General features: G+C 46.7%; 1 protein-coding gene across 1 annotated transcript; it reads left to right on the plus strand.

The window, feature by feature from the left end:
• Positions 1-4,812: 4,812 nt before the first annotated feature.
• On the plus strand, positions 4,813-120,242 carry SEL1L3 (SEL1L family member 3). Its single transcript, XM_084799704.1, has 24 exons — positions 4,813-5,136; positions 18,006-18,576; positions 30,459-30,585; positions 32,503-32,624; positions 33,648-33,763; positions 36,976-37,034; positions 44,376-44,508; positions 46,543-46,675; positions 48,807-48,947; positions 63,514-63,725; positions 64,926-65,105; positions 74,529-74,648; positions 77,267-77,407; positions 84,934-84,996; positions 87,689-87,865; positions 90,314-90,441; positions 93,941-94,024; positions 101,944-102,034; positions 102,169-102,253; positions 104,301-104,410; positions 109,698-109,825; positions 110,398-110,500; positions 110,580-110,652; positions 119,126-120,242. Exons 1-24 carry the CDS (start codon positions 4,966-4,968, stop codon positions 119,263-119,265), a joined length of 3,408 nt encoding a protein of 1,135 aa, XP_084655830.1. The 5' UTR covers positions 4,813-4,965; the 3' UTR covers positions 119,266-120,242.
• The last annotated feature ends 23,937 nt before the right edge of the window (positions 120,243-144,179 follow it).

Below are 144,179 nucleotides of genomic sequence, written 5' to 3' on the forward strand. Positions count from 1 at the left end.
ATGAATAGTCTGCCCCTGAGACATGCCGTAGGCATGCAACAGTGCTCGGACACTCATGCCCTGCTTTCCCAGACCCTCAGTTTTATTAAAGGAGAATAAACTACCGACCACACACAACCTGAGGTAGAAGTGGCCAGTGGCACTAGAGAACCGACTAACTATGCTTTGAATGGAGGAAGGGGAAAGCAGGTGTGCTGCTAGTTTTGTGTCAACTCCACATAAGCTCAAGCCATTGGAGAGAAGAGAGCCTCAAATGAGAAAATGCTTCCATAAGATTGGGCTGTAGGCAAGGCTGTAGAGCACTTTCTTAGGGATTGATGTGGGTGAGCACAGCCCATTTGGGGGTGAGGCCACCCCAGGGCAATTGGTCCTGGGGTCTATCAGAAGGCAGGCTGAACAAGCCATGAGGAGCAAGCCAGTAGGCAGCACTCCTCCCTGGCCTCTGCATCAGCTCCTGCCTCCAGGTTCCTGCCTATTTGAATTCCTGCCTTGACTTCCTTTGATGAAGAGCAGTGCTGTAGAAGTTAAGCCAAATAAACCCTTTCCTCTCCAAGTTACTTTGGTCATGGTGTTTTATGACAACCACAGTAACCCTAATTAGGACAAAAGGCTTCCTAGTGGCCTTTTCATGGGCCTTGGAGGTTTATATAGGAAGGAAATCAGGGAGAAAGGACATGCCACAGTCCAGAGTACCTTCCTACCTCTTAAAGGCGAGGGGCCATGTGCTCTGTGCAAATTGATCTCTTTATACTGGGTATGCCCTTTGCCTGGGGCATGATCTCAAGTGCCCATGTGGATCACACCAGGTCAGAGGTGGGTTTCTACTGACCCTCAGCAAATGGAGACAAAGACAAGTTGTGAGTTGTTCTTCACAAACAAATTACATTCTGTCTAAAGGACTATCTGTCAGTCATTCTGTTTGTCTGCCTGTCAGTCATCATCTACCTATGGTGTGTGTGTGTATGTGTGTGCGCACGCATGCGCACATCTGTATGATATGTATGTGTGCTCACCCGCGTATGCAGATGTGGAGGGCAGAGGTCAACACAGTTCATCTGTTATTGCTTCTCCATCTGATTTCTTCTGAGACATGGTCAGTCTATCATTGAGGGTGGAGCTCCTTGTTTTGACTAGACTGGCTGGCCAGCAAACTCTAAGGATCCCCCCCATCACAGGCAGGAGCCGCCATGTCTGGCTTTGCTGTGGGTGCTGGGGTTCCAGACCCAAATCCTCAAGCTTCCACAGTAAGTGTTCACCCACTGAGTCATCTCCCCACCCGAGACTGTCTTCCCTGGACTTAGATGATCTGTTTTCACAATGTTTGGGTTCTTCCTAATTAAAACACAATTTTTGTTACATTTATCTATTTATCAGGGGAGCGCATGTACCATAGCTTGTGTGTGGAGATCAGAAGACATTTGGGAGTTAGTTCTCTTCCTCCACCGTGTCTGTCCTGTGGGTGGCATTCAGGTCATTGAGTTTGGTGGCAAGCACCTTTACCCGCTGAGCCAGTATCTTGTATGTTTTCTAGATTGGCCTTGTGTGCTTGATCCTCTTGCCTCAGTTTCCCAAGTGCTAGTTTGACAGGCATGCACCGCCGTTCCTCTCCACCTCTTTAATTCTCTGATTTAAAAAAAAAAAGCGCCTTGTCCTTTTGATAACATTATGTTGACAGAGTGCAACAAGTTTTAGATTTTTTTTAAAAAAATATTTTTAACTCATCAACTTTCTAGCTGGCCAATCGCATGCCCTAAGGTATTGCTGACCTTAAGCCACCTCAGAGTTTGAGAACAGCTGGCTGATGGGATGGTCCTTGGAGGCCCCAGAGGTGAGCAGGGCTATTCGAACAGTCTGTTTCCCCATTCTCCACTGCTCTAGATCCCTGGCTTCCCCCGATGGGTCACCTAAACCCCCTTCATTGCCCTGGTCTCTGCCGAGGTTGAGGTGGGGTATGGATTTGCTCTCCTCTCCCTGTCTCCTTAACGGCGAGATGATCAACTACCTTACACGAAGGTAGGCCCAAGGGAGGGCAGATTCCAACAGCCTCCTCCTGGGGGCCTCTGGATTTTACTGGAGTATAAAAACTTAATTCAGACCGATGAGTTGTGATGAGAGAGTTTTCAAGTCCTTCCACAAGGCAGTTGGGGGGTGGGGGTGGGGGTGGGGGTGGGGGTGGGGGGGAAACAAACTTGTTTCCATATAAGGGCTTCCTTCTGCAATGAGGCCACACCTTTTGAATAATGTACTAAAGCAGTGATAGAGCCAGGGTAAAAAGTGAGGGTGTCTTCCGCACCTCAGGGTCACCATGAGTAGAATTCCCGGCCTTTCTCTTCCCCTTCTCTGTACAGGAGCCAGTAGGCCCACCCAGTGTCATTCCCTGAGCAATGAAGTTATTCAGTGATCACGTGTGAGGACCAAACTGTGTCTAGGTCAGTTTTCTCAAGTGTGCTTACTGCTCCAGATGAAAACGGATAGTGAGATAGGACCCCAGTGCTCCAGAAGACAAAGGCGCCCACAGATGGATCCAGAGGGCGGCATTAAGAACGACCCAGCTTCAGTGGGACACACCTCTGCATGAACTGCAGTCGGAAAAACACAGCTGCTTAAAGCTGACAAAGGTTTGGAAACTCCATCTCTGACTGCAAGCCACGGGGGACGCTGTTCACTTGCCTGAAGATAAAAGGAATCTGGGCCCACAAGACAAGACAGAAACTCTGGAGGAAGGCCCAGAAAGACAGGTGGACACCCACAAATTCTATCTTGCCTCTAACACCCCCCTCTCTTAAAACAAGCCAACATCCCCCCCCCCCAACACACACACATATCATATTAACAGCCTAACGTAGCGATCTTCTCAGCAATCCCAGCACTAAGGAGGCTGAGGCTGGAAGATCTCATGCTTCAGGCCAGTTTGGGTACATAGAATCATGACCCTGTCTGAAAAAAGAAAAAGAAAAAAAGAAAGAAAATCAGGGGAGAAAAAAATCTGTGGAGTATTTTTCTTTTGATGGAAAAAAAAATACAGATGGGATCTGGGACAAAGCCACCCCATCTTTTGTTCCCTTGGACACTACATGGAATAAATAGTTTGCTGCATCACAGAGGAGAATTTTAAGTGCTTTGTCTCTGTGGAAGTGGGACAGGAATCTGGCAACATCTGTCCAACTTCCCAAGCGCCTCATTGTGTTTGCAGCTGGCTAGGCAGGCAGCGTCCTTCCTCCTTCCCGGAAGCCCCTGGTTTGGAAAGTGAGACCTCCTGACTCTGTACATCGCCCACCCGGAAACTCACTCACCAGGAGGCTTCTCCACACCATCCAGGACCCACTGAGACAGAACCCAGGGCCACTCCGCCATCTACTGCTTTGCTCTCCAGGGTGCCTTTGACCAAGCTAAGGTCTGAGAGCTGTCTAGCTGTGACTGAGGTGTCAGGGGCCTTACACAGGCAACCCAAGAAACAAACAAAAAATGAGCATGAGAGACCCAGATCTCTGCTGATATCCCCACTGTGTGCCTTAGCCTCACTGCTCACGCCCGACCCTCCAAGACTGGCATGACTTGGCCACAAGTAGTAACAGACAACTCCTCAGGGAAAGGACTGTGCTCTGTGATTTCCAATCTATTAATAGTTCCTATCCACACACACCACACCAGTGCCAAAGGGGTGAACTTTCCAAGGTGGGTAACTGTCTCACAGCACTAGCCTTTGGCCCCCAATTAGTTTTCTCAGCCAAACCCTTCTTACAACTACAGGGCACGCCCTGAGCTGATTGCCCTGTCTTGGAGGCCCAACTCACCTGCAACTGGCTACAGAACCCAAGTGTACTAGAAGCCTGTTTCACTCTTCCTCCCCGAAAGCCTAGGATGTGCCCTGATTTTCGAGGGGGGAAAAGCTGTTTGCGCACTTCAAGGGGCTCACCCCCTTTCATTTGGGGCTTGGGTATGATTGTACTGGCCTAATTAATTCGTTTTCTTTTAGGTCCAAGTGGAAGCCGGAGCTGGGAATGCAAATCAAATACAAACCCGCTCTGGGCGCCAATACTCCGGACAATTAAAACAAAGAGCGAGGCAGCCACGGTGGCGGCGGCACCGCACAAAACCCTGGGGAAACATCCAGAACGTGTCGCCAATCAGGCAGCAGGGTGGGGCACAGCCTGGGCTCTAAACATGCAAGCTGGAAAGCCGCCCCAAGCCCTGCAGGTGGACAGGTGGAGGTTGACAGGGGTCAAAATCCATCCCTAAGGATTAGAAACCAAGCGGCTGCGTGGCTCAACTCCAAGAAAGCACCCTCGGCCCCCGCCCTGCGGGAATGGCGCCCGGACTACAACCCCCTACTCCACCCGCCCCCAAACCACCAAACAAACCCCATTGCCTAGTGCCCGGGCGCGAAGTGGGAATGAGCGACAAGCAGCAGGGTGGGCACAGGCTGGAGATGCCGGAGGGAGAGATGGAAAAGGGAGGGAGTTAGGGAGAAAGGACGTGGAATGAAGGAAGAAAAGTGGGGAGTAGAAGGGGTGAGGTGTGGGGGGCGGTATCTCGGACTGCAAGGGCGCGGAAGGGGCGGAGGAGGAAGCAAGAGAAAGGGATGGGGGGCTGCCTAGAGCCCCGCAGACCCCGTAGCGAACAGTGGCCGGGGGGCGGGACCATGAGGTCCCCACCTGCGTGGGCGTTCACGGCCCGGAGGGGTGGACGCCGGGGGCTAGGAGTGAACCACCAGGGAGGCGGGCTGGGCAGGGAGGCCGAGGGAGGGAGGGGACGGAACTGCGAGTGGGGAGGAGTCGGCGCTCGGCTGGGGCTGCGGGGGCGACGGCGGGAGCGGCGGTGGTGGCTGCGGGTCCGGTGGCAGCGGCAGGTGGCCCCGCGCGCGGCGGGCCGCCGGCCGGGGGCGGGCGGGAAGGTGGCGCCTCGGGCGGGGGCCGGTCCCTGCACCAGGTGACCTGTTCCGGCCGGGATCCGGGCGGCCTCGCCATGCAGTGGCGCGGCGCGGGGCATTGGTGGCCACGGCGGCGACAGCAGCAGCAGCAGCCCCCGCTGCCCGCTTTCGGTCCTCGGGCCGCAGCCATGGTCCCCCCGAGTGGCGGTGTTCCCCCGGGCCTCGGCGGCCGCCCTACCAGCGCTCTGCTCCTTCTCTTCTACCTGGTGAGCGCTGGACCCTACTCGGGTCCTTCCTTCTGCGCGGGCCCTGGGGACGGGGTGGGGTGGCCTGGGACCCCAGCCTCAAGACATGGGAACCTCGCCGCGAGTTTTCTCTCTTCCTTGCTATTGCGCCCCGGGCTCTCCCAGCCCCTGGGATGAGTACCCGGGTGCATGAACCGGAGTTGCCGGCTACTCTCGCTGGAGTCCATTCTTCCTCATTGCCTCCCTGGAAACCAGGGCCAGGTTCCCCTTCTTGTCCCCAGTGACACTGGACCCTCCCTACTCTGCATTCGCCTCCCGCCCCTTGGAGCGTGGTTCCCCAGCCCTGTCCCTATCCGTCCTGGGCTTTCCCCTCACCTTCTTGAAGCTCCTTTCCTTCTTGTGTCCAACTTCTCCTTTTCCCCTGCCACCCACCCCGACCCTCCTTTGAGTTTGCACTCGGTCCTCCCGGCCAGGGCGGTTCTGTGCCACCGCGCCTCGCCTTTCCAGAGGCTCTTCAACTCCTTGGTCACTCCAGCCAAGTTGCGGATGCCAGAACGAAATCTACTTCTTTGTACCGCGCTTACCGCCAGAGTGGTGACTTTAGCTGCGTCTTGAATGTTGTCATTTCAGAGCTGCCTTTGGCTTATGCATGTCAGTTTACGATTTGCACACTTCTTGCCTTCTGTTAGACTTAGGAGCTGGGTGGCAGTAACCTATTTTAAATACCAGGGTAATTGAGACCCTCCGAGAAAGGTGAGGAGATATTGCCCAGTTCTTTGGATAATTCCTTCTCCCATTTGTTCCTGCGTTCTGAGCAATAGTATATTTACAGAAGACTACACCCTTGCTGCCCAGCCTACCTTATGCTCTGGGATCCTGCGGAAAGCTTGGGTTATCTCGCCATATATTACTGTAAATAAGTGAAAAGTAAAATGCTGAATCATGAAACTGATGTAATAGGAAATTCACAGAATGCTTTAAAACAAAACAAAACAAGCAATGTCATTGTCCAGAACCCCATTCATGTGGCACTGCCAGTGTTTTCAGTCATCTTCTTAAAAGCTTGCCCGCTAAGGAGACACTGACCAGAATTGGAATTTGGGTTTGAAGAAAGTTGTCACCCAAGCCAAGTTTGCTGGTGTCTTAAACACTCTTTACTTCTGCCGTTTTCATTTCTTGAAGCAAGGCAGTGTGAAAATGCAAATTGTAACTGTGCCCCCCTCTCTCTCTCTACCTGTTGAACAATCCTTGCTTATACTTGTATTTTAGAAATTAGCCAGCACCCATTTTGTGGTTGTGTTTTACTATATATTTTCATAAGAAGTTGTCAGGAATGGGAATTATTTCTTTTTTCGCCCAAGGGATGTTATTATTTAATATTTATGCCACAGGGTTACAGTACACAGACTCATAAATAAAGCTGCCATGACAAATGACAGGGTTTTCATTTAAACAGATGATCCTGCATACAGGGGCACTGCTGGTTAGTGCAGAAAGAGAATTGATGTAGCTGAGCATTCTATGAAATATTTCCACTCAGGTGATCTGGAAAGTTCCATGTGAGACTGTCAAGGTCCAGGGGTGGAGGTGGGGGGGGGGTGCATTTCTTGACAGCTGATGAAATCAGAGTAACAAGTGTAAAACCCAAAGGCTAACGTAGCAGAGACAGAAGATGGGCCAAGTACAAAAGTTCTATGCTCACCAAGGGGTGTGGGGTTGAAGGAACAGATAGATCCAAGAGAGGAAATGATAGTATGTCAGTAGGAGTGACTGAGAGGCCTGTAATGTGGGGTGTAACACACGGAAAACATCTTGGTAGTTGGGGAAAGGGTCGATACGAGGCCATGATGGAGTGTGCCTGTCACCGTCCCTGATTAAGTGCTGCCTTCTGGTGGCTTCCGACGTCCTGAAGAGCCACACATGGCTGACTGAGAGGGGTTTGCCCACCCAAGTAAGATGCACCTGGAGTCCAGAGGCGCTCTCCGCGTTTTGTTCCCAGTGTCCAGCCATGTGCTGGGGATTGTGCTTTCATGGGGTGCTCTTTCTACCTGAATTGTTTACAAAAGATGGAACTTTTAGATCTTGGAGAAGCGTGGGGGTGTGAACTGGGGAAAATGTAAATCACACAGAGAGAAAGAGAGGTGGCGGTAGGGGGACCAGGAAACAATAAAGATGCATCACTGTGTGGGTTCTCCTCGATCAAGGGTGCTTCCTGGAGGAGCTGACTGGTTGAGAGGGAGACAGAGGCAGGTGGATGTAGTGGTGAAAGCCAGTCCTGCATTTGGAAGCTATAAAAGCAGATTCCATTGTGCTAAGTCACATTGTGTGGTCCCTGTCTAGCACTAACTAATCTCAGTAATACCCTTTGTGAGATAGTAGCTGTTATCTCCACACAGAGGGCAGAGCTGTCTCAGAGAGGGTAAGCGAGCTGCAGGCCACACAGACAGCCTGAGACGATGATGCCCACGTCAGCATCTTCTCCCGAACCCTCACTTTGACCTATGCTAGCTCATTGTCTTCTGGATTTTGCATCTTATGGACCATTTCTCCTCTTGCGTAGAACGTAAAGTCCATTAGCAGAGCTCCAGCAATTAGCAGGTGCTGTGCAACTGTCCAGGATGTGAGGTCATGTCTAAAGTAACCTAAAATATACAAAGCAGGAAGGACAAGCCACAGAATAGAAGCAGGATGTTAAAGAAAAAAAAAAAGTAAACCCAGAAACTATTTGCCATTGGTGAGGGTGAGGTAAACACCCAGGTGCAGCGTTTGAGCTTGTGTCATTGTGTCCCCATCAGACAGGGGACGGGGTGTACTACAACACCAACTCACTGATAACTTGGGGTTCGTTCTTATTTCACGTCAGCTTGTGTCACAAACACTGGGATACAAGCAGCTTTCCGAACATGCCCTTCTGGGAAGCCTGTCCCCTGGAGTCAGGGTTGGGAGGAAGGGCCACTCCCTTCTTCATTGGCTGGGACAAAGTAACCTCCTGTGTCAGCCCAGAAGAGTGCTGTGACTGGAACTAGGATACCGCAGGAGCATGAAACATTGCGAGGAGGCCTGAGAGACAGGTCCCAAAGCCATGTCGGACAGATGGCTGAAAAGGTGATTCCTGGTTCCAGGGACTGCCAGAAAAAAAATCCTGAGGTCACCAAAGGTCAAGATGCCAAGGGCCTCTAGGGAGAGTGAGGGCCTCCAAAGCAAAAGGGCTTCTGTTTAAGTCATCGCTGCTGCGTTTCCTCAACAGGACTCACCCTGCCCCGTAGATCCTCTTGCTTCGTTCTTAAACCATCAATGCCTTCCTTCCTCTCCTTGCCTTGTGAGAACAGGCCCTAGTCCTGCCCTTGACATCGAGGCTTCTAGAAGGCAATTCTCTCCCTCTGAACTCCAGGCTCGAATGAATACCTTTTTTCCTTAAGTGAGAAAATAAATCTCACTATAAGCAATATTGATGTCAGCTGTATAGCTGAAGTGTTCAGAGTGGACATTTGAGCATGTTAGACAACTGAGGACAAAGAAATAAGAGGACGTTAGCAGCTTAGATATATGTAGAGATCGTTAGCAGACGGCGGCTGTGATAGAGTCCTGTGCCGGAACCTCTGTAAGTGAGTACATCCCATCCATTATCCACCTAGGAGTATTCATCATCCTTTCACATTGAGCAACACAGGATGTTAAAAAAAATTTTTTTTAATGTTAAGGACCCTCTGTTACTCAGCTTGCAGAACTGTGAGTATAGATATTTGGAATTCAGAGGTGATCTCCAAATTTCCAGTTTGCCAGTGACATCCCTGTCACCGAGCACGCTTTTGACTCTGCCATGCTGTGGGCCCTGTCTTTTGCCTCCTGCTTTCCCTGCCTGGCAAGAGTGCAGGAGCCGGGGCTGGAGAGATGGCTCATTGGTTAAGAGCACTGACCTCTCTTCCAGAGGTCATGAGTTCAATTCCCCAGCAACCACATGGTGGCTCACAACCATCTATAATGTGATCTGATACCCTCCTCTGGCCTGCAGGTGTACATGCAAGCAGAGCTCTGTATACATAATAATAAATAAATAAATCTTTAAAAAAAAAAAGAGTGCAGGAGCCATAGGAAATGTGGTAGAAAAGAAACAAAGGACCCGTGCAGTTCTCTGACATGGTCAATAGGCTGGCACAGGTCATAAACAGCCCAAAGTGAATTCAGTTACTCTGTCTATTGGGTTGTCCTGTCCCTCAGAGGGAATGCACTGGGGGAAAAGGTGGGGGCATTGCTGATGGAGGTCCTCCCTTGGCAGCTCCTGCCTCCTGTCGTACTGTCGTACCTGGAGAATGGCTTGCTCAGGCTGGCGTGTACAGACGGACCCATGTGTCTCTGTGTGACAGACTTATCTCTTCCCCGCAAGATGTGAGGCAGATTGACCAGAGGAAGTCTTGGTTCTTCCCACATCTAAGATGGGATGCTTCAAGTCTCCAGCATCTCCCTCACCATAAACCAAAGAGTGGAGACAGGAAAGTGAGCTGAAGGCCATGTTTGAGGGAAGACAAGAGACAAGGCTAGAAAGTTGGGTGGGAAAATGAAGAAAGGAAGAAAAAGAAAAAAGATTGACTGCACCTGTCACAGTGGCTAGCACATAGCAGGCTCCCAATGAAATGAAGCCAAACCAACCGTATTTGTCCATTTGTCCACAGAGGTTTGAGTTAGGATGAAAGAGCATGCTAACTAGTATTGAGGTTCTCTCACACAAGTAGAAATATTGATTGTTGTTGATGGTGCGTTGCTGTCTGGCTCTGCCTGGGAAGGGGCAGTGCTTGATGGGAAATGTCTCCCCCAACATATCTTGATGGTCAAGGCCTCATTGACGTCATCACCCGTTCTGCATAATTGCATGCTTTGTGGACATCAAGGGAAGTTTTGCTTGTTTAGTCAGCAGAAATTGGACAGAATAAGGCTTTTAAGCCAACACAATTACTTTTTTGACCTATGGAAAGTTTGATCCAGCCAGTTTGGAGAGAGAGAGTGTGTTCTGGAGCCAAGGTCTTTGTAGGTGATGGGTGAAGTGAAGGGGCAGGAAGGAGAAAACCAGACACGATTATTGTTTGCATAACCGAATGGCTCCCACACACTGGTAAAGTGTAAATGAACTTCCTGTGGTGAGAGTGAGTGATGTTACATTTTCCAATCCCTGTTCATTCCTTCAATACCTAGCGGACCATGTAGAGAAAGCCAGTTTCCCAGCTCTGTGGAACAGGGCTATTTGAACAGAGTCGTTCTTTATTGATTTGTTTAAAGGAATCAAATGCACTCATCCTAAAAGGAGGTTAGGCCATATGGATAGTTTGGTGGTTGTTGTTGTTGTTGGGTTTTTTTTGGGGGGGGGCCTGGAAATATATGGATCATCCACCCTCAATGAGCAGGATGAATCAATGGGTTTAGGCTCCTAACTTGGGATTTTCATTAATTGATCCATTTCATTTTCTAGAAATATTACAATACACAATTACAAAGGCAAAAGAGGTTATATTTTGTTGGCTGTACATGCCGTTCTCAAATTGACTTTGTTGGGGCCCCCTTCTGTTGGAACCAGTTATCTGAGGGGTCTGGAGTCTTTTCCCAGCCCCGAGTGTACAGAGAAATCCTGTGGCTTCTGGAGTGCAACGTCAATATAAGTCGTTTAAACAGCAAGGCATGAAGGGGCCAGACGTGCCTTCTTCACCCTCAATGCCTTGCCTAAAGCCGCAGTGCATTTGAGCTGTGCTTTTTTATTTTTTCCTCACAGCATTATTTCACAAGGCTAGAATATAAGTTCAGAACCCAGTGCGGGTAGGGAGGACGGCAAAAAAAATTTTTTAATTTAAAAAATAGGTTTAAACTTTTTCTGGAGGCATTAAAAAAAAAAGATTCTAGGACATAGGTTGTGTGTCTGAAAGTTAGGAGGTAAGAAAGGCTGGGAGAAGTTCACCCCCAACTGATTGAGTGGGTGTCACCTTCTGGGACCTCTCAGGTCTCAGCTCAGGTTTTGGTCCTTGGGCTGGCGGTGCTGATGGTAAGAGCTCTGCAGAGGGAGCCAAAGAGGGCGAATGGGGAGCAAGCTGGTGGTCATCCTCTGTGGGAGAAGTTGGAACAGTAAGAAAGGACAGGGGAGAGGCAGGTGGATCTCTGTGAGTTCGAGGCGAGCCTGGTCTACAAAGCAAGTCCAGGACAGCCAAGGCTACACAGAGAAACCTTGTCTCGAAATCCTCGCCCCCCCCCCCCCGCTAAAATAAACTTTGGGGCAGATGTTTTGGTTTCTATGTACCTGACCGGGTTGTGAAGCAACCCCAGGAGACTGACTGTCCAAACATCTGGCAGGCGTTTTACCCACTGCTTAGTTGCTGTTGTTTTCAAGGAACATACTAATTCCCATCATAGTATGCCAAGGTCTCCTTTAGAATCTGGAGCTGTGACAGCCCCGGCCTAGGAGTTTCTAGGCGAGGGAAAGTGTGAGCAGGTCTTTTAGTTTATGTTAACGCAACCTGGCACAAGAAAATACCTATGAAGCTTGGACACGTGTCACGCCCGAAGCTGGAACTCTTCAAGTTAATTGCCTTATTTTCCTGGCAGGAAACAGCTGACAACCACACACATGGCTTGAGCCAGGAAATCAGCTCTGGCTTAATCAATATTTAGAGTGTGATGTGTTACTAATCGGTGTTGGTTTTGTACATAGCAGAGGTAGCCACGGCTCATGGTGTAGCAGCTGCCCTCTGGGTCTGCTCCAGCCTGGGAGAGGCCAGCCTCCTTCATTCCCTCTGCGTGATATGAAGGGGCCAGACGTGCCCCTTCCCGCTCTAGCTGTCCCTAAGACTGGAGATGCTAAGTGCTGCTCAAAGAACTTAGGTCAAGGCTCTGTTTTTGACACGTGGGGTGATTTTAGGACATTCTCTGGGGCCGGCGTATCCCCTCTTATGTCATAGAAACGCTACCTCTTCCTGAAGTCCCTGTTGCACTCCAACTACCGTAGAACTTCTCCAATAAGTGGTCTCACTGCCCAGCCTAGCATCGGGTTCTCATCCATTTTGAATCTTTACTGAAAGAAGCAAGAGCAAGATGTCAACACCCACCACGTGGGAGGCTCATCAGGTCATTGGGCCTAATCGAGTCTGACATCCCATATCACCCATAGCAACTCCACACGGGCCTTGCCTTCTCTCAGTCTGTGCTTCAGAACCCTACCTCGCAGAGACGTGTGGTGCTGTAGAACAGTAGTTGACAAACTACAGGCCCGGCCAGCTGATGTGCCTGTTTGTGAGTAAACGTTGTGTGGGGCAACAACTTCCTTTGGTTATATGGCATCCTGTTGGTGTTTGCCCCACCATAGTGGAGTATACATGGCCAGATACCCAAGATGAGTCAGCCTTCATATCCCATGGATTCCAAATCCCTGGAGGTCAACCTATCAAGGGTCAAAATGTTGGACAAACAATTGCATCTGTGCTGGACAGGCACAGGTGTTTCCTCGTTATTATTTCTGAAACGGCATAATGTAACAACTACACGCAAGGCCTTTACATGGCTTAGACATAAATTGTCTAGAGATCATTTACAATATATAGGAAGGGAAAGTGGCTTGGCCAGTAAAATCTGTGCCTCATAAACACAAGGAGCTGAGTTCGACGTCCAGAACGCATGTTAAAAAAAAAAAAAAGAGTTGAGCATTGATCAGGCATGGGAGTGCACATCTTTAACCCCATCACTCAGGAGGGAGACAGGCAGACAGATCTCTGTGAGTTCAAGACTAGCTTGGTCTACCTAATAGGTTCGAGGCTAGCCAGGATGACATAGTTAGACCTTATCTAAAACAAAACAAAACAAAAACAACAACAACAACAAAAACAAATGACCAAAAAACCCCAAATAAGTGTGGTGGTGTTTATTTTTATCCCTAGTCCTGGGGAGGTTGGAGACAGGAGGATTCCTGAGGCTGACTGGCCAGTTGGCTGAGCTTATTTGAAAAGTTCTAAGCCAGTGAGAGATCCTGTCTCAAAACATCAAAACAATTACAACACCCCAAAACAAAACAAAACCCCCCCAAAGCAAAAATGCAATCAACCAAACAAAACTGAGGTGGCTGACACTTGTGGAACAACAGCGAAGCTTGTCCTCTGGCTGTCACATCCACATGCATAGACGCACGCCTGTACATACGTGTGCTCCTGTACACACACAGGAGGAGCTGTTCAACACGGTCGCCTTTTCTGTATAAGGCACCTGAGCATCCACCGATGTTGGTATTATTTGGCATCTAGTAACCAGTGCCTCTCAGAGACTGAAGGATGACTGTTATTTTTTTTTAACCATTTGTTCCCCGCCCCCCCCCCTTTTTTTTAAGTAGAAAAAGTTTAATGACCTTAAATCTAGCACAGCACCATCCATAGACAGTTCATGCTACCCCATTGAAAAAGTAAACAAGAACAGGCATGATTAGTTTTAATATATTTGATTTGATTTGATGTATCCACATATTATCATTTCTGCATGTAATCAATGTAAAAATCATGACTAAGACACTTTGTAGCGTTTTGTTAAATAGCAAAACTTTGAAATTCCGGGTTTAGTTTATACCCCCAGCACGTCCCTGTGGCTCCTCTGCCTCCTGACCATCATTCTGGGGGAACATCTGTCCATTCCGCAGCCAGAACCAGAAGAAAATACAATAATCTTCATAGTGTACCCCGACATTTTCTTTGAAACGGAATTGGGAAGAAAGGCCCCCCCGGAGAGGTGCAGGGTAAGGTGTGAATGCACCTCTCTGAGCCACAGTGCGAGGAGTGTTACGCGCAGGGCACACCGTGGCATGCTGCCCTGATTAACGCGCATAAGTGTGACGGGCACATTTTCAAGCAATCAGATGGAAAATAATGAACAGGGTTATTAGGAACCACACTTCGCAGGGGAATCAAACGGCTTTCCTCTTGCGTTTCTGTTTAAGAGAGAGTTCTCCCCTTTTAGCATCGAAAATGTGTTAGAAAATAAATAAATAAATAGATAAATAAATAAATGCAATAAAATTGGGCCTGGGTGAGTTTTTCAAAGAGGCATGGAAAAAAAAATGTGATCTAGAGTCGTTCTTTGAAAGAGAACGTGTTTGGTGTGCGCTGTAAGGAGGCAGGCCCTGGACTCTGTGCCTTGTCTGGCCTCATGAAATGAAAGGCTCCTTGCATGGATTTCCTTAGGAGAGCGTCTGGGGCATCGCCCAAGCATAAGACGCACTAGTCGCTTGTCTGCTATTCTGGTCCAGATCCAGGTCCTCAGGCACCAGAGACTCGTGATTGTTGAATGAATGCGTTCTTCCTATGAACCAACACGGGGGTTCATCTATTCGTGCAAAAGGAGGATGCAGCCCAGAGTTCCCAGGCGGCTGTGAGCCCCTCTTGCCGTGATGTGCTTTGAGATGGGCAGCATTGGGTTGGTGCGTGTGTGAAGGCTAAGCAAAGGAGCCTGGCTCCTGGTTTAGCTCTGCTAGCCCGCCAGCCAGCGGGGAGACGTGAGAGATGCAAGAATTTGCTTGCTGCTTCCTCATCTGCCAAGTGAAGGAGCAGGACACCCATCACCCACAGCTCCTGCTCCATTTGCAGCTCTAAGATTAGTTTTGTGTGTGTTTTCTCCCTGTAATTTAGCCATATAAATGAGGGCAGTAAACAATTAATCCTCCCCCAGAGGGGTGGACAGTTGAAACTGTTCTCACTCCTTAGAGATTTCTTCCCCCAGATGCACGTAAAGGAATGGCCAGACCTTTCCTTCCCTGGCTCATTTGTGGAAGCTGACACTTTAACCTTCTAAGATGGTCGCCTTCCTCCCCCAATATTCATGTGCTCTAGAATGCGAAGTGTAATCATATAGCCGCCCATCTCTCTCCCTCCAGGTCTGTCTCATGGCTGCTTCATCCTTCCGTGTTCCATCGGAACAACTGGTGCTGTGTGTATTCAAGTGATTTTTTTTTTTTACATCATGTATATGTGTGTGTGTTATCTAACCCAGGAGGTATTTATGAACCCACATAAAAGTGACAGCAAGAGGAACAAAAGTTCCAAACAATGGCTGTAGAGTAGTCCAGGGCAGGAAGTACATCTTTTACTTAAGCCGTGGACATCTACACATGCTATCTTACACTGTGACAAGGCTGACGTGAAAAGCCTGTTCTTAACACCCATTCCCACAGATTAAATATGTTTGTAGGATAAAATTCTGCAAGTGGGCTCCTTGGGCCAGAAAGTACCTGCATTTACACTTGGTGTTGCCTGATTGCCCTGCAGGAATGGCTGCCACCAGGGGCCTCTGCCATCAACCCCCCCCCACACACAATCCCCTCCCCCCCCCCACAATCCCCCCCCCACCCCCCCACACACACTGCAGCCAGGGGAACATGAAATCTGACCTTGGTCTTGACACTCTAATAGGTCAAGAATGCCATCTCTGTGTGGCTATAATTTGCTTTTCTGTCCCCTCGAGTGGGGCCTTACTCATCATTGAGTTATGACTGGCTCAAGTTTCTGCTGGACTGTTACCCTAGCCCTTATGCGTTGAGTCTGAAAAGAAAACAGCATCCCTTCCACAGAAAGTCTGTGTGCAGAGGAAAGTGCTCCTGCCCTGGGCGGGCGCTCGCTGGTCCCCAGAGCCAAATGCTCTCTTTCTTTCTCATCTCAGATTCCCATGCCTGCCTGCCTCTCTACCATTGTTCTGGTCTCTGGCCAAGCCACGCTAGTTTCTCCTCCTGAACGCTCTCTCTGCCTCTTGCCTTGGTTGTGCTGTGTGTGCCACTTTCAGCCTCTCCTTTGCCTTCTCTCCTGGAGAACTTCCTTTCACCCTTCAAAGCCCAAGTGGAACCCCACTTCTCCAATAGGCCTGGTCTAGAGACCCCCCAGTCAGTTGTGCTTCTGCTGCTGATCTGGATTGGGCTTGTTTATTGTTTGATTGGCACCCCGGACATCTTCACTTTGCTTTTTTTTTTTTTTTAAACTACTATTGACAGGCATGTTTCCCTGATACAAGAGTTCAATTCTCACCCACCATCGCTTCTCCATGGCTATAAACCAGAATGGGAAAAGGAGCCCCTTCTCTTTTCTTTGTAAGACCAAAGTAGCTTTACATTTTTAAGAATTGTATTTATTTGCTTTGCTTTGCTTGTGTGTGTGTGTGTGTGTGTGTGTGTGTGTGTGTGTGTGTGTGTGCATGCACATGTGGGTTCTGGGCTTGAACTCCATTCATCAGGCTTGCCAACAAATGCCTCTACCCAGTGAGCAGTCTTGCCATCCCCGTTCCCCACTTTTAAGACAAGATCTCACTCTGTGCCCGTGTCTGGTTTGAAGTTCATTATGTATGCCAAGGTGGCCTTGAACTCGAAGAATCTTCCTGCCTCTGCCTCCTGAGTGGTGGGATTAGAGACATTCGTAATCACAGATGGCAAACGAAATGGCTTTTTCTTTACCACTGTGATACGGTGTTCATTTACAAAGCTTACTGTTTTGAAGCAAGGAGGTCAGCAGTGTCATGTAAGCTCACATTGGGCACAGGGGCCCCCGTTCTCATCTCCAGCACATTTTCATCACTCTGCAACTAAACTCAAACCTTAACCACTCATCCCTTCTGCTAGACCATGGCAATCCCTCCTCTATTTTGTCCCCGTGAGTCTGACGCCTTTACCTGCTCCAGTAAGTGCCTCATACAGTACTTCCTGTTTTGTGCTTGGCTTTTTTCACTTAGCGTGCTTTAAGGTCCATCCACTTTATAGGATAGCAGAGTCGTGTTCTGTTGTAGGACAGGTAGACTGCTGTCTTCATCACTGATGAACACTTGACCTGCTCTAGCTATCGAGGAGAGTGTGGTTATAATAGCATCTAACTGTCTCTTCAGGTTCTTGCTTTCAACCTTTTTTGTTTATATTTGGAAGCGGAATCATGGGATCAGGAGTGGCTCTGGTCTTTACCATAGAAGCTATGCCGTTTTACATTGGCACCTGCTGTGCACAGGGATTCCAATTTCCCAGGACCATCACCCACGCTTGTCCTCCGGTCTTTTCTTTCTCTCTTTTCTTTCCATCATAGCCATCAAAACGAGTGTGAAGTGGTCACAGTGACCTTGTTTGCTCTGGACACCTCAATCACAGAGTCACGTCGAGAAGGGCTCAGCCAGTCATAATTCATCACCTCACGCTGACAACACTGCCTGGATTTTGTAACCAAGCTCCTTATATTTCTTGGAGACATGCGCACAGTAAGAGGTCTTGAGTGCTTAAAGACACAACCAATTGGGCACCCTGCTAAAATCATTCTTGGCACTTGACCACATCATGCATGGTGCAAGAACAGGACCAGGCAGCTCTGCTCCAAGCTTGCCTGTGTGGAGCCGCAGAGACCTCCTGCTGGGCCATCAGGCTGGCAGGCTTGTCCTGGCACCACACTCACAGGAGATAAATACTCTTCTTTTCATGTTCCCTGGTGATGCCCTTTCAGCTTTTCTCCAGCCCTTTGATTGGCAGTGTCTGGCCACCATTCGAAGTAGTTTGTTCGTGCCTGAAGCTGCCTTGCCTCTTTGATTCTACCACAGGGTCCTTTCCCTATTGCTTTTGCCAGGGACCAGCCTCATCCTTTGGAAACCAGCTCAGGAATCGTTGCCGCATAGCTTTGAAAGCCACATTTTGGTCAACAGATGTTCCTAAGCTTAGGGAGAGAGTTCAACGTGACCTCATCTTCATTTGTGCGTGTTGGCTTTTCTGTAGTCTAACGGCTGGGATTTTGCCATCTCTTACTGTCCACACTCACTGCCTTTACATATCTGTAGTTTTTAATGCCAAGAGAATAATATCAATTTATATGTATATTAATAGGATGGCTTAAAAAAAACATTCAGTGTTACCATTTTTTCCCTTCCAGAATTTTGTGCCATCTTTGGGCAGGCAGACTTCCCTGACGACGTCGGTGCTGCCCAGAGCAGAACAGAGCAGGACGTACACAGACTTTATTTATTTTACTACCTTTGAAGGGAGCGTGCGCAACGTCTCTGAGGTCTCCGTGAAGTATTTATGCTCTCAGCCTTGTGTTGTCAACTTGGAAGCGGTTGTCTCGTCTGAGTTCAGAAGTAGCATTCCCGTGTACAAGAAGCGGTGGAGGAACGAGAAGCATCTTCACACCAGCAGGACACAGATAGTGCACGTCAAGTTCCCAAGCATCATGGTGTACCGGGATGACTACTTCCTCAGGCACCCCATCTCCGTGTCCACGGTGATTCTCCGAGCCTGGATCACCCACAGGCACAGTGGCGGGGGCTTGAATGTCCGAGGGGAGGAGAATTTGCTGCATGCCGTAGCAAAGAACTACACCCTGCTGCAGACCGTCCCGCCTTTCGAACGGCCTTTCAAAGATCATCAGGTGTGCCTGGAGTGGAACATGGACTACCTCTGGAGCCTCTGGGCCAATAGGATCCCACAGTGTCCTCTGGAGAGTGGTAGGTCACTTGCCTCACGGCAGAGCACACTCTTGTGTTTTCAGATTGCTGGTGTCGTCGCATGACAGCAGGTGCAAACTCCTTTTTATTAATTGTGTGTGTGTGTGTGTGTGTGTGTGTGTGTGTGTGTGTGTGTCCCATTAGACATAAGAGTAGTAGAATTCTGCGTGCGTCATTTCTCTCTGTCGTGTTGGTCTAAGGGATTTGAAGGCAAGTCATTAGGCTTGGCAGCAAGCACCTTTACCCACTGAGCCTGGCCTGGCCCCAGAAGCAAATTCTTGAGTTAGCCTCACAAAGGCAAGGAATGTGGTGTCTGTCATTTTGGATTTGGGGAGAAAAGGGAGCAAAATTTTAAAAAAAAAATCAAAGAGAGGAAAAAGATTAAGGGGGAATAAAGTGAAGATGAAAGACAGACAGAAATCAGGGAGGGAGATTCTCAGAGCTTTTGAGCTTCCTAGGAACAGTAATGCTGCCAAAACAAGGAAGGGCTCCCCGGCAAGCACCATGGCTTCTGTCATTTATAAGAATAACAGTTTATCCTGGAGGAGATGAGAGAGACTCAAAACCCCCTCCCCCCACAAAGCAGATAGGGAGGCTGTGCCTCAAGGGTAGTGACTTGTGGCTGGGGCCGCCCTGTTCTCTCAGAACTTGTCAAGCCTGTCTCTGGAACCTAAAGACAGGCTAACAGAACCCTTCTCTGACAGTTGCTTAGCATGTCACCAGCCCTCGGCACCAAGCTGCCACACTGACGGGAGAGTCTAGATTCCGTATTTTATCCTAAATGCCCGGTGGTGACAACCCACACAGGATCCCTCCAGAGGCACCTGGGTCGTTCCCCCAGCCTCCTACACATCAGGGCTGGAGACCTGGGGCTCGTACTTAGAAGTGGGCCCAAAGTTCTTCCATGGGAAGAGAAGCAACGGCTCTGGGGTACTGAGCACCTGCTAGTTCCCCTCACGTGGCACCAGGAGTCAGCCCCTGAGACCCCGACCCAGGTCTGACATTATTTCTACCCATGAGCACTTGCAACAGAATTGTCTAAGTGCTCTTGCTTTAAACACACTGTTCCTCATATACCTAGGATTGGGGATGGAGCGGACTCAGCATTTGAAATGGATTCTGATGTACCCCAAAATTCCAGTCTCTGGGCTAGGGGGTGGGACTATGGATAGGACTTTGATCTTGTTTTGACGATAGCCCAACTCCCAGCTGGCTTGGCAGGTGCAGGAATTCCACAGCCCGTGACAACAGACTTTCCCACAGCCAGTTCCTCATACCTAGTCTTCTCAGATCTGCTGTGGGAGAAGGTGACTTGAGGACACGAGTCTATATTCTGCCTCTAGTGACATGCTCTTTCTCACCTTTGGGATGTGATTTCTGGGAAAACATGCTGTGGCAGTCTCTTGGTAAGTCTCAAAGTTGCTTCGTATATAATAAAAGCTTGTGTGTGTGTGTGTGTGTGTGTCCATATAGGTTTGCAGTTCCTGCTGCATACATTAACCAGTTGGCATCCTGAGAACTCTTTATTTGACTCTAGTTGTAGAATCACACACACACACACACACACACACACACACACACACACACACACACACAAAACCTGGGGGAAAAAAGGCAAAGAAAGACCTTTGTGCCGTGGCCTCGCTTCTCCCATTGGCACCGCATTCTGTAGTCACAGCACAGTATTAACACTAGAGAACCAATGCCACTGTACACTGGATTCAGGTTTTACACACACACACACACACACACACACACACACACACACACGCATGCACATGTGCGTATGCACATACTGTGGGAAGATCTGGGTAATTAGACGTCTGGAATATGGGAGCTGTGTGCATATAGATGGGCCATCTTCCTCTAAGCAGAGCCCTGTGCTAGCACCTATCTGGAGTGCCTTCCACAGGGATCCCTAATCTGTCAAGCAAAAGGGAGCGCAGGGCACACACAGCCACAGTTTTGCCTTGCCTCTGACTTCACCAGGCTTAATGATTCCATTTCATGTTTTGCAAATGTACATATTTCTCATTGAAAAATGACCAAATTGCAAGTGGGACGTCTGGAAATGAGAACCATTTATAAACTGGCTTGTTCTCGGGATGCCCTGAAAATCGGAGTCGCCTTTCCTTTTTCCTGTTGTTCCGCGCCCTGTTTGCAAGGCCCAGGAACGGCACGGTGGGAATTTTCTGCCTGCTTCCTTGAGAACATTACTTTTGGTGTGAGAACCGATCTAATCAAATCGTAGCACAGAGGAAAAACCTTCCTTAGGAGTTAAAAATTCTCTGAAAATGGAGGCGGGGGCTTCTCCTCACACCAGCTCTGCATCTGTAGCTATGATTTACAGAAATGAGACCGTTTTCCCTCTGTCCTTAAATGAAAAGTCACCTGAGTGAGCGCAGCAGGCTGTGGGACGTGCTGCGACCTTTGTTCTGGTTGGGGCTGTTGAGTGGCTGGGGCTGGATTGGACAGTGGCACTTGCTTTGCTGCCAGACAGCAGTCAGTTGAAACATAAGACAGTTGGGGAGACCCCGTCTGAGCTTCAGGGGCACCTGTTAGGTCTGGGCCCCTTCATAAAATGCAGCTCTGTTTATAAATGTGAACTGTTTTCTGAGTCAAGCATCTCATGCCCAAAAGGTCCTGCCTCCGTGCCTCTATCTGGCTTCATCTTTTTTGTTGTTGTTGTTTTAGGAAAAGACTCAAACTCTCCTGTGCCTGGGTTTTCCAGGAGGATGGTTGAAGTGCCCTCTGTCACCAGCTTAGCTTATGTTGCAGGGTAGGACTGAGGACCCCAAGAGTGGCCCAGGCTGGGCCAGTGGTGTGACTTTTGGTAGATACCTGGCAGGTTTTTAATCCGGCCCTGCTGAGCAAGCCCAGCCCAAATCAAAAGTCAACAGCTTTCAGACACATTGTGCCAAGGCTTTGCCACATGCCCTACTGTATATCTGTCCCCTGTTATGTTCCAGCAATGCGGCCATAGGCGATTGGGCAAACAATTGACTGTGGCTCCAGTTTCTGTTTCCTTGGGGGAGGGGATGAGCATTGTTCTTTAAGTCCTGTGTGTGTGTCTGACTCATCCCTGAACTCACTAAAAACACGAGGGCGGATGGCTTGGAGGGTTGACGTTCATTCCAACTTGGGTCACCCTCAGAACTTCTCCCTGCTACACCCTAAGGAGAGAGTCTGCCAGTCCTGTTGGCTACAGCTGAAGCTGTATAGCTCATGTGTTCAGTCTCTCCTTGCTACGTGTACTACTGGCATCCTGTCTAAGTCCCCGCCCTCCTGGACTCTGGCCACAGCCCAGCAGTGACTTCCGAGCTTCACCCTTGGCCCCCACCTCTCTCCCAGAAGCCTGTGCAGTGCAGGCTGGTCACCTCTGCTGCTCAGGATCAAGTCATGCTGTCGTGTAACAGTTTCTGGTTTGATCTCCCAGCATGTTTTTGCCCAGCCTGCTTGCTTCTTAAACAGACCATGTTCTGTTCCACTCTGAGACATTTGAGTGACTGCTGCCACCTAAAATGCTCAACTCCCAGGTCTCTGTTCAGCTTGCTTCTTTACCTCTTGCATACCTCTGCTTAAATGACTCCTTCCATGACTGCCTAGTCTGAGGTAGTGTGACCTTGCCTGGCATTATTGCTTCAGTCTCCTCTGTAGCCTAAATCCACTGGACACTGTAATTAAATACCTACATTTCTCTGGTTTCCTGTAGACTGTGATAACACAAGCTCCTTACGCTATGCTCCTGTGAGGATCACACTATGACGACACTGTGGCAACACACTGGTGCTCTAACCCCTGTTGACAAATGGGGTGGAGGACGAGAAGGTGTGGGGCTGATCCTGAGTCTTCACTTGGGCCCTCTGTACATAGATCCACAGGCCAGAGCGTCCCAGGTGGCCTGTCAGAGCCACACTGGCTAAGGCTGCAGACTCCCAGGCTCTCCTCTTGCAAAGACACGTGGCTCAGCTCTGCCTTAGTAAGGTGAGCCCAACACGGACACTTTTAGGCCTTGCTAAGTCAGTTCCTTTGACCTAGTAGCTGTTGTCCTGTGCTGCCCCAACCAGTCTCACCAGCCCCATCAACATGTGGCCTTCCCTCCTGCCACATTCCGTGTCTCCATGCCGACATCCTCCTGCCCAGATTGCCACCTCCCCTTCCCTCAACCCCACATATATGCATCTTCATGAGCGTGTTTCACTTCCACAATCAGGAATCGCCTCTCTGACCTGCGGCTTCCAGAGACCCCCAACATATGCCTCTCCCGTGATGTGTATTGTGTCCAGTTAAATGAAGCAAAGATTGGCTGAGCCTCCATGGACCACTTTTTTCCACAAGTCTGGAAACTCACGGATGGGGGACCTAGTCCCTCTGTCTCTTTAAGGTGGTTGTGTGGGAGGCAAACACAGCTATGACACAGTCACAGCCACTCTCGGTTTCCAAGTCCTTGTCATGTGCCAGACACCGTGGGAAGAACCTAGCTGCTCTTCCCAAATACCCTGCCTTCTATACTTGCTGATGGGGAGGTAGATTTAGGGAAGTAGAATGGCTTGACTCAGGTCACACAGCTAGTAACTACAGAGCTGGTACCCAAGGCTGGCTTGTTTGACTTGTATTTAACCACAGGGTTAGACAGCTGGCGGTGGTTAGGAAGCTGTTTGTTTGTTGGTTTGTTTGTTTGTTTATTTATTTATTTATTTATTTCATGCCATTCACCTTGGACTCCAGCTACTATGCACTTTTTAGGCGCTTCACTGGGGTTTGCCACAGAAGAGGTGACATTTGGTGACTTTCACCATCGGCCATGCCACCAGGCAGAAAGGACAGTGGGAGCTGTAGTGCTGGGTGGGGGAGGGGGTTGTGTGACATGGCTGCATCCCTCTGTGGGCAGGGTGGCAGACAGGCTTTGCACCGTCTTCCTGGAGCAGGGGGCTGAGCGGGCTTTGAGGCAGTGTCATCTCCAGTGGCGAGAAGGATCATGTCAGCTGACTGTTGGCGCCTGCCATGCGATGAAGACGCCGGCGAGCAGCATGCTTGATATGTGCTTGAAGTCCTTGAACTTGAAGGTAGAGTCTCAGGTGTGAGCGAGGTTATTCCTGACCATGCTGTGAGGATTTTCAAATGCCACACTTAACAGTGCTCTGCCCTAGCGTCTCTCTTCACCACAGGCTTTCTGGTCTCTAATAAGAAACTCTGGGGACCATGGAGGTCTCGTTTTCCTTTCAATGAAAGGGCATTCTCACTTTTAGTTCCAGTGGGCCGGAAGTGTGATATTTAACATTACAATTATTTATTTATTTGGGTTGGAGAGACAGGCACATGCCGTGTGTGTGTGTGTGTGTGTGTGTGTGTGTGTGTGTGTGTGTGTGTGTAGGTCAGAGGATAACCTGAAGAGGAATTGATTCTCTCCTTCACCATGTTGTTCCAGAGTTCAAACTCGGGTCAAACCAGGCTTGGCAGTGAGACCCTGTACCTGCGAGCCCTCTTGTCACTTGAAAGTATGGTTTCTTATCATGAAAATCCATTACAACAAAATAATTGAAATGTAAAGTCTGGAGTTGGACCCAGGCTTGACTTGTCTTTGTGGAAAAAATAAAAACAGACTCCAAAACAAACAGTTTATGCATCAGGATTATTCAAGCCAATGACGTGGTGATCCATTTCTAATCATAAGCTGTATATTTGGAGTTTAAAAACCACCACAGACTCGGTCTCAAACCCCCCCCCCCAATCCCAAGTTAATCACAGCAGCCTGATTTTTCCAGTAATAACACTGATTAGTGCCTCGTGTCTGCATTGCCCTTTATAATGGTACAAAACACTTTTTCCAGGCACATTGTCTCATTTAATCCTCAAGGGAAAGACAGTATTAGCCCTATCCTCCTCTTGGTGGAAGGGAAAATGGAGGCGCAGGGAGGCTATTTAACTGGGGCCCAAACCTCTGTTCTTCCGACTTTGCTGTGCTGCCTCTCCGAGATATGCTAATGCGGCCCTAACCCAGGTCCTAAATTAGAAGGGAGACTTTTTTTTTTTAGTTGAATTTTTATCGATGTGAATCATGTTTTCTTTACCCACTGGACTTTGTCTCTTTGAAGCGATGGAGCTGAGCTGAACAGCCTCAGAGGCCCAGGGTGGGGAGGCCAGCGGAAGGCAGCTGCCTCTTCCTCTCCGCCTGCATGGAAATGTTCAGAGCCTTTGTTCTCGTCTTCCTTGGCTGCAAAGGTAATACATGTACCTGGTAAAAAATTCAAATCGTGTAAAAAGGTTTAGCGGGAAGGAGCAGTTCCGCCAGCGCCCAGTCTTCTGCTCCTTTTCCCAGAAGCAAACTCAATACAAGCATTTCTTGCTTCTCCTTCCAGAATGATCCTCTGCTCACAGAGGCATTAACTTCAGCTCCTTGTCTCCACAAGCAAATGATAGCCTAGGAGAAACTCTGCCTTACACTCATTAGCGATACGGCAGAGATTTTTCTCTATCAGGGCATGTTGCTCGGCTTCATTCTTTCTGACAGATCCTTAGCACTTCCGTTGCTTGATGGTCTATCACTTATTTAACCTGTCTTCTTGGACGCGCATGCGGGTCAGGTGTGTTGGGGGTTGGGGGAGGAGGATGGTTTGTGTGTGTTTGTGCTTGTGTATGTTGGGGGTGCAGGCGCCAGCATCAGTGTGTGCACATGTGGAGGTCAGAGGTCGGTGGTAGGTGTCTTATTACTGTCACGAGCCTGTGGATTTGGCTATAGATGTGCTGGCTTAGCAAGCCCCTGAGCTCCTTCTGTCTTTATTTCCCAGGACTGAGACTGCAGTGGGTGAAACCATACTTAGCTGGTTTTGAGTAGGTGCTGGGGATCTGAACCCAGGTCCTCATGCATGCGTAGCAAGCATTTTGCACACTGAGCACCCGCAGGCTCCAGCAGGGGCTTTTCTTTCTTCCGCTTTCAACAGTGTTGCTTCTCTGAGCACTCTTAAGGGAATCTGTGCGTACATGGGAGTGTGTTTGCACGGTGACTTCCAAGGACTGGAACCTAGGTTCTCAAGCCTGCTGAGAGCGGGTTTCCCACAGACTTCATCACCCAGGCACCTATGGAGGCATTTATGATTTAAATCATGGTTAGAACATACCGATTGTATCTTCGGCCTTGGTTTTAAAGGCAACAGTGCACCCAACGTCTGCTGCCTTTTTAGGAAACTCCGTTTGGAAAACACTTCTCTGGGATTAAAAAACTGTACTTTCTTTCTCCTGTAGGCTCTGCTAGCCACAGAGATTCCTTGCTGGGAGACTCCTAATTCTTCCATGTGCAGGCTGGGTATCTTCCTCAGTGGCGTCGTCCTGCTGTGTCTGAAGCTCATCCTGAGAAAGACCTTGCTGCATGGGGACAAGACTTTTCCCTGAGTTAGGCTTGCATGCTAGGGTATCAGTCCTCTGGCTAGACTAGACATGGGCTGCTACAGATTCCTCCAGCTCCCCCTTTCCCCCCCTTTCTGCCCCCCTCCCCCCGCCACCCAAAGATGAGACTAAAATCTGCAGCAGGGGCTGGGGAGAAGGGTGTCAATAAGGCATGAGGACCTAAGTTTAATCCCAGAACCTGTAAAATTCTGGCCACTGTGGCACTGCACCTGTAACATAGCACCAGGCAAGTGGAGACCGGAGGACCCCTTAACCTTACTGGCTGGTCGGTCTAGTTGAGTTGGGGAACTCCAGGTTCAATGAGAGACTCTGTCTCTAAATAACTAAGCAAATGATAAGGAAGTTAATAAATACATACATAAAGTATAGCCAGGTATGATGGCGCACACCTTTAATCCCAGGTCTTGGAAGGCAGAGGCAGGTGAATCTCTGTGAGTTCAAGGCCAGCCTGGTCAACAAAGCAAGTTCCAGGACAGCCAAAGCTACACAGAGAAACCCTGTCTCGAAAAACAAAACAAAACAAAAAGATAGAGAGCAGTAAGGGAAGACTCCTAATACTGGTCTTTAGCTCCATATCCACAGGTGTGTGCCCACACGCACATACAGGCTCATACACACACACACACACACACACACACACACACACACACACACACACACACACACACCAAGGAAGAGGTAGGGGCCCCAGTCTGCCTCCTGGGTGGAATACTGGCCCTTGTCCTAAAGCAGGTGTTGGAGGACCCTTCCTCTCATCCCAGCTTTGTGGAGTCAGGCTCTAACCCGAGGGTGAGATAGGCCCTTGGGAATTCAAGGCCGTGTTAACTGACTAACCAATACTGAAATGTTTTAGTGTTTCAGCAGCCAGTAGGTCTGTTCACCAGCCACTGTTCTCTCAGAGTGCCTGGAAGATGTAGTTTGGTTAGTGAACACCCCACTGGTGTGCTGTGCGGAGCTTCAGCTTGGGTCAGAACTGGACCTCTTATTAGCTAACCATCTTCATCAGGACATTGACATTTTCCTTGCCTCCAAATGAAGGGGTTTATATCATTTAATAGCCAGTGCCTCTTGTTGCTTTAAAATATAAAGAAACAAAAAACAAATATAGTTCATGAGGGATTTCAAAGATGCACTGCCCTTATGGCATTGTGAGTGTGAGTGTGTGTGTGTGTGTGTGTGTGTGTGTGTGTGTGTTAATGTTGCTTCCTTCTCCAACCTCATCTCACACAAGAAGAGTCAAAGAAATAGACTTGAAGGAAGGATTTGAAATGATTATTTGTTTCAGGTGGCGTGGTACACATATAGAATTTTTAAAAAGTGTTGGGTAAAAGAGGGACAGACTTGAATTCTAGCTTGGATATAGTTCCATATGCTCAGTTATTTGCTTGCTTATGGGACTCCTGTCATACACGGAGCACTATTCTAGGCTCTAAGAATGGACGCAAATAAAGGAAAGTCCCTACGTTCATGGACCACACAGAGACACTTGGATGGGTCGGTAGATCTGTTTTGGACCTAACTTATCTGTAAATGTTTTGATGACAGATGATCCTGTCACTTCCAAGTCTAGTCCTTTGATAGACATCACTAGCCAACTACAAATTATCCTTGACTTACAATGACTTGATTTAAGATTATTAAACTTGTGTGTGCTGCATGTGTACGTGTGTGTACAAGAATACACACTTGTGTGTGTACATAGAAGCCAAAGGAGGGTTTGAGGTGTCCTCCTTCATTACTTTCTGCCTTATTCCTTAGAGATTGTGTCTCTCCCTGAACCCAGAGTTTGGATTAGGCTGGTGGCCAGGAAGCTCCAATGATTATCAGTGCTGGGGTTATAGGGATGCGCTAGACCACGGCTAACTTGTTACGTGGTTACCTCAGTGTGACTCCGAGTCTTTCTGGTGGCCTGGTGAGGACTCTTAACTCCTGAGCCATCCCTCCAACCCTGGGGTTTTCAACCTTTGACAGTGCAGAGTCACACCTACATAGCCACTGTGATTTCCATTTTTGGTACAGTATTAGTCAATCATATGAGCCAACACTTCATTGTACAAATAGGTTTTGTGTAAGATGATTTTATTCAGCTGTAGGCTAATGTGTGCTCTAGGTGCATTTGAGGTCACTGAGCTATGCAATAATGATCAGAAGATTAGGGTATCAAGTGCATTTTTTTTATATTTATTTTTTTGCCATTGAAAATTTTGGGACATAGTCCAATCTTAAGCCAGGGAACATTTGTCTGATATTCCCAACAGGCACTGTCAGCTCACGGACAACAGCCTATATTCTTTCCTGTCCTAGATGGGTTCTAAAATGTCATCCTTCCTAATTAGTTTTGATTGTAAAGGATGCATATACAGAGGGAAAAACCACAATAGAACTATTAAAGCTACAGAGTTGCTAAAAAAAATATCCTTGCCTTTGGTCTTTCTGTGCACCAAAAATTCATACACATTTTTGCAAAGTTCTCTTAGATGTTTGGGTTGAGAATTCTCCCTCCACAGTCCTTGGTTGCAGGCACTTTGATCCCAAGGTGAGCAAACCTCTTTCTCGAAGCTTCTTTTTCCTGGTGTGAGGTTTCGCTTTGTTATGTGCCTCAGGCTTCCTGGCACCGATGTGGCTGTCTGGCCTCTTCCGGTTCCCTCGACACGTAGAAGCCAAGCCAAGGTTGAGCTCAAATCAATCTTTTTGGTGAACTATCTCCAGATTCTAAAGACCTCTTTGCACTATCTCCATTTACAGCCCCCGTCACTATACTCGAGACAGACCGACAAATCCTTTGTGCCCAAATGGAACTCAAATTCATTTCATGATTTAGATGCTTTGAAAGAACTGGCTTGCTTAATCCTATTAAATATATATATATATATATATATATATATATATATATATATATATATATATATATATACAAGGGCTGGAGATTCTAAAAACTGCTTTTGGGATTTTCAGATCGTATTAAACTCAGGGTGCTTCTACGCTTACTGCAGTTTCTTGTTTCTCTTTGGGAAGCGACCTGACCTGTTAGTGTCCCAGGCTGAGGACACCTGTAATGATGACTCTCACTGACCCCAACTCTCCTCTCCAGGAGTCCCAGGAAGAGTGGGCTGTTTCTGACATTGAATTATGGATGTATAAACCCAGGAACATTTTAAGAAAGAGACAGGCATAGTTATTCCTTGGTCAAGTGATGATGGAAGATAATGGAAAATGGTGGTCTTCATTAAAGCAGCAGGCGTTAGATAAAGAACGGGAGGGTCTGGCTTTCCCTGTTAGATCTGTTATGATGAGCCTGTGCTGTAGGGCCCCATGTTTGTGAAGGACAGTGGGCCCCTTCCATGTTTTTAGGGAGGGAGTCATTTTGTGCAGAGGTAAAGATGTAGGGTGCAATTGGAATCTTCACATCCAAATCACAGTGGAGCTGATAGACATCAGTGGCGGGGTTGTGTGTTTAAAACCAAACTGCTTGAGCTTGAATCACAGCGCCACCTCTTATCATTTGTCCCTCTATAAGGCTCAGGTTTGCATCTGTAAAGGGCTGGGCTAAACAGCCCATTCGGTCATTTGTTGTAAAGGTTAGTGATCGTCTTACACCCTTAGGTTGTGCTTCCCATGCTCCCTGGCGTACAGCAAATGTTAGGTACCATGTTGGCAGTCTGTGCTCTGACCATAATAAGGAGGATTCAATAAGGTAATATATGTGTGATGTTCATAGCAGTTACTGTACCATCAGGAGTTCTGTCAAAGTGTTAGCGTCATTATAACACAAATTGAAAATGCTTATCCTTCAGTCGGTGGGGGAGGAGGTCCCCCCTCCCATCCAAGGTCTAGGGGAAGGGAACAGGGCAGAAGAGGGAGGGAGGGTGGGAATGAGATGATATAAGTGAGGGGATAACAATCTGGATGTAATATGAATAAATTATAAGAAAGAGAGGAAGGAAGGAAGGAAGGAAGGAAGGAAGGAAGGAAGGAAGAAAATGCTTATCCTAGGATTAAGTGGCTGTACACAATGTGGTTAAGAACACAAAAGCCAGCTAGAGATGTAATTAATGACAGAGTGCTTGCCTACCCAGTGCAAGGCCCTGGGCCCATCTTGAGCACCACAAAGAAGATAGAGAGAGAGAGAGAGAGAGAGGGATGGATGGACGCCTGAGTTTAAACTTGAAATATGTCCTTAATAGCTTCTGTATTTTTTGAGCTTAACTTTGGATTTCCCCTTCACAGAATGGGACTAATTACAAAAAAAAGTCTTTTCCGAGGTTGTCCTGAACACTAATGAAGACAGTCTTAGCTGACATGCTTAGCTTGGTGGTTCCTGGCTTAGATTCCACATTCTGCGGATGCTTGTTCATAATTTTAGGCTATTGCTCTTACCATTTGGCTGGAACTGGGAGTCAAGGGGGCCTGGAATGACTTGACTTGGGAAGGGGTGCTTTTATGGAGAGAACCGAAGATGACTTGTGTAATGTTTCCAGATGCCGTTGCCTTCCTCAGTTTCCCGTACGCCTCCAGTGGAGAAAACACAGGCATCGTGAAGAAACTCCCAAGGTTCCGGAACCGAGAGCTCGAGGCCACTCGGAGCCAGCGTGTGGATTATCCCATGTAAGGGTGGGCAGGTCAGGGGCTGCTGGGAGGGGCTTGTCTGTATTTGACTCCCATGGTATGCTAGCAGAAGGACCCCTTCCAAGGACACATCTCTGTACATAGGAGCCTTCCATTTTCCTTCATCTTTTTGGGCTGGTCCCAGAGATGACATAAGCAGGCAGCACAATGTTGAGGCTCAGGTCTTCTGAGGCTACAGGTGCAGCCATCCAAAGCCAGCACAGATTGTAGTCATGGCCTTGGCCCGCTCCGTCCTGGAAGATTGGACGAGCTGCTAGAACACTCAGGGCCTCTGATCTCCTCCATTGATTTCACCAGAATCCACATCTATTTTTCCCTTCTTCGGAGCCCGAGGATGCTGGAAATGGTTTCTAGCTCACCTCAGATCAGATGGATTTAGCCGGGTGATTTAATTCTTCCTGTGCTGCTGGCGGTAGAAAGATCTTGAGTCACTCACCGAGCGTATGTTCTCCCTAAGCCTCCTTGTAATAACTTATCTTCATGAGCTTGCTCAGCTGGGTGGGTCAGGAGGGAAGTCTGCGACACCATCTGTTTGCGTATTGTGACACTGACTTCAAGGCCAGCTTACAAAGCCCAGAATATTCTGAAAGAGTTCTTTGGCTGTATCCCCCCAAAGAGCTGAGGGCTGCTGCCATCTTAACCCCAGCCTTCAAATTAGCTGCAGGGCTAAACGAGAAGAGCAGGGTGCATTTGTTTAACACGGAGTCATGTGTCAGACACCAGAAGCTCTGATTCCCTCCTCCTTGTGTGCACTATTGGTCTCTAGTGCAGCGTGGAGCCTACTACAAGTGTTCAGCAAGTATTTCCTGGGTGCCTGATGTATCATGTATATCTTGGCTAAAACCGTCTTAGTTGAGTTGGCTACTGTTATTTTATCCTTCTCACTCCTTAAGTCAGAGATGTACAATTTTTCCCTTTTGTATGTGTGTGGGAGTGTATACATTTTGTAGGCGTACGGGCAGATACGGATGTGCGTGCCCTTGAAGGCCAGACCCGTCAACCTTCAGCTGGCAACATTGAGGTGTCCAACTTGTTTTTGAGGCAGGGTTTCTCACTGGCCTGGAACTTGCCAACTAGCCTAGGCTGGCCAGTGAGCCCCAGCGATTCTCCTGTCTCTGCTCCCACAGTGCTGTGATTAGAAGCAAGCCCCACTACTCCTGACCTTTTGCCAGGGTTGTTGGGTAGCTTACTCAGTTCTTCCTGTTTGTAAGGCAAGCCCCTTACCCACCAGACCCTCTACTCTGCCACAGAGTCTCCCCCCCCCCCACCTCCCCCCTACCAACCAAAATAGCCCCATGCAGGAATAGAATAATTAAATGAGTTGTGTCATATTGGTTGACCAGAATTGGGCTACTGAAACACCCTCACATGAGCATTAAGATGGTGCCTTTGTGTCCACGAGTCACGTGGGGATGCCATTTGCGGAGCATTACATTTAGGGCTTTTATCTTTGAAAGAAACAAAATTGCTCAAAAAGCCCTAATTATGGTGCCTTTTTTTTTAAACCTTCTAATCACAGATATTAGAATAGCTCCTTATCCCATCACCTCTTATTAAAATCCATATTTTTATTCACTGCCTCACTTTATCAGCTCAATCAAGAATTCAAATTGCTGCCACGTGAGCATCTCAGAGAGCGCCAGAACAGTTTTGGGGCAAGGTAGAACGTCAGCGAGTTTCCTACAAAGGAGCTTAACTCCTATCTTTGCAGTTACTATAACTACCTCTTTTGTCTCAAAATCTCAGGCTTTGCAAGCTGATCTCCCATGATGAACACTAAGGCAAATCTACCCCTTCGTTAGAAAGAAAGCAATTTACTTGGTCATTGTTAACTGTAATTACCTGCTCGTGGATGATATCAATCTGCGGAATTTTCTTCCCCGCTCCCTCCTTTAGGGTTACTGTTTCACTGTGGCTTTATTTACTCCGTTATTGCGAGGCCAGCCTCTGTGGAATTCTGTACTTTGTTGATTCTAATGAGATGTATGGCACACCTTCTGTGTTTCTCACGGAACAGGGTGAGTATAAGCAGAGCCTTGAAATAATCTTGTAGTTTCCATTATACTCTTTCTCCTGGCAGAAACATCTGTCTGGAATAAGGAAGATATTGTCAGCGCCACAGCTCTATGAGGTTAAGATGCGCATTGTTTTACAAGCAGCCAGTGGTGATTGTATGGGCACTGTAATTATGCCACTTAAATGTGTAATCCAATAAAACAGGAGTGAGGAAAGAAAGGCTTGTTCCTTCCATTAAAAAAAAAAAAGACAAGTTGATTATTTTTGGTAGATTCAGTCAAGTCATCTTACTGAAAATGATTCTGAGACTACAACAACTGTAAAAAAGTTGGGAAAATAAATTGAGGAGATCGAGATGAATCTTCGCTTCAGGTTGTTAGACAAAGGTGTCTTTGTTTCCTTTCCATTTGGAAATAGAAATTGAAAATAGAAAGTGGGTGTTGTTTATGTAGACAAGACCACAGGGAATCAACCATGAGCTTCAAATTAAGTCTTTTTTGTTTTTTTTTTTACCACCTTAGGGGCTCAAAATAAATACAGTATTTACAAAGAAATGTATGTACAAATGCATTCTTGGGTGTTGCTTGTTTTGTTTTGCTTTTTTTTCTCTTCTCCTCTCCTCTCCTCTTCTCTTCTCTTCTCTTCTCTTCTCTTCTCTTCTCTTCTCTTCTCTCTCTCTCTCTCTCTCTCTCTCTCTCTCTCTCTCTCTCTCTCTCTCTCTCCTGTCTCCCCTGCCCCCTATCTCTCTCTAACAGTCTCCCTGTGTAGGAGAGCAGGAACTCACTGTGTAAGGCAGACTGGCTTGGGGCTGGGCTAGAACCTCTCCACGCTCCTGCCTTGGCCTCTGGTGCTGGGATGACAAGTGTAATCCGCTGTACTCTGCTTGGCTTTTGTTTAAAAGGGAAAAGGGGGGGAACGTGGTTTATTCTTGTAACTTCTTAGGAGGATTATTGAAAATAGCATTGCCTCCTTATATGCCGTGAAGCGTTCCTTGCCAATTTCATGACTTGCCTTTTTCATTGTAGGCAGTTTGCATATCCAAATGCATCTTGTCAAAGGAGAAGACCTGGCTGTAAAAACAAAATTCACCCTCCCTCTGAAGGAGTGGTTCCGACTGGATATCTCTTTCCATGGAGGCCAGGTAACTGCCTGGAGCCCTGGGGGCATCTCTTTTGAGTTAAACATTGTTGTGAAGCCAGAGCCACAATGCCTGGGCGGGAATCTGGCAAACGATGTACCCTTTACAATTCCGCACTTGCTAAATCGAACTTTATAGATGAAAGTTTAAATCATAAGCGTCTCATCCCATTTAATTAACTTTCAAAGTGCTTCCTTCTAGTCTGTGGTGAATGAGTAAATAATATAGCCAGCTCTGTAGCCACAATTATCTGAGTTATTCAGCCCTCCTCCCCTAGGGAGATAGGCCTAGTACATAGAAGTGTCAAAACCACATTGGCCATGTTTACACAGCCTTATTAAGATCTACAACTTTTTAAAAGGGGATTTTATTGGCTAGTTCAGCGGAGAGATGGTTTGACTGCTTTTGGCAGTTGAAACAATTGCTTATGTTTGGCACTAAACACATTCGTAATAAGCAACGCATATAAGTGATGATTGTGGTGGATGGAGGGCCTTTATCTGTTTTGTACATAAAACATTGCTTATAACTGTTCCAATCCCCCCATTACAGAGATTTTTATGGATTGTGGGAAATCTGTTGTTGTAATTGAAGACAATTCCATTTCTCCATCGATGCGATGCCGGCATGCTACCTTTTTCTGGTTACTTTATTTTCTCATCAGCTTTTCTTATTGATTTGTGATTTTCCTGGAACAAAACTGGGGGAGGCGTTTTGCTTGTCTCATGGGTTGGACAACACTTGTGGTCCTCCCTTTGCGTGTAAGGTCCCCCCGTTCTCTTTTCTAAAGAGAATAAAACAAAGTAATGAGGTCAGTTCTTGTGCCTTCCTGAGAGGACCATGGAAGATGCTAGCTGGGGATTTTCTTATGTTTTTTTTTTCCTTACAAAGTCTTCGGTAACGTAGCTGAGGTCCACGTCACCCATGCCCATGTATGTGAGGCCCAGGATGTGTCACCAAGACAGGCATCAGATCATCAGAGCAGATTCATAGCTCTTATTCTGCAAATGTATGTAAGGCACGGGCTCCAGTTACTTATAGACTATTTATGGAACTAGCATTAAGCACGTGAAGAGAAGTCATAAGGCAAGCTTAATTGCCAAATGATTCATATTGATTTCTAGAAGGAAGACAGCGTTCCATGCTGAGATGCTCAGGGAAGCATTTGTGTGCAAGTTTTTTGGTCCCCCGCCCCCCCCCCCCAATGTTTGGGTAGAATTTAAATGGAGAAGAAAGGAGGGGGTGGGGATTTCTGCACGTGGTTAGGAAGTTCACAGATGAGCCAAGTTGGCTGGTGTTGGTCTATCACTACAGACTATCTGGGGACAAAGAAGTTAATTCTCCATCGTTTTTAAAGCTATTGCTGGCGTCTCGTGATGTCCTGTTGCTGCCTGGGCATCATTATATGATGGCCAGAGAGGATGTTCTGGCTCAGTTGCTTTGTTCTCTTATTCTTGATTTTTTATTATTACACCTACATACATATATTTATTTTAGTGTGTCTGTAGGATATGTGTATGTGAGTGCAGACGTTCACGTGCCGCAGTAAGTGTATGGAGGTCAGAGGGCAGCTTGTGGGAGTCCACTCTCTCCTCCCACCGAATGGGATGAAGCATGGATCGTCAGGGTCCTCCCTTAACCACCCTCAGCCATCTTTTTATGGTCCTCTCTTCTTAGCTATCTGCGAATTCCATCAAAGGGTGCCATCCTCGTGGCTTTGTAGAGCATGAATCCCAGAGTTTTCTCCTCCAAATACCATCAGTATATACATTTAGGAAATAAATGTCCAAACTTGAGAAATATAGAAAACTAATGGAAGAAAAGTTGTGTCTTTAGGGCTAGAGTGTGCAGGAAATCTGGAGTTGAGCTTGCAAGGCAGTGGAGAATCACAGTGTTGAGCCACCAAAGGTTATATATAGTCCCAGGTAGAGAGATGAGCTGCATGGTGTAATGTGCGGTGCAATGACGTCACAGTAAAGTAGGAAGGACAGAAGGGTAGAAAGAACATCAGGGCTCTGTGTGTGTCTGTGTGTCTGTCTGTCTGTTTGTCTATGTCATGTATGTGTGTCATGTGTGTGTGTGTCATGTATGTGTCATGTGTGTGTCTGTGTGCCTGTGTCATGTGTATGTGTCTGCCTGTGTCATGTGTGTTTGTGTGTGTGTCTGTGGATATGTTTGTGTGTGTGTCTGTGTCATGTGTGTGTCTGTGTCATGTGTGTGTGTCTGTGTCATGTGTGTGTATGTCTATGTGTGTGTCATGTGTGTGTGTCTGTCTCTCTGTGTGTATCATGTGTGTGTGTCTGTGTCATGTGTATGTGTTTGTCTGTGTCATGTGTGTACTCTTTTGCCAGTGGGTTTCATATGCTCCCCATCTTGTCTTCCTTGCTGCCTCATCTGGACCCTTTCATGCACATAGGTCTAAATGTCTGGTGGGATTGCCACACTTACTGCTTTAGCCAAGTGAATCGGCCACTTAAAGTAAAAGATTGCTAAGAGAGACAACTGGCTGAGTCTTTTCTCACATACCCTGTGTCTGGCAGGGTTGGTCTCCAGTGCTTTGGTTTGTCTTATGTAGACGTAGGATGATCTCTTAGTCTTTGAGACTCTAGAAAGGTCAGGACTTGTTTGCTAAACATTTCCTGTGGAAGTTTCTGAGCATAAGTGTCGCATTAACCCAGGGGCTCACACAGTGGCTCTAGATCTAAGAAGAACCTATTTGAGACAACACAAAACATCATGAGAGAAATGTGGTCCTTGCTGAAATGAGGATGAGGACTCTGTTGCTTAGGAGAAGGGAGGTGGGGCCAGTAAGCCGTGAAGAACATACATCTCCAGTCTTTCCCCCCCTTCACTCTGGTAAAATCAGTAAAACCTCTTGTACTATCAGATGCGCTGCTGCCCTGTCTTCTTCACAACACGTTTAGAAGCACAGACACATCCAATCAACCTCTGGCTTAAGTCTGGGAGCATCCGAAACCCACTGGCAGGAATTGCATTGTAGATATTTTTAGGCACACCATCCAGTCATTTGGGAAAGCTAAATTTATTAAGTCTTAAAATATACACGGGGCTAGTAAACTGTTTATTTTATTTTTGTAGAAATTAATCAGGAGAAGGACAGGCACACTTCATGAGTAATTTATACCAAGGACCGTCTGTATTTATAGAGTGGGGTATACAGCCTTACCTGACCCTGTGTCTCTCTCCCAATGTAGATAGTGGTCACTGCCAGCACTGGATGGGACTTGAAAAGCTACCATAATCAGACCATTAGGTAAGTGTGATTTCCATTTGCAAGTAGACTGCTCTAGGGCTAAAGTGTCTTCACGCTGCAACCCTCAACCCAAAGATTATGCTGCATACCTCATTCGGGTTTTCCAAGCCAGCCCCTTGTGAGTATGTGTGAGTGTGTGTGTGTGTGTGCGCGCGCTTGTTTTTGTTTTACTCTGCCAGTCCTTCCCCATCTCATGAGAGAGAGGGAGGAAGAAGAGAGGGAAGGAGGGGAGGGAGAGAGAGGGGGGAGGGAGGAGGGAGAAGGAGAGAGAGAGAGAGAGAGAGAGAGAGAGAGAGAGAGAGAGAGAGAGAGAGAACTATAGGAGCGTGTGCTATGGCATGCATGTGGAGGCCAGCCATGTTGTACATGTTGAGCTTGGCCACCGTGTACATGTGGAAGTCAGAAGACAACCTGCAGGGGTTGGTTCCCCCCTTCCACCATTTAGGTCCCAAGAATCAAGCTCAAGGTGTCAGGCCTGGTGGCAGGTAGGTCCCCGAACCCACCAAACCATCTCTGGGCCCTAGCTAGGTGTTGTACCTTCTCATTTGCCAGGCATCCATTTTTCCTGCAAATACATGTGTTTGGTACTAAGCAAAGGGAAGCAGTCAATCCTTTCTCCGAATCTCACCATAAATTCTTCCTTCGTGGCACTTTGTAATTTATTTTCTTTGAGAATTATCTTCTATGAAGGATTCTAAAGAAAATAAATCTAAGTATTAATGCTGCTCATTGAGAATGGCTGGAAACTTTGGCGTAGTGTGGAGCATAAAGGCAGACAGTCTTCATATTTATGTTCATAATCTAGATTTGAAATGTGTGCCGCTATTGATATCGGCTCGGCTTTTCTTTCCCCCTGAAACAGTCTCCACACAATTTGCAGAAGCTGAGAACTGGGCCCCTTGCCTCCTGCTTTGTTGTTTTTTAATTTTCTCCTATATCCACATGTGATAGTGGGTTTTATAGCTTCAGGCCTTCATTAGGTGCTTGGGAAACCCTGTCATAGCTGGATACTCAGATTCCCTCGGAAACTGGCTACTGAAGAAACCAGAGCAGAGAGGGGATGAGGCGGGACTGGATGCCCCACACTTCAACCGTTCCTGTTTACATGTAAACCCAGCTGCTTCCTAGTAAGATCCAGGTGTTTGGAGCAATTCTTGTTTTTTGTTTTGTTTTGTTTGGTTTGCCACTGGATTAAAGGATTAGGGTTTTCTAGAAAGGCTAAAAATGTGTTGTCACTTAGCTGCAAAGAGGTCAAGAGAGAGTCGATAGCTCTGCCGAAGCGTGGAGAATAAGCCTACGGATGAGGCAGAAGTCTTAAAGTGTGGCTACCAAGAAGAGACTTGATACCCTATGAGCATATACAAGGGGAGGAGGTCCCCCTCAGTCACAGTCATAGGGGAGGGGAGTAAGGGGAAAATGGGAGGGAGGGAGGGAGGAATGGGAGGATACAAGGGATGGGATAACAATTTAGATGTAATATGAATAAATTAATAAAATATATTTTTTAAAAAAGAACTAAAAATGACAGTTAACTCAAAAAAAAAGTGTGCCAAACTGACGGGAAACATCCAATACAGGTAGCTTTCCCTTTTGGAAGTGCCTCTGGGTGACCGAAGCTATGCAATATCTCTTTTGGATAAAGCTAGTCCTGTGGATTTGGGAGCCCTCACGGGTGATGGTGGTGTAGGGAGGCAAATCAACTCAAGAGTGAAAAGAGAAAAAAAAAAGACATTTTAATTTTAATCCACTATTTAAAAAAAATGAATGCAAAGGATCTATGAACAGGATGTTAGACTTCTATAAACACAGGGCTGATATGAGCATGGACCAGGACTGAGCTGGAGGTTTGTACCAGCTCAGTCTCCCAGGCAGAGCACCCAATGAGTCACATGTAGCTATACTAGTCTCAGCCCTGGGTGTTCTTCGCTGCCGCTCGCGTCTCAACCAGAGCCCCAGTTTTACAGTGATGCGAGCCAGTGAAGTGAGCAGCATCACACGCAAGCTTCTGGCTGTGAGTCTTGTAGGACATCCTGCTCATTTCTTGTTTGCTCTTGAAATGTAAACACAGTGTTGGTTTTATCCTACGAAGATGGGGTCAGTGTCACAGGAGTAGAAACTAAGTGTTCCACAAAGTGATGCTGGGCGCAAGTGTCTGTGAGTGACACTGAGCGATGGGGATGCCTTCAGGTTACATCCATCTGTCCATGCATCCATCTCTCTGTCCATCCCATGCTTACTAAGCATATTGCACATGTCAGACACAGGGCTTGATTCTTGGAGTAGGAGAAGAGAAATGGAAGGGATATAGTCTCAACTTTCAGGAAACTGAAAAAAAAATCCAATAAAGGAGAATGACACTGAGCAATAAATTCACAAATAATTTTAACGTTACAGACTATCAAAGCTGCTACAAAGAAACGGATAAAGTAGCATGAGATACTCAGAATTTACATTAGGTGCTGAGGGAAGTGACACCAGACAAAAACTATGATCAGAGGCGAGGGGTCCTCAATCTCCTCTCAAAAAAACTAAACATCTGACTGTTTTCTAATCCTGACCGGGGCCATCTAACGACATCGGTGAATCTTCTGGGCCCCGGTGCTCTTTTGGTAATAAACCAGAGCCCTTTATGTCCAGATAAGAGGAAACATAGTTTGCCAACATGTCTGAGGTTTTCCGAGCCCTGAAAGAGTCTAGCTCAGCTTTCATGTCAGCAAAATTGATGACCATCAAACCGTGCACAGTACAAGGCTTCTTTTGCAATCTTGTGTAAACGCTGAGAGTTTCGGAGGAGAAAAAATGTGGAAACACGATGTGGAGGTGCAGATGGAGATCAAGGCTAGGCATATCTACTGATGGTGATAATGATGACAATTTAAAAATTCCTGGGCAGTGACATTAAGACCAAGTAATCTGTTATTACCTGGGGCTGGGGGTGCGGCCACAAGTAAAAGCAAGGACCCTTACCTCAAGCATCTTATGCTACCTTATCCAGTTTACTTTCTATGGCTTTACTTATACACAGTCAGCAGGGGGCCAAGGCTATGAAATGGAAAATTCCAGAAGTAAATATTGTGTACGTTTTAAAGTGCATACTGTTCTGAGTAGCAGGATGAGATCTTCGCTTCTGTGCCTTGTCCTTTATCGTGTACCATGCAGTGGCACTGCCTGCCCGTTATTTCACTTGGTCTTCAGTCATCGTGCCCACTGTCAAGATATCAGTGTTCATACCCTCCTCACGCCACTTACACCTTTCCCAAAGCACAAGGGTAGTGATGTTGGAAGTTGAGATGCCCCTGGGGAGCTGCTAGGTGCTTCTCCTAAGTATCATCCCATTCACACAGGAAGGATGAGCACGCATCGAAAGCTACTTTGAGAGGAGACCACATTTGCATATGCTCATTACAGTGTGCGGCCCCGGATGGCTCCACTTTATTGCTTTGCCGCATCGCACCGAGTGACAGGAGACCAGCACAGGGAGAGTTTGGAGCAATACAAGGTTTCTTTTTCAGTCACCCACTGGAGTTTTTGGACTGCACCATCTGAGCCATTAGGGACTGGGACTGGGACTGGGGACTGCTCTATAAATTTGCATCAAACTTTCTAGACAGAGTCTTCCTTTTGCTCTGAAATTTGGAGGTTGCTGTTGTCTTTTTTTTTTTTCAGAAACCACACACAATTTGTTCTCTCTCTTCCCAAATAGAAGGAAAGAAAGAGAACACCTGTAAAACAGCTTGAGCCCTAAACCCTTTTAGATTTCTTCAGCTTATCTTGCCAGTCTTTCATGCCTAGTTATTATAATTCCACAACTAAAATAATTTCCCTTTATTAAGTCCACTCAAAGTGATGAATTTGCATATGTGTGGGGTTGGTTTTTTGTTGTTGTTGTTGTTGTTGTTGTTGTTGTTGGGTTTTTTTGGTTTGCTTTGGTTGGTTGGTTTTGTTTTGTTTGGGTTTTTTGTTTGTTTTAGTTTTTATTTGTTTGTATGGTACTAGAGGATGAACATATAGGGTCTTGCATGCTAGGCCCACACTCTACCACTGAGCCTTTTTTGTTTGTTTGTTTGTTTGATTTTGAGACATAGTCTAAGTTGTCCAAGAGAGTCTTGAACTTTTGATTCTTCTGATTCGTCATCTTCCTGATTAGCTGACCTTACAGACCCAGCTTAACTTGGTCTATAATAGAAGGAACTGTCTTCTTCCCTGGTCATATTTTAATAGGTTACATATTGAGGCAAATGCCAGGATTACAATGAGCATATCGTTGGCAGTGTTTTGTTTGAGAAACACGCACATCCTGGTGTAAGTGTGTGCCTCAGATGGTGGGAGAAGTCCAGCAGGGAGAGGACTAATCACACCAGCAGCTAACAGCCACGGTGTCTACCATGTGCCCAACGCTGTACTAAGGACTTTTTGTATTAACTGTTGAGGGTCTAAAATTTAAAACCTAAATGCTCAAAATCTGGCAATTTCTTGGTGTCACATCAGAGTTTAGAGCATTTTAGATGTTCAAGGCATTTCGGATTTCAAAGCATTTGGAATTTTTATGTGTTCTCCTCTTTCCTGGGGGGCTGTTGGCCACCAGCCCACCGAGGTAGGAGGAACAGAAGGCAAGGCGCAGAGTTTGGAAGGCCATGAGCACAGTGGAGATCAAACAGTCCAGGACCACTTCAGGAGCTAGTTTAACTTTACTTAGGGAGAACAAAGGCTGTATAGTTCTTGGGGAGTGAGTAGGGGGCTTCCAGGAGAGGTGTACATAATTGGTTGCAATCAGGCACTTTAAGGATGCTTGTTTTGCATTTGGCACACGCTCCCATCATATGAGTAGGAACACAGTGCCTATTTATCCTATAGGTGCAGGGAGGGGAGAGCTAGCACAGAGCTGTGTCAAGGGCCATATATCAAATGGGGTTAGGGGCATCTATGTCTAAAGACACTCTCCAGATGGAGTCAGGCAGGGAGTGGGAGGCCCTGCTGGGGAGAGGAAGTCCTGCACCTAACACCAAACTCAGAATAGCTATCCAGATCAGGAGAACTGCAACCTCAAACAGCAGGGTCTTTCTAACACTTTTAAATTTTCCTGATCCAAGCTGTTGAACTGGTTGTATCTATGCATGCACTGGGATATCCCAAGCCCTCTAAAATCCACAGCATTTTTGCTCTGAAGCATTTTGGCTATTCATTCAACCTATAGTCCACTCCGTCCTCACAAAAGCCCTATAAATAGGCACTGTTATTTCCATGTTTAAAAGGAAGGGGAAGGGATGAGGGCTCCAGAGAGCCTCTACTAGGGAACACTCCCACATGTTGTGAGCATCAGCCAATAGAGTTGCAGAGAATTGAGCACCTCAAGGAAGCTGGCTCATAATAAAGTGTCTCATCCATTTGGTACCAAGTGCTCTCATGAGAGTTGTTAGAACATTCCAGTCTTTCCAAGGTCTGCAAAAACAGGGTCTGTTCAGCTCCCAGAATTACTAACTTTGGGTCTCTTCTGAAAGAGAGAGAGAGAGAGAGTGAGAGAGAGAGAGAGAGAGAGAGAGAGAGAGAGAGAGAGAGAGAGAGAGAGAGAGAAAAGAAGAAGAGGACGAGGAGGAGGAGAGAAGGAGGAGGAGAGAGGGAGGGGGAGGGCACTTCATCTTCCCTAGTCCATCACGGCTAAGATATACACAGAGGAAGGGAGCCTTTTTTTTTCCCATTGGTGTTATATGTGCCTAAGCGGATTTGTTTCTAAGTGCTAGTTCTGGGGACCATGGTTGCCACTGAAACAAGCCCATTTCCCATCCTCTCCTGCCTCCTCCCTGGCCAGGCACACCTGCTAAAGAATAGGGCCATGCTGAGAGGCAGTGAGTCCATCTCTGTCCTGGAATAACCCTGGGCTGCCTGGCTTCCCTCATCCACCTGTCAGGAGCTTGCTGTCCCCTGGCTTCTGCCTTCCTCGGCTCCCTGGCTCCTGGCAGCCTGCCTGGCATTTTGTTCTCTCTCCTTGCCTTTCCATCTGCCCTCTCCGGCCGTGGCTCTCTCCTCTTTGCCCGGTTTCTCACTGGATACTCATCTTGAGTCTTACCTACCCCACTGTTCACATATGCTCTGGTCACACCATCACCTAGTCCTAGTTTGGTTTTTAAATAGGTAATGAGTACACATGGTTTAAAAAGTCAAAGGTAAGGAAGAGAAAAGAATGAAAATGAAAATACAGTCAAGCCTTGCTTCTGGCTCTCCTGCTATTTCACACCCTATGGGGAAACAGTTTCATTAGTTTCTTGAATATATTCCAGAGTTTGTGCAGATACAAAAATATCCACTTTCTCTACACAGAAATGATTCTCTCTCCCTCTCTCTCTCTCTCTCTCTCTCTCTCTCTCTCTCTCTCTCTCTCTCTCACACACACACACACACACACACACACACACACACAGTTTCATGTGGCTCAGACTGGCCTTGAACTCAGTGTAGCTGAGAATGACCTTGAGTTCCTTACTCTCTTGCCTCTCCCTTCTGAGCACTGGGATTATAGACTAGACCTAGTTTATATGGTGCTCACACCCAGGACACTTTGTCTGTCTTAACTGAGCTACATCCCTAGCCCCCACAGCTTTGTTTTTTAAATTTAGCAACATATTTAGGTCGTCAGGTTTTTTCCAATTTTTACATTTACACAGTAAATAAAGTCATGCCGGAGGCTTATCAGCTGGCCATCCTCATCAGGCGACTCCTAAGGTCCTCCAATCCCAAGTATAAAGAACACTTCGTTCATCTTACATATGACACTCGTTTTGTCCCTGCCTCCTTCCTGATGCTTCAAGCCCTTCCTGGCAATGTGGACATGTGTGGCACATCACCTATTGCTGTTCTCTTGGTCATGACCTTTGACCTTGCTGTGGATGCTTCCTCCTCAATGAACTTAACTTCTCATCCTTATCAAATAGCCTGTATTTTAAGTTTCTCCTCAGTCTGCCTTCCGATACTCAGTAAAAAAAAAAATCTGCCTTTTTAGAACAAATAAACAAATATATTAAAGAAAATAATTCCCAATATTTCCACAAATTCCCAACAGTGTCACCAACATCAGCAGTAGACACTGGGTGTTCAGCTGGGACTGCACTACGTCAAACCCTAACCGTTCACTAAGTGGGGAACCATCATTTTACACATTTTACACAGGTCTCTAGAGCTTAGATGGTTGGACCAAGTTCACACGGCTGCTGACTAGCAGAACTGGGATCTAAGCCGAGTTCACCTGACCCCGCAGTGGGCAACTTGAGTTAGGTCAAGGGGTTTGGGGTGTCATTGCAAGAGTCTCTTTTCCCAGGGGCTACCTCAATCCTTTGTTCTCCTCTCTAGTTTCCACGAAGATTTCTATTACAATGACACGGCTGGATACTTCATTATCGGAGGGAGCAGGTATGTGGCAGGCATCGAAGGGTTTTTTGGACCAGTGAAATTCTATCGGCTCCGCAGCCTACACCCTGCACAGGTGAGCCTGAGGGATCAAGAACTTTGCCAGGAGTGTGTGTGATGGCGGGCCACGAGGGGCAGGAAACACAGTGTAAACAAAAGATTTACCCGAGCGGACTGAACCAGGCGTGGGCTCAGCCACCAAACATAATTAATATTGAGGCTTCCCCTGAGCCAGCCCAATAATAGATTTCTGTTACCGTGCGGTTCATTTAGTACTCATAAAATGGAAACCATTTACTTCCTCTGTTTTAATAAGTACTAGCTTAATTATAGAGTAGATTTTTATCAGGCTGTTGCCTATCCAGTGATTAAGCTAATGAAAGGAGAGAATCTTAGTTATTTGGTAAAGCTTCTTATCTACCCTATTATTTAAAGTATCAGAAGAGGTGATACTCCTGCAAGTTAAAGCGCTGGTCCTTCACTAGTCTCCGCAGAAGCCGAGTGCTGGGATGGGCAGACCACTGCGGGCCAGATCCAGGAGGGCTTTGGATCCAGAGTTGATTTCCTGTATCCAGAACACACATCCTAACACGCCCACAGAGCATTACTCTAGCCATTTCCATTCCAGCTAGAGGACACTAGGCTCCCGAGCAGGCAGCCTTGTAACAGTGTCCTCTCAGCCGCTAAGGAGATTGGGGAATCCCACTAAATGCCTGAGAGGGGATCCTTCCCTCATTCCCTTGACCCCAGGGGGTCAGGCAAAGACAAAAGGACAAATAGGAGGCCTGAGCCCCTACCTTTGAGATATCTAGGAAAAAGAAAATCATGTATTCATTTGTGCAATAAGTACTTCAGGGTACCTACTGCACGCCAGACCCTGGGCTGAGAGCAGACGCAAGCGAGATGGATTAGAATGAGCTCAAACATTGTGCTGTCCTGGCACGTCCTGGTGGTGCACACCTGTAACGCCAGCAGTCAGCAGATCGAGGCAAAAAGATCAAGGTTGATGCCACCCTGGGATACAGGAGACCCTGTATTTTTTTGTCAAGAGGGATCGAACACTGGACTATAAACATTTGACTGCTGACCTTTCTCTCCAGATTTAGACTCTTTCCTTTCTTGAAATCACTAAGAGAAAAGAAAAGTGTTTTGAGACAGGTTTTCACGAAGTTGTCCAGGCTAGCCTTGAACTCACTCTGGAGTTCAGGGAGGCTTTGAACTTTTGATCCTCTTGCCTCAGGCTACTGACTAGATGTGATTACAGATGCATGTCAACAGACCCAGCTTTAAAAGATGTTTTGAAGATAACCTAATTAATATAATGAACAACATAACACACACACATACAAGCATATATATATCCATACATAAAACTAAAATAAAAATTTTACTAGGAATACCTCCTCCGCCTCATTCTCTCTAATGTGCTTTTATCAATAATAATAATAATAATAATAATAATAATAATAATAATAATAATAATAATAATCAGACCAGTGAGGCCCCTTTTATGAGCCTTTCTTGGGTCCAAACATGCCTTCAAAAGCACAGGGTTAAGATTAAGTCCCCTGTCCCGAGAAAGCTTGCTCTTTGGGACTTTGACCTGTTTCTCATAACAAGTCACATGGCATGAGTTAACTCCAATGTGTTTGGGCTCACTGAGGTGAGCATGTGTGTCTGGCCACACGTTAGGTCTGTAGGGAACTGTGCTTTGGAGCAGTCAGTGGCCCTTCGTTGGCTCTTGCAGACTGAGGATGCTGCCAAGTAGAAGGGAACAGAAGGAGGCCATCAGGTGGCAGGCACAGCTGAGGCAGAATTAGCATCATGACTAAGAATTAGAAATGGAGATAAATGCAGTTTTCTAAGGACTGCGTGTGGAGGGGACTGATCTCGGGGTCACACTGATGTGTTGGAAGCTTTGCAGACTGAGAAGGTAGCACACAAGAAGCCACACCCGGCGTGGCCTTGAGTTGATTCTAATGGCATTGGTTTGCAAATCTAGGCAAGATGGTGGCTGGTGATGTCATCCAAGAGACCTCAGTGAGCTGAACATACCTGATTAGGTACTAGCCCATGGACTTTTCAGGCATTTCTTTTAACCTTCCTGTAGGTTCTTAATCCCTTCCTTGAGAAGGAACTGGCTGAACAAATCAAGTTATATTATGAGCGGTGTGCTGAGGTCCAAGAAATAATATCCATGTATGCTGCAACAGTCCAGGTCGGGCTCGAGAGACGAGAAACATGTAAGTACGGCACCCTGCATTTGCATTGACATGTTTGGCTTTGCTCGGGGGTGGGGGGGGGTAACTAAAATAGAAACATACACCACGTACCACTCAGCCCAAATACAGCAGGTACCTCAAACCTTTCCGCAGATGGATCGGAACCAGAGTGGGCATTCCGCCTTGATCCCCACCCCATCTTCCCCCAACTGCACGAGCAACAGCCAAGAACTAAATCTGGTTGAAGCTCCCGCCATACCTGATCTTGTTTAAGAATACAAACGAATGAGCATGTTTCTACCTTTTCCTGGTGCTCTTCCTACCTAGAAGGCAGGTCTAAAAAAAAAAAAAATCAAAATGCATTGGAAAGTATAAATTAATCACTAGAAATTATCGTGCACATCAGTGTACTTTTGTCTTGGACCATTAATATCCGAACGGTGTCTTTGCTTTCTGATGCCCTGTTTTATTCTTAAATCCTCCCATCAGTTCAGGAAGGCACGGGTAATTTCGACAGAAGGAATGAATCTCAAACAGACTGCTTTCAAAATGCTCATGTTGCCCAGGATCTCCTTTTTTCACACAGGGTGAGGACAGAGCTTGGTCCTGTCTTGTCTCCTCGGGTCCCAGCTCAGATTTAGCACATGTAAATTTTCCTGTGCTTTAGCTTTCCACTAGAGCTAGTCGCATATGTTCCTCCTGGAAGAGAAATTCCTGTGGGGTGTTTGTCGTCAGCAAAGCAAGTTCAGTATCTTATGCCTGCATGTGTCATGCCCCACCCCCACCCTGTAGAGTGGAACTTCCAGTTCCAGGAGGGGGGTGGTCCATAGATGTGTATCAATCATGCCCCAGTCTGATAGGGTCAGAGTGGATGGCAGGCGGTCAGCACCCCTGCAGCCTAAATTCAATCCCTGGGATCCACATAGTGGAAGAAAAGAACTGGCTTGGTGGCACACGCCTGTAATCCCAGCACTCCGGGAGGCAGAGGCAGGTGGATCCCTGTGAGTTCGAGGCCAGCCTGGACTACAAAGCAAGTCCTGGACAACCAAGGCTACACAGAGAAACCATGTCTCGAAAAACAAAAACAAACAAACAAACAACAATAACAAAACAAAACCCAAAAGTTGTCTTTTGATCTCCACTTGAGCCATGCGGTACACAGGATCTCCAACCCGCCACATACATATAAACATACAATTAATAATAATAATAATAATAATAATAATAATAATAATAATGGATTATCTTGGGCTAAGGAGGTGGCTCAGTTGCAAAGTACTTGCACACATGAGGACCTGAGTGCCATGCCAAGAACCCACATAAAAACACTGGATATGATGTCACTCATCTTAATCCCAGTGCTTGGGAGGTAGAGACTGGGACTACTGGCCAGCCAGGCTAGCCTAAGTGACATGCTCCAGGGCAATGAGAAACCATATCTCAAAGGATAAAGGATGTTTCTGAGAATGACACCAAAGATTATCCCCCTGGCCTCTACATGCATGTGCCACGTGTACACATAGCACATGCACACCCACACACGGGTGCTCCCCTCGCATGCACACTTGAGTATAAAAAATTTTTAAAAGAATACACTGTCCTAATCCCTAGCTTCTGCACTTAACCGCTGAATCATACAGAGACAAAGGCACTGCCAGGAGAGGGGGCAGACAAACCGGAATAGTAACATCCCAAAGAGGAAACGCGTTTGGATAATTTGCACAGCACCAGGAGTGAGACCTTGAGCCAAAAAAGCTATATGCCGACCTGTTTGGTGGCATCAGGGAGCTTTTCCTAAAGTCTTTAACTGCCTCACCTCCCCGGGGGCTCTTGGGCCTTGCTCTTCAACACACATGCCAACAAAACGGCCTAGATTATTGGCCTCCTGGGGACAAGTCAGAGGCCAGCTGCCCGCTCTGTAGAATTAGTCAACAGCCATCACATCTTTGGCATGTTGCTCTTGGATTTGCTTCCAAAAGCTGACCCTCCAAGGCAGAGGTGTCACAGCCAGTTTCAAGTCCCGAAGGACATAAGCCAAATCTAGGACCATGAGGCTGCCCTTCTATTCCAAGTTCCCCTTAGGAAGGACAGTTTCTAGAGGGATAAGAGTGTTGCTGATCCTGAGGGGGCGATGTCTTCTGCTTCTGTGTAGGTGGCTTCCATAACTCCTACCTGGACCTCAGGCGCAGGTACGGGAGTCCTGAGGTGTGCAGAGCCTTGCCCTGGGAGAAGGAGCTGAGAGACAGGCATCCCTTCTTGTTCCAGACACTTCTGCAGATGGACCTGCTGACCGGTAACTGAGCCCCAGCCTGGGCTTTGGTGCTAGCTAGAGAGGCGCCCTGCTTTCCTAGCTTGCTCACTCACTCTCTTGGTGATTTATGCCTCGGTGTTATTTTTAACCCCAGTGTTCTAGTTTAATTTCAGATTTAAATTCTGCCCTTGTGTGTCCACAGCGCTGAATATATCAGTGCACATTTCCAAAAAACTTAAATTTAGGGATCACTCAAGCGATTCTTTCTCTAAAGCGGCTGCAGACGGACAGGCCGCTGCTTGAACTGGCTTCCAAATGGAGTTAGTTTGCAAAATACCTTTTTGTGTATTTGAAAAGGATTTCATTATCGGTATCTAAAAACTTTCAGAAAGATGCAAATTTCTGGCTTTACTTGAAAAAAAAAAATCAAAGATGTAGGTGCCCTGGGTCTCTGTTCCTATGGTCAGTGATGCTGGAGGGAAGGCCCAGGCCCAGGACCTGGCGTGCTCTGCATACCCACAGGCCCTCATCTCTGATTTTCACCTCCTACCATCTACCACCGTGGATCTAACCCTTAGGCATTTGAAACTTGAACCTCCTGATTCGAAGTACATCTCAACATCGTCTCAGATTTGAAGGTCTTTCCTGGATGATGACAGTTTCTTCTTAGGCCTACTGCAGTTTGAATTTGCTTAGTTAAGTACACACCGCAGGGCCTCAGGGGGAATCTCAAAACCATGCCTGTTAGAAAGAGGAGATGGTCACATGAGCAGGTACATATGTCCAGGTGATAAAAAGATGTTCCCGGTCCCAGAACCAACTCTTTGAGTGGAGGAAATGGGAGAAGGGCCTCCTACAAATGGCAGGGTCCCAAGGCATGGGCTTTCTTTATACTGTGGCCCTGCCCATCCTAGAAGAATTCAAGCTGTACAGGATATTTGATCTTCTATTCTTTAATATGGACTGAGCAAATGCTCAGTCACTTGGCTTGACTGGAGAGATGAGTGAGATGGCAGAACGCTCCCTAGTCCTGAGTGATGGGCTTATAGACAAAGGCAAATTGTACCTCATTTTAATGACAGCCATGGAAGTGAAGGCACAAAGAGAGGAGTGGCTGCTTCTGAACTCAGGGGTTGTGGAAGGGCTTCCTGGAGGAGGTGACATTGAGACTGTTTCTCGAGGTATGTGTCAGATAAGAGAGGCAGGAATGGGTATTGGAGGCAGAGCGGAGGTGGGGAGGGGGCTTGACACAGCATGCTAAGTGACTCCTATGGGATGGGAAGGCAGAGATGACCACAGAGCTCAGCCACAGCTGAGTCACCAGCTGGAATCTCTGCTACTAGTTGGAGGGTTTCAGGCTGGAGGCGGAGTGTAGCCAGAGGGGTTTTTCTGACTTTCCTCTGCCAGTAGTTGGGGACAGGGAGGTGAGCTGGATGAATGTGGAGCAAGGAGGGGATTGCAAAGGCCTGGGAGAAAGGGTGGGGGGCTGAGTAGGACAGAGTGATGGAGACAGAGCCAAAGGACACAACAAAGGTGGCCTCGCACCACCCATGACGGCTGGGGGATGTGCAGACTATCATGCCCCGTGACACTGTGGATGGAGCTGGATAACCTGGCTCTATTTCATTTAACACTCACTCACTCACTGTGTGCTCTTAAGCAAGTGTTTGTTTTTGCTGATCCCTGGTTTCCTCATCTATGCAACAGAGTGGAGTGGTAGAGGAGGTGGTGATGGTTGTGATGGTGGTAGTAAAGGCAGGATGGTGATGGTGGTGGTGATGGTGGTGATGGTGGTGGTGATGATGATGGTGATGTTGTTGTTGCCACTGGTGATGGTGGTGGTGGTGGTGATGGTGGTGGTGGTGATGGTGATGTTGTTGTTGCCACTGGTGGTAATGGTGGTGGTGGTGGTGGTAATGGTGGTGGTGGTGATGGTGATGTTGTTGATGATGATGGTGGTGGTGATGATGGTGGTGGTCATGGTGACGGTGGTGATAGTAATGGTGGTGATGGTGGTGGTGGAGGAGGAGGTAGTAGGAGACTCCTGTAGCAATCCTTCCCCCCTGGTTCAGTGAGCTGACATATATATGAAACATTAGGGTTGGGAGTGGGGATGTAAGCTAAGTGGTAGATCGCTTGTCTAGAATGTGCAAGGCTTTGATCCTGGTAGTGACAAGAATCACTCAGGACTCAGTCCTTTGGAGAAGCATCTCTCCTCTTCAATATTGTATTCATTTAGGCTGGATGGATCTTTGTTTTGGGGTCCTCCTGTACATATCTGTTATATGTTCCGCTCCACCCACAAGACCAATCATGCCCACCCCCCGACTCGAAAACACCACCAGACATTGACCAGTCCCTGTGTCCTCCAGAAGCTCAGTCACCCTAACTCCTACGATGGCTGAGAAGAGATACCCCAGGTTTCCCCAGAGCCTCTGTGGGCTAGTAGAGTCACCCCACACCTAAGACCTAAGGAGACAGAGTGCATGCAGAATGTTGAGGAGCTTAAGCTACACTTCTGACCAAACCTACCACAACCTGGTCTGTGATTTCTGATCGTAGCTAAATATAATTTCACTGGTGGGGAGAAGCATACAGTCATTTTCACAATACATTCTTTTTAAAGAAAATACTCTCGATACAAATGTTTTCATGTTATTTTTACAGCTCAAGGTTTTTGTTTATTTGAATGTAGGACTATTTTGTTCTCCACAGAGGCCTGGAAATAGAATCAAATGAAAAACTCAAATCATGAGCTTGCAGGACAGCTAGGTCTAGCAAGTCCCATTGGTCAAGGCCAGGCTGTGTGGCCCTCAGGAGAGGAAGGAGCTGCCCCAGCCACCCTCCCCTCCCCGCCAGCCCCAAGCTAGGTGGTCCACAGTAGGACCTACTCTGCTGGACTTGCCAGTCAAATACAGGTTTCAGGCTAAATGAGATCACCAGGAAGAGATGCCCCAGGCTCTGTGCCTCTCCTAAACCATAGCCTTGGCCTCCTCAGGGCACACAGCTGCTGCTTGTCTCCTCCGTCTTTCTCTGGGAACCTCAGAGCAGGAGGACTCCGGAGTGGAAGGGAAGTTTTTGGATGTAGCACCCCATGCTGTCAGAGGCATCTGCTTCTCTAGGTTGGGTTGGAAGGGCCCAGAAAGCCTCCTGCTGAGGGAGGGTACACACACTGTCAAATTCTACTCTGCCTGGCATGGTGCCCTTGCTTGAGGCTATAACAGCATTATCTGGATAACCCAAGGGGGAGCAGCTGGTGTCATATCTCATACCCAGCTTCCTAACAAGGTTGAGAAAAAAAATGCAGAAAACTTGATTTTGAAAAGTGGAGTTAGAAAATCAGTTTACACGTTCAGTGGACCTTGGTTATGGTCCCTTATCAAAAGACTAGCAGTAAGGCAGCTGTGCCTGTGTCCCATGTCTCTAGAACACCATTTATGACAAGGGCATCCTTCTGCTAATGTCCCAGCATGCTCTTCACCACTCAATTGTAGGAAGTGTGTCAGAACTCTCTCTTGTACTGTCGCTCTGACATGTCTTGTCTTGTTGATCAATAGACTAGATTAGACTGTCCTTCATCTTGGTTTGGAGGTGGCTCGCCCCTCAAGAGTTCATGTTTTAGAGGCTTGGTCACCAGTGTGGCATTGTGGGAAGGGAGGGAAATATCGCGAGAGGTGGGAGTCAGGGGCTGGAGAAGTGCTGTACCAGCATGAGGGCCTGAGTTTGGGTGCCTAGTGCCCAGATGAGGTGATACATGCCTATAATCCAAGTGCTGGAGAGACAGGGATAGGGGGATCCATGGGGCAGGATGGCCACGGAGTCTTGGTGAGGTCCAGGTTTGGTAAATGTCACAAGTCTCAAACCTAAGGCAGAGAGAGAGAGTGAAGAACCTTTGGCATACAAGTGCGTGTGTACACTTGAACACACATGCAACACACACAAGAAGTACTAGTGGGCGGTCTCTTGGACCCTGTGGGCAGTGCTCTCGGAAGGGATTACGGTTGTTCTCATAGGACCTCTGAACTTTAAAGACAAGGGATTATTATAAGAGTAGGTCCTCCGCCTAGACTCTGTCCCTAGACTCCTGTTTGGTCACATGGAGTCTCTCACTTGCACAAGCTGCCACCGTGAGAGAGTCCTCAGGGCCAACCTAATGCCAGCAACATCCTCTTGACCTTCCAGAGCTGTGCCTTAACCAAACCTCTCTTCCTTTAAAAAAGAAAAAAAAGGGAGGGGGCTGGGAATGTGCCCTGAGCATTTTACTTACAGTAACTCAAAGCTGACGAATGTGTGCATCATATTGCATTTTCCACATCAGAGATAAGCTATGAAAATGAACTTGAGTGGCAGGTGTGTGGTACTTGGAACTCCTGCTGTAGGGCTGGAACAGGTACAAAAGATAAGGCTTTCCCTGAGCATACTCTTAACTCTTCATCCCTTTATTCACTAAACAGGCGTCGGCTGGATGCCCCTCCACCAAGAGGCAGCATAGAACAAAGAATAAGAAAAGACTGTAACTTTTTCTCTCTGTGCGTGAATGGTGTGTATTTGTGGATGATCATTGCATGGCACACATGTGCAGGTCAGAAAACATCTTTATGAATTGAGTATTTTCCTTCCACCTCTATATGGGTTCCAGGGATTGAATTCAGGCCACCAGGCTTGCAAGATAAGCATTTTACCCAGAGAGCCATCTTGCCTGCTCAAGTTATGTTTAGACAAGATGTTTATATTTTTTTATACTGGGGGTTGATCCCAGGCCAGGTGTGTGTGTGTGTGTGTGTGTGTGTGTGTGTGTGTGTGTGTGTGTGTTTGTGTGTGTGTACGCGCGCGCGCTAGGCAAACATGCCAGCACTGAGTCACATCCTCAGCAAGGCCATGTTTTAAACAAGAGTTAGTTGGACCAAAAGAAAAGATACACAACAGGTTCCTTTGTTTCCTCAGAGAAATTAATCTGTGGAATTAGTATTCATTTCTGTTTTATTTTATTATCTTATGTGTTTGTGTTTTGCCTACATACATGTATGTCACGTGCATGCCTGGTACCCAGGGAGGTCAGAAGAGGGCATTGGATTTTCCCCTGGCACTGAAGCTATGGGCATCTGTGAGCCACCATGTGGCTGCTGGGAATCAAACTCAGGTCCTCTGGGAGAGTAGTCAGTGCTCTTACCCGCTGAACCATCTCTCCAGCCCTCCGTTTTCTTTTTTTAAACAGAGAAGGTGAGACAAGACGATGGAACAGCTGGTTCCTTACGAGGAATCCTTTTTCCTTAGAAGCATCTCCTCATGTATATGGGCAAACGTTCTGCTTCCAGGCCTCTGCATGTACACATCTCAGATCCGCCCCACACACAACACACTGTGATTTCACATGGAGCATCTGCTCCCCCATTGAAGCCAGCACTTCAAAGGAGAGACAGAGCTTTGCAAGCGCGGGGAAGCATCCATTCCATTGGCAAATGAGATGAGCATAGAGAAGTCTGTACATCCCCTGCCTAGAGAGGTCAGCTGGTATTTACACATTAACTCTTAGACGGCTGTGCTTATACATTTAATATAAAACTGACATTTTGACTATTTTTGTCATTGTACCGTTCAGCGTTGTTAGGAATATTCACATGCTATGCATTAGATCGCCAACACTCAGGTTATATCTTGAAAAGCTGAATTTCAACACTTTGGTTTTTTTTTTTAAATTTCCATTAGTCTGCCCCAGACCGTTAAAACTGCCATTCCTCTTCCTGTCACTGTGAGTGTTATTGCTTCAAACGGTCCCTAGAAGTGGAGCCATCTAGCTTTGGTCATTTTGTGGTTGGCTTATCACACTTAACATAATGTCTTCATCCATGGTGAATGTGTCAAAATCCCCTTCCTTTCTTAAAGATGAACAGTCTTCCATTATGCGCCCTGGCCACATGTGACCTATCCATTCACCCAGTGGTGAACACTTGGGTCCACCTCTTGTCTGTTGTGATGAACGCTGCTCTGAACACGGGAATACCAATGCCTCTCTTCGGCCTTGTTTCTTCTCAGTGGTTTGGTGTGTATGATCATCAGTAGGATTACTGGATCGGGTGGCAGTTCTGCTTAGTTTTTCGAAGAACCTCTATAGTTTTCCCAATGGCCACACTATTTTCTGTTCCTACTAGTGGGGCACAAGGGATTCCGTTTCTCCAACCCTAACTACTTGTTTTGATGGTAGCCACCATTATAAGTGTGCAGGGTGGTGAATTTTATGCAGCATTTTATATACTGTGAGAAGTCTGGTTTTAACGAAATCTAGATTGTGATGATATTATAGCATGACACTTCATGGGCAAAAAAAAAAAAAAAAATGGCCACGTGGGTGTGAGGGAGAGGCCTGTCTGAATGGACTCAGCCTTGGCCTAGGGCTGTTGGATCTTGCGTGTGCCCTTTCGATCTCCTCGGGTGCTGGGCTTGTGCAGGGTGGCACAGAACATCCAAGTGATCTATTTATGCTTTGCGCCCTCCACAGTTGCCAGCAAAGCTTCTGGGGACACACTAGCTGCTTGGTGACAAAAGATCTCTCCATATGATCTTGCCCAGCGCATTTGTGCTCAAGCTATTCAAAGAATGTGACTCACTTGTCTCCTTCCTTCCTGATAAGCAGCCTTTCGTGTCCCAACTCAGTCCACCTCCTTGTGCCTTTTGCCCCTCCCTGTAGGCTCACAGGCCCTCCTCTTCTGCCCCCCCCCATGCACAGCTGCACCTTCCTGTAGTGTGATGATGCGCTTGCTTGGTTGCTTCCACTGTACAGCCTTAGAGTCTTCAAATACAGGGGCAGTCCCTCGACTGTGTGTGTCTGTGTGTGTGTGTGTGTGTGTGTCTGTGTGTGTGTGTGTGTGTGTGTGTGTGTGTGGTGTGCTCATGAAGAGTTTGTGCATATGTATGTGTGGGGTATGTATGCACATGTGTACATATGTGTGTGAGGCCAGAGGTCACTCTCAGGCATCATGCACCTTTTTTTTTTTTAATCGCACAGACACTCCCTGTGGGCTGGAGGCTCACCACACAGGCTAGTTTGATTGGCCAGTTAGTTCCAAGTATCTGCTTCCCCAGCCCTGTTAGAAGCCTGTACTCCCATGCCTAGCTTTTTATAATATGGGTTCTGGGAATCCAACACAGGACTTCATGGTTGAGCCACAAGCACTTTGACAACAGTTTTATGCTCCCAGTTGCTGTCCGTCTGTTTCGAAACAGGGCTTTGGCATATAGCCCAGGTTATCCCCCAAACTCATAGGAAGCCTCCTGCCTCAGCTTCTAAGGTGCTGGGGATTGATTGCAGGTGTTCAATACAACAAGCAGCTTCCCCTGCTGTTTTGAAGACCCTCACCTTGAGAAGTCTTAGCAGGCCAAGAGCATCTCAGTGCCTGGGGATCTGTGTCCTTGCTATCCTCAAGCCTTTGACAGAGGTGTCGCATCAGTGAAGCAATGATGAATCCAGCCCCCTGGAGACCCAAAGCCGAGGTCTGCGCTGGCAAAGGCACAGCTCAGAGTCCAGGCTGGGAGAGTCCGCTGGCTGTCCTCATCTCCCTTCTGCCTTTTTCTCCTTTCTCTTTCGTCATGAACCTAGTCCCTCTTGGGAGCTGCCATCTTGCCTCTGTGCGACACGCTTCCGGTCCCTGGAACTAGGGATCCCTCTCTACAGCTTGCGAGAATAGATTGGAATCATCTCAGGTCTGTACACGACCAAAGAATTTTGGAAGCGTGGCTCTCACCCTCCCTGCTTCCTCTTATGGCTGTAATGTAGTGGTGAGATGCACAGGCAGGCGGCCAGATGTAAAATAGTTCTTGAGGTGCACTGCAAAGCCAGCTTGGAAGCCAAAGATTGCGTACCTCCTGGCACTGTGCTCGGCCCTGGGGCAACCACACTGAGAGTGGGACCAGCCCACACACAGCTCTAGGCCAAGTGCTTGGGGGAAGGGGGGGCGCTGTGGGGGAGGCTTGCTAAATGTTGACAGCTGATGTGCTAACACGCTGTAAAACTCAGCTGTTCCCACTGGTGTCTTCACTCTCATGTATAACACGGCTTGTTCTTCACCTCACAGACTCTGCGAGCCTTTGAATTAAAGATGGCAGCACTCCTGGGGTACCCAGCTGCAGTGCATATAGATGTTCCCAGGACCGTCCCCCCCCCCCCACCATTCCAGAGATGAGCTCTGCATCCTGATTGCCTTGCTTGGTCTGTGAAATGTATCCCTGCTCTGTCCCTAAGTCCCCACTGTGCAGGGTGTTGAAGTGGCATCGATACAAGAGCCTCCCATCATGACTTCGGCAGGGCGTTTGAATCGGTCAACCTTAAAGCTGTCTCCCGAGCCTTGAATTCTCTAGGAAGATAGCAGTTGCTGGGCATGGAAAATGGCCCTGTTAGCATTTGGGCTTTTTTTTTCCCCTGATGCTTGGAACAGTAGAATTTTGCCTACGTGGTTTTCATTATTTAAGAGTTGTCCTGGCCTTTTATTTTTATTCTCCCGTCACACCATCCTTGTCAAAACTGAGGAGTTTGAAATCAAAAGGCCCTTTGAAGAGTGCTTTGGTACCAGGACCAGCGAGATGCCAGGTGGAATGGCACTGGGGTTGGACGCCAGGCCAGGGGGCTGGGGACAATAAAGAAGACCTCAAAGGCTCATATCCAGTCAGGCAGGGGGTCCATGGTTAGGACAAGGTGCCATAAAGGCAGGAGGGGTGCATGAGTAAAGCTGGTATGATAGCGGTGTACCCTTGGGGACATCTGCCCTGGGCCAGAACTGTTGGCTCTCTTCTCTCCCTCCGTTCTGCAGGGTTACCACTAAGTCCATGTCGCCAGTTCCAGTGCCTAGAGGAAGTCTAGGAGCTGCCAATAAATGGTGCTGTGGGATGAGGCCAGGCTGGGCTCCTCTCCCAGGGCTGACACCATCTGCCTGGTTTCTACAGGGCCTCTTGCCCCGGGCTTTGGAGCACAGTGTAGAGAAGAGTGGTGTCTCCATACAATCTGCCGAGGGGAAGGCGGCTGCACTAGACTGCTACTTTGATTATAATTTTGCCAACACTTCCAGTGTTGGCTTCAAGACCCGGAAATTGAGAGTCTGGAAATGATGGAGATGCAGTTATGTGACCCACTAACGGCAGGGCACCTCTAGTCTTAAGAGCTATGCTATGCTTGGCTGATGGAGATGCACCACCCTTATTATTAGGAGTTGAAAGTATGTATTGTTAGATTTTAAAATACATTTATACAGATGCAATGAGGAAGACAACCAAGGACATGGGATATAGTTTTCCCACCCGAAAAATAACAAACCTAAAAGGAGAGAGAGAGACAGGGGAAAGAGAGGAAGAGAAGGAGGAGAAGAAAGAGAAGGATGAAAAGAAGGCTGTGCAAGTTTCTGAATTATAGGTAAATATTTAGAAAATCAGGATGGATGGACCTCTGAGGTAGATGTGAAGCCCTTGGACCGATCTTCAGCACTACAAAAAAAAAAAATAAATAAAACTAACAAGGAAAAAAACTGGCATTTGTAGTGAACACATCCGGACATTTTTTTTTCCTTGTTACCTATTTCCAGAACATTTCCATTGTAGCTGAAGGAAGGAGAAAGAGAGACAGTGTGGGTATTATTGGCGATCCCAGTGCCAAGGGCACACGCGCTGTACTTAGGCACTAAAGCAGCCGGTTCCTGAAGCTTCTTGGAGACCATGCGGACCTCAGATCAGAATGCAAATGAGAAGCTCGCTGAGTGTTCTTTATGTGGCAGACTTGATGAAGAGAGCTCCTTAGAGCAGTGGCGTGACGCGTCTTCCCTACACCTCTCTCTGCTTCCAAACTTTTACTCTGGGTGCCTTTTGCCGCTCAGAAGGCTGACACTCAGAGTGACTTATCTATGGATGTCTCTGTCCCTCTCACAAGGAGTGAAGGCGCGTCTCTCCTTCTGAATTCTCCGTCAGAATGGGTGGCTGTCTTCACAAGAGTCTGCCATTTTCTTCTTCAGGTAATTAGCACACACCTACCTTCTGATAGGAAAGAAGTGTAAAAATAAGCCGTGCCGTGCCGCCTGTGAAGGAGGGCTTGAGCAATGGTGGCTGTGGCTTTTATTCCTTAGCGTACAGAAAGAAAATGAAAATGGAGAAATGGTAATATCCCATTCTGTTTGTTTATTTCTCCATTATACCATTAATCTCCACAAACAAGACATGTTTTTAGTTACAGATCGGCTAGGAAAAAAAATGCATATGCTAAACCAGATGGGTGAAATTAACAGTTTCATTAAACTGGCTTTAATATCGCCAAAGACACCATGGCTTTGATTTTAGACAATAGTTACAACCCGAACTTTAACAAATGTGTGAAATGAGTAATTTCACCTTAGCATTATTATTTTTATTAAATTCACTAGTGCAGAAAATTGTTTAGAATCTTGGGCAGAGAAAACACCAGTTGGTGATATTTTTCTGGGAGGGAGTTAAGAATTTTAATATAGAAAAAGAAATGAGTAAGCTCTTTCAATCTGCAGAGCTTTTTGGGCCCAAATCTAGACTGGAAGATTCCAGGCTTGTTCCATCTTTTTCCAGCAGTTTCAACTACCTGGGTGCTCCTAAAAATGATTTCTGGGGTTCGGTGCCAGGGGTCAGTGGGGCAGGTGTTTCATTTAGAGTTCCATTTCTTTTGGAGCCCTTCCCTCCTCCGAGCTGGCATCCCTGTGTACTCAGGCAAAACCCATCATCTTAGTTAGTTTGGCAGGGAGGTGAGGCCAGGACGAACTGTCAACGATAACGCAGATGCCGCTTTGCTGGGAATGTGCACACAGGGGCGGCTGAAGTGAGCTCGTGTTTAAAACTAAATATATGAGCGAGTAGCAGCAGGGTCTACGTTTTCAGTGTCTCTGTACTATCGTGCTCACTGAATCCATGGAGGGCGTTCTTATCAGGGGAATGGGCCAGTAGGGTGAAATGCTTCCGTCAGCTGACAAAGGGAAACCCCAACAAAGTGAGATTCCCAGGGTCCTGGTAGAAAAGGATGTTATTATGGAGGCATAACCCATCAGGAAAACAGAGGGAAGTGTCCAGGGCTGCCCGTTGCTGCATTGTTGGTTGTAGCAAAATCACAGGAAGCAACCTAAGGGTCTAAAAATAGAGAGCTTGGTTCCTCCAGAAAATGCAGTATTTTTTTTATGTTCCTTTGGGCTCTGCATCAGCACACTACCAACCATGGATCCGAGGTATTTAGAATAGCAGGCTGAGGGTGGAGCTGTAGTCTTCAATGCTTGGTGTGTGTGAGGGTCCTCAAGTCAATCCCCAGCACTGGAAAATAAAAAACAATAATCAGTAATGAACATGTTACGGACATACTTTTCTTGGTATTTACTCCTTACAGTTCAGAGTAACACCCATTTCCATAGCATTTGTGACGTACTAGACACAAGGAATCTAGAGATGATTTAGACTCAAGGGTGTGACTAGCCGATTCACAAAGTAATAGGATATTGTCATCTAAAACATCAATGCTCCAGAACCACACAATTGAGTTGCAATTTATATATATACACACACACACACACACACACACACACACACACATGTCCCATACTCATGCTCATATATCACAAAATAAACGTCTCATACTCATAATGTTTCATACACATAAGTTTAGCTTTTGTGGTAGGTTGAGTTCATAGCTGTTCTCGGCCACATGTGGCCACAAGCTGCAGGTGGGACACACCTGATTATAGTATGTAGGAGGACATGCAAATACTTTGCCATGTTATATGTGGGACTTGGATGACTGAGAATTGAAGGACCTGGAGGTGGTGGTCCCAATCACTATCATTTATTTATGTATTTACTTATCTGTCTATCTATTGTTAGGAGGATGTATACATGCTCATGCAAGTGTGTCTGCGGTCAACATTGGTGTCTACATTTATTTATTTATTTATTTATTTATTTATTTATTTATTTATTTATTTATTTGGACAGGTCTCTCATTGAACCTAAAGCGTATGGGTTAGATTGTGTTAGCTGACCAAAGAGATTCAGGGGTCAACCTGTCTCACTCCTTACGGCTGGGTTACAGGCAGATGTCACGATGTTTAGCTTTTTGTGTGTGTGTTGGGGGATCTGAATTCAGGACCCCGTGCTCGCACAGCTGTAGTCCTATTCTTCTGCATTGCTGGAGCACTGAACAGAATGAAGTTCTTACAGCCGGTGAGACCTAGTACTAATAAGTAGTCAATTTAAAAGAGAAACTTGGGCTGATGAGATGGCTAAAGGGGCTTCTCACAGATCCCTGGGATCCAGATAGAGGAAGGAAGGGCGTGATTACTGCAGGTTGTCCTCCAAGGTACACATTTATGCTGAGGCATGTACACACCTACACACACACACACACACACACACACACATAAATAATTAAAATTTAATAAAAATGTAAAACATATAGTCAGAATCTATAGTGGAGTAATATGCCACCGGGGAGAAGAAAATGTATATATATGTAAATAAATGCGTACATGAATTATTGCACATGCAAAGGAAAAAGTCTCCAAGCAAAGGTAGCAAGCTTTTTAACAGCTTTTATCTTCACTAAAGACAGAGTGGAGGAGTGGAGACTTCTGTTTTATTTAATACCATTTTGCATTGTTTGATTTCTCTTGCAAAAACAAGTAGTTATGTTTCTTACATAACAAATAGTTATGCCTTTCGAGAGGAAAGCAAGCAAGCAAATAAACAAACACGGAGAATATGGAAAAGGCACACTGCTGTTCAAGCACTAAGAGGGCTTTTTCTGCTGCTGTGGGGCTGGGTGTTAGGGATCTGTAGAGCCTAAGCACGAGCATCTGGATCTGGGAGTCTGTCCACCTTTCAGAGAGGTTCGTGGGTGCAGATCGTACTTGCCTTTCAGGGGCTCACAGGGACTAGCAGCATCTGCAACCAGATGCATTAGCATTCATGATTCCAGGTCTGCATCTTTCTGAGTGTGTGTGTGTGTGTGTGTGTGTGTGTGTCTGCATGCACACTTACCCACTTCTATGTGCAGATGTGCTGTGTGTGGAGACTAGTGGGCACCACAGCTGACACTATGCTCCTCCTTTGTTGAGACAGGGACTCTCATTGGCCTGAGGCTCACCAGTTCCACTACGCTAGCCAGCCAGCAAGCCCCGGGCATCTCCTGGCCCTGCCTACCCTGTACAAGAGTTACAGCCAAGCAAATGGCTCTATGCCTGGCTTTTTATGTGGTTGCTGGGGAATCAAACTCAGGTATCCATGCCTTTGTGGCAAGTACTTTACAAACTAAACCCCTTGACCCTTATTTTTTAAGTGGACCACTGCAAGGGAATTGTTCTTCAGTAAACTTAATGAAAACCTCTCATTCTTGGCTCGTTCCTTACTGGTGTGCTAAGAAAAGTGATTTATCATTGCCTCCTAAACACTTTTTTTTAATAACAACAAAAAAAAAAAATAGGATGAAGAGACTAAACATGTTGGAGGTACAGTTTTTAGGCAGGTGGAACTTTAGTCGAGGTTGGCATTTAATTTAGCATTCAAGTTGAGGTTGGTTGCGTGTAACTTAGGTCCTCTGTTTCCTGTAAATAACACCTCTCCAGCCTGTGTGGTCTTCTGTAGCGTGGCACCTGCAGTAGCACCTTGCCTGTCCTAGAAGCATTTCTTGGCTGCGCTGATAAATAAAAGAGATGGATAGCAAGACAGACTTTAGAAGATTCTAACGGCTGCCTCATGGAGTCTTCACACTTACTCTCTTGGCTCCGTCATTGTCTGGCATATAGATTTACCAGAGGTTTCCTTAAAGAAAGCACCACACATATTAAGGCACATCAGAAGAGTCCCTACCCATGCTGGGAGGAGCCTGGGGAACACAGCTGCTAGCCCGTCCAGTGTGAACTCTGGCTTGTGTGACCTGCCCAGCCCTTTGCCAGCCGTTGTAACTGTAGACAAGTTATTTTGCTTCTTCAGGCCTTAGTCCCCTGCTGTGAAGAAGCAGGAGGAAGCTAATAATAGTACCAAGCGTCTAAGCTTGTGAGGATCCAATGGCCTCATTTGCGTAGGATACTTGACCCTGCGCTTCGGTGCCTTGTGAGGCTCCCTTAAGAATTGACTCATTCTCTTCATTATATCAAGAGACCCACCAGCAAAACTGGAATCGAAAGATGATGAGGAAGCATCTCAAAATAAAATGCTCTTGCTCGAATTTCGGGAGCAGTAGCAAGGAACTATTTCTGGGATAAAACACATTCTTCTTCCGCGCCTCAGAAGAAGAGTCTCTCTGGAAGTTTCAGGAGCCCTGATTGGGCGGTGAATTACACTGAGTGAATTACTCTCTTGAGGCACCCTCTCAGCTCTGTGAGGCACACATCCTTTTCCCCAGGATACCAGGCTGTCATTTAGTGCCAGAGGGAGAGCTCTTTACAGAGTGGCACCAGAGCTTCCCCCAAAGGGTTTAATTTACTTCCCCAGAGGGTGGTATATTTCAAGGTACTGCAGGACCCACCTTGTCAATAACAAAGGCATTTAATTGGCTCTCCTTCCTTCCTTCGCCAGGCACACCAGCCCCGTGGTAATTAATTCTGTGTGCTGTGAATTGTGTTATTTACAGTGCCATGGAACCAGAATGACTCCGTATTAGAAATCGGTGCGAGGATGTTTGAGAAGGCTGTAAAGAGACTCTCCGGTGTTGACGGCCTCCACCAAATTAGCTCGGCCATCCCCTTGCTGATGGATTCCAGCTGCTGTGGGTACCATAAAGCATCCTACTACCTCACTGTCTTCTATGAAACTGGATTGAATGGACCTCGGGATCCGCTGCAGGTGGCGTATTTCATGGGTTTCGGGCACACCTGTCACCTGGATTGTGTGTGCAGAGCTATGCCCCTGCTAGCACTGGATGTGACGACTCAGGTCCTTGGAGTCCCCTAAAAATCTTTACACTCAGGAGCAAATGTCCTTGGGCATGATAACCCCGTTTTCAGGGAGGGGAAACACTACTTCTCCATCTCTGCCCATGGCTTTCATGGTTTGGTTAACCATCTCAGGGAGAGTCTGAGCAGGGCCGGCTGGAATTCCATCCTCAAAATCAGCGGCCTCTTCCCTGATGAATGCAATGGTCCGCACGTTGAAGCCATCACCCATGTTACTTTTTAGCTACTAAAAAGCCTTTGAATCTCTTGTCACCACATCTACCGTCCTACCATCAAAGTAAATGCCGCCGAGGACAGTTTTACTTTGGGTCTTGAATCCAAATTGATTATGCAACATCCCTAACATTTAGAGTCACATTTTTCTAAGTGTATTAGTCAGGGTTCTCCAGAAAAAAAAAAAAAACAGAACCAATGAGATTATATATAGGAAGAGATTTATTCTGAAGAATCGGCTCATGCAGTTACGGAGTCTGAGAAGCTCCCTGCTCTGCCATCTGCAAGTGGGAGGCCAGGAAAGCTGCTGTTGCTGGGTTTCTAGTCAACGCCAGAAGGGCCCAATGACCAAGGGAGCTGATAGTGGAAACTCTACCCCTTAGGCAGAAAAAGATCAGGGTCTCAGCTCCAGCAGGCAGGCAGGAAGCCAAAAGGGATGAATTCCTCCTTCCTCTGCCTTTGGTTCCCTTTAGGCTCTCGATGGGATGCTGCTCCCCCACCCTGGAGAGGACCATCTGCTTTACTCAGCCTCTCAATTCCAGGCCTCATTGGAAACAGCCTACCAGACTCCCTGAGAAATGATGCTGGGCCCTTGCCAGCACAGTCACATTGACAGAAGCCACTATCACAGGAAAACACTACATGTTCACTGATCACTTTTCATTTCTGATCTGTGTGGGATTGCTTGTCTTTGTGTGTGTGGTTTTCAGTTTAGTCGTGGTTGTTGTTGTTGTTGTTGTTGTTGTTGTTTTAAGGTACATTTACATTTCCAGGATGGCTGGGATTATAGAGACAGAGCAGGACATATGGACTTTCAGTTTTAGGGGATTTTATAACCTTATCTACAGTCTATCATGTATCTGTTTCTTCCTAACAGGGCATGGTGTACAGTCTTGTCGGAGGCCAGGGCAGTGAGAGGCTGTCGTCAATGAATCTCGGGTACAAACACTACCAGGGTGTTGACAGTTACCCACTAGACTGGGAACTGTCATATGCCTACTACAGCAACATTGCTACGAAGACCCCCCTTGACCAGCACACACTGCAGGGAGACCAGGTACTGCAGGGCTGTTCGGGAATGCTTACAGCCTGGTTATCAGGGCCTCCTGAGCAGTGCGGTAGTGTCTGCACCTGCATCTGGTTTGTGTGTTGGCTCTCCAAGGCTGTACACGGTCTGATGGGAAAGGAAAGCTTTATTGCCCTATCTTCCATTCCCATTTCCTGCAATGTGTACGGTTTCCCAGGCTGACCGCAGGCATGAGCCTACATCTGTGAGCTGCTGTCCGGGAGAGGGCAAACCAGTATGTGAAGACTGGCACCCCGGGGCAGATTTTGGTCTTGGAAAAAAAAAAAGAAAAAAAGAAAACATACCAGAAACATAAGCATTTTTGCCCATATGAGAGGGTGAGGCCTAGAGATGTCAGGAGAGGAGGAATCAAATTGAGAGGAGCCATTTAATCTCCCAGCGGCCCTATCTATACATGGTGAGGGTCCTACCACACACAAGAGCCATCTTGACTTCCAGCCAGGTTCCCAGTGATGCAAGCCTGAGAAAGGTCTGCCTCCACACGGACCTTACTACTCACTGCTCCCAGGTGGTTGATGCTTTAAGACAATGTCATGGCACTCTAAGGGCTACCCAAGCGGGGGCTAGCGCCAGCCCCCCTACTTCTTGCGGGCTCCCCACTCTTGCTGACTCACTGGATAAAGAAATCAGAGGCTCACATCTGCCAAAAGAGCGCAGTGTGTTAGATTGGGCTCGCTCATGGCTCGCTTCCGGACTTCTTTTGAGGGTGAGAATAAAAAGCTGCCAGTGAAGGTGTCCGTGTGAAAATAGCAGGAAAGCATCCTCGATGGCACAGGCCTAGGCATGTGGTGGGGTGGGTGGTGGGTGGGGTGGGGGTAAGGGAGGAGGTGGGGGGGTGGGGGCTGCTTGGCTTCAGGGTCACAGAGGAGTGTAAGATGTTCACGTTGATAATGCAACTAGTTTGCTTTGAGGGCTCAGATCCCCGCCCCCCGCCCCCCGCCCCCACCTCCATAAAGGGCCAGCTGGTGAGTATCTCAAGTTTTGACTGTGTGGTGGTTTTTTTTTTTTTCACCTGCTGATCTCTGCCAGGAAAATGTGGAAACAAATGGGGTATCTGGGTCTGTGTAGCCACAGATAGTATGACGCTCCATGGCAGGATTTGTCTGTGATCTATGCCATGAACTTTCCTCTTCCCTGCCTGCCCTGCTGGGCAGGTATGCCTGCCAGCCAGGTTTGAATTGTTGAATCTCAGGCTTAGTAACTAACTGGGAACTACAGTGCCCTAGGCTTGAGGCAGAAACCCACAGTGCAGAAAATGGTGTTTGATACTTAGAAATAGATGGTTTCTGAGAATAAAATTAAAATTAAAAAAAAAAAAATCCCTACGGTAGCCACTCTACTGTTGTGAAATAAGCCTCTCAGAGAGATAAACCTTCAGTGAATGTTAAACTTGACAGAGTGGGCCTAAGGAGGTAGCTCAGCTGGCACGTCACTTGTTTAGCATGTATGAGGTCCCATCTGCAGCACTGCGTGAAACCACGTATCGTGGTATGTGCCTGTAATCTCAGCACCCCAGAAGAGGAGGCAGGAGGACCAGGAATCCAAGACCATCTTTGGCTATGTAGCAAGTTCAAAACCAGCTCTGGATTTGTGAGATCCTGTCCCAAGAAGGGAGGGGAAGGAGGAGGAGGAGGAAGAGGAGGAGAAGGAGGAAAAGGAGGAAAAGGAGGAGGAAAAGGACAGAAGTCAATTTAAAAAAAAAAGTCTGTCTCAGGTCTCAGGCAGACATGGTGGTGCACGCCTTTAATTCCAGCGCTTGGGAGGCAGAGGCAAACGGATCAGATCGCTGTGAGTCAGAGGCCAGCCTGGTCTACAAAGTGAGTCCAGGACAGCTAAGATAACACAGAAAAAACCTGTCTCAAAAAACTAAGGGGGAAAAAAAAGTCTGTCTCTATAGAGACCTTCTAATTCCTTTAGATGACATCAGTTTTTTTCAAATAAACTTGCAACACGCCTGTCACTTATAGCTGACTTTTCTCTCTGTGTATATAAATGATTTGCAAATTTTGACTTCAGCTTGACAGCAATTAATTAATCTTTTTGTTAAAAAAAAAAAACCACTGCCCTGCAAAAAAACATTTTTACAAAATCAAGTTGTAAAATAAGGTTGCCTTTACCTTTCCAGCAAGCCCAAACATGCTCACAGCCTCCTGCATGTATGGATCACACATTTAAGACTTCAAATTCAACATCAATTAGCAGCGGGAAGCTTTATGTTGCTGACAAGCTCCTTTTCTTTTGAAGATTTGGCATGTGAAATGTTATGATTACGAAAGAAAATGTTTAATTGGTCTGAACCGGAGGAGATGAACAGAAAAGATGTGTCTTGGCTGAAAGGCCGTATGATTAGGCATCATGGATAGGAATTATACACTTAGAGGAGCTGTGTCGTCACTCATTTTCTTAAGAATTCATAATTAATGGCTTCTTGAGGATGGAAGCAGGTGTCATGCGTTCATTTAAAAGTCCTTTTGTTGAGGTATCTATTAATTCACCAGCGTAATGTAGCAAACACGGCGCTCTGAAGCCAGACCTCTAATTAGCGAACGAGGGGTCTGTCAGTGGCGCCTTTCTTTCTTCATTCTCGCTGCATCCTCGCTTCTGTGATGCACGCCATCTCATCTTCTTTATCAGGATTCTCACTCTGCTTCCCACTTGTGACTGAGCGGGACTTTGCTGCCGGTAAAGCTGGAAGGGACAGCCAGCTTTCCCTCTGTTCTGTGGCTTAAGTTGTAAATGAAATCTTTAGATCTCTCCCTCTCGCTCCCTCCCTCCCTCCCTCCCTCCCACCCTTCCTCTCTCTCCCCTCTCTCTCTCTCTCTCTCTCTCTCTCTCTCTCTCTCTCTCTCTCCCTCCCTCCCTCTTTTCTTCTCTCCCTCCCTCCCTCCCTTTTCTCTTCTCTCTTCTCTCCTCTCTCTCTCCCTCCCTCCCTCCCTCCCCCCTCCCCCTGCTTGGTCACAGCTTTCCTTTCCCCCCTGAGGCATGAAGGACTTCGGTCACATCCTGGCCCACACTGCCTTTGCATATTGATGGGCCTCAATTGTTTTCCTCCACCTACCAACTTTCTTGCTTCTCATTCATGTCGGTATCTCTCTTCCTCTGCTGCTCATGCCTCCCCAGAGGACATCAATGGTTATGCTAAGAAATGGGGGTGGCCTTGACCCCTCAATCCTACCTAATAACCACCCCAGGTTCTCTTCCCCACCCCATCTCCATCACTGCCATCACTACCTAACGTCACCCTTCCTCATCTGTGGTCCCCCCACCCCGAGCTGCTGCCACAACACCTCTTAGGTGCAGGATTGTGTTCCCCTAAATCAAAGGTTGATGTCCTGACCCCTCAGTGGGCTCCGGAATATGGCCACACAGGACAGAAGGTAATATGTGTGTGGGTACTGCTGCTTACTTTCTGCCTGAGCGGTCACGCTTTCAGATGCAACCAAGCAGAGACTGAAAACATTCCAAAAGAGACAAGGTGCCTGCCCTCAGTATGCACTGACCTTGCCTCTTTTCTCCATTCCCCAAGAAATGCAGCATAATAGCCACCTGTGTGGTAGCTACCTTATATTAAGTATTCTAAGTAATCTAGCTGTGACTTAGAGCGTGGAGGAGGGGCTGGGGCTGGGGGACAGTGGGCAAGCGCATTTGACGCATGCTTGAGGCTCTGGCTTCACAATTATCATATCACATTAGATAAGAGACTAGAGTCAAGTTGCTTATAGCAGTCCTGAAACCAATCTCTGGGATAACGAGGTGTGTGTGTGTGTGTGTGTGTGTGTGTGTGTTTGTTTATTTGTATATGCATGAGTATGTCCATTTGTGAACAATGCACATGTGTGTATGTGATATGGTATGTGTGCGTTTATGTGTACATGAATGTATATGAACATGTACACACATGTGTGCATGTATGTATGTGTGTGTCGTGGGATGTGTGTGAATGTTTGAGTGCATGTGCATGTGTTTGTATATTAGGAGCCCTGCTCTTGCTTATAATGTGTAGTCAGAGTTAAGAACCTCAGGACCCAGATCTACTACAGGGCATATAAGGCTTTTTTTTTTTTGAGTCAGTTCTTTATTTAGATAGACACATAATTGGATGCACTTATCAGACATGGTGCAATATTCAATACATACAATGTAATGGTGACAGTTGGGAAATTGGCATGACTTCACTTCAAAGTAATATCACTGCTGTGTGTTGATATTATTCAAAATCCTCTCTACTATTTTTTTCTTCATTCCTTCCTCCCTCCCTCCTTCCTTTCCTTCCTTCCTCTCTTTCTTTTTTCCAAGACAGGGTTTCTCTGTGTTGCCTTGGCTGTCCTGGACTCGCTTTGTAGACCAAGCTGACCTTGAACCACAGAGATCCATCTGCCTCTGCCTCCCTGGGTGCTGGGATTATAGGCGTGTGCCACCGTGCCTGGCTTCTACTACTTCTTTTTAAATATTGGAGCCATTGTTCCTCTACTGTAGGACATAGAACATTAGTTGTGATTCCTTCTATGGCAAGTTAACAATGGAAGAAGGGGGCTGCCCCTGACTCTTCTGCCCATTTGTGGGACTCTTTTCCTCCTACTGGCTTGCCTTGTCTAGCCTTGACGTGCCTGCTCTTATTGTAGCTTGTTATGCAGTGTTTGTTTGGTGTCTCTGGGAAGCCTGCTCTTTTCTGAAGGGGAGCAGGGTGGGTGGATCTGGGGGAGTGGGGAGGTTGGGGGCAGAAGCTGGGGGAGGGGAGGGAGGGGAAAATACGGTCAGGATGTAGTGCATTTGAGAAGCATATAAGACATTTCTCATTGGCACTCCCTCCCTCTGCTCACCCCAGCTCTTGGCAGCCCTACCTTGGCCACACCACACTGTTTCATCCTGGCCGTGTCCAGTCTCCTTGTCTGGCTTGCTCTTTCCTCCCCCAACAATTTCCTTTGGAGCCTTCCTACTGTCCCATATGCTCAGTCACAGCATCCTCTCGGGCCTTGCTGGAGCTCCCACATAGCACCAGGTCACACATTGGCCCCACCCCCACCCCCTGACTGTAGAACTGGCTCCTTCAACAGACTGAGCTTCCAGGGTGAGGACCCTGGCAGCATCTAGCTATGAGCATCTATGGAATCTTGCTTTCTTCTCTCTACCGCTGTAGTCAATGCTTTCCCATCGTCACTATTAAAACAAAAATGTTCCATTTTACCTGAGAACTGCACCCTTGAAAACTGGGAGCCAGCAGTACAAACGGCTGGAACTAAGCAAAGGTTAGCAGGTGTGTGTTGCCTAGGACCCTAGCCCAGGCTCTCTTTCTCCCTGGCTCTCTGGGGCTGCCTGTGTGGCCGCCCATAGGTCCTCAGAAGGCTGCATTTCTAGAGAAATGCGGGGCTGTTGAGGCTGTCCAGCGGCAGCGCAGCCAGCCAGCCGCCAGCCTGTCCCGAGGGCTGCCTTTCTCCGTTTCTTCCTCTCGCGCTTTCTTTCCCCTTTCTCATTCTGTTTTCCCTTCCTTTCTCCTTTTTCTATCTCTGCTTTTCATTTTCTCCCCTCTCCCCCCTCTCTCTACCCCCCTCCACCCCGCCTTCTTGGCCCTCCCCTCTCTGGCCTTTCCTGAAACCAGTGACAGCAGCCTTTTAACAGGAACAGCACCCTTGGCAGCCTGCAGACCGGGCAGAGGGAAAGGAGGTGAAGCTCTTCCCGGGGACAATGTGGCGCCTTTCTCTGGCGCTTGCTCTAGGGGTCTGAGGATGGCAGTTTCCAGACACTGGTCCTCCTGGGACTTGGCAGCAGGCTTTAACCCTGTGATATAAGATATGCACTTCTGGGCTGCTCATTCTGAGGACACTGATTTATGAAAAGAGCAGCTAAAGAACGTTCCAGAAACCTTGGGATTTCTCAGAATGGTCCAGCATAACATCCCTGGCTCTGCACACCTGCTTTACCCCCACCATGGCTATTTTTCTCTACCCCACCCCTTCTCTGACCACAACATGCTGTTTGAATGAATGAGCAACTTGGAGCTGCCCCCTTAAGGTCATTCTGTCTTTTATTTTTAAGATTTATTTATTATATATATATATGAGTGCTCTATCTGGATGTACACTTGCATGTCAGAAGAGAGTATCAGATCATATTATAGATAGTTGTGAGCCACCATCTGGTTGCTGGGAATTGAACTCAGGACCTCTGGAATCGCAGACAGTGCTCTTAACCACTGAGCCATCACTCCAGCCCAGGTCATTCTGTCTTTAAATGTTTTACAGGCCGTCTCCTTCCACAGAAGGCACAGGTACCTCGTGCGATATTAGCTGCCACTTTGGAGACTCCAGAATCAGGAGAGGCATCCCTTCCCTGCCTGGATGCAGCACATAGTGTGGCTGGTCAGATTTGGTTGGCTCACGTCCAGTCTGTCTACACTAGGGGTGAAGCCTTGGGTCATTTTTGCCTCAGTTTCTCACTCCTACATGGGCACCATGACTGTCAGCCTCTCACACTGTTGTTATAGTATGCATCAGTTCATCCACGGGCTGAACAGAGCTCAGCACATGATGTGAGCCCTCAAAAAAAATTATCTGGCCTTTATACATACTCTCCAAATTGTATTCCTTCTTCTTTTTCCTTTCTCATGTAGGCCAGCGTAGCGTGAAACTCACTATCTAGGATGGCCTTGAATTTCTGGTCCTCCTGCTTCTATCGCCCCAAGGCTGGGACTCTAGGTATTCATAGTTTGTATATAGATTATAGATATGCAAAGAGCCATACAGACCTGTAGGCCTGTGGGGTCAGTATATTATTTCCATCTTATAGAAGAGGGCCTGCTCACCTAAAGTCACCCAGAAAACGAGTAGCAGATTACAGACTTCAGCCTAGATCTTGCTCTTTGTACGGCAGAAAATAATGGCTCACATCTTGAGTGCTTTGGAGGTGGGTGGTGCTATACTAAGACCCACCCACCACCCACCCCCGTAGCAGAAAAGCAGTACCATCTAAATAAAGTAACTGGCCCAAGGCTCTCATTTAGTTAGTAGTGGGTGAGTCAGAACCAGCACCGGGGTTGGGGATTTTATCTCAGTGGTAGAGCACTAGCCTAGCAAGCACAAGGCCCTGGGTTCGATCCTCAGCTCTGGGAGAAAAAAAAAAAAAAAAAAAAAAAAAGACAGAACCAGAATTCCCAGTGTCACAGAGAGAAAAGGCCATGGTCCAGATCATTTCCTCTAGCTTCGAAGCCCAGTGGCAGAGCACACGCAAGAGTGCAAGGGCCGTGAAGTGAAGCAAGGAGCACATTTGTTCTTTTCTCACAGTTATAGGCGGTTGCTCAGGCCCCCAGTGCCCCAACCTCACAGAAACATGATCTCAGCTGACAAGACCCACTGACAGTGCCCACAGAGAGAGCCCACTGTGTTTGGGAGGGAAGGGGACATTGAAACAGTCCACCGTATGTTTCTTCCCAGATGCACCTCTCCTTCAAGGGAGACTAAGGGTCAGGTGTGAGTGTGAGCCAGCCTGGACTGGACTCCTACATTTGAAGAGCTGATGATAAGATCTCCAGCATTTTAGTTAACTTCCGTGGCCTTCAGCATCCCCCTGTGTGAAGTGGGGGTGTGGATCATGACTGTCTCATCAGATTACCAGGTGTGCGTGTCCATTGGGGTGAAGAGTGGGGCAGTGCCCGGCACTATACTCACGAGCATCGCTGATTTGCCATCACTGCCAACGTCATAGAGACCCAAGAAGCTGTGTATCTAGTCTTTCTTTCAAGTCTCATGACAGGGAGGAGAAAACAAAAAACAACAAAAATCAAAACACCATAATTCTCCAGGTGAACATAAAACTGAGACTTTTTTTTTAATGGTTTTTTGAGACAGGGTTTCTCTGTGTAGCCTTGGCTGTCCTGGACTCACTTTTAGACCAGGCTGGCCTCGAACTCACAGAGATCCATCTGCCTCTGCCTCCCCGAGGGCTGGGATTAAAGGTGTGCCCTACCGCAGCCAGCATCTTAACTAAGGCAGGCCAAGCTTTTGCCCAAACCCGTGAGGCCTCACCTAACCTGCTTGGTTGGGCATGTAGAGTCCATCTCTCTGCCAGACTGACTCTCTCCCAGCTGAGGCTGCAGGGTCTTCCCAGTAGAGGGCAACATGGAGGCAGTGGAGGATCTTTGAAGTCCTCACCAGCCTGGCTTTCAGGGCAGAACACTGTGAGCTGGAGTTCATGTTTTTTTTTTTTCACTTTAGGAGCCTCCAATTGTTACTTTGTAAACTGAGGGGGGGGGGGCGGGGTGGTGGTGGTGGTGGTGTAGTTTTAGTCACAGCTTTGTTACAGGGACGAAGTGAAGGCACTCTGCTACCATAGTTGATTTCAGTAAAAGGAAGAAGCCGTCGTTATTGTTTGCGTGTTGAACTTGGCAGGGATGGGTTGGGCTGGGGCCTGAGCCCTGCAGGACTCCTTCATCCTTGTCCTCTAATGCTCCTGAAAGGGACCCTGAACCCACACACAGTCCCAGCACAGGAGGCAGCTGAGAGACGGTCTAAGAAATGGAGCTACAGACCAGAATCTGTGACTGAATAATTTTCTCAACGAACAAAGGTGGTCAGCAGGGAAATCAGGCCTGGCTCCCCATTTCTCCCACCTGCCTGTGGCGTGGCAGAGCATGGAACGCTTTGCTCCGGGCCCCCCACCCCCTCACCCCATGGCTTGCTACACAGACGCCATCATGCAGAAGAGCAGTCCACAAAACAATGGGAGTCGGTTTCTAATACAGGGCCAAAGCATATCCACTGGGGTGGATCTTATTTTCTTCAAAGAAGTCAAATATCAGACAGGTTGTGTGCAAATTCAAATTACCCTGTGACCTTTCCCTCCGGTGTCCTCTTTATAGTATATGGAACATCCCATCTCACATTCTTAAGAGTTTAGCATGGTCGGCATTTTTTCAGGGTCGATTTCTAAATTGAGGGCTAGTTAACAGAAGAAAGCCAAAGCTGAGCCTGCAAAATAAACATGTTTAGATATGTCCGCTAATGATGCTTCGGTAAAGATTAAGGTCCTAGTTAGAAAATGTCAGTTTACCCTTTTTTTGGGGGGGGGAGGTGCTCTCAGGAATAGGAACTGGCTCGGAGATCCCTGACACCAGGCAGACGTTTGAACAAGCTTGAATAGTGAAATGGGAGTGAGTGGGGGGAAAAAAATCCTGGCTTTCCTACACACTGGGAACAAACATCAATGCAGACATGCACCGTGTGCTACATTCGTTTAAAAATAACTCGTTCCCGTGACCATATAGTCACGCCTAAGATTTAAATTATTCATTTGGGTTTTGCTTGAATAATTGCTGGTTTGAAGATATTATGTCTGTGCGTGCCCGTGGCATTTGGGTGTTTACTCCTCTCCCTCCCTCCTCCGCTCTCCCTTTCTATTTAGGCATATGTCGAAACTATTAGGCTCAAAGATGATGAGATACTCAAAGTCCAAACCAAGGAAGACGGTGATGTCTTTATGTGGCTGAAACACGAAGCAACCCGCGGTAACGCAGCGGCACAGGTACGCATGAGCTCGTCTCGGAGAATCTGTCAGTCATTTCAGATGAGGTTTTGCTTCGGTAACAAAAACCTCCCCGCCCCCAGTGGCTTAAAACAGTGCTGCTATGTATCTTCTGCTTGCAGTCATGGAGTCTCATGGAGCTTGCAGCCTTGGAACCCAAGTGGAGGAGGCTTCTCCACATACTTCCAACATCACTGGCAGGGCCACATCTGATGCTAGCAGACAACACTTCTGCTCATAAGGGTCCCGAGTCATTGCTAATGTGAACTACCCAGAGCATATAACGAGGGCATTCTTTTGTTCAAGAGTCTGGGGTACATCCCTCCCACGCAGCCAGAAAGAGAGGCTAGCGCAATAGCCATATCCTTAAAGACTTCTGTTGGTGTATCTATTAGATTAAAAACAAGAAGCTTCTTGTGTGTAAAAGAAATGAGACGGCTGTGTATTCAGCCAGGAGAACAGTAACCATTTACAGAGTGTCAAGTCAGAAGGATTGGCCTTGTCTCCTGAACATCTTATGTCTTTGAGTAGTTTTAGGAGTGTGATTTACAGCTGATGAAAAGCCCTCGGCTGCCGCTTGCTGAGGCTACCTTCGCCAGAAGCCTTTCCTCCCCCTACCTCATCTCCCCACCCCGCCTCTAAGGAGAGGTTTAGCAGTTGATGAATGCTCCTAGGGAGCACTAAAGTCTGGGGAGGAGCCTCCAGCACTGCTGAGTAGTGGAGAGAGCAGAGGTGGGAAAGAAATGGGACAAGAGTCAGGGGCACAGACAGATCATCCTACTGAGGGCACAGGTCTCCAGGTGCTCCCCAGAGATCTCCCTGGCATTTTAGCAGATGCCTTCTTTACTGGACATTGACCATATGGGCATGGGCTCAGAAGAAGTAAAGACAGTCAGGGACCCACACAGGGCCACATGGTTAACAAAGGCGGCCCTGCCTCCATTCTTGGGCTTGCAAACTTGTTCTGCTGTCCTTTCAGCAGGAAGCAGTGTAGTTCTAGAAATGCCATTGGGGTGGCTGGGAGAGCTCATGCTAATCTTCCTGACAGTGAACACTTCTTCCCTTCAGCAAAGCTATAGGCATAAGCTTCTGGCAACTTTTGAGAGTGCTAGGTGAAGCAGTGTGTGTGTGTGTGTGTGTGTGTGTGTGTGTGTGTGTCTTTAAGTATGCATGAGTGAGGGTGAGTGCACGCATTTATGTGTATGAGTATGTGTGTTTCTGTGTGTGTGTGTGTAAGTGTGTGTGTTTGTGGGCACACTTGCACATGCAAGTGTGTAAGTACACAGTACCAGAACCAGAACTGGCTGGACTATGATGGAAGTTGCCTAGTAATTTCAAAGCCTGGTCCGCAGACTGTCCTCTCACCCCTGAAGCACCCCCTCCCTTCGGAGGCATTGCCTGCCCATTCAGTCAGCAGTCAGCAGTCAGCAAGGAGGTCTGTCTTAGGACATTTCTCATGGTGCTGATCTCCTGTCCACACTCCTGTCTCTGTGGTTAGATCCACCATGAGACTAAGGCTGGGAGCTGTCAGGAGGCAAGGACACACATGTGGGTTGTAGTTTGTATTTATGCAAATGCACCTTCAGGCTCCTTCCCCCCTACCCCCACCCCGTCCCTGTTTTAAAATACTGTGTTTAATTCTTTATTTTCAACCTAAACATGTTAAATATTATTATTAGCATATATTAATTAGTATTTAATATGGGTTTCATTATGATATTTTCACATACATGCATAATGTATTTCAATTTCATTTCTCCTCCATCCTCCCACTAATCGCTTTCCTCTTCCCAGCTGGCCCCTTTCTATGTTTGTAAGAGAGAGAGAGAGAAAGGGAAGGTAGGAGGGGTGGGGTGGGGCAGACGCATTGAGTTTTATGAGGGTTGTTTACAGGAGGATGGGCACCACATCTCTCTATCCCTCATCAGCTGTTACCGTAAGGAAGGGTGGGGACCCACGAACCTCTCCCCCTCATGGGCCCGTTCTTATACAGATCATGTGCAGGTCATCACAGCTGCTGTGAATGCAGGAGTGACAGATGCAGTGAGCGGGCAAGAGCAGCAGCTCAGCAGTTAAGAACACTTAACTGCTCTTGCAGAGACTCAGGCTCAGTTCCCGGAACACATGTGGTGCTTGGGTACACACACACGCCCATAACAATGATAACCTTTAAAAAAGAAATAAATAAATAAGTAAAAGGAGTGCACAGGGGCCTGGCAGTATGGCTCAGTGGTTAAGGGTCCTTGCCACCAAGCTTGATGCCTAGCTTATCTGAATTCTAGCCACATAGTGGAAAGAAAGAAGCAATGCCTGAAGGTTCTCCTCGGACCTATGAGGGCATGTGTGAACACCCCGCATCCCACCCCACTCCACCCCCACACACGCCAGTGTAACAGCCATGCCATGCCTGGAAGTCAGCATTCCACACCTTTCCCCCACTGCTTCCTCTGCCTCTTGCACTCTCTCTGCCCCTCTTCCAAGCCATTCCCTGGGCCTTTGAGGGTGCATACAGATGCCCCATTATAGATGGCCATACGACCTAGAGCATCTTACACTAGGTTTACCCTCCCACTCCTAACTCAGGAAACTCACTACTCTTTGTCACTATTGTCTTTAAGCAACGATTGGCTCAGATGCTGTTCTGGGGACAGCAAGGGGTGGCCAAGAACCCTGAGGCTGCCATCGAGTGGTACGCTAAGGGGGCCCTGGAGACCGAGGATCCTGCGCTGATATATGACTACGCCATCGTGTTATTCAAGGTACGAATCACTTAGCATGGGACTAAAATTGCTCTAGTCTGACAATAGAAATCCTGAGACATGTCCTGTGGGCGTGCAGGCAAACAGGGAGTCTCAGAACAAGCCGCTGTCACCTGTGATGGAGAGGGACACCTCCGGAAAGGAAGAGTCGGAAGTACTTCCCTGCGTGCAGTTTTAATTGACAGCCTTACAGTTGACACCTGGCTTCTCTGTATGTCAGTGACATTCCGAAGGAGGAACCCATATTTCATGGCTTGGTATATGGCCACCAGCCCCACAGGGCTACACGTTTGTCACTAGTTCAACAGAGCATGTTTAGGCCAGATCCCAACAGTCTCAATGATGGGGGGGGGGGGGAATGAAACAGTTGCAAGCTTGAGGAGGAAGGGCGGGGAAGCGTCCATGTGGATACCTTTGAAGATTATGGGATGGTGCTCATGATCATGGATTGAATGAAGCGATGCTCGGAGGGCTTTGAGAACTGTAACCTCTGTGTGCCTTTTACAAGACAGTCATGGTGCTTACTGATGAATGGAGCCCCTGTTCCCCGTGTCACACAAACTAGCACATTGAATCCTTACAGATGTTATGTATCATGTTAGTGTCCCATATAGAGCAACAGAAGCACAGAGAGGTTCTGTAAAAACAGTCACGCAGCTGGTGCGTTTTGCACCCAGAACAGGGATCCAGGCAGGGTAGTGTTGTGGTTAATTTAAAAGGTATGGCCTAATAAATACTTATTATTAGGCAGTAGTTATGATGGCAGTATTATCCAACCCGCTTTTACAATCAATAAAAACATGGACACCTGGTGTATTCTAGAATAAGCCTTTGCCTGTGGCAAGGCAGATATCACCTCCTAAGCTATCTTTACCTCTTGGCCCCATCTCATTCCATCGGTTTCTGATCATTTCTTTTTGTGCCACCTCCCATCCATAATCCCCAAACGCTTGCTAAGGTTGTTCATTTTGCCATCTCTTTCCATGAGGAACTTCAGAGTTCTTCTTCTGGGCCCACTTGGCTCTTTTCTTATTCCATGGCAGATCTCTCCTCCTTCCTCCTTCCTCCTTCCTCCTCTTCTATCCAGTAAGTCTCTCTCTGTGTCTCTGTGTCTGTCTGTCTGTCTGTCTGTCTGTCTGTCGCCTCTCTCTCTCTCTCTCTCTCTCTCTCTCTCTCTCTCTCTCTCTTTTAAGATCCTCCCTATCTTCAAATGCCCTCAAACTTTAGCCACATCTAGCCTGTTTCCCTGACCAGGTGTGTCAGCTTTTTTTTTTTTTTTGGTCAAACAGGAATATATTTTTTAGACAAGGTTACATAGCAATATTTGGGACATCTTAAAAGACAGCAAGCAGTAATTAGCATCAAAATACATCAGTCCAACCTCCAACAGGATGGCTTTATAATCTGTGGTCAGTATGCCAGATGCAGATGTATACAATCGCTAATCTTAGAAAAGCCTCCCATCCAAGCATGAATCAGACCTGACCCTACTTAGTTTTCAAGATTATACTAGAACTGGGGCGCTCAGTGTGGTGGTATGGCTGCAGATCTAGGCTTAGAAAGGGGGGGGACGCTTTGGTAAGGAAATCCCTGGACCTTACTTATTATGCCCATGCCCCCAGATGAATGTCGTCAAGTAACCACATGTCACCTGTGTGCCTGGCGGGGCCTGTCTCCAGATCCACAGCTGTGGCCACTCACTCCCTGACAACTGGAACCATTGCTACAGCTGAATCCTCTAAACCCCACTGAAGCCTAGAGGCCTAATGGTTGTTATGGTTTCCAAATGGAGGCCTTAGACCTTCTCTTTCCAGGCACCAAATCAACAGAAATGATTTGAATCTTCTCCATATGCCAGTGTGTTTATCTAATACACATCCATTCTGGGCTGGCCGCAGGCCAGCCTCTGTGCTCAGTGGAGGGACATACGGAGGCATGAGTCACATCCCTGGCCTCAGAAGGCTCGTAGACTGGAGGGGAAGACAGAGCACAGAGACAGTGGAGAGGAGATATGTCTGTCCACCAGAGTTGGGGACTGGCGTCCATGAAAAGTCCAGAGAAGGAGGAGGCAGGAGGCAGGCATTGTTTCTGTCCACCAGGATCTGGTGGTGTAGAATGGGACATCTGTGACAGTGGGGTGACATGTTTCCTCAGGTCTCATTTCCCTGATCTTAAATCTGTTTTTATTTTCCCAGTGCTGTTGAGTTCTGGCTAACTTATCTCTGGGAAAGGACCCAGGAAGCTTTTATCAGCATCTCAGGGAAGAGCGATGCCTCTGTCAAGGGGCTCTTTTTAAGTATAGTCCACATAGAAGGCGCTCCATGGAAATCAGCATTCCTGGGCATTCTGGGTGTAAAGATCACGATGTACACTGGCTATTTAGGGCGTCCAATATATCACATGCAAAGATGATGCCAGAGTGAGGGTTATGGCTTGTCCAAGGCAGTCAAGTGTATCTCATCTTGGATTCGTCTGACTGTGAAGTTTGACTTTGACTCGATGTTTGTCCTCTGTCAATGTGTTCAGAGACTGTTCACCAAGCACACACTCTGCCAGTGTTTGGCTTTGTGCTCCCCCTCCCCCGTTGTTGTTGTTGTTGTTGTTGTTGTTGTTGTTGTTGTTGTTTGAGACAGAATTTCTCTGTGTGGTCCTACCTGTCCTGAACTTGATTTGTAGACCAGGCTGGCCTCGAACTCACAGAGATCCACCTGCCTCTGCCTCCCAAGTACTGGGATTACAGGCGTGCACCACCATGCCCGGCTTTGGCATTGGTCTCCTTTAAGACCTTCTGGTACTGCTCAGATTAGCACATGGTGCAGGCTTTGTGCAAGAAGTTATGTGATTGAGCTGGCAAGAATACTAGATTAAGTAGCAAGGATACTGGGAACATTTCTACCCTGGAGACTGGAATGCCCAGGTTCAGCAGTGTGCCGCGGTTCTGTGAGCCTTTGCATAGAGCGTCTCTCTGGCCTGTTTTTATTCCTTCAAAACAAATAAACAGAAATAAAATGAGGAAGATGAGCCTTGCGTGTAGCTGCTGTTTGCTACTTTGTAGGTTCTTCTTTCTTCCACCCCTCTCCGTCCTTTTTCTTCTACCCTTTCATCCCCCAACACTAGATAAGAGAGAAGAAAGGACACAGAAGAAAAAGACCCCTGGATAAAGTCAGGGGTCGGAAAGGGGACGACATTATCGTTAGACTACCTCCTGCTGATGAGGGACGTAGAGCTCTTTGGGGCAAGTTTGGTCTTCGTTGTCAGGGTCTCTATTTCACCTTATTGTTGTTTCCTCTTTACACACGACTACTTAACAAAGCAAGACCAACATCGACCAACAACCCACCCTGTTTCTCGGGGCCTTAGCGTTTATATATCCTCTGAAAAGTCTCCAGAATTCCCAACATCACACAGTTGCAGAAACTCTCTGCAGCTGGCAAAATCACGCCTCTGCTACAGCAGGAGGCAAATCATAGTCAGCTGCTGCAAAGTAGGCCCGCATGGGATTAAAAAGAAAGCAGATTCTTACAATATTGCTGTGTTTTCTAAAGAAACCACAGTTCTAAAATTGTCTCTGCACTTGCGTGTTCTACTAGGTTTAGATGTTCCCGTTATCTGACTGTTTGTGATTCTTGTCGGGGTTTCCAATCTGATTTTTCCAAGTGTCCTTCTGTGTTTTCATTTCTCTTCTGACACTAATTAAATAAAGTAATGACATTGTCTTAGTTAGGGTTTCTGTTGCTGTGATGAAACACCCTGACTAAAAAGCAAGTTGGGGAGGAAAGAGCTTTTTTTGTTTGTTTGTTTGCCCTTCCATATTACTGTTTAGCATCGGAGGAAGTCAGGACAGGAACTCAAACAGGGCAGAAACACGTTGGCAGGAGCCATGGAGGGGATTTCCCCTTGTGGCTTGCTCAGCCTGCTTTCTTATAGAAGCCAGGGCCACCAGGCCAGGGATGGAACCACCCACAGTGAGGTGGGCCCTCCCCTAACAACCACTAATTAATAAAATGCCTTACAGGCTTGCCTACAGACTGACCTCACTGGAAGCATTTTTTAAATTTTATTTATTTATTCACATTATGTCCTGATTATAGTCCTCCCTCTCCTCCCAGCCCCCCACTTCTCACACCACTCCCCCAGTTCTTCCCTTTCCTTCTCCTCAGAGAATGTGTCATGGCCCACATGACACATTAAGTTACTGCAGGAGGAAGCATTTTTTTAAATTGAGGTTTCCTCCTCTCAGATGACTTTAGCATGTATCAAGTTGACATAAAACTATCCACACAATTGACCCCTTGTCAACATGACACACAAACACATCATATTAAACCACAACCTTTCCTTTCTTATTCATCCCCCAAGTCTCACATTAATGAGTGTGTTTGTGTGTGTGTGTGTGTGTGTGTGTGTGTGTGTGTGTGTGTGTAAATTAAAAGTCTTACAGTCGTGACAAGTTCTAATATATTAAAAGTTCAGTTCTTTAAAAATAGCCAATCTCTTTTAAAATCCAAAGTCTTTTAAAATTCAAAGTCTCTCAACTGTGAGGTCTTGTAAAAACCAAAAATAAATTAAATACTTTCTTCAAGAGAGAAGAACCGGGACATAGTCACAATCCGACCAAAGCAAAACCGAACCCTAGCCATGTAAATAACTCAGTGTCCATTATCTGGAATTTAATCATGATCTTCTGAGCTCCTCCAAAAGGCTTGAGTCATTTCTCCTCCTCTGCCCTCTGCAGCACCCACAGTTTGTCTTCTAGGCTCTGGCTGGCTCCACTCCACTGATGATGCTGCCCTTGGTGGTTGATCATGGTACTGGCGTCTCCAAAATACTGGAGTTTTCTGTTGCAGCTGGACTGCAGCTTCTCCAGTAGCCTGTAGGGGGCTTTCTTCCTGGTGCCAAGCCTCAACTACTTTGCAAGACACCTTTAATCCTGGACCATCAATTGCTACTGAGGCTGCACCTTCATCAGTGACCTCCCCTGGCCTCTCACAGTGCCAAGCCTCAGCTGCTCTCCATGACCCCTTCATGCCTTCAAAACCAGTACCTCCTGGGTGACTCTTATATTAACCAATTTTGGCTGCCAGCATGAGGTACAACCTTTGGCCGCCCCTGGAACACAGCTTCTGTGTGCTGACTCTGAGGAAACACTTCCCATAAGATTTTATCTCAACGGTGCTGGTGTCTTCTAATCACCGCTAATTTCTCAGCTCCAGCTGACCAGCACTGAACAGCCCAACACATCAAAGGTCTTACTTTAGTAGTTCTGGCATCTTGTTAATCAGAGCTGATTCTTCAGCCCCAGCTAACCAGACCACAGAATCTTAATTCAAAGTAACAAATGGCCCTGACGGACTCTTTAAACGTCCCTCCGAAGCTTCACAAGCCAGGCCTCCATCTTTTGCCCTCCTCTCAGCATTCTTAATCTTCCAAGCTCCCACAGAACAGAGCATTGAAAACCCAATGGATTTTCTCCCATAAAGTTCCAAAGTCCTCTCACAGTCCTCCCCCAAAACAACATGGTCAGTCTGTCACAGCAGCATCCCACTCCTGGTCCCAACTTGCCTTAGTTAGGGTTTTTACTCTTGCGAGGAAACAGCGTGACTAAAAGCAAGTCAGGGAAGAAAGGGCTCATTTGGCTTACACGTCTATGTTACTGTTCATCACTGGAGGAATTTATGGTAGGAGCTCAGAGCGGAAACATGGAGGCAGGAGGAAATGTAGAAGCCGTGGAGGGGTGCTGCTTACCGACTTGCTCCTCATGGCTTGCTCAGTCTGCTTTCTTCTAGAACAAGGACCACAAGCTCATGAATGGCACCACCCACAATGGGCTGGGCCTTCCCCCATTGATGACTAATTAAGATAATGCCTTATAGCCAGTTCTTATGGAGATGCTTTCTTTTCCTTTCTTCTTTTCCTCTTCTTTCTTTCTTTCTTTTTTTCTTTCTTTCTTTCTTTTGTTTTGTTTTTTTCAAGACAGGGTTTCTCTGTGTAGTCTTGGCTGTCCTGGACTCACTTTGTAGACCAGGCTGCACTTGAACTCACAGCCATCCACCTGCCTCTGCCTCCCAAGTGCTGGGATTAAAAACATGTGCCACCATGCCTGGCCTGGGGCATTTTCTTAATTGAGGTTCCTTCCTCTTGGATGACTTTAGGTTGTGTCAAGTTGACATAAAACTATCCAGCACAGGCATACTTCTGAAAAATATTTTCATTCTATTCTTTGCTTCTGTATTATTAAATAGGTAAGTTAAGGTCCAGTAGAAACTTGGATAGAATTTAACCTTTAGTTTGATTCCCATTTTTATTGGAGATCCTGAAAAACATAGAGCTAATCATCAATGTGTCTTTCTTATACCACGCAGGAAGTTAGGAGTCATTATGTTTTCTTAGAATAGAACCAAAATACACACTAGAGAGTATAGTTTGACAGTCAGAGGCTTAGTCTGCTGGCTTGGGTTCAAATCCTGCCTCCCGTTCTCACTTATCACAGGATTCTGGGAAGTCAGGGGAGGATGGAAATGTCCGTGCATCCCTTGCATGATCACATGATGTGTTGATCACCACCTTTAGATCTTAGAGAGCAAACTAAGCAGAGCAGATAGTGATATTCACACAAAGAAAGCCCTCTCTATGGTCATATCATGTGACCCCATGCATCTTGACAAGTTGAGGAGGATCCCCTGGGGAACCGGGGGAGTTAAAGTGGCCCATGACTATGCATAAATTTGGAGCAACAGGGACTTTTAGTTGGCTCCCCTCCTACTATCAGACTTGTATCAAGACCTCAGGAACCCTTTCCCTCCCCACTCTTGGACCCACCCATTTCCCCCCAAATAGACCTCTTGACCCTTTAGCTAGCTCTTTTTTGCAACAAGAGCTCCAAAGTCCATTTGCTAGAAGGAAACGTGTTAGCTTCTGTCACTTGCCTCGGAGGCAAGCGGCTGGTTTCCCAGGGTCCTGTCTCCTATCTTCTTTTCATCATACTTTCTCACTGTCTCAGAAGCCACAGTGTCATACCCAGGGGACCCAAGCCCATAAATTTTGACTGTTCAACACAGATAACTTGTCTTATCTGGGTGGCAGATTAGAAAATCCCAAAGGATGGGGTGACCAGATCCATCCAACCTGCCTCATGGCTCGCCCTGCCCCCCCCACCCTCAGCATGTATGGAGTGACAGGAGCACAGCTCATACCATGATCAGTGGGGATTCCTATCCCTGATGAACTGGGAAGTTAAGGTTTCTTTGTGATCCACAAACATGAGCAAGAGGATGATGATTATGATGATGATGATGATGATGATGATGATGATGATGATGACGACGACGACGACAACAATACTATCTTGCAAATACTCCTGTGCCTAGCAGGGATTAAGATTCTTTTTTGTTTGTTTATGTTTTTGTTTTTGTTTTATTTTTTTAAGGTTCTGGGGCTCATTTTATTGAATACTGGTATCTTGGTGTGATGCTTGTGAGGATTTGGGTTTATTTTTCTCATAATCATTGATGTTTGTCAACGTTTAGGGTCAAGGAGTTAAAAAGAACCGACGGCTTGCCTTAGAGCTCATGAAGAAAGCTGCTTCCAAGGTAACCCATGCATACTGTGGCAGAGATAGGGGGTGGGGGTGGGGCAGGGGAGCAGCTCCCAGTACACCCATGCTCTCAGAAAGCTGTGAGAAAATAGCCAGCTTTCTTCCACAAAGCTGAGGTGAAAGTGAGGTGGGGAGGGGTCTCCAGCGCAGCGAATAGTCATTTTTAAGTTGTAACACACACATAATCTTGCCACAATGAGGACAGCACCATTCAAAGGCTCAAAGCACCTTCCCGCTGCCAATAGAATCCGGGATGATTTTGTTTAAAGGCTAAAATTATAATCATGAGCTGCCCTGATAACAAACAATGGGGATCCTTGAATTGAATGAGAGGAAAGGCCATTGAATTAGGAAAGCCAAAGCCTAATTTCCTGGACCGTTAACCCCCTTCTGACCAATTCCCACTTGCTTCTTGTGCTTTGCTGAGGGGCTGCTTACAAAGGTCACCACCACCAAGGTCAGAGCTTTATGAATTATTTTGCCTTCATCACTATTTATATTTCATTAGTATCTCCAGTCAGCTGCTATCAATAGAATCCTGAAGAATGGAGGCCACAGTATTGCTTGAAAGAAGACACACGCAGGAGCATGCTTGTGTGTGTATACTTATAAGTATAAATGCATGCACACTAGTCCTCACACACTGTATACAGATACGCACATGAATAGATTCACCGAAGCCACTCTCTAGCTCTCTTTGGCCCCTGGCTAGTCCTTTGTTTTTCAGGCTTCTTAAAGTAAACATGCTAATTTTTCTCCCTTATTCCGTTTTTTTGCGGGGAGCTCAGAGCAGGGAGCTGTAGCAGGGAGCAGGAAGTTAAAGCAGGGAGTGAGAAGGCCTCTCTATGTAGGTGCTAACAGAGCACACGGTCCTCCTCCCTGTCGTGTGTATACCTGCTACTGACCTAACACAGGGATGCATGGAAACAGAAAGGCAGCTCAGTGGTGGTCACTAAGTATGCTGTGTCCAGAGCATCCTCAAGTGGGGCTGTGTGAGGGTTGTCAGGGTAGATGTGAAATTTGCATCTCTTTAGCCTCCCCCCTGCAAGGGGTGAATTCCCATTCAGCCTGCTTTATTTCATATTACAAAGCAGTTTCCTAGAGTCTCTGTGTCCTCAATGGCTCTGTGGTTCTCAGGCTCTCATTCAGCAAGGACTCACTAAGGGCTGTGAGTGACTTTACAGAGAATGTAGGGGAAGGTTGCCTATAACTAGGTTATTGGAATTAGAAGGCACAGAGAGGGCAGATCTGTTGCTCCAGCTAAGTGGATGTCTAGGATGAGAGCTGAGTACTAAGCAATGTGACAGGATTTCTTCTTCTGGGCTGCTGAACTGAACTCGGTGCAATTCCCAGAGAAGCCCTCGCTTTCAGCTCGTGACAGGCCCATCTGAATCAGGCTGTGTCCACTCCAAGTAAGCAATGGAAAGGCATTCAGGTGCCCCTTGACCATGGGCCTGTCCCAAAAAAAGCCTGTCACCATTTTATAGGCTGCCTTAGTCTATTACTTCTTTAGACAGAGTCTGCAGTACTCGCAGAGAGATTACCTTGTCTCAGGCTCAAAAGGAGCTTCTGTGGATGCTATGATGCTGACTATGCTCAAGTGGTACTCTTAGTCTGGGTATGTTGGAGGCCTGTAGGTGTGACTCTCCACCTTAAGGGTACATGGTTTTGTTTTTGTTTTTGTTTTTTTTTGCACCTGCATTCAGAGTGGAGTTTTCATTCGTTTCATTCATGCCACTTGCTTAAGTGTCTATCCTGTGCTGGGGATTGAAAACCAAGATGCCAGTCCCTCCCTGATGAAAGGGGAGGCTAAAATGATATGCTTCCACAATGACACTCTGTCCTTACAAGTCCACAGACAGAAGGGCATTGTTGGCCCGCCCCCCGCCCCCACCCCCCCCACCCCCGTTGTATGCACACAGCTGTGTTCTGGCAAGGCAAAAGGCTCTCTTGGGATTATTCTTGCCCTGAGAGACATGGTCTGAGCATCTATGAGAGTAGGACAGAGTTCCTGATGAAATGCACTCAGTAAGAACAAGGATACTAGAAGACACTAGACATAAACAGGCCCCTCCCTGGAGCTGACATTGCCAGCTCAGTTTTGAGATGTTCCCTCTCCAACCTTCCCTGTTGCTATGGGCCCTATCACAGCCCAGATCCCATCAGAACCTGGGACGCCAACTCATCTCAAAGCACCAGAGCTGTGCAAGTAGACTGTCACAGCTGCTGCTCTCGGAGGCTTGTTGGTGTTTAGGGCAGAGGAGTCAACAGATGGGCAGGCGGGTCACCTAGAAACCATCCCTGCCAGGGCGGGATTCAAGCTCAAACGTCCTCCGCAGCCCGGTTCTCATGAAACTGAAGGGCTGGGGAAATGCCCTTCATGAGGAGAGGCATTTGCAGGGGTGTTACATAAGAGCCCACAGGCATTGAGTGATGATTTGGGGACCAGCGTCACTATTGAGCTGGAAGGCAGAATACCCAGTAGCAGCCGCACAGAATCCACCTGGGAAGTCTCTTAGGCAGGCTCGCGCTGTCTAGCAGTTAGCTTTTCTTTAGTGCCATCTGCCCCTCGAAAAAGAGAAAGGGAAGACTCTGGAAAAATGCTGCCACAGCAACTGCTTCCAGATGTCTTTAGAATCCATTAAAATAAATAATAATAACAATTTCCCTCTTGTTCTAAAATGCAGGGCTTGCATCAGGCCGTCAACGGCCTAGGATGGTATTATCACAAATTCAGGAAAAATTACGCCAAAGCAGCAAAGTACTGGTTAAAAGCAGAAGAAATGGGGAACCCAGATGCCTCTTACAACCTTGGGGTCCTGTATTTGGATGGAATTTTCCCAGGAGTCCCTGGAAGGAATCTGGTGAGTAAAGGGACCTGAGGCAGCTCTACACCCAAGTGCTTGTGGGAGGCACACTGAGTGACCAGCCAGGACTAGGCAGGCACTGTGGGGTGAGAGGGGTGTAAGAATACTACCTGAGATAACATATGTGTTGGCACTCAGGGGTCTCTGGGTCTAGTGAAGAAGGCATGATGGCTGGCCTTGAAAAAAAGATGCCTTTAGCCACAGTGGGAGGTGATCCAAGCATCGTCAGGGAGCAGAAGCAAGGAAGGCCAGAGCAGCTACAAAGTCTTTGTGGAGGAGGAAGGGTTGAGTAGAGGACATGATGGAAATGGTCCACCGTGGGAGATGGAGAGACAGTTGCAGAGAATGTTCTTGTAAGGAGCAGAAAGGGACATGTGCTGATAGAGATGCCAGAGAGTGCAACCAAAGTCACAAAGCCAAGAGAAGAGGCCGTGTTTGGTGTTTATTGGGCTCTTCCCCAAGTGTCAAGCACTTTAGGGGTACAGATGCCTGCATCCTAGCCTCTGAAGCATCAGCTCTGACTGTGTCCATCTTGTAGAATAGGCTGCCAGATCTCAGAGTCACTAGAGCCATATAGTTAGTTTGAACTGGGACCTGGTCCCTGGTGTCTTGTAGGAACCTTCTCTTTTCATGGTCACACTGCTGATGGGAATCAGAACCCAGAACTGTGACACATAGCCCGCCTCTGCCGGATGCACTTAAAGGCTCTGGGGGCACAGCCCTGAGCACAGCAGACCCTGCCCTGATGAGAGAGACAGACAAAGAGGCTGTGACTAAAGGAGATTGAGGGATGCTGTTTTAGAAGGGGGATTATGAAAGCCTTCTCTGGTTAGATGACATTGTAAAGGCTTCTAAAGGGATCTTATGGATATATAAGAGAACACTCCAGAAAGAGGCAAAGGTCACAGTAAGTTAAGATCCCTGCCCCCCTCCAGAAGGATGCAGGCTTAGCATGCTAGAGGACCAACAGGAAGGCTAAGAGAGGGAAAGAGTGGAACAACTGGGAGATGAGGTCAAGACGGTCTCTGACCTGGCCCTGGTGAGACTTTTGTGCTGAGGGAGATAGGAAATCACCAATAATAGTCTTGAAGTAGGGGCCTACTTGAGCGATGGAGGTTATGCTTTCAAATGAACCCTCCTGGTTCTTTAGTAACTCTAACTAAGGAGGAGACAAGGACAGGACAGGAGGTTGAGCCCGCATCTACATGAGATGGTACATTGAAAAGCCAGGGCTATACATGATCAGCTACCAAAGATATGTCAAAGGTTAGTCGAGGAAACGGGATTTGCTGATGGGTTGGGTTGGGGATAGGAGAATGGCGAGGAGTCAGTGATGACATTTACTGAGATTAAAAATGGAGGTGGCGGATGTTGGGATGGACAATATTATGTCCACCCTAGCTCTGGCGAGGAGTATCAGGGTGGACTGGGAGGTGCTCTTGGTGAGCCAGCAGTCTAACCTTCAGAACCCATCTTCTCGTGTAGCCCTCACCGCACTTTCCACTAGGAAGTTTCAGGAGCCACTTCTGTTTATTTAAAATAAAATTAAGACAAGTTCTCCGGCCAACCAGGCTGAGTTGAAACTTACTATTCAAGACGAGCCTTGAATTCCTGATCCTCCTTCCTCGTTCCCTCAAGGGCTGGGGTTACAAGTGTCTACTACCATGGTTGCCTTTTGAAGCTGCATTTTACAGTTGAAAACAAACAACAAAATAGGTTTGGAGAGAAGAAGGCCACATAGATGTTGGAGAGGATGCTGGGATTTGATCCCAGGCCCTTCCTACCTATAAAGCCCATGCTTCTGAAAGTTCACTGCCTTCTGAAAAGTAATGGTGATTGGTGGGAGTAGGTACACACACACACACACACACACACACACACACACACACACACACACATGTTTGTTTTCTTTTTTCTCTCCACCTCTCTCTGACTGCACTAAAGCTGGTATTTTTATGCATTGCAAATGTCTGGTAGCCCTCCCACACATCTGCGAGCATGGATTTATTCCCCGTCACATTCTAATTCTCACTTTGCCACTAGAAGCGAGGTTTTTGTGCATGAGCGTAAAGAAAGGTATTAAGTGAGGTTAGGAAAGCAAATGCTTGAGTTGTCACCCGGTGTGACTCCTGTCACATCCTCCATCAAGCGTGCAGGGGTTTTGTGAGGACCCAATGAGGCGGCAGCATGCTCCTGGTTACATGGTGGTATCTTCTTTATTGGGTAAACTTAATCAACAGGATAGTCCTTGGAGAGGTCATACATCCCAAGCCTCTGGGATGAACTGGGTTTTTTTGGAGCTGTTTCTTGACCTGGTTTGCTTAAAAGTATCAGAAGTATCAGCCTGTGATAACATTGGGCTTAAGGTACCTCCCTGACCTGGCTCCGCTATGCCGGTGTAGCCAGGAGGACTCTGACTAACGGGAGGGTCGTCTCTCTTTACAGACACTAGCTGGTGAATACTTCCACAAGGCAGCGCAAGGGGGACACATCGAAGGGACATTGTGGTGCTCTCTTTACTATATCACAGGCAACCTGGAGACCTTCCCTAGAGATCCGGAGAAAGCTGTTGTGTAAGAAGCTGTCAATGTTGCCTACCATAGAGAAGTCTCTCTTCACCTTGCATGGCAAAAGCGATGCTTTTCCCTCCTGCCCTCCCTCCTGCCCTCCCTCCCGCCCTCCCTCCCGCCCTCCCTCCTGCCCTCCCTCCCGCCCTCCCTCCCGCCCTCCCTCCCGCCCTCCCTCCTGCCCTCCCTCCTGCCCTCCCTCCCGCCCTCCCTCCTGCCCTCCCTCCCATACTCTCTCATTCCATTCCTCTTCTCACTTCCCTCCGCCTTTCTGTTTATTCCTTTATCTCTCTTTGCACTTTTAAAAATTCAGTGTTTATCATTTATATACTCATGTAGCTTTAAAAGAAAAAAAAAAAGCTGGGCAGTGGTGGCACACACTTTTAGTCCTAGCACTTGGGAGGCAGAGGCAGGCAGATCGTTGTGAGTTCGAGGCTAGCCTGGTCTACAAAGTGAGTCCAGGATAGCCAAGGCTATACAGAGAAGCATTGTCTCGAAAAACCAAACCAAACCAAACAAACAAACAAACAAAAACAAAAACTGGGGGCTGGAGAAATGGCTCAGAGGTTAAGAGCACCTGCTGCCCTTGCAGAAGACCTGGTATACAGTGTTCTGCCTGCATGTACACATGCAGGCCAGAAGAGGGCACCAGATCTCATTATAGATGGTTGTGAACCACCATGTGGTTGCTGGGAATTGAACTCAGGACCTTTGGAAGAGTAGCCAGTGCTCTTGACCTCTGAGCCATCTCTCCAGCCCGAGAAGGAGTCACATTTAAAAAGAGAATTTATTTAATTTTATTTCATGTGTATGCATGCTTTGCCTGCATGTATATCCACGCATTGTGTGAATGCAGTGCCCACAGTGGTCAATAGAGGGCATCAGATCCCCTTGAACTTGAGTTATAAACAATTGTGCACCCTGAGTGGGCACAGAACCAGGGTCTTCTGTAAGATAAGCAAGTGCTCTTAACCACTGGCCCATCTTTCCAGACACCAAGGAGGCACATTTTAGAAGTCTAGCCTACCCAAAATGCTTTTCAAAATCTGGCCCGCTGTGGCTCATGGATGACATGTGGTTTAGTGCCTGCTCTGCGGGGTTCTGCAAGCATTGTGCATTTATAACAGGTTGCAGATCAAACAAAGAGAAACCATCTGTGACCTACAAAGTTAAGGTATCACCCTTTACAGAAGAAGGAAAACATGACTGACTCTGCCCTTGGCTACATCTCACCTGTAGCCTGGCTCTCTAAAAGGATGTTTTTCTAAAGACTTTGGGGAATCAAATCCATTCTGACCTTACCTTAATAATAACACTTAGGCTAATTTGAAGTATTTTCCCATTGTTATGTACGGTATTTGGGGTAAAAATTCGCACTGTGTAGATTTTCTTAGTGCTCTTTTGTCTTTGATGATCAGAGAGCATATTCTTAGTGACCTCCGTCCTTGGGAACTTGCTGAAGCATGCTTGGTGAGCAGCGTGTGACAGTTCTGTTAGATGCTTTATGCTGTCTTTTAAAAGTCTCTTCTAAGCTCATTGGGGGTAGTGTCTGCATACACCGCTACCTCAGGTCTGTTAATTATATTGTTCAGGCCTTCTGGCTTTTCTTGCTTTGTTTGTTAAGCCATTTACCGAAGGAAATGTGTCAGAACTCCCTCTGTATATAGACTTAACTTGCGTCCTTATAGTTATGTCAATTTTGTACTGTATATCTTGAATTTATGTATTTAGATCACATAGATCTATTTTGCTTTTTGAGTGGACTCTTATCACTTTACAGTGCTCTTTTTATCTCTGCTGGTGGGCACTGCCTTAGCCTCCATTTGCTTGAACTCTTTCTCCGTCCTTTAATGTATCACTTTTTTCTTTAATGTGTAGCTCTTATAAGCATCATAAATTGAGTTTTATATAGGAATTATCCTGTCTGATAGCTTTAGTTTTTAATTGGCATGTTTAGCCCATTTACATTCAATGCAATTGTAGACATACTTTCTTTTAGGGCTGGAGAGATGGCTCGGTGGTTAAGAGGACTTATTGGTCTTGTGGAGGGCATCTATGGGGACTCACAGACATCTATAACTCCAGTTTTAGGGAATCCAGTGCCTTTTCTTGACCTTCAGAGAGTACCAGGCATGCATACATGTACATATCTATGTGCAGGCAAACACTCATACACATGGAATAAAATAAATAAATCTTTAAAATAGTTTATTATTTCCTGTTTAACTTATTTGGTTTCATTTCCCATCTTTTTTTTTTTTTTAAGATTTATTTATTATTTATACAGTATTTGGCTTGTATGTGAGCCAGCAGGCCAGAAGAGGGCACCAGATCTCACTGTGGATGGTTGTGAGCCACCATGTGGTTGCTGGGAATTGAACTCAGGACCTCTGGAAAAACATCCAGTGCACTTAACCTCTGAGCCATCTCTCCAGCCCCCTCATTTCCCATCTTTTGTCTCATCTTCTTTATAAACCTTCTTTTGTATAAAATAGTTGTCTTATAAGTTACTCTATTTTCCCCTTCTATTAACTTGTACCTATTCATTTTTATACTTTTTATTTGGTTTGGTTTGGGTTTTTTGTTCGTTTGTTTGGTTGTTGGTTTTTGTTTTGTTTTGTTTTTGAGATAGGTTTCTCTATGTAGTTCTGGCTGTCCTGGAGCTCGCTATATAGACCAAGCTGGCATCAAGCTCACAAAATGTCTCCTGCTTCTGCCTCTCAAGTGCTAGGATTAAAGGCATGCCCCAGCACACCTGGCAAAATTTTATATATTATTTTTTTAGTGGTTTAGATCTACATAGTACAACATAGTAAGTAATTCCTTGTTAATAAACCCCTCTAGGGGGCCTGATATGGTGGCACATGCCTTTAATTCCAGCACTCGGGAGGCAGAGGCAGGTGGATCTCTGTGAGTTTGAGGCCAGCCTGGTCTACAAAGTGAGTCCAGGACAGCCAAGGCTACACAGAGAAACCCTGTCTTGAAAAACAAAAAGACAAAACAACAACAAACTCTCTAGGATACATTAGGGAACAGATGAAAAATAAACTTTAAGCACCCTATCACATATCAGTAAAGGTATTTATTTGTTTATTTTTGTTGGTAACAGCGATTGAACCTAGGGCCCGACACATATTAAGCCACTATTGTACCTCCGAGCTATACTGATATAGCTCTATATTTTGCTTTATTTTAATATGAGCAGTTATAGAACCTTTGGCGGAGGTGTCTCTCTATATCAGTAGAATGTTACATTATGTGTGTTGCATGTTCTTTGTTTCCATAGCAGATTGCTATTCGGCATTCGTAAATGAGGACACTGAACAAGAGCTCTCAAAATGCATTCTCTTTACCTTCTTAATATTCTGTTCTGCTTTGTTGCTTTATAAAAATTCAAACAAGAAAATATTCCCCGAGTGGGATTTACGGAGATCATATGAGGAAAGGTGATTATTTAATCTGCTGCCGTCTGCATCGTTTCCGTTCCCTTTCCTTTCTTTTTCAGGTGGGCGAAGCATGTGGCTGAGAAAAATGGATATTTGGGACACGTCATTCGCAAAGGCCTCAACGCCTACCTGGAGGGTTTGTGGTAAGCTCGATACCCACGTCAGAGTAAACTTCCTCGACCCTTCATGTTCAACCTGTCAACATAATCTTAGAGAGAACGAATCTTAAAATGCAACCCAAAAAGCAATTTGCAGGGAGATCACAGTCTCCCAGTAATGATATTCAGAGTCACACAGGCTGATTGGCCGTTGATTGGAAAACATTGCATTTCCATGTTTAATTATACACAAAAATTAGTTCTCTGGGGGGGGGGGTGTCCACATTCATCAAGTTGAGAGACACACACACACACTGACTTCTCTTTCCTCCAAATCTGTTTTTCTTGGCTGTAGAGTTAGAAACTACACAGGCAGGCCCTGGTAAGAGTCCTTTTTACCCTGCCAGTGGCTCGCAGCCTAGCACGTCCGCTTGCTTGGTGGGAAGAAGAGAGACCGAGTGTAAGGCAAGGATCTGTCCTTCTCTGTCACACATAGTTGACTGTGCCTAGGAACCAGGAGTTGTTGGACGTCACGCACTAATGGATGCCCCCTTTTCTGAGCTTTGCATGAACACTCCATTCTGTCCTGAAGAGATGAGTTGCTCTGGACTCTTGCAAATCCTGTCACTGTTTGGAGATCGTGTAAACCGGCAGGCAGCCTTTCAAGTACCACCTGCCTTTCCCCCCTCCTCACCTGCCTTTCCCCCCTCCTCACCTGCCTTTCCTGTCCCCCCCCCCCTTTGTTTTCTTCTGTGGAGTCTAGCACTCAATCTTTGCTCCCTCGGGCCACATTTTCTTTGCTGGTTTATTGCCTAAATGATCCGGGTATTTCCATAATAACAAAAATGGATATGCAAATCATCAGAAATCCCCTCGGTCCACTGCCTCAAAGACATTAGACCAGACTTAGAATAGATCACACTCTGATATGAACCTTAATTAAAAATAAAAGCGTAGGCCCAAAAGGATGCCATTTTCCCTTTTGGTCCATAGCTAAACCAACAGATCAGTGAGCAAGCATTTTAAATCAAAGCATGCTGGGAAATGAGGCTCTTGAAAAAGCACCAAATACAAATGTTTGTTTTCTCACCCTGGAATAGCTTTATTATCAATAGCTTCCCAGCACATGATCAGGAAGAAGTTTCTTGAAATGAAATGACTGTCTGCTCTGTGTTATATCTTGATTCCCAAGTGAAGTTCAGTTCCTAAGAATCTCAGCCTCAGGGCTGGGACCTTTAGTGCCAGCACTCTGGAGGGCTGAGGCAGGAGGAGCGCCTGCTGTGTCTACATAGTGAGTTCCAGGCTAGCCAAGGCCCCATAGCAAAACCCTGTTTAAAAACCAACCAAACAAACGAACAAAAAAATACCTCTCTCAAATCTAACTTTAACTCCTTTCCCAACCTCCCAGCTCTTCTCGCAGGCTTCTGAGGGTGAACTAAATGCCCAATTATCAAAGCGTTCTTTTGCGGTGTTTTCCTCAAACAGGAATGTGTCTGTAAACACATTCAGGCCTGCAGACACACCCTCAGATGTCTGACGCCTGTGTATCCGTACAGAGGGTTTGTTGGTAGCTTTGTTTTCTTCCCTGCTTTTGAATGAAACTTCACAAGGCACTTCAGCTCACACATTTTAAAACTTGCTACAGAGGGTCACATGAGTAGGGATGTGCGCGTTCTGTTTTCTTTCTTAAAACAGCCGTAGTATGGGCTCCCCTACACACACTGTGGGTGGCAGAAGAAGAAAATGTGCATGTGTTCTGCCCTGTGGGACGTGTCTGATTCTGTTAAGAGTCACTGTAGTGGGCTAGAGAGGTGGCTAAGTGGTTAAGGATATGCACTACTCCTCCAGAGGACCCGAGTTCGACTCCTGGCACCCATATCAGACAACTCACAACCAACTCCAGAGGAATGTCATACCTATGGCCTCTGTGGGCACCTGCACTCATGTGCACATTACTAAACACGCACACACACACACATACTAAAACATAATAAAAATATTGGGAGGCAGAGGCAGGCAGATCTCTGTGAGTTCGAGGCCAGCCTGGTCTACAAAGAGAGTTCCAGGACAGCCAGGGCTATTACACAGATAGACTCTGTCTTGAAAAACAAAAACAAAAATCCAAACCAAAACAAAATAAAAATAATTTTTAAAAAATCCAAATGTAGTCAGGCGGTGGTGGCGCACTCCTTTAATTCCAGCACTTGGGAGGCAGAGGCAGGCAGATCCCTGTGAGTTTGAGGCCCGATTGGTCTACAAAGTGAGTCCAGGACAGCCAAGGCTACACAGAGAAACCTTGTCTCGAAAAAACAAAAACAAACAAACAAACAAACAAACAAAACCCCACAAACAACTGTATGGGACTTTCAAAGAACAAAAAGCATTATTTAAAGAAAAAATATTTAGTGTAGTGCTTAAATGTATAGTCCCTTGCCACTGGCAACAAGGACGGCAAAGTCACGGGTGGGGACTGTTCACTGGCCCTCCTCTTTCACGCGTGTTTTCTCATAAGGCCTGGGTGTAAGTCTGACTCCAGACTTCTGCACTGGCCATTTTGTCTACCCAGGAATCCTGCCCAGCTCCTTTTCCCCTTTTGTCTATCGTGGGGCACGCCTGCTCCTAGGTCATCTGTTGTCACAGCCTAGTATCACAATGTCCTGCCCCTGGGAGCACCTGGGAAGTGTTCAGAAACTACTAAGTGAACTGAGGCAAATAAGTGAAAGGCGGTGGCATTGTCTTTGAAATTTTGCGTGAGGTAAGGATGCTAACCTGGCTTGGGAGGCTTGGGGCAGCCTTGAAGGGTAGGTAGAGTGTCTTTTAGCCGTGCAGGGAGCAGCATTTCTAGCAAAGAAAATTGCAGGAGCAGAAGTGAAGAGAAAAAAAAAAAAACGAGTAAGATTGGAAAATTTTAAGCCATTCCATTTGCAAGGAGAGCAACTCTTGAATGAAATACAGTAAAGCCAGAGACACCCCGTCTGATGGGATTCTGAGTGACAAAGTATCTACTTTTTACTTGACTGGCGACAAGAATGGAAAGGGGGCGAGTTCAGAATGCGAGATAAGGGAGGCAGGCGTTTGAAGCAAAGATGTGGCTTGAGTCGGCTGGCTGGCTCTCCATTGCTTACCTTAGAGCCCCACACAAAACATGGGGACATGAGCTCACAAGCTAACAGTAGAGAGCAGCAAGGTCTGCTCCGTCTAAGAAAATGAGCGCGAGCCTAGAGTGGCAGCGCACGCCGTGGACCCCACGGAGGATGCTGCGTCAGAAGGGCTCCCAGGCTCAAGGCCAGCCCAGGGTAAGCAGTTCTAAGACAGCCTGGGCAACTTAGTGCAATCTTTTGCCAAGGAACCAAGAAAAGAGAGGAGGAAGGAAGGGAAAGAGGTCCGACTGTGGTGGTGATCCCAGGATTCAGGAGCCAGAGGCAAGGAGACCTCTGTGAGTGCCAGGCACAGCCAGGGTCACCTAGGGAAGGAGGGGAGTGAGAAAGGATGTGGGGGCAGGGCAGCAGGGTGGTGGTGGTGGTGGAGGGACCGATAGGAAGGGAAAAAGGATGAAGAGGGAGAAGCAGTAAGCGATGCTCTGGTCCTATGCTGGCTAAACTCCTGCTTGCCCCTCCCAGACTGAATTGAACCACCACTGCCTCAGGACCTAGAAATACCTATTACCAAATCTTATGTACCCACCTCTTGTTTGCTTTTAGAGTCTTCTATCCATGGATAGGTTTGCATGCAGTGGATTTAGTTTGGCTGACTTCTGACCTTTATATTATTAAGATCATCATGTATGAAATTCTTCAACAGCTTACACGTTTCTAGAATTTGATCCCCCCGCTGGATAACCTTGTGGCGCCTCCTCTGCTGTCACACGCCAAGGCTCTTACGTTAATGATGCGCGTTTGTGTTTCCCTTTTGCTGTGTCTTGAAGCCCCACGTGGCTTGAAGATTGGGCCGGGGAGGACCTGCTGACAATCAGACTTGCCGGTGGGGTCTCCAGTCTCTGCAGGGGCACCTGTCCAGCCTCACACAGCGACGCTAGCTGTCTCCCAGAATGGTTTCCCCTTTGCTGTCCTGCCACCACAGACGCATCTCTGCCCCTCCTCGTCCTTGCCAGTCTTAATCTTGATGCTAAGTATGGCTGATGCAATCAATCTGCGTTTGAGATCTCAGTCTGACAAGGAAAAAAAAATCACCTATATCCATCATAGTGGGGAGATCTTTGTCAAAATATATTTGGAGTAAAGTGCTTCTAAGGTTTTCTCTTCTCCCAGCCCCACCAGCCCCCCCCCACCAGTAAACAGGAAATAGATGTGGGCTCCCCCAACTCCCAACTGTGAGGTACCTTGTATTTTGCTGTAATAGAACTAAGGCATCCATCAATGTCCCCAGACTCTGGACGTTATTTCCAAATTACATGTGTCAGTTTGATGTGCTTGTGGCTTTTTCTGTTGTTCTAAGATTTATGTAGGATTGTTTAAGAGAAGACCGTGATGGAGAAACGGGCTTTCGCTGCATCGGCATAACTCGGAAGATAATGTTGTCATGCCCGAGGCGGTCCTCGGACACTAGAAGGAGTCAGCAAGGATGGGCCGCCTGTCATGTTTCATTTCTTTCAGCTTTATTCGCGTATATTTTATCTTCAAGCTGTGAGGTTGACTGCCCTTTGTCTTCAACACACCCCAAACCCTTAGCCCTAGAGGTTAGCCAGCATACAGTTGGCTTGCTGTGAGACAAAGAGGCATGCCAAGCTGGGGATGAAAGAGAGTCACCTCTTTGTAAACCAGCAGCAGTGAATTTCACCGGAGACCCTAAGTGTTAGTCGTGACCCCCCCCACCCCATCTTTCTTCTCTGAGCTGCTTCAGACATTAGCACAAAAAGAGCACAAAGGAAATGGTATGATTGTCTGAGAAGCCACTCAGAGGTGCTTAAGCTCACCGTTCCCAGCAGGTGGCCAAATAAGCTGTTCTGAAGATGTGCCATCAGGAAAGTGCGAGGGACGCATCATGCCAGGTCTGAGCCGAGAAGGTAGAAAATGGGTCTCATGTCTGTTCTCTGTGAATCCTTCTCCTTGGGCCTGTTTGCCCTCTCTGTCCCAGTGCTGTGGTGGGAGAGTTGGACTTCAGTGTGTGGGAACACAAGTTGCCCTTCTCAACTTTGTGGGACTTCATCGAAGAACAGGAAAGCTTCGGAGTCCATCTTTCAGCTTCCGGGCAAATAATACTTCCCCATGATTTCTGTTGAGATAGTCAAGTGAATGCTGGGAGGTGATGTATGGGAAGGTGTGGGGTGTGTGTGTGTGTGTGTGTGTGTGTGTGTGTGTGATGTGGAGGCCTGAGGTGGGCGTAGGGTTTCTTCTTCTATTCTTCTTCATCTTATTTGTTGATAGGGTCCCTCTGACCTGGGGCTCACTATTTTAGCTAGGCTGGCTGCCCAGCAAGCCCCTGAGATCTGCCGCTATCTGTCCTCTCCCATCCTCATCCTCACCAGTTCTAGGGATACAAACGCAGGCTGTCATGCTTAGCTTTTTATATAGGCACAGGGAGTCTGAACTCAGGTCCTCAAGTGTACACAGCAAGCCCCTTGACCCTGAGCTATCTCCTCAGTCCTTCAGAAGTGTTAGTGAGTGGGGAAGGTTGGCCTGGAGTGTCTCTTCCACTGTAGACTTCGCTATTCAATAGGAAATGTGATGGCATCAGCCACACAGGCACCGGGGGATTGATTCTGCCAGATGGAAGATGAGGTAGATTTCTATTGAGCACTGATGTTGACACAGATGCTTTTAGACATCTCATTTTGATGGCGCTCAGTTCTTCCTTGATGGAAATGGTTTAGGATCCTGTAAACTCTTCTCTTGGTTTATATAATAATTGGACATCAGAGGTTTCTCTTCTCCCCTATCACCAAGGTAACCTGAGAGACGAGGCACCGTCATTGTACACTTTCTCCTAGTGACTGTTCTGATGGAGACTGTCAATCTCACACTCAGCTCTCACTCCTCAGTTCTCATAGCCAGATGATGTTTCTCTTGTTTAAGAGAAGCTCGAAGCATTATGTTCTAATGTGAGCCACAGGTCATTTCTTTGTGGTCCAGATCTTGGGGTTGTAAACCAATATCGGTTCCTTCTCTTGTACCTTGTTTGTTTGTTTGCTTGTTTTGAGACAGGGTCTCTCTATGTTGCTCTGGCTGTCCTGGAGCTCTCCATGTAGACCAGGCTGACCTCAAACTCACAGAAATCCTCCAGCCTCAGCCTCCTCCTGAATGCTGCGACTAAAAGCATGTGGCAGCTCGCTTGACCTTGTGTTTAGCTGACCTTGGCTCTCCCTAGCATGAGGCAAGGCTAATGGGTCTGCTGTTTTGGGTCTCTCATAGACTGAGAACTGCCTCCTTTTGTAGTCACAGGGCCCCTGGCCCACATGTGTCTGACTGAAAATCTGCCCGCCTTAGTTTTTGATCTCCAAACACCTCTTTGTCATAAGACGTGGTCTCCCGAAGTTGCTCTTGCGTGGCTGTTTAGCAGAGATGACGTCAGACTATTTACCTGGTTTTGTCTCACCCATACTCTCTCTCCCCACGCTTTCCCCCAGTCCACTTCCTAAGTAAAGTGGACAACAAAGAAAGTATTACCAAAACCAATTGCTCTGGGTGAAAAATAAGCTTTGGAAACAACTACTTATGATTCACTGTTACTCATAAACTGGGTCATATACATAATTAAGAAAGCAGGTGATTCAAAAGAAGAAAATAAAAATTATTTACACTATCTCCAAATGAGATAAGAAGAGAGATAAGTTAGCTGTTTCTATGTGTGCAGTGTGTGTGTGTGTGCATTGTGTGTGTGTGTGTGTGTGTGTGTGTGTGTGTGTGTGTGTGTGTGTTGTTGCTGTTTTCAACCCAGACCTTTCTGTAAGGTAGGCACACTCTCTTCCAGTTGAGCATCAACCCCAATCCCGCATGTCACTTGCTTTTTAGACAAGGTCTCATGTAGCACAGACTGGCCTCCAGCACTCTAGGTAGCCATGAATGACCTTGAACTCTGAATCCCCCTGCAAGTGCTGGGATTATGGGCATGCAGCACCACACCGTCTTGTGACATTGTTCTGAACGGCCACATCTGAAAGCAGCTACACCGTGGAGTCTCTGCACTGCTCACTAGTTGTCTGATGTTTGCTTCCTGTTTCCTTTCTTATGGTTCATGTGAGCAGCCCTCCCACAAACTCCTTGACAATGGAGTCTTTGTACGTGGCTCTGATTTTTTCCCCCTTTAGACTAAACCCCACAGGTGAGATGTGGAGGACCAGGTGGTACATGTGTTGTTGATGCTTCTCCTGTCGGCATGACTATCTCATCCTCCGGAGCCACCGTGCTCATGGTACTCCATCAGTGGATGTAGGACCATAGCTACAGCCTCAGGCCCTTGACACAACTCCTTGCAGAAATCCTAGGCCATCATTCGCTGTGTTCAACATTTAGTGTATAGTTTGACCACTACTATCAAGCACTTGTAAACCACTTTTCTTTTGTCAAACTTCTAATTCACAACAAAAGCCCCGATTAATTAAGCTTGTTCAGAGCCCTAAGCTCTGGAAAGCCCTTTATGAAACAGGGCTGTAAAGCTCGGGGATTTTTCTTAATACCACTCATCCTAACCGGGTGGAGGAAGGCTTCAAGAACCTAGGGCCTGCAGACAGTCCCCAGCCAGCATGGCCACATGCCGTTCAACCAGTAGAGGTAGCTGTTGGATCAAGTTGCTCCCGGCCTTATCTGTCCCTTCAGCTTTTAAGAGAAAATAAATCAGTGCAGGCAGTATTTTTAACAACAGTATTTATTTAAGGGGGGTGGAAAACTCATGATTTTTGTGGTTTTAAAAAACTGTTTATTTTGTGCCCTCTTATGTTTGAGTATAAAGCTCTCGGAGTATTAGTAAGAGCCACTATATGAAATTTATTATTAATCGTCTATTTTTAGGCATGAAGCTTTGCTGTATTATGTTTTAGCAGCAGAAACTGGAATTGAAGTGTCACAGACAAATTTAGCGCACATCTGCGAGGAGCGGCCAGTAAGTAATGTATTCTGTTCCTCTCTCACTAGATTCTCCGAGGTTAAAGATAATGAATTGAGTTTTACAGGGGCAAAATTAGTCACTGGGCCAAAATATTAGTGAATTAACTTTCTCTCCCCTTTCCCTCCTAGGACCTGGCTGGGAGATACTTGGGCATTAATTGTGTTTGGCGATACTATAATTTCTCTGTTTTTCAAATCGATGCGCCTTCATTTGGTATGTACAGCAGCAAAACAGGTGCTAAACTGGAGTGTTGGGGAGGTTTTAATCTTTACTAACAGGGACCATCCAACAGTTTGATATGGAGTGTGATATTTCTAAACAATTAGGGAAGAAAGTGAAAAATATCTGCTATTAAGGTCACGGCTAAACTGCTGTCAGCCTCCCGCTGTGTACTTCCTGCAAACCAACAACTTCTTCCAAACCAAGACATCTCTAAAGCAGACCGCTGTAATGATGCGGTTCCCTGGCCTGGTCCTTTGTCTTTGTGCCCACAGAGGGGCCCCTAGACTCTGGATAGAGACCAGCCTCCAGAAACTACAATACCCAAACTCCTTTGCCAAGGGCATTCAGGTGAACTTCTACCAATTGGAGGTACTAGTGGAAGATCTTGTCACAGGTGGAGGGGAGAAGCCCAGGTTTACTTCTATCTTTCTCTTTGCTTGTGGCAATAACCCTTCAGCCCTGACAGTATCACATCCATCTTCTAATACCACCCTTTTGTATCCCGAAGATGACATTTGCTTCCTGAGCGCTGATCCCCGAGTCATCTCCTATTTCCCATTCATCCATTAGTGCTCCCCCAACATCGGCACCCACTTTCACATGGTGAAAGGCCTCTGTGCAGCCCCCCAGAGATGGGGTCTGCTTTTCTCTTTTGATGGTGAGTTATAGCTACACACCTAAGCAGATGAATTACGTGGCTGAAACAGAGTCAGAAAGACGCAGGACACATGAGCAACAGGCTGCAGCACTGCAGCTGTGCCACAGAGTCAGAGATAACCTCAATGACGAGTTATGAGCCTACTGAGGTTCTCCCAAGCAGATCTGTTCAGGGAGCCAACAGGGAAACACAATATGTCTATAGATGGAAGAGTAGTGGGCATGAGACTTCCACCAAGGAAAACCTAAAGATGTTTGTTCGACTTGCCTTTCTGTGGCTGTGATAGAAACACCCTGGCTGAAAGCAACTTGGGAAGGAAAGTATTTATCTGGCATATACTTCCAAGTCTCATTCCATCAATGACGTTAGTCGGGGTGGGTGTTCAAGGCGGGAACCTGGAGACAGAAACCATGGAGGCATGCTGCTTGCTGGTTTGTTCTCTGGTGCTCTAATTTGCTGGCTTTTGATTATTACATGGATTTTCCTATATAGCCCAGAACCATCTGTGTAGGGATGGTGCCACCCGTAGTGGACTAGGCACTTATGCATCAATTATTAATTGAGGCAGTTCTTCACGGACATGCCCACAGGCCAATCCGGCCTAAGCAATTCTTCATCCGAGGTTTTCCTTCCAGATGACTTTAGGTTGTGTCAATCTTACAACTAGAGGTTGACAATTAAAGCTAGAACAGTGTTTTGAAAGCATGTATGTTATAATAAGAAGCATCAGTGATTTAACATGCTGATCTAAAATAGAGGTGTTCTACATGTGGACCAGGACAGCTTAGGAGATAGTCAAAATCAGAATCAGAAAGTTTCTTAAAATATTATGACCTTTTTGGGCTTGTTTGTTTGTTTGTTTGTTTGAAATGGTATCTTACTATATAGTTCTAACCATCCTGGAATTCACTATGTAGACCAGGCTGGCCTTGAACTCATAGAGGTCTTCCTGCTTCTGTTTCCCAAGTGCTGGGATTAAAGATGTGTGCCACCGCAGGCTTTTAATCCCAGCACTCAGGAGGCAGAGGCAGGTGGATCACCGTGAGTTCAAGGCCAGCCTGGTCTACAAAGCAAGCCCAGGACAGCCAAGGCTACATAGAGAAACCCTGCCTCGAAAAACAAACAAAACAAAAAGATGTGTGCCACCACACTAATCCATCCTTATGACTTTTTTTTTTTCAATTATTTTTGGTAGCTTGGTTGCATGGTTCTATAGCATGAAATTTTAGATGACAATGTCATATCACAATGTCACTCAAAATAGGTATGTGTGTGTATATATATATATATATATATACTGTCTCAGCCTATGAGTAACAGATTAGACACCCCTGGAAATAAAACCATCTGACAAGTAGATACATGGTGTGTGTTCTGCAGCATATTTGAAAATGGGAGACCTTTACTACTATGGCCACCAAAACCAGTCCCGAGATCTGGAGCTGTCTGTGCAGATGTACGCCCAAGCAGCCTTGGATGGAGACTCCCAGGTAAGCAACAGTAACTGTCCCTCAGGGCTCAGGGCCCACCAGCCTATTCGTGGCTTCAGGAGCATGGACGGATGTCACTGATGCTCATTGCCACCCACACGTCCCCACAGTTCTGAGGCGAAACTTGACAGAGCACTGGCTGTGTCACCCTCTCCCCGTGCCAGGCTCACACCAATCCCACAGGGCTGGGATTTCCACGCTATGTTTCACCCAGAGAAATGTCAAGGTGATAAATTACTCAAGGCCAAATAACTGATTGTAAGCAAAATAACCAAGGCCCTGTCTCTGCTGGAAACTACAGTATTCCTACCACATTCCATAATATTAACACATGGGATAGAAACTCAAGACCCTAGAGGTGCAGCCGCAGGAGGAAGTGGTTTGCCCTCACACCGAGCCAAGACTTGAGTGATGAGACTTGATCCCCCACAACCTTTTTGGAACCTCATCTTTCACTAATTTCAGGCTCAAACAAAGGTTATACAAAGATCCCGGGGTTCTCAGGAGCATTCATCCAGCTTCCCTAATGTCTGTCTCATCTCTTACTGCCACATGCCCCTGTGGAATGAAAACTTTAGCAATAGGGCAGTAGCATTACCTAGCTCCAGTCTTGACTGGTGTCTCACCAGTTTTCCACGGTGCCCCCCCCCCCCCGCCTTCTGTTCTAGGACCCCAAGCAGGCTCCCACATGACATGTAGATGTCACCTTTCTTTTCAGTCTCCAATCTGTGGCAGTTCCTCAGTCCTTCTGTGTCTTCGTGACCTTGAACTTCTGAAGAACCCGGGGTAGATAGTTCATAGAACTGCCCTCTCTTTGAATCGGGTTTCCTATTTTCTTATGTGTACAGCGAGGTTGTCTATCTAAGGCAAGAATACTCATGCGAGCATAGTAAGTTCTTCTAGCGCCCAGGAGGCAGAGGCAGGAGGATTGTGAGCTTCAGGCCAGCTTAGGCGGCACAGGAAGGCCTTGCCTTGGTGGGAGGTACTACAGAAGTTACACACCCAAGAGCATCATAGCAGGAGTACGTGCGGTCAGCATGCCTTATCAGCGGCGGCAAGCTTACTTTTGCTCTCTGTGTGGTAAATACCCTGGCCAAAAGGAAAAAGAAGGGTTGTGACTTTCAATCCTATGTGACAAGCTGGGGACATAGGGGTTTGTCACACTCAGGAAGCAGAATGAAGGCGCACTGAGGCAGGGTTATAGAGAATGAATACCAGCCCCCACTTCCTCCAGGAAGGATCTAACACCTAAAGCTTCCACAACCTTCCCAAAGTGTCCTTCCAGCTGGGGACCAAGCACTCAAGCACATGACCCTCTGGGTGACATTTCACATTGAATCCACTGCCGGTGATTTCTGCAAAGCTAGTATTTTTGCGTTTCTTGTTTGTTTGGTTGGTTTGGTTTTTCGAGACAAGGTCTCTCTGTGTTAGCCTTGGCTGTCCTGGACTCGCTTTGTAGACCAGGCTGGCCTCGAACTCACAGCGATCCACCAGCCTCTGCCTCCCAAGTACTGGGATTAAAGGCATGCACCACCACTACCCGGCCTTATTTCTGCATTTCTAATTCATGAGTGCCTTAGGGAAATTACTCGAAACTATTCAAGCATCTCGTTTACATCTTCAAAAGTTTGCCCCGGGAATTTTAGATCTTGTCTGCAACAGTTGCTAGCTGTATCTTACTGGTAACTCTCTTCTTTTCTCGCCCCCTTTCGGCTTCCTAATTGAAGTCATATGAGGATCTCAGATTCTTTTCCATGTTGAAGGATAGGAAGGTTGCTACCTGCTCATGTGGGTGGCTGGCTGGTGTGTGGTCCCAGAGCAAAGTCGGAAGCTCGTTTCTGCCTCAGCTGCCATTTCTTTCACAGAGGCGTTACAGCAGTACAGTTCTGTGCCCGGGGTTAAAGCAGCCCACATCTGTCCCTCTCAGTTGCTTGTACATGACACACCACTAAACCCTCACTCGGGTCTCCGTTTTCTCATCTGTGAACCAGGGTCATTATAGCCTGTCCCCCAGGGGACATGAGTACTGGATGAGGTGCTTGTTATAAAGCTCTGATCCCATGTCAAGTATGTTTATGAACATGACCTATCGACTATAATTTCTCCCAGATCTGCTAGAGAAACAATCTCTCCTTGGCTATCAGCCATTTATAATTAGGCCTGATAACTTGACTTTCAATTTTGTTTGTTTTAAGAAGAACTATGATTCAAAACCAGTAAAGTTTAACCTTCAAAGGCAGAAAACTGAAATCAATAAATGTATCTGCAGTTTCATGGCAGGGCCTTTTGTTTCTTCCTTTTTTTTTTTTTTTTTACATTGTGTGTGTGTGTGTGTGTGTGTGTGTGTGTGTGTGTGTGTGTGTGTGTTGGAGGGAGGGGTGAGTGTGCCCTATCATGCATGCAGAGGTCAGAGGGCAACTGTAAGGGAGATGGTCCTCTCCTTTCCTCATGTGGGTCCCGGGGATTGAACTCAGGTCATCAGGCTTGGTGGCAGACACCTTTACCCACTCTCTCTAGACTAGGACTTTTCACTTCTTTACAATGACTTCATGTCTCTGTCTAGTGGCTGGCCAACAGCTGTGCCAATTACAGCATCTCCAGTGTGTACACCATAAAATAATCTCTCTTTAAAAAAAAAAAGATTTATTTATTTGTTATGTATACAGCGTTCTGCCTGCATGTACACCTGCACACCAGAAGAGGGCATCAAATCACACCATAGATAGTTGTGAGGCACCATGTGGTTTCTGGGGATTGAACCCAGGACCTCTGGGAAAAAGTCAATGCTCTTAATCTCTGAGCCATCTCTCCAGCCCTGAAAATAATCTTAACCCTTGATTGATACACTGTTGTACATCTTATTACACAGTCTTTTTCATTGATGAATGCTTATTCTTTTGTTTGGCAACTTATTTGCTGACTCAACATGTATTGCTCTAGTCCTGTTGTGTTGTAGACAGTTCAGCGGTGAGGATAAAAGGTGGGGGAGCCCCTAATATTCTTGCTTTCTTGGGATTGGCAGTCTCCCAAGGAGGAGCTGGAAGGAGGCCTCCTCTCAGGCTGTGATGAGCACTTCTGGGTCTCCAATGTTTCCCCCTCATTTGAATACTTCAGTTAAATGCTGAGAGCAGATTATTGAGTCACAGAGTCCCCCATGGTTTGATGACTACACAATGGTACGTTGCTGGCTTATATTTTCCAGTCGTCATCCCGGTGAGCAGTAGATAAACAGAGGACGACAACACGACAGAAACCTTGTCGCCATGCATAGCTTAATTCTGTTAACTTGGTGACTACAGCTGATGCTTGATTCTCACTTCAGATTGCTTTTTACATAATTACTAGTGAAGAGGGCCATTTCTTCTGCAGTTGTTGATGACTAACGGCTCTTCATGTCTCCTTTATGTGAACTCTTTATTCTTGTCCTTTGCCTGGTATTCTATTGGTCCTTTGATACTTTTTAAAACTCAACTCATAATGAGTTCTTTATAGATTTGCCTGCTTGATAATGAAGCATAAGCCACTGCGCTGCACACGGACGCTTGTTCTCCTACGCCAGTTGCCACATATTTTGATCTTATTTTCCCATTGATCAGAGTCCTTACAATTTTATAAGCATTTTCTCTTTCCTTCTAACACTTCAGGCATTAAGAGTGCCTTCCTTTCAAAGAGAGAAGGATGTGCGTTGTGCTGAATGTGTGCACGTGTCTTAAAGGCACTTCCTTCATGCTCTGTCTAGAGGCTGTTTGGCAATGTGCTGCCGGTTGATGGAGTCCCTGGACCCTGTCCTCTAGTATGTGAGTCCCAGCTCTGCCATTTTCCAGCTGGGTGACCTCAAGAACATCCCTTAACCTTTCTGTACCTCAAGTTTTTTCCTTCCTTCCTTTTTTTTTTCTTTCTTCTCCTCCTTCTCCTTTTTCTTCTTCTTGCTTTTGTTTGTTTTTTGTTTTTTCAAGACAGGATTTCTCTATGTGGCTTTGGCTGTCCTGGAACTCACTTTGTAAGACCAGGATGGCCCCCGAACTCACAAAGATCCACCTGCCTCTGCCTCCCCAAATCCTGGGATTACAAGCATGCAGCGCCATGCCTGGCTTGCTTCAAGTTTCTTAATCTGCAAAATAAGGCAGTGGTGGTAGCAATACTGATTCATGGCTACAGGATTAAGTGAGTATTTGTAAAGCAGAATACTGCCTCCCACAGGGCAGGCGCTCAGGAGTTAGCTGCTGTTGTGTCAGTGATCATGGCTGCTGCATGAGGGTGAATCCCAGTAGGTGCAGCATGTTTACAGCCTGTAAATTATTATCGGTGGCCATTGAAATACAAGGTCAAATGGAGACCATTAAAAAATGACCAGGTGGGGCTGGAGAGATGGCTCAGAGGTTAAGAGCACTGACTGCTCTTCCAAAGGTCCTGAGTTCAACTCCTGGCCATCTATAATGTGATCTGATGCCCTCTTCGGGCCTGCAGGTGTTCATGCAGTCAGAGCACTGTATACATAATAATAAAGAAATAGATCCTTAAAAAAAAATGACCATGCATTCTTTGAAGGACAACACCAGTTTTTCTTTGAGGATTTCTAGTAGTAAAGGCCACTTTACTATTGGGAGGCATCTTGGTCTGGAGGCCACATACCCTCATCTGGAGGGGTTATTTCTTCCTGGTGCTCTAACAGTACGTATATTTTAGATACATGTCTACCATCTGGCTCTTGAATGACATTCCTTTTAGTAGAGTTGCATAGCCCAAAGGTCCTGCTCTGAGGGTAAGAGGCAAAATATAGAAGAAACAGGAAGGAAAATGTCCCATAGCTAAGCTTTGCACCAAGAGGAGTCATGGGAGGGTTTCTACACTTACCGAGTACATCTCAAATATATGTTCAGTTTATATATTGTTTATTTTATCAGGTGTCCAATAGGCTGGTGGTGATCAAGGCCATGGTCCTTAAGCAATGGGCATCACTCAGCACTCTGACTCCTTTGGTGACTCAAGGACTCATCTCTCCAAGTTCTGTGTGGGATCTGGAGTGGAGAAGGGTAGCTCGCTTTCCTGGTATTTGAGCAGATGGGCTGTAGCACTCTTTGAAAACCTCCCCATTCTCCTGCATATAAATTTCTCCAGTGCATATATTTAGGGAAACAATTCATCAATGAACGCAACAAAACCATCTGGCTCTAGGGACCACGTGAAAAAAGCAAAATACAGGTTGTAAAAGTTTACATGGTGATAAAGGGCACATGTCTGGGTTTTATTCCAGGACTTACTGAGCCCAGCTTTGTTTCTATTTTAGGGATTTTTCAACCTGGCTGTACTGATAGAGGAAGGTGCCGTCATCTCACACTATGTTCTGGAGTTATTGGAAATTGACCCATCACTCCATCCTAGTAACACCTCCATACTCCGCGAACTATACGAAAGGTGAGCGCCAAGCTACTCTGACCCCTTGAAGATGGGTGGAGGGGGACATGAATAGGTGATGCTTTAGCCTTAATTCAAGCTAGCATCACCCCGATTTTGTGATATCAAGTATTAGAGGATGTCTTTAGGGTTGCTTCTATCCGAGAGCCTTCAGCTACACCCTTTTCTACTGAGCTTCGGGTTTGTCAAAGGATGTTCTCAATCTGAAGTTCAAGTGCTGACCAAGACTTTCCATAAGGGGCGGGGGGTGGAGTAGGATGTGGAGATCACACAGCTGAGTAGCTCACTTTTCTAGAAGATAAGGAGGCCATCCTACTCCTGGACTTTGGATAGACAATCAGAAACACTGTTTGGATAGATCCTGTGCTCAGAGTCTTCCTTGGGAATGAGGTAGGACCTTTCTAGAAGTTGCAAACACCAGGTCAGGCCCAAAGCACTTAGAATTCATTAACGTCATTCTCTGTCGCCCTCTTGAGGGAGTTTGGGTATGCAAAAGCAAACACATGTGGGTGTGAGGGACCAGTCATGGCTGGTGCTGGCAAAACCAGTGACACCACAGGTTTTGTCCACAGGTGCTGGAGTCTCAGTAACGAGGAGTCCCTTAGCCCCTGTGCCCTGGCCTGGCTTTACCTTCACCTGCGGCTTCTCTGGGGTGCGTTCCTGCACTCTGCCCTGGTGAGTGTCCTCCCCTAGCCCTGCCTGAGGCCCTGCCCTTCCACAGTCATCTGACATGTCACACTCCAAATGTCTGCAGATCTACTTCCTGGGGACCTTCCTGCTGTCCGTGGTGATCGCCTGGATGGTGCTTTATTTCCAGTGTGTCTCAGGTAAAGCTTTCTTTAAAGTCAAGGCAGGAAAGGGGGTGGGGGTGGGTCCTTCCTTTTTCTCCCCCAGCAAGCGGCACACCCTCTCCTTGTAATCTTGGTAGGGCTTCGTTTCTTTAGCATGGTCATGCATAGTACAAAGGACTCTCAGTGTCTCACCATGCCTGGCTGTCAGGAAGCCTCACATTATTATAGTTCGCAAAGTAAAGAATTCGGATATGCATATATATATATATATATATATATATATATATATATATATATATCTCCTCATTTCAAACCCAGCTGCTGTATGAAGTATTTCCACTAATTCCAGTCAAAGGTCTGAGAGAATAAACTAATACTTGTTATCCATAAGAATATCCAGCTAGCTGTATAGGCTTTGGTTCTTGCTAGACACAGTTATTTTTCAAGCTACCATGAGGAAGTCATTAATGGAATAAGTACCCTCATCACTTCTGTTTGGGCTTAGACTTCAGACTTGGCTACTCATTAGCTGTGTGACTTAGTGCAAGTTACTCAACCTTTCTGATCCCCGCCTCCCCAGTTTCTCATCAATCAACAAAAAGTCTAACATAACTTCCTGAAGGGATGTAAAATGAGGGAGACAGTTAAAAATGCATATAAGATGCTTATCCTAATGGCAACTGTAGTTTAATGAGAGCTGTTTTACTTAAGTGGCACATAAAACCCTCTCAACGAACATTAGCTATTTTATTTGTCTCCCTAGGGTTAAAGGATGGCCCAAGGCCTACCATTCATATTAATGTCTCACACTTAACAGAGACTCAAACCTGCAAAGAGCCAGATTTCCACCATCTTGAATAGCAACAAGAAAAGGAAATACATCACAAAGACTGACAGAGACACTTACAAATGGATAGATCAGGGGCAGGCTGGCATCTGAGTGTTCCAATGGCTGTTATTGGTGTCACATGTAGTTATTGGTGTCACATGTAATCAAGAGTGAAAGGAATGAATCGGCCTCTCTCTCCCGGGCATATGCAGGGTCGTCTTCCTCTCATTTTACCCAAGGAGGTGCACGCTGCCTTCCCCAGCCCTGCCAGGCTGGAGGCCTCGTCCTGTGCCCCTGCATAAATCTCCCTAGGGCTCATTCTGTCTCGTCCCTGAATTTGTTGCCAGGTAGAGCCCATTTATTTTGCATCTTGTCAGTGTTTTCCATTTCAAATTATCTTTGTCATTTTTACTCTGTGGAAATACCGTTCTGACTATTATGGATGCAGTTCTGTTAGGGTCGCTGAAAACTGACTTGATGGTTTTATGCCAGCTGGTAGCCATGAAAATTCATGGGTGGGGTGGGGGGGGGCCTGGGCTTCTTCAGCAGCCACGGGCTTCTCCCTGTCTCCCCGTCTTCATTAGCAGTCGCCCTGCATCCTTCTCTCCCCGGCCCTTGCTCTTTCATAGTTCATATATATCTCCCCTTCCCATCCTTTTTTGGGTGAGAGAATTCTCACACGGTTCCCCTCACTTTTCAAACGTTTCCATTTGCTTTGTCCAGCACATTCCCCCTCTTTTCTTCCTGACAACCACAGAAGATCCTGTTGTGATAAGATCTTAACAAGAACTTAATTCTCCTTGCGGCACGTTGCAGCTGAGGAAACTGAGGCCAGAGGGGTGAGGTGGCCTGTCCACCTAAGGACACGAGGCCAAGATGGATGGAGGGTGTAGAATCCAAACTGGCTTTCAAAACCTCAGTCCTTTAACGTGCAATCGACAATCTCAAACTAATTGCCTCTTTCACAGTAGGAATAGTTCCTAATTGGCTTTAGCATCTTGAAATAAAATTCATAATTAACCTGCCCCCACACATGCACATTTGCCTTAAAAGCACTGTACAGGATAATTAAATAATGCTTCTGGAGGTAATTTCTAGCCCACTGCTTCCTAAGTTTACTGGGCATACGAATCATGTAGGAATTATACCCCATGAGGATCCTGATGGAGTGAGCCTCGATTAGACAATTGGAGCAAGCCCCTGGGTCCTGTCCACACTGCCACTCTGTAAAACACACTTGGGCCAGGAATGGCAGGAAGAAGGAAAGACTCATCCGCTTCCAGAACATGCCTGTCCACAGCAGTCTCGGTAGCTCTGTGAGAACTCAGGCTGAGAGCTGAAGCATCGTTTTCATTCTTTTCCCAGTGTCTAAAGACCTATCCAGAGTGAAAACATGCCAGCCATTTTGAAATAAGATTAGTCAACCCAAGAGGGCAGGTGACTGGAGAGGTGATGGGCAGGTGATGGGGACATGGAAGAGTGGGCCTCCTGGAGGCCAAAGTTTCTGCCACTGGTATCTTCTTGGTGAGCTGATGGAGTCCACGTGTCCCTTCCTTGCCCCACAGGAAATGTAGGTGTGGATGACTGGTACTTGTGGCAAATGAGGTTATGAAATGGCTATAGTAATTTACTCTGGGTGCCGGTCAAAAGGCTTGGGCTTGAAAACTAGCAGCCTCCCCAAAACAACCTGGGGTGAGGATTGCCACAAGGAATTGGAGTTCTTATTCATGTCAGGTTTTTTTATTTTTAAAAAATCAATAGATCTTAAATTTTGTTTTCCTTTTATTGTCTTCTTTCTCTCTGTTTTTTCTCTCTCCTTTTCTTTCTTATTTCTTCTTTCTTTCTTTCTTTCTTTCTTTCTTTCTTTCTTTCAGGGTTTCTCTATGTAGTCCTGGCTGTCCTGGACTCACTTTGTAGACCAGGCCGGCCTTGAACTCACAGCGATCCACCTGCCTCTGCCTCCGGAGTGCTGGGATTAAAGGCGTGCACTATCACACCCTGCTGATCTTAAATTTTAATGGTTTATCAATAAGCTGTTCATATCTGGTGTGTGATCAGCTCTGGCTAGCTGCATTTCCCCTCCCCAAGTTTGTATGCTTTGTGATAAATGGTCATGCCACGGCCTTTGTCACATGAAACAGCCCCATGCTCAGTGGTGCAGAACAGGAGTTAGGCCCACCAGCGGTGGAGAAGGGAGCTGCTGAGATTCTAGCCCTGCTGGTATTTGCTGGGGGCAGTTCTGAGCAAGAGAGAAGCTTGCTTGTGCCTCCATTTGCTCTTCTGTAAAATGAAGGGCAGAACATTTTGCCTGCTTCTTTCTGCAGCTGAGAGAACCAAATAAGATGGCTTGGTGTATATAAAGGTGGTAGCTGCCAAGTCCATCCTGACCTATGGGGTATTTTGCCTGCAATTAGAGAATTCTGCCAGGAGGAGGCAATCATACTTAACCAGACTGACTGACTGTAATGGTTAACCAAAACTTAGCATGCTTTTGCTGTGCCATGGGACTTTTCCTTCAGATGCATTTAAAGAGAGACATTAACAAATCCGAGCCAAGTAACAAGATAGGAGACACATCTCTTACTGCCATTGAGGAAACTAGTTTATGGTGGCTTGCCTTCCTCAAGGCAGCTACGTCGTCTTTCAGGAGATCAGAGCTTCTCGGGGTAATAATGTCCCCAGAGTTATTTGACTGCCACAGGCCTGAGAGAACTGCTGTTGCTCCAAGCCTACCCAGCATGTGGGTCACCCTTCACCTAACCTAACTCCAAGCATTTTCCTTGGAGCCTTCCAGTTTCAGGTTGCTCCAGGGAAAAGGAAGGGAGGGCATTTTGCTAGAACAATCCACAGACAGTTCAGTCCCTCTCTCAGACTCCAGAAAGAGCTTTTTCATTGCTTTGAAAGTGTTTCAAAAGCGCCACTTCTCCCTCCCGACAGAAGACGCCAAGCATAATTACCCCGTAATGGAGCCGCAGCCACGCTGAGACCCAAAAGATCCCAAAGTAAAGTGAGCCCAAAGCCCTGTCCTCCTGGGCCTGTTGCAAACATCCCTCAAACAAACAAACAAAAAGCCTGAAGCCTGGCTGCCTGCCAGAAGGGAGGTGGAAAAAAATAATAAAATGAAATGAAAAGAAAAAAGAGGTGCCTTTTCAGAGAAAGAGTCCTCCTTTCAAAAAATTGAAACTTGAAATCACAGAATCTGAAAGACTCTGAATCACGAAGTTCTTAACCCTGAAACTTGAGTACTGGCATGAAGCCACAAGACAAAAAATTCCACACCTGACTTCATGTAACGGGTTGCAGGTCAAAATGCAGGGCCACTAAAAACATCATATAAAGTTACCTTTCCATCCATGCGTATAAGGTGTGTATACGAAACAATGAATTTCACAGTTTGGCCTGAGGCCATAAGGCACCTCATTGCGCATTGCCTAACCTCAGCCTCAGATCTGAACTCTGAAACCCATACAGTTGCGTTTATTTCCAACCAAAGAAATCTTCCGTCTGCAGCTTGACTTTGAACTAGGTGTCTGAGGAACACACAGCATAAACAAGGTCTGTAGGGCTCCCAGGTTCCAGGGTGAGTAGGTAGTCTAAGCCCCTGCCAGTCTGAACCCACACCGCAGGCGGTGTCTGCTGACTCATCCTTTCAGGCTGTGGTTAGCCTAGGCTTTTGGCTTTTTCTTTTTCTTTTTCTAATGGAATGTAAGATGATCTAAGTGAGATTAATTAAACCTTTCTCTGCTCTGCTCCTGTCTCCTGCACTTCCAGCTAATGAGGTTTCTGCGAAATGCCACACAGAGTGCTCACAAAGAGAGGTGATAGTTTTGAAGTCAGAGATTTCACGGCAAAGGATCTTACCATCGCTCCTGTCCCCCCAACTCTTGGCACCCACCCACCAGTACCTGCACTTAGAACCAGACTAGGGACAGGGATCTCTGCAGGCTCCTGGTGACTAACTCACACATAGTGTGACATTTCCAATGCCACCCACCTCTTTGTTCCTCATTCCTACCAGTGGCCAGCACACCCCCCCCCCCGCTTTTTTAAAATTTCATATATATGTGCTCTATGTGCATGTACATCTGCACACCAGAAGAGGGCATCAGATCACATTATAGAGGGTTGTGAGCCACTGTGTGGTTGTCAGGAATCGAACTCAGGACCTCAGGAAGAGCAGACAGTGCTCTTAACCACTGAGCCATCTCTCCAGACCCAATGGCCAGCCCTTTCATATTCTTTGTTGCAGCCATGCCTCCTGCCTCTCCCTCCCAAATCCTGGGATTACAGGCCAACGTCTCTACAGCCAGTTTATATGGTGCTAAAGATGAAACCAAGGGCTTCATGCATGTTAGGCAATTCATTGCTCTACCAACCAAGGTAGACCCCAGCAGCACATTTTTCTGTAAGGATTTACATAAGATTGCTTTGGCTTTTGCACTCTGTCCCTGGAAATCTAAAGCGGTCATCATGGCTGGGCTTCTACTAAAACTGTCCCGTGGACACATTTGAATTTCAAATCTTTTCACACGTCACAGAATCTTATTCTTGTTTTGATTTTTGTTCTTCCATTTAAAAGTATAAAAACTGTTCTTAGGTCGTGAGCCATACCAAAAGAGGCAGCAACTGCCATTGGCCCCAGGTCCTGCGTGTGCCAGCTCCTGATTGTTCTGACTAATGTACAGAAAACGAGCCCCCAGCCAGCAAGTAATCCACAAATCACTTCTTTTGGGCTTTGGAATACACTCTGTAATTTTTTAAGCAGCATGGACGGTACTCCTGGTTACCTTGATTCTAGCTCAATAATAAAATTAGCATGCATTCCAGGTGAGCAGAGACAAAGGGGCCACTTTAAAATTAGGCCATGCGGTAGGGGGGCTCACACAGTGATTGCAGCCCCCACGGAAGCGGGGGGGGGGGGGCGGACGCTCACAAAGACAATAACAAACTCACTGTGGAAACAGCCGGCATTCCTTGTTGTCCCCTTGTTGTCCCCATGGAGGGGGGGGGGGGGGGATTAAGTGGTGGCAGCGCTAATTAGGCATTCTTTCTACATTTACACATTGGCACTTTTTGTTTTAACGAGAAAACCAGTTGCTGATTTATCTCGTTACCATGGCGACTTAGACGTTCCCTAAGCTTGAAAGTCCACACCTTAGTGTTATATTAACTTCCACAGAGGTCACTGGGAAGGCAAATCCTATGGCAAAAGGGGGCCCAGGCACCAGCTGCTCCAAGCCTTTTTCTTGAGGAACCAGGGATTCTAACACGTTAGGAAGGAAACATCCACAAGTCACTATCTCCCCCAGAGATAGATAACAGCAGGTTAAAAAAGACACGCCAGGACTGGGCCTCCTGACCGTGGTACAGTGCTCTTTGAACCTCATCACTTGGTCACCTGTTTCTAAGTCTTTAATAACCCCAGTAGTGTCCACAACACCCTGGCCTCTCCCCTAGTCTCTGATTCCACATCTCCTGTGAGTGTTGGAAGAGGCCCTCAAGGGGGAGTCCAGTCCAGAGGCAGGAGAGCCAACCTACGGGGAGCCTCATGTCCCGACTATGTACAGTGGCCCTTGGGGGTGGTCATGCTTAGACATGAAGATGGTGAAGAGTTGGGCTGTCAGCACAGGGTGGCATCTCTGTACAGTACATACATTTCAGAAGTGGCTCCACTGGGCCAATCTCAAAAAGCTGTATTTGATTCCTGGGCCCACACTGTAAAAGAAGAAAACTGGCTCCTACAACCTGACTTCACACATGTGCCTGGCACATGCACACATTTATATATATGGTTTATAAATAAAGAAGTGCTAAAATTATAAATAAAATAAAATCACCCCCCCCCCTTCCTACAGAATTACTAAGGCTAAAAGACTACCAAGTTTAATTAAGATCACTGCTCACAGGTAAACTAGTGCGTGGCTGGTGTGTTTGCGCAGACTTTGGCCACTGAGCTAACTATTTGTCACACAGCTCTGGATGTTACTATCCTCCCCTCTGTTTGCTTGTTTGTTTGTTTGTTTGCTCCTTTTTCGAGACAGGGTTTCTCTGTGCGGCCCTGGCTGCCCTGGCACTTGCTATGTAGACCAAGCTGACTTCGACCTCACAGATATCCACCTGCCTCTGCCTCCTAAGAGCTGTGATTAAAGGCATGTACCACCACACCTAGTTGTTACTCTTCCCGTTTTTATAGCTAAAGAAACTAAGGCTCAGAGTAGTTACGAGCTGGCTCAAGGTTACCCAGCTGGTAAGCACTGGCTCCAGGCAACTGTGGTCTTTCCAGCTTTGTACTGTCATGCTGTTTTGTCCTGGAGCCTCAGATAGGGGACTGCTGGCCTCCAGAAAACAAATGCTCCAACGCTTCCATCAGTCCCATAAGCCATGTACCTGAAATGAACACATCTGAACACATTTCCCCAGTAACCCAGTAACGTTTCCTGCATACTTAAGGCCTGCCAAACACTGCTCTAACACTGTAAATGCATTGTAAGTGACTCGGTGAGGCAGACACATCCATGTTTCTCCATTTTTTTTGGAGGTGGGAGCCTGCGGATAACTTACCCAACGTCACTCGGCTGTTAAAGGGCAGAGTCCACAGTTTTACCTGGGGCACTTCTAGGTTTTCCTACATAAAGCAGGCTTTGCCAGCTCCAGTACAGATGGCAGTTAGAGCCGGTCACTCGCGGCTACAGGGCTGTCGTAGGGTCTGCAAGAGGCTTAACACAACCCTTGGTTCTCCTAAGTAGGTGCCATCGTCCTCCCATCTCCACCCCTGAGTAGGTGTGACAAGTGTCCAGGCAGTGCCTTTCTCCTTAAGGAGGAATAATAATAATAATAATAATAATAATAATAATAATAATAATAATAATAATAATAATAATAATAATTAATAATAATAATAACTGGCATTTGTAAACAACTGACACGGGGGCTGGGGAGATGGCTCAGTTTTCAAGAGCACTGGCTGCTCTTGCAGAAGACCAGGGTTCAAGTCCCAGCACCCACGTGGCTGCTCACAAGCATCTGTAACTACAGTTTCAGGGAATCCAGTGCCCTCTTCCGGCCCCTGTAGGCACCTGGCACTCCAAGTGGTACAAAACATGCGCGCTGGCCAAACACTCCTACACATAAAATACACAAAGAAAAGCCAAGGACTGACATAAACTTCATATAAGCTACTCTAAAATCAGGGAGATTTATTATCTTCTCTACTAAAGATATATTTTCAATCATTTTGTGCAGTTATTTAAATAAAGTAACTTGAGCTGAATTTGACAGTCCCTCTACATGGCGTAAGAATGTAAATAAAACCAGCCCTCCTCTGATTGTTTGACATTATTAAGGTTTATAATATGTTGACACCATGGAGGCGTTGGGGGTGGGGGACTAGGGCCACAGCTCATGAAACTAATTACAGTAACTTTTTGCCAGACATGTACTGACTTAGAACCCCAGGCCCTGAGAATCACCAGAAATCTTTACACATCTATAGATGTGTTTTATAGAAGGAAACACCAAAGTTCAAAGAGCCGAGATAATGGGTCCAAGGTTGTCTATCTACCTAGAGTTGGGGCCACCAGCCAAGGAGTACCCTTCCTGTTTGCTGGATCCTGGGTAGGGCTGGGAGTCCTGCCTATGCCTCTCTCAAGTGTTCAGCTCTGTTTCTATGTGTCTGTGCAGCCAGTGGCTCCTCTCCAGCACCAGCCTGGGACTTGGCCGACTCCACCTCATCCACCCCAAGCCCAGCTGTGCCTCCAGCTGCAGAAGCCTCCGACCATGCCCCACCAACCACGGCTAACAACTCTGAGCCTCGCGGGTGAACTGTGCAACCCCAGCCTCTCCAGCAGAGAGGCGGTCCTCTCAGTGGCTGGTTTGGGAAGCCTGGGGCCTGGCATTCCACTGATAAATACCTTAAAAGTCTTGTGAACTGGATGCCGGTTTTGCACTTGGTGTCTTTTTTGTTGTTTATGTTTAAATAAGGACGTACCCAGAGCAGACTACGCTTATCAAAAAAAAAAAATTTAAGAATGACCTTAAAAATAGGGGCATGTGGGGGGGTGAGGTGAGACATCGATCGGACTTTCCTTCCTGGGGATTGTTCTGGGAACCAGGGTCTGTCTTGTGGAGTGTCCATATTCCCATCCATGGAGAGAGATTTTAAACGTCTTAGTCTGTGTTCATCCCCTTTTATCAGAGAACAGGAACTTCCCTCCAGGGCAGATGTTACTTCAGTCCTGCATCCCGAAAGCCCAACTGACAGATTTCTCTCTGAGTCCCAAACTCAGCAGTTAGAAGACAAAACAACATACACAGGGAAGGCAATAGCATTGTACATGGGTTTGCATCCCCCCGACCCCCCCCCCTGCTGTGGGTTTTTCTAGAGTCATAGTGCTTCCAAATCATTTGATGACATGATTGGATACCGTTTATGTTTCCATCACGATCCGTGCAATAACATCTAGAAAATCTTTAGTATTTAAGTGTAGTCTTCTTCCCCATCAATCACCGTTAGAATAGACTGGCAGCAATGGAATATGCAGAAAAACAAGCTGTTCATTCATAGGTTCATGGCCACCCCTTATGCTTGCCTGTGTCTGTATAGGCGTGTGTGTGTGTGTGTGTGTGTGTGTGTGTGTGTGTGTGTGTGTTTGTGTAAGAGGACAAGGAAGAACAGAGTGTCTGTGTGCCGTATGCTGCTACAGTAGTAAATAAATCAGTAATGCAATACTGTGGGTTCTAAGTACTCTTTGCACTACTTTATTTACAGTAGTAAATAAAATTATTTTTCTACAGTTGACTACCGGGAAGTGGTTTCTTTTCTTTTTCGTTGTCACTGTGGTCATTACACAAGGTGCTCAGGTCCAGGTGCTCTCCTTAGGAGCCTCCCCACCTCCAACACACAAAAATAACCGCCTACAGAAAAGGGATTGTCCTGCTCGCCAGGGACAGCCATGGATGTGAAGATGGCAGGAAGCTCCCTTCTGAGAATCCGAAGCAATGTTTGCCCAGTCTCACAGGCTGTGTCAGGGGCTGTGTCAGCCTTGGAAATGAGCTCTCTGTTGAGCTTTACCTTAACCCTCCAGTTCACCCTCCTTTCTTCCCACGTCTACTGCTCTCATTTGAGCAAAAATTGTCTGAGCCGTTTGCAAAAGAGCCAGACTTCGGGGCCTAGTCACCCTGGCCCTGTAACTTACTCAGCAATGCTGGGATTAACCATCTTTGAGCTTCATATTCTTGTACTAAAAAATAAAGGTAAGAGAAGTCCGCCTCTTGGGCATCTCACAAGACTTATGTGAGATTGTGTGTGTGTGTGTGTGTGTGTGTGTGTGTGTGTGTGTGTGTAGCCCACAAGAAAGTGCTCAGTGCTCTGAGTGCTGGTTGCTAATACTGTTAGGACGAGAAGTATGAGGAACCATACAAGGTGCTCAGCTCTACTCAGAGCCTCTGCTGAGGGCAAACACCCCCATTCCCCGTCTGCTGGGACCTTAGGCTGCTGACATCTCATAGCCACACCATTCAGTGGGCCACCCCCTTGTAAGAATGTCTTATGTCCAGATGCTCGTGGACATAAGAGCAGTTTCTCAATCGTGTCTCCATTAGTTACCTCTCTGCTGCTATAATAGAACACCATGACCGAAAGCAACCGTGGAAGAAAGAGGTTTGCTTTAGCTTACACTTCCAGGGGATAGAGTCCATCCTGGAGGAAAGGTAAGGCAGTAACTGATACATATGGAGGCAGGAAGAGCACATCTTTGACATAAACATGATCCGGAGAGAGTGGACCGGAAGTGGGATGAGGCTAGAAGTTCTCATGGCTCACCCCCAGTGACATAACTTCCTTCAGCAGTGCCACACCACCTCACCAAATGGCACCACCACCTGGAGCCCTGAGCCGGTGAACCACACTATTGCTATTGATATTTGGGCTGGATGGGTTTTTTTTTTTGTTGTATGGGGTACCAGGTAGTGTGAGCAGGGAGCCAAGAGATCACCTCTCCATCCACACACGGGAAGCACAGGGAACACATTGGAAGTGGGTCAAGGCTATACACTCTCAAAACCTACCCTGAGTGACACACTTCTTTCCAGTCAGCCACCACTTTCTAAAGGTTCCAACCCCTTCCCAAACACCATCACCAACTAGGGATCAAGTCTTTAGATACATGAGCCTGTGGTGTACATTTCTCATTCAAACCACCACATGTGTCTTCTCTGAGATGCCCTCATTTCTTCTGCACAGTTTGAATGTATCCAGACATCTGCATGTGCCCTGGGGAGAGATGGGGGAAAGATACAGGTGTTGGCATTCAGCACTGTAGCAGCAGCTGTGTCTATAGGGACCTGTAAGCACCAATGAAGCTGGAAGCAGGACCAGTCAGTGAAAGGAACCTTTGCGAATGGCCAGAGCAAGATACTGCATTGCCTGACAGTAGCTGATGGCATGACAGACTGGACACTATCTTGTTATTGCATCTCTAACAGGCCTCAGCATCAGCATCAGGAGCAAGGGGAGGTATGGTGGCACATTGTGAGAGTGATGGCATTTGACTCTAAGAGACTGCATTTTCCAAAGGAACCTATTGGTTTATTACATTAGACTAAAGAGTGTTTCCAACCTATGCAATTACTTATGCCCAGGACACTCAGGAGGAAAATTTGATTGTAGGTAAGAGAAAATATATTTCAATATATACCTGTCATATAAATCTTTTGTTGTTGTTGTTGTTGGGCTTTCTTGTTTGTTTCTTTTTGTTTTTCGAGACAGGGTTTCTCTGGGTAGCCTTGGCTACTCACTTTGTAGACCAGGCTGGCCTCGAGCTCACATCGACGCACCTACCTCTGCCTCCCGAGTACTAGGCTTAAACGCATGTGCCACCGTGCCTGGCATGAGTGTCATATAAATGCATTTCAGTTTCACTACCATGGCAATACAACAGATGTTTCAGGGTATTCAGCAATGATTGTGGCCATTAAATCAAAATTGCTACAGGGGTGGGCTGAGCCTTGGCAGGTGGGCAGGACTGTGACAAAACAGTTGAAAGGAGAGATGGCATCTGGGGAGACTTATCTGGCCATGGGCCTAGAGGTGAGACTATGCACACAGCACTGCAAGAAGAGGTGAGGGTGAGGTAGGGATGGGGAGGACGTGGCCAAGCCCCTATTGATGAGAAGGCGAGCAATATTCGTTGGTCAGAATGACCTAGAAACTCAGCCGTGCATGAGCTCAGCAGACAGGCTTTCTACAGGCCTGGACTTGCCTTCTGGAAACTGCAGATGGAAGCTAGGGAGCTGTGGCACCCAAGCTTAGCTGTTCCCTTCATGCCTCAGGGACCCGAAGGTGGCCCTCTTGACATCTCTCTGAGTGGCAAACAGCTTCCAGGAGTCACTTGGAGAAAGTAGGACTGTGCTTCAGGGCTGGGTCTTGGGTATAGAGGCCCCGAAGGTTGCGCCCCTCCCGGTAAGAGTAAGTGGAGTAAGGAAACCAGCTGACTCTGCCAAGACAGCTCTTATTTTATGCTTTCTTTTCACTCCACAAAGACGCATCGGATTGATTTTCCAGAACTGTCGGGCTCACATTCCACATCACCTCTGGTGACCGAGCCACTCAACCAGGCAGAACGTCTTGCTGGGAGAGCATAGATGAAGAACAGTACCAATCAGTGCAGGGTGAGGTCTGGGCACAGCCACCCCTCGAGGCTCTGGTAGCTTCTGCTAAATAGTCCCTTTCTGAAATCAAACAAAATCTCTCTCTCTCTCTCTCTCTCTCTCTCTCTCTCTCTCTCTCTCTCTCTCTCTCTCTCTTTGTCCCTCCCTCCCCTTTTCTCTCTGTCCCTCTCTCCCACCTCTCCCTCTAACACACACACACACACACACACACACACACACACACACACACACCTCTACCCCTGTCACGAGACAAACCCAAACCTATCTGCACAAAATACATCAGTGAGATTTTAAAGTCCACAGCTGCCCTCTGCATGACTCCAATGGGAAGTGGAGAGTGCACGACTCCCTCCCTCGTGGGAAAAAGATGAAGGAGGTGGAGGAGTGTGTCAGCCTGGATGAGTTTCCAGCTCCATGGAACCATAAATTTCTGTTGCTCAAGCCACCCAGCCAGTGACATTTTGATACTGCAGGCTTTGCAAACGAATACAAAGAGCCATGAGTATCAGAGAAATTGTCCTTATGAGGACTTAGAAGATGTCTACGGGGACCCTGGATAAAGCCTTACAGGAATTTCAGCACCAGATGAGTGCTGAGTCACCTCGTGCAGAGAACAGCCCCTCCTCTTAGCCATCACATAACCCAGGGACCACATCCAGGCCACTTCCTGATCCTGCCCTTCCACCCCAGTTACCCTCAAGCCCTGCGGTACAGAGACGCTAATATCGCGTCCTTTCTCATTTCACATGCTCCATGTGCAGCCATGTCCTCTCCTAGGCAGCTAGAGAGCCCAGTCTTGCCTGAATGCTCCCCTCTCACCACAAAGCCGCTTTCCACGTCACTGTGTGTGGTTCACATCAACCGCCAGCCTGCCTCTGCCATCTAGAACCATCGCCATGAGAAACCTCTGTGCGTATCCGAGAGAGGTTTGATGTCGGTCTGCTTCGCCAAGGTGGGACAGTCCACCCTCAATGTGAGGAACACCATCCCATGGGCTGGGGTTCAGGGTGGAGTCAATTGGGGGAGCATAAGTTGAACTCCTGCATTTGTCTCTCTCTGCTTCCTGTCTGCCAGTGCCCTGCAGCTACTCTCCCAAGCTCCTGCACCCATGCCCCTCCCTTCCGAGGTGGCCTGTGTCCCTCGTACTGTCAGATGAGATAAATCGTCTTCCCTCAATTTGCTTCTTGTCATACCTGTAAGCCGGGATCCCAGTGACACCCGGTACATTAAGAGGCCCACACGAACGTATGCAGACTTGGATCAGCATGGAGGCTGCAGTGTCCTGTGGGAAAATATCTTGACCTCTGCTCAGGGCTGGGATCCAGATACTCTCAAGTGGCTTGACAGATCTGAGGGCCACTAGCTGGGGGAGGTCAGGGTGGGCGCTGGGGATCTGGGGCCCAGACCCGGTCATAGGCCCTAAGGGCTGAAGGAGAACACGGTGAGTTTATTGCTGTTGCTGTCTGAGGGGCTTTTCTTAAACCAGCCATTTTAGACACTTCTCAAAACCCGGATGAGCTGTTTCACCAAGCTGTGACTCCCTGGGGCCAGAGCAGACTTTGTAGCTTACTCCTAAGCAGGAAGGAGACAGAACACATCTTTTGACCCCATCCTTTCTAAAGAGGTTTTGTTTTTTGTTTTGTTGTTGTTGTTATTTGTTTGTTTTAGTTTTTGAGACAGGATTTCTCTGTGTAGCCTTGGCTTTCCTGGACTCACTTTGTAGACCAGGCTGGCCTCGAACTCACAGCGATCTCCCTGCCTCTGCCTCCCGAGTGCTGGGATTAAAGGCATGCGCCACCACGCCCCCATCCTTTTTATCAAAGCCATTTCCGTAGAGCTGCATGTCTCGCAGACTAAAGCTTGCTACAGGTGTGTGACAGATCTTTTTAAGTACATAAACGTTTATGGTGGCCCATAAGGTACAACTCAACTCCTCTCCTGGTCGCTCATGCTAACTCTGCTGCATTCTCACCCACAAGCAGCCTGAGTCCACGCAAGGGAGCCAAGCCAGCTCAGAGCGGTCATCCAACAGAGTTTCAGTCAGCACGTCCAAGTACCCTCTTCTGGGAAGGTGGTTTCCTCTGCTGTGACGAAGCCATGGTAAATCAGCCTTCTGCAAGGATGGGACCGCAACTGCATTCTTGGAGTGTCGAAATCTGAGACACGGGGTCAATATCTCTGATTCTCACAATACCTCTGCAAATCAACAGACACACTTCCCGCGTCGCGGATGAGTCAGCCATTGCTACAGCAGTTCTGAATAATACCATCCAGATCTGTAGGCACAAAGCCAGGCACCTGAGGGTAAAGGTGGTTCAGCAGATCCGGGCTGGACTCTGGACATGTGGTTCCAGCCTGTGCGGGTAGGGGTCCAGGTGTGCTTTGCATGACTTTGCTTCTTCTGGGGTTAATGGGCAATTGGGGCCTGCTTATCTTAAATAGGCCAGTATATGTCACATGACTATATGCTACTTAGGCATATAATTCTTAAGAGTCAATAGACGAAGAAGGCATCTCTGCCCTCCACTTCTGCTAAAAGCCAGGCAGATTTTTCCCTTGAGGTGTTTTCCTCGCTTGTGCTGGGAGAAGAGAAGAGACTGGGTCACAAAGAGTCAGTTCAGAGTTGAGCCTGCATGAGGCAAACTCACCAAAATAAACACATTTGAGGACTGGAGCCCTGAGCAAAGACTTGAGCAAGGCCCTTGGTTTAATTTTCAGTAAAAATAAAACAAAAACTCTCCAAAACCGACCTGGACATGGTGGCACAGGCCTTTAACCCCAGCACTCAAGAGGGAGAGGCAGGTGGATCGCTGTGGGTTGTCAACGAGGCCAGCCTAGTTGACAAAGCAAGTCCTGGACAGCCAAGGCAAGGATACACAGAGGAACCCTGTCTCAAAAAAACAAAAACAAAAACAAACAAAAACAAAACGAACAAACAAACAAAAATAGGACATCCAGGGCTATACAGAGAAACCCTGCCTGGAAAAACCAAACCAACCAAACAAACAAATAAAAAACCTCTCCAAACCTTTTTCTTTTTGTTTCACTGACACTGCAAGGCTTTTTCCTTACTTCCCATGATTCATCCCTCCTTGAGGTACAAAGCCCCTTCCCCTTGTTAAAACGATATATAGACCCTGTTTCTACTACGTGAGTCTCCCTTTGTTTTTGACTAGGGAACATAGTCATAAAAATCATGTGTCTTCTCACCTGTTGATCTCTTGTTAATTTAGTTGGCAAATCTCCCCAGAATAATTTAAGGGAACAGAACATACTTTGGCCATTAGTCAAGCCTTCGTGTTCTTTGGTATTTACTTTGTCTCCCTCATGTAATTGCTCAGTTATTAAAACTTTTTGGTTTTTCAAGACAGGGTTTCTCTCTGTGTAGCCCTGGCTGTCCTGGAGTCATTTTGTTCAGGCTGGCCTTGAACTCGAAAGAATATTCTTAAGTCACTGTTTATCCTAGTTTTCTTCCTATTGATGCAAAACAAAACAAAACAGTGATTTTAAAAAAAAACAACAACAACTTGGGGAGATAAAGATGTACTTCAGCTGCCTACTTAAGAGTCCATCATGAGAGGGGAACTCAGGGCAGGACTAAAGGCAGGACTCTCCAGCAGGAACTAAAGGCAGGACTCTCCAGCAGGAACTAAAGGCAGGACTCTCCAGCAGGAACTAAAGGCAGGACTCTCCAGCAGGAACTAAAGGCAGGACTCTCCAGCAGGAACTAAAGGCAGGACTCTCCGGCAGTAACTAGAGCAGGCTGCCAGAGGAGTGCTGCTTACTGGCTTCTTCCTCGTGACTCATTCAGCTAACTTTCTAGTAAAATCCGGCACCACCTGCCTAAGGATGCTTTTCAAGTTAATCATTAATCAAGAAAACGCCCCCATAGACTTCTTATTAGCATACCTGGTGGGAGCATTTTGCCCATTTTGTCAACTGAGGTTTCCTCTTCTCAGATGTCCCTAGTTTGTATCAAGCTGACCAAAAAAAAAAAAAAAAAAAAAAAAAATAGCCAGCAAAACTGATGCCTTATCAACTTGACATACAAATACAGCTCTACTAAAACCATAACCTTTCTTTTCTCTTATCTTAACCACAGTGCAAGATAAAGCATAATTTATTTTTATTTATCCTCTCATACAGTACATCCGAACCTCAGCCTCCACTCCTCCCAGTTCTCCCCACCCCTACCTTTCCTCTCCGTCAGATCCACTGCTCCTCCGTTTCCCTTCATAAAAAAGCAGGCCTCCCAGGGCTATCAACCAAACATGGCCTGACAAGGTACAATAAGACTAAGCACAAACCTTCATATCAAGGCTGGACTAGGCAACCCGGTAAAAGGAAAAGAGTCTCAAGAGCAGACAAAAGAGTCAGATATAGCCCCACTCTCATTGTGTGGATTCATACACACACACACACACACACACACACACACACACACACACACCTAAGCTAAATGACCACAACATGCATATTGAGAGAGGACCTAGTGCAGACCCATGCAGGCTCTATGCTTGCCACTTCAGTCTGTGAGCCCCACTGAACCCTGCTTAGTTGGTTCTGCAGGCTGTGTTTTCCCGGTGTCCTCAACTCCTCTGGCTCCTACAATCCTTCCCTTCCCCTCTTCCTCAGAGTTCTCTGAGCTCCACCTAATGTCTGGCTGTGGGTCTCTGTATCCGTTCCCATCAGCTGCCAGGCAAAGCCTCTCTGATGGCAATTGGTCCAGGCACTGATCTTTGAGTATAGCAGAATATCATTAGGAATTATTTCATTGACTTTTCATTTTATTTATTTACTTATTTACTTATTTACTTATTTGCTTATTTGGCCGGTTGTGTTTGGTTCTACCCTAGATCTCTGGGCCATCCAGATTCTGGGTCCTGATCATCTAGGCAGTGTTGGGCGTGGGCTCTTTCTCCCAATGTGGGCCCCAAGTTAGACCAGGCATTGGCTGGTCACTCCCACAAGTGCTGAGCCACCGGTGTCCCGGCACAGGTCTTGAAGGTTTTGAGGCTGGGTTGGTGGCCTAGTCCCACCACTCCATTACTCAGAGTCCTCCCTTGTAGATCCCAGGAAGTTTCTACTGCAGTAGGCTTCCACACGGCACCTGCCCCCACGTCTCTCTCCTTCTCTCCCTCCCACCCCAACTTGATCCCTCCGGTTCTCACCCTCAGTCCAATTGTAAGGTCTATTCTAAAGTATAACTTTGGGGCTGGAGAGATGGCTCAGTCAGTAAAGGCTAGGCTCATAAAGAAAAATAAAGTATACCTTTTAAAGTTCATAGCCTTAGTCAGGCATGGTGGCTCAATCATTAATCAAGAAAATCTTCCTGCCTACAGGCCAGTGATGTAGGCACTTTTTTCCATTGAGGTTCCCTCTTCCCAGATGTCCCTATCTTCTGTGAAGTTGACAATCCCTTAAAAAACAAGACAACGCACTCTAAGCAGCACACTCCTATAGGATGCTGGGAGAAAGAGAACATACTGGAAGTGACTGTAACATCAACTACATACTCCCTTGCTTTCTTTCTGTGGTGCTAAGGATCCAATCCAGACCGTGGTGCATGCAGAACACGTACTCTACCACTGCACTGCACCCCAGCCCATAATTGCAGACAGGCTGGTCAAGTGTGCATTCATACCTTCCCACTGAGAAGTCTGCAAGAGCATCCTCGTGGGCATCGTGGCCAACTATGTAAAAAACAAGCTCCATAGAGCTGAGCATGCAACTGGGACCCACAGCGCTGCAAGGTTGGACAGCTCTTCATTAGTTTAAAGCATGTTCACCAGCAGTCACAGCATGATTTATCAGCTCAGTAGCATGGAAGACTTCATTAGCGGCTCCTTATTAGAACTCAGCCTCTTACTAAAGCCAGGCTGGAAAGAGCAGGAAGTGGCTCGGGGACATGGCTCTGTGGGTAAAGCACTTGCCATACAAACATGATGACCTGAGTTCAATCTCTGGAACACAGTGTGGAAGGAGAGAACGTAATCTCAAAATGTGTCCTCTGACCTCTACATTAACACCATGGCATGTATGGGATTCACACACACACACACACACATAAACATGCCACACATGCACACTCACAAGCACACACACACACACACACACACACACACACACACACACGCATGCACACTAATTCTAGCAAAATTCAAAACAGGAAGGAAGAGAGGGAGAAGGATGGAAGGATGTGAGGAAAGATATACGGAAGAGAGGGAGGGAGGAAGAGACAGAGAGATGAGAAGGATATGAACGGGAAGGAAAAAAGGAAGGAAGGAAGGAAGGAAGGAAGGAAGGAAGGAAGGAAGGAAGGCCTGAGGAAGAGAAGGAGGGAGGCCATCAAAGAGAACCATTGCTTGCTTTTAGTCCTCCTAACTGCACGAAAGTAAATATTATCACTGTATCCACGTTCCTCACATTTGTTATTAGTTCAAGCAGCATGCCAGTGAGTGTTTCCAGCACCTTTCTCTTTACACAATCATGCTAGTTCTTAGGTACACATATCCAAAAGTGTAACTATTGCACTGAGACGTGTGTGCGCATGTGCGCATGCGAGTGTGTATGTTTTCTATTTTATTACCTCTTAGCTCTTCGCCGTGGTAAAGACAATTCCTTTATTGGTTTGGTTTTTGCATTTTGAGATAAGATCGTATTATAGATCCTAGGCTAGCCTTGAACCCAAGCGCCTCCTGTGTCAGCTTCCTGAGCGTTAGGATTACGAGACTGCTTCCTAAAATCAACAGGAAGTCCCGCCCACAGAAGGACTGGAGTATTTGTCCTACCTTACCCTCATAAGTGCTTGTGATGGGCATAATTCTGAGTCCTTTCCAGTCTAACGGTGTATAGAGACAGCGCCTTTTAATTAGGGTTTCATGTCAGGATAAACACCGGTATCTTTTATGATATTCATAGGCCATTTTTATTCCTTCTCCTGTGATTTTCATCACACTTTCTGTTGATGGTCCATAGCAGAGCTAGGATTGAGCCCCATCCCATGGGCTCACATTGGAGATGTGTGTGTGTGTGTGTGTGTGTGTGTGTGTGTGTGTGTGTGTGTGTTGTGTACGCTAGAGTTTGATATTGTTCTCAAACACTCTCCCCCTTAGTTTTTGAGTCAAGATGCGAGGAAAGGGGAGGCCTGAGACTGTGGCTCTAGTTTAGATCTGAGATTTCCCTGAGGGCCCAAACAATGGGATCTCAGTTGCCAGGTGACAAATTTTGGGTAAGTGATTGGATCCTGGGAGCTGTGGCATCACCAATACCCTTGATGAATTCATAATATGATGGCATTATTGAGACTTGGGGTATAGGTGGGGAAGTGAGTCATTCGTGGCATGCACTGGAAGATTACATCTTGCCCCCTACCCATTCTCTTTCTCTGCTTTCCGGCCACTGTGACCTAAGCAGCCTCTGCCACACGCTCCTGTCGCTATGGTGTTCAGCTCTACCTCAAGCCCACAACCACCATGGATTAGACCTGCCACTTACATGATTTCTCTCAGGTATTTGCCTATAGCAACAAAAGGTCCAAACACAGTCTCACCTGCTGTGGACTGGACCGTGTGTTTGTTTGTGAATCTCTCTCTCTCTCTCTCTCTCTCTCTCTCTCTCTCTCTCTCTCTCTCTCTCTCTCTCTGGCTTTTTGAGACAGGGTTTCTCTGTGTAGCCTTGGCTGTCCTGGACTCACTTTGTAGACCAAGCTGGCCTCGAACTCACAGAGATCTGTCTGCCTCTGCCTCCTGAGTGCTGGGATTAAAGGCGTGCGCCACCACCGCCCGGCTGTGTTTGTGAATCTCAATGTTCATAACAACCTTATAGAGTTTGTTGTTTCTGCTTTCGAAATGCAGAAATAGAGGCAGAGAGGTGAGCAACTGGCCCAAGTTATGTCAGACCAGACCTAGAACATGACCGGCACACACTCCTGCCTGTCCCCAAACCGAGCTGTGTGGCTGGGGCCCTCTGATGTATAAAGCCAGCAGGCTCTTCCATGAGAACAGGAGTAGAGACTTGACCACTGCTGTGCCTCTAATGCTAAATACAGACACACAGAGAGCATAGGAGATAATGCCCACCTCGAGGAGGGCCTTTAAAATACTTCCAGACCTTCCCTATCTGAAGGGTGCAGAGATTACAGCTAGACCTCCATACTGGCCCGGGAGGGACCTTGAAGTCCAAGGGCTCTACCACCTCTCGGTTAAGACTGTACTCAGTGCAGCCATGTGCAAGGCACTCTTCCTGCATGTTGGAGTCCGTAGCTGCCATGAGACGTGCCAATCACAAATCCCTGGTGCTATAAGAGATGGTGATTGGGAGAAATGAGGAGAGCCTGGATGCCATCTACTCTCAGCTCTCCAGGTGGGCTAGGGAGAGGGCCTCCTTATATGCCTAAAATGACAAGCTTCCTCTTAGGAAAGCACACTTGACTGAAGACCTCAGATTTCATTTTCTTTTCTAAAAATAACTAAGAAACTCTAGCTTTACATTATTCTTGCATGAACATGCACATTTATATTGTATCTGTCCACACATAAACATATATTATACACGCACTATATATCATATAAAAATAACATGTAAACAGGGCATGGTGGCGCAGGCCTTTAATCCCAGCACTCGGGAGGCAGAGGCAGGCAGATCTCTGCGAGTTCGAGGCCAGCTTGGTCTACAAAGTGAGTCTAGGACAGCCAAGGCTATACTGAGAAACCCTGTTGACCTGGCCAGCAGGTCAGTCACCAGGAGTCCCTGGAAGGGGAAGTAGGAATGGACAGGACAAGAGACGCGAGAAATGGGGACAAGACGGCAGTCTGATCAAACCTCCCCTTATTGCGCGGCAGAGCAACAGTATATACAGTGAGCAGAAGGGGCGGAAGGCAGGGGGTGGAGCGACGGAAGCAAGTGTTCGGGTCCCACAAAAACACTGGGTATATCCAAACAGGATATAGGAAAAAACACCAAACGTAACCAGTGGAAAGGTACGCTCAGTACAAACTCTGAGTGCACAGCCTTAAGCAATCTTACGAAAAACAACATGCCGGAGCAGGGCTCCCTACACCCTGTCTTGTAAAAACAAAACAAACAAACAATAAATAAATAAAAATAACATGTGAATTATAGGAAACTCTGAAGACCAGGAAAGCACAATATTTTCCATGATCCTCCATAACCGGGTCTGTCATGGCTAACCGGATTTATACCTTCATCCTTTGGGGATTATTACCAGTTACTTTTCTCATTGCTACGGCATGAATACCCAGCACAAGTGACCTAAGAAAGGGTTTGCTTTTGCTCACAGGTTGAGGCTGCAGCCTGGGGTGATGGAAGGCAGGGTGGCAGGAGAATAAGGCAGCCCGTGAGATGAGGTCAGGGCAGGTGTTTCCGCCTTGGTTAAGCCTCCCTGGCTACAGATAGAGCCAGAAGTATGTCTCCTTGGTAGCTCTCTATATCCCATTAAGTTAACAGTGAAGACCAGGCACCAAGTGACAGATGGAGAAAGACTAGGAAGGGCGAGGCAATGCTGCCTTTTCATCCAACTCTTCTTTTTCACTTACAACATTCTCTTTTAATAGTTATTTTACTTTTAAATCTGTGTGTATGCAGCAGCTGGTGGTGGGCTACACATGCGTGTGCAGGTGCCTTGCTCTGGCTCTCTGAACTGTAAACTGACAGCTTTATATTAGAACCAGCTTTTAAAAATCTTGGGATCATCAGCTTGGCAGGGTCAGAAGAGTGAAACAACTGCCTCTGAAAAGGTCTGATTTGAATAAAGCAGTCAAAGAATTAGCCATGGAGTGTTGTACATTGAACATTTGGTAAGAATATAGGTTGTAGGTATGTTTCACACACACACATACACACACACACACACACACACACACACACACACAATTTATGGAAGGTTTGAAATACATTAACTTGCTTACCTATAATGACAACCCCACTATGTACATAAGTATCAAATATGTTACATACAGCCAGTACAGTGGCTCATGCTTATAGCCCTACTACTGGGAAGGCTAAGACAAGAAGATCTAACGTTTGAAACCAGCCTAGGCTACATAGAGTGTGGGAAAGATTAAGCGTTGTCACAGGTGGAAGCAGTCTTGGCGGGCTTTACCCTTGGGGCACACCATGAATACCTTGTGAGAGACTGTTTAGAGCCTTCCTGGGATTGGAATTCAGGAAGCCGACCTGGGAACCCCACCGTGGCTATTGTTTTCCTAATTGACCCTCGAAGGGAGAAGGAGACCGCCCTTTGCTGGTGACTGGGAAGGTGGGGAAAAGAAAAACAACTGGAAGGCGAGCAGGGCGCGCGGAGAGAGGAAGGGACCGGACCAGCTCGCGAGACAGAGACACCTAAAGACCCGTCCTAAAAAACGGATTCCAAAAGGTTAACTATTCTGTCCCTTTAACCCTTTTTTCCTTCTTGTATATGCTAGTTGGGTTGTTTAATAAAGTTTAATTGTTAATAAACAGAGCCAACAATAGAGTGCTGAAGGTCAGGCTATATTGCATGTATATTTTGTTGGTCTCAAAAAAAATCAAAATAAGAAAATAGGTGTAACAAACAATAAGTATACATCCTGTGTACCCTAAGCCTGTCTGTCTAGATAAAGACTCAGCTATGTTGGCTCCGCCTTAATCAATTGGGGGTCTCTACACTATAATTGTTTAATTGGCTAATACACACACACACACACACACACACACACACACACACACACACACACACAAGAGAGGCTCCAGATTTAATGAGTTGGGTCTGTTTGGGGCTTATCTATTTGTTTATACTTTAATTAAGGTCATTTGGGGTTTTTCTGACACTCTCTAGAATAGAACATGGTTCTCAGATCTGGTTCTTATATTTTGTTTGGGTTGTTTGTTTGTTTGTTTGTTTGGGGTTTGAGTTTTTCAAACAGGATCTTCTTCTATATCCTGGGTTGGCCTGCGTATCCCAGGCTGACCTCAAACTTTGGGTGATAATCTTGTTTGACCACCTAAATGCTGGGACCACAGACATGGAGCACCTCCGTCAGCTTCTTCTACATCTTAGAAGTATGCCTTAAATATGGAAACGTGTTACTATGAAGCATCCTAAAATATCTACATTTATGTAGATTAACCAAAGAAAGCTGCCTTATACAAAAACGTTAACTTATTTTTGCCTGTGTCTCCACATCTATAAAGCAGAAACAAGAGTACCTCACAGGCCACTCAAAAAGGTGCACACAGCAGAATGCCAGCTGTAATTACCAGCTTGGGCAATTGTTTAGCATTCAAACGTATTATTAGAAAAGCAAATAAAGGAAGTAAATTGTTCAAGTGATGGGAAATCATGTCCCCTCCCCTGTCACATGCATGAGCTCTAACTATGGAATTTGGATATTATCATAATGGTTGGCATCATCTATTAGTCTTATGCATTTTATGACTCAAATCATTTTAACAGTGGTGCTCAGTTTACCTTTGGTAAAGGCGTCAACTGAACACTCTTCCCATTTCCAGTAAGTTCTGCAGCTCTGGAAACTCCCTCCAGGGTCCTCTGGAGTGCTGACCAGCCTATCTCGGCATCTCCCCTGTGTCTAGACCAAGAGAGGAGTCATCGGCTTTTCTCCACTTGCTCATGCCTACTCCGGAGAGATGTAAATCATATAGGGAGACTGTTCAATGGGGGAGGGGATTTCTGTAATAATTGTTGCTGGGACAACTGAGTTTCCACATACAAAAGAATTACATCTAAAATGATCCCAAAATGGATAAACATTCTGAATGTATCAGCTAAAGCCATGAAAGTCTTAGCCAAAAGCTTGGGTAAAATGTTATGACCTCGGATCTGGTGACGGAGTTTTATCTGTGACATCAAAGCATGCACAGCAAAAGAAAGCAAAATTGGTTCAGGTGGACTTGATCAGATATGAAAAATTCTTCTCATCAAAAGACATTATCAAGCTAGGTGTGCGGGTGTGCACCTGTAAGCCAAGAACTTGAAAGACTGAGGCAGGAGGGTTACCACAAGTTCAAGGCCAGCCAAGGAAATATTGGAATAGCTGAAGATACATAACAAGACCTAAAAAAAAAAAAAAAAAAAAAAAAAGTGATCCGGGTGTGGTGGCTCTCGCCTTTAATTCCAGCACTCAGGAGACAGAGGCAGGTGGATCGCTGTGAGTTCGAGGCCAGCCTGGACTACAAAGTGAGTCTAGGACAGCCAAACAGAGAAACCCTGTCTCGGAAAAAAAAAAAATAATGAAACAAAACTAAAAAGACATTAGCAATGAGACAAAAAGGCAACCTATGCGTGGGAGAAAAGGTTTGCAAACTGTGGTGAATGAGAGGCCCCCCCAAAAGACTCTGGCATTTGAATACTTGGAGCCACTTGGTGGCTGTTGGTGGAATAGGAGGACAATGTGGCTTTGCTGGAGGAGGTGTATGACTTGGGGGCAAGGGCGCTTTGGTATTTCAAAGACATGTACCATTTTGAGTTAGCTCTCTCAAGTTTGTAGATGGAGAAGCGGACTCTCAGCTGCCTGCTACTGCTTCTCCACCGACATGGACTATAGTCCTGGTGGAACCATAAACCCCCAAATAAACTCTTCCTTCTGTAAGTCACCTTGGTCATGGTGTTTTATCACAGCAATAGGAAAGTAACTGTCTATCTGTATATCTGGTCAGGGTTTAGTATCTACAAAAGTGGCAAACTGGGACTTATATTGAGGAGGATTCCACCACAGGTTTTGAAATGTGATCTTTTCATGGGCAAGCAACATTCAACATAATGTCCTCACGATGCTGGCAGTGTTGTGAGGCATTCACCAGAGAAGACTGCTCCGACAAGGGTTTAAAACAATTGAAACTCTAGGCCAGGCGTGGTGGCACATGCCTTTAATCCCAACACTTGGGAGGCAGAGGCAGGTGGATCGTTGTGAGTTCGAGGCCAGTCTGGTCTACAAAGTGAGTCCAGGACAGCCAAGGCTACACAGAAAAACCTTGTCATGAATAACCAAAAATAAAAATAAAAATAAAAAAATAAAAATAAGAGGGAGGAAGCAATGGAACAGGAGAGAGAAAGGAATCCCAATAAGGAGGATGGTGCTGAGCCCATGGCTGTAGGAACAGACTGATGGAGCAGAAGCCGCCTCAGGAGTCATTAGATTGACAAGTGACTGGTTTTATATGGGTTTTAAAGGTACTCAGATTAGAGAAGCTCAGAGTCTGGCCAGTATAGTGCTTACATCTTAAAAATAAAACAGTCTCCCTGCATCATTGGGGAACTAGCTGGTTAAAGAAAACTACTGCCAAGGGGTGTGGTGGCACTTACCTGTAATCCCAGCATTCAGGAGGCAGAGGCAGGTGGATCTCTGTGAGTTCAAGGCCAGCCTGGTCTACAAAGCAAGTACAGGACAGCCAAGGCTACACAGAGAAACCCTGTCTAAAAAAAAAAAAGAAGAAAGAAAAAAAGAAAAGAAAAGAAAGAAAACCACTGCCTTAATAATTTACCACATAAACCAGGTGTGGTGGCACATGCCTTTAATCCCAGCACTCGGGAGGCAGAAGCACTGGGATCACTGTGAGTTCAAGGCAGCTAAAGCTACCCAGAGAAATTCTGTCTCAAAAAACCAAAAAAAAAACAAAAAAAAAAACAAAAAAAAACAAAAAAAACCCAAAATACCATATTGATTAATATAGAAAGTATAATTCATCTTTCTACAACATTGTCTTATTCCAAGTAAAGGAATTTTGCCTAAAGAACTCTCACAACTCACAAAATCATTAACATGTTATTATGGTTTTAGTTTCTCACCCAAAACTCACATTGAAATCAGATTCCACTGTAGACATTAAGAGCTGGCACCTGAAGAGGTGATTACGTCATGCCCCGGTGACTGATTAGTGTCACTGTTGTGGAGTAGGTTGGCACTTACAGGAATAGGCTCTCGATAAAGGGAGAAATTCAGTTCCCATCCTGTCTCTGACTCTCTCCATGGTTCCTTGCTGTGTCACCTCCAACCGTGTCATTGTACAGAACCAAGGCCAGATTTGGCGCTACACTTTCAGATTTCCCAGCTTCTAAAACTACTAACAAAACAAACCCCCATGTGACTGTAAATCACTCCCTTTGTACTTTTTGTTGTGGCAATAAAACAGATGAAGACGTGAATTAATAGTTTTGTTTTGTTTGTTTTAAAGCACGGGACTTGAGTAGACATTTCTCTGAAGAATATATACAAATGTTCATCCAAGAGAACTTGATGTCATTAAGTAACCACGGTGAGCTCCCACTTCCTAAACCCGTTAGGATCATGGTAAAGAAGAAACAAAACAAAACAAAAAACCAGGGAGAGTAAGTTCTGGGGCTCAGGATGTAGTTTAGTGGTAGAGCACCAGCCTAGCCTGCACAAGGCTGTGGGGTCAAAAGGCACATTTTGTAGAGCATGCTGGGAAATATTACTGGTGCATCTGTAAGGTGACTCAACTTCTGAGAAAAGTAGTTCCCAGATTCGTCTAAGATGCTTTGTGTAGCCACAGGGCACCACAGTCCTCTTCCTATTTGTGAGCTCTAAAGACCTGATAACAGAAACCAAGCAGGCACGTGAGCATGCGTGCTCACCTCTGTGGACTGTGCTCATCTCTGTGGCACACAAGAGGTGGAAATGACCCAAGTGTCCATCAACTGATGAAGGGACAAACAGGCTGTGCTTTACATATATGATAAAGTATTTCTTCCACCAGAAAGACGCTGACGCATGCCACAGTGTGAAGAAACCAAAAAACACTACACTAAGCAAAATAAAATCAGAAACAACAACAAAAAATTAGCATGTTGATCTGGGCGTTGTGGCTTATGCCCATAGTCCTAGCACTCAGGATGCTGAAGCAGGAGGATTACTATGAATCGGAGGCCATACTGTACTGCGTAATAAGTCCCAAGCCAGGCTTAGCTACACAGTAAGAGCCTGTCTCTAACAGAAATTACATATGTATCCCATTAGATGCGATGTCCTGAACAAATCAGTCTAGAGACAGAACATAGATTTGTAGGTCCCAGTGTCTAGGGTGGGTTTTAGTAGGAAGGAACTTTTCTTTTCTTTTTTTGTTTAAGAATTATTTATTATTATATATACAGTGTTTCACCTGCATACCAGAAGAGGGCATCAGATCATGTTATAGATGGTTATGAGCCATCATGTGAATGCTGAGAGTTGAACTCAGGATCTCTGGAAGAGCAAGACAGTGCTCTTAACCTCTGAGCCATCTCTCCAGCCCCAGGAACTTCTTAATAAGTAAAGAAATTACACATTTGACCCATTATATACAATGTCCTGAATAGGTCAATCAAGAATCAGAATACAAATTGGTGGGTCCCCTTTCTGGGGTGGTAGGAGGAACCTACTTAATGAATAAAGGAAATGTTTTTTGTTTGTGTGTTTGGTTGGTTGTTGGTTGGTTGGTTTGGTTTGGTTGGTTTGCTTTCTCTGTGTAGCCTTGGCTGTCCTGGACTTTGTAGACCAGGCTGGCCTTGAACTCATAGAAATCTGCTTGCCTCTGCCTCCGTGAGTGCTGGGATTACAGGAGTGAGCTAATGCACCTAGGTAGGAAACGTTTTTTTAAGTTAGACAAAGGTGGTAGCTTTACAACACTGTGAATATAATAATTGCTGTGGAATTTTTTTGTTTCAAATGCCTAGAGTGATGGCACATCAGTTAAGAGCACTGGCCAATCTTCCAGGAGACCCCAGGTTTGATTCCCAGAACTTATATAGCAGCTCCTAGTTGCCTGTGACTCCATTTCCAGGGGGTCCAATGAGTTCCCCACCCATACTCATAAAATAAACAATAAATCTTTTTTTAAGTAATTTTTAAAATTTACCTAAATATTTTTTTTTAAATAAGGAGAGGGACAGAATTCAATTCAGAACTCACATCTGTCTCTTCCTCCAAACTATTGAGGCTCACTCCATGAGATGCTTTTGGGGCGGGGGGGGGGGGGCAGCAAGCTAAGTGGAGTAGAGCTGGGATGGGAGGTGAAGAAAGATGGAGGACCCACAGGACAAATGGAAAGTCCCTGGGGTGAAGAGCCTGCCAGCCAGTGTTCCTAACACTGCTGACTTTATAATTGGCCCCATCCACATTCTTTATTCCTTTCATGATCCATTAATCTCAAGTAGCAAACTGGGACCGACCTGATGTGGTCTTGCCTCGCCACATTACCCCACTGATTTGAAAGGAGTTCCAAGACATTGGCCGGGACAGACGCGTGGCAAGTCTGAGACCTCGCCCTGTCCTCTACTTCCATCTCTCGCCCATCCTGTGCCCCTTGCATAACTCACACTGAAAATGCAATAGCATTCGGTGTGTTCATGCGTGTGAACCATTACCTCATTCCAAATTAGATCTCCTCACCCGTCATTTTATCCACTCTGGATGCGGAGGCTTCGAGCTGAAGTGTTCACCTGTCCCACCTTGGTGACTGACATCTCCGTCAATTCCAGAAGGCCAAGATTCTACACAGTGGTGTCTAGAGCAACCTACAGCCAATCAAGGAAAGGCCTTCCACCAACTTACACATCTCTTAATGACTTTTGGACAGGGCCAGCCAACGGCTGAACTGAGGGGAACTTCTCCATCAGCAGAGGCTGAGCTGCAGATCACAAAGAATGTAAGGTCATGCCTTTGTTTTTACACCGGAAGACACCTGCCTAGTAGCCAGCCTGGTGGCTGGGACCGGGTAAAGAGCTCTACCTCTAGACAGTCCTACTGTGTGGGCACTCAGAATTGATATTCATTCTTCTGTTGAGACCGTGGAAAGCTTTGTTTCCCCAGGGCTTTCTCAGGCCTGTCCTTAGAGTCATGGGGTCATGGGACATCTAAGAGACGAGAAAGTTTCCCTGATTTTTGTACCTATTTGGAGCCCCATTCTTTGTTCTCTCTCTAACTAGAGGCAACTGGAGCCGGGCTCAACCTCAGCAAGAGGCCACCCTCACCTCCACAGCTGGGCTGTCAGTGACGACTCTGCACATGGCGCCTGCCCTAGCTCCAGGCTGAGACTAGGGTGAAGAAGAAAGAATCCAAGACTCAAAAAGCGAAGAAAGTGATGGTGAGGATCAGAGACGAACTTCTTTCTTAGATCTTCCATCCTTGCTGCCTTCCTTTGCCTCTCTCCAGTTTCACCCTTGGGGTTAGTCCCTCAGGCACCATCAGGCACATCGCAGATCAAACTGGCTCGCTCCCACCTACCCACACCCACAGGAGGCTGATGATGATGTTCAGTTTATTCATCTGTGGAGAGATGCGGGTGTGTTTTACTAGTCAAATCCCCCAAAAGCATTGCTTAGAACTTACTACGTTCCCTCCCACACAAAGCACCTGGGAGCCAGGCCACTCTCAGAGCAGCTGAGCATAGAGTCACTCAGTCAGTGAATCCAAATAGTTAATATTTACTGTAGGAATTTCAGAATGGACCCTTGGACTAGACCTCGTCTCTCCCCATATAGCCGGAGGGGTCAGTGGTTGATCATACATATTTTGCCAAGCCCGAATACAAGATCATGTCTGATGTAGTAACTTTTGTTGGTTTTATGGCCATGTCTTTTGGGTGGAAGATGTTCTCTTCTGGGTGTCTGCATTGGCCAGTTTGAACTTAGTTGCCTTGCTCTGGAAACTTCCTTAAATGGAAGTCATGTTCCACCACTTCCGTTAACAACCCTGGATGCCACATGGTCTGAGGTAGATGGAAAAGCAGAAAGGCAAGCCTCCAAGGTCACATTCAAGAGTTTGCCTTCTGGTCAGATAAAGTGGCGCATTCCTGTAAGCCCAGCACTTTGGAGACAGAGGCAGGTGGACCTCTCTCCTCACCAGCAGTAAAACACTATTAAAGAATTAAGAAAAAAAGAATTATAGTGGGCTGAGATGGCTGCGTAGACAAAGTTCTTGCTGTGAAAACATAAAGACCAAAGTTCAGATTCCCAGAGCCCATGTGAAAAGCCAGGGCAGATGTGGCAACTGCCTGAAACCTCAGCAGACAGAGAAGAGGGAGTCCAAGGGAAAGTTGGCTGTACTGTGCACCTCTGCTTTCAGAGAGATCCCCCACTTCATTAAATAGGATGGAAAGCAATTGAGGAAGATACCTTCTGTCAAGTTTGGTTTGTTACATGCATGCATGTACATAACACACACAGACACACAGACACACACACAGAATTATAACCAAGAGAAAATCATGATCAGAGTTTTACAAAATGGCTTTTCTAACAACAGCAAGAATGATTAGGGAACAAAGCAAGTGATTTAAAAATAGATCTGGGGCTGGAGAGATGGCTCAGAGATTTAGAGCACTGATTACTCTTCCAGAGGTCCTGAGTTCAATTGCCAGCAACCACATGGTGGCTCACAACCATCTATAATGTGATCTGATTCCCTCTTCTGGCCTGGAGGTGTACATGCAGGCAGAGCACTGTATACATAATAATAAATAAATACATCTTTTTTTTTTTTAAAGATGACATTTAAAAAAAAGTAAAATAAATAAAAATAGATCTGTGAGAGACAGCTCAGAGGTTAAGAGCACTGTCTGTTCTTCCAGAGGTCCTGAGTTCAATTCCAGCAACCACATGGTGGCTCATAGCCATCTATAATAAGATCTGGTCTCCTCCTATGGTATGTATATATAATAAATAAATAACTCTTAAAAAAATACATCTGTGGCCTGAACGTGCGTGGTGGTGCAGGCCTTTAATCCTAGCACTCAAGAGGCAGAGGCAGGTGGATCCACTGTGAGTTCAAGGCCAGCCTAGTCTACAAAGTGAGTCTCGAAAAACAAAACAAACAACAACAACAAAAGATCTGTGAATTCACTGATAAGTCTTCCCTAGAGAAATGGAGTCTTTGACAGCCATGCCCTGTGATGATAGCAGCATCACATGTAAGTAAAGACAGGTGACATCAGCCCAGGCCAGCACCTGACAGCAGTTGCTTGGGGGATCTGGGTGAGAGCCATCTTACGGAGCCCAGCTGTTATGAGTCAGGTTTTGTTTCCATGAAAAGACACGCCGATGTCTATATTAGTTACTCTTCTATTTCTGTGATAAACGCCTTGACCAAGCAGTTTATAGGAATGAGATTTTATTTAGGGCTTATGGTTCCAGAGGGTTAGAGGCCATGCTGGTGAAATGGAGGCAGCAGGTGTCGGGCAGCTGGAGTGGCCCCTGAGAGGTGAAGGCTCACATCTCAAATCACAGACAGGAAGCAGAGAGAGCTAACTGAAAATGACTGGAGTCTTCTGAAACCTCAATGCCCGCCCTCAGGGATGTACTTCCTCCAGCATGGTCACACCTTCTAATCCTCTCCAAATACCAAGTATTCAAATGTCCAAGATTCTTAGGAGGCAGCGGCAGGTGGATCTCTGTGAGTTCAAGGTCAATCTGGTCTACATAGTGAGCTCCAGGACAGCCAAGGCTACACAGAGAAACCCTATCTTGAAAAGCAAAACAAAAGAGCTAGAGAGATGGCTCAATGGTTAAGAGCACTGGCTGCTCTTCCAAAGGTCCTGAGTTCAATTCCCAGCAACCACATGGTGGCTCATAACCATCTATAATGAGATCTGGTTCCTGCATCTGGCCTGTAGGCACACATGTAGGCAGAATACTGTATAAATAAGGAAGGAAGAAAGAAAGAAAGGAAGGAAGAAAGAAAGGAAGAAAGGAAGAAAGAAAGAAAGAAAGAAAGAAAGAAAGAAAGAAAGAAAAGATAGGTCCTATTTCCCACAACCGAATAGAGCTGTCTTCAGAGACTTACTGCCATGGCGGCGGCACTGAGGTTTCTGTTGGTGGTGGTGGTGGTGGTGGTGTGTGTGAGACACTTTTCCTATGTTGCTGAGGTTGAATTTACTATTCTCCTACATCTACATCCCAAGTGCTGGGGTTAGAGATGTGTGTCCTGTCACCAGGCCCAGCTAGTAATATGACTTCTGAAGCCAGGTCATAAAGGGTGACACAGTATCAAGTCTCTCCTTGGTGACCTATTATCTTTCCTCTGAGTGCCACCAGGCATCTCCATCCAAGGCACATGTTCAAATATGGGGCACCAGAGTTTGTGTGAAAGTTAGATCTCCTTCTCAACTCAACAGTGGAGAATGTCCATCGGCTAGTCTGGGTAGGGGTTCAAGGTTTACTGCCTATTTTTTCCTTGGCTGTTGCCACAGTTTGCGGAGGACCCCAAGGAGAGACTTGATACTGTATGAGCATATTCAGGGGGAGGAGGTCCCCCTCAGACACAGACTTAGGGGAGGGGAGGGGAGTAGGGGGGAAGTGGGAGGAAGGGAGGAATGGGAGGATACATGGGATGGGCTAACAACTGAGATGTAATATGAATAAATTAATTTTAAAAATGTAAAAAAAAATAAAGAGTGACGATGATAAAAAATAAAAATAAAAAATAAAAAATAAAGGGTGACACAATCCCATGGGTTTCTTGGAACATTTTCTGTTGATCCCTAGGTGCCCCTAGTTTTGGATGTTTTAGGCTACTGTTACGAAGGGTGAAGAGGGGCTGGCAGGAGTAGAGATATTAGAAACGGATATCATGGCCTCATTTGCACATCAGACAATTAAGACAAGGCATCCCTGTGGGGCTGGAGAGACGGCTCAGTGGTTAGGAGCGCTGTTTGCCATTCCAGAGGAACTGGGGTTGATTTACAGCACTTACCGGACAACTCAAAACGTCTGTAACTTCAGTCCAAAAGGAATCTACTGCCCCCTTCTGGTCTCCTCAGGTACTGCATACACACAGTGCACCTACGGGCCTGGAACTCGTGGAGATCTACCTGCCTCTGCCTCCCGAGTGCTGGGATTAAAGGTGTGAGCCACCACACGCGGCATCACTTTTCATTTTTATTATTACTTATATGTTTTACTGGCACACTGAAGACAAGTAGCAAAGCCTGACTTGTGAGAGGTACCAAGTCATAGGTTCTGATTATAATATCTCCTGTGACAAGATGAGTTATAACATTCATATCAAGTCTTTATTGGATGTCTAATGTGCCCGTAGGGTAAGTGACTTACCCTCAT

Source organism: Acomys minous (genome assembly GCF_964271855.1).
Source record: "Acomys minous genome assembly, chromosome: 10".
In the NCBI taxonomy this organism is placed as follows: domain Eukaryota; kingdom Metazoa; phylum Chordata; class Mammalia; order Rodentia; family Muridae; genus Acomys; species Acomys minous.

Coding starts and splice junctions, on each gene's coding strand:
- SEL1L3 (XM_084799704.1), top strand. CDS start 4,966: ATGCAGTGGCGCGGCGCGGGGCATTGGTGGCCACGGCGGCGACAGCAG. Junction 48,948..63,513: donor GCAGATGGACCTGCTGACCG/GTAACTGAGCCC, acceptor TGTTATTTACAG/TGCCATGGAACCAGAATGAC. Junction 102,254..104,300: donor AATCGATGCGCCTTCATTTG/GTATGTACAGCA, acceptor TGTGTTCTGCAG/CATATTTGAAAATGGGAGAC.